This window comes from Telmatherina bonti, assembly GCF_933228915.1.
Source record: "Telmatherina bonti genome assembly, chromosome: 15".
NCBI lineage: Eukaryota > Metazoa > Chordata > Actinopteri > Atheriniformes > Telmatherinidae > Telmatherina > Telmatherina bonti.
Window position 1 is genome coordinate 612,430 of NC_136613.1, and position 139,821 is coordinate 752,250.

At 55.5% G+C, this 139,821-nt stretch overlaps 1 protein-coding gene across 3 annotated transcripts; it reads left to right on the plus strand.

The window, feature by feature from the left end:
* Window positions 1-8,583: 8,583 nt before the first annotated feature.
* On the plus strand, window positions 8,584-88,783 carry ttll5 (tubulin tyrosine ligase-like family, member 5). 3 transcript variants are annotated; one of them, XM_079254248.1, is made up of 27 exons: window positions 8,584-11,105; window positions 11,203-11,309; window positions 11,388-11,470; window positions 11,760-11,866; window positions 11,971-12,101; window positions 22,564-22,646; window positions 33,145-33,214; window positions 33,284-33,368; window positions 33,439-33,540; window positions 33,604-33,695; window positions 33,774-33,881; window positions 35,210-35,291; window positions 35,366-35,427; window positions 36,480-36,541; window positions 42,695-42,781; window positions 71,214-71,305; window positions 78,101-78,163; window positions 78,476-78,597; window positions 78,675-78,840; window positions 83,122-83,239; window positions 83,316-83,462; window positions 83,558-83,649; window positions 83,717-83,850; window positions 83,926-84,324; window positions 84,395-84,582; window positions 84,877-85,154; window positions 87,635-88,783. In XM_079254248.1, exons 1-27 carry the CDS (start codon window positions 11,047-11,049, stop codon window positions 87,675-87,677), a joined length of 3,162 nt encoding a protein of 1,053 aa, XP_079110374.1. In that variant the 5' UTR covers window positions 8,584-11,046; the 3' UTR covers window positions 87,678-88,783. The 3 variants fall into 3 exon arrangements, with proteins under 3 accessions (XP_079110374.1, XP_079110375.1, XP_079110376.1); XM_079254249.1 differs by having other exon boundaries at window positions 42,698-42,781; XM_079254250.1 differs by lacking the exon at window positions 42,695-42,781.
* The last annotated feature ends 51,038 nt before the right edge of the window (window positions 88,784-139,821 follow it).

Here is a 139,821-nt window from a genome sequence, read left to right on the forward strand (position 1 = left end):
CTGAGCAGCCTGATGATGGGCTGTTGTCATGGCGACCGCCTCCTTTTACCTGCAGGTCTTCATGTAGAGCTTTATTAGTACGGCAGCTTCTGTACGACTTATTAACTGTGTGATGTGGCTTTTCTAACATGTAGAACTGCTTGGTTTCAGAACATTTTCCTGCTGGACGTTTTACGTGCTGGAGGAACTTTTTCTCTTCTTCTGCAGATGCTGTTAATGTCCAACATTCTGGGGGAAAGTTTACGTTTCATTTGGAACAAATGGCTCAGATTTCTTTTTATTTTCTGCCTTTGGTGTCGCCGTTTCCCGTTTCTCCAGATGTTGTCGTACGCCGGGGTCAGAGTTGGCGCGGAGGTCGGGACGTTTTACCGCCAAGTCCTGCTTTTAGAAACCCCAGAAGTGGACTAGAACTGGTGTACAGCTGGCGTTTGTATAGCCGTGAGTTTTATAGAGGAGGCTCCAAGTACCTTGGCATGTACTGGGTAGAGGTCCGCATCTGTTCCACAGAAAAAGCATCCATAACTTCCTCCTGGACTCCTGGTTTTTAATATTCCAGCCGTGGAGCTTTGCTGATGTCCCCCACCAGAAGGAAGGAGTGTTTGTGTGTAGCTCCTGTTTGCTCCATTCATCCAGTGAGTCTAATTGATTATTCCCCGATTCTTCTCGGACGCATCATGCTTGTAAGGTAGTAAAATTTATTTATATAGTGCTTGTCACAGACACAAATTGCTTTACAACAATAAAACATACAACATATAGATAAACAGAAGTGTCCAAGGCATGTGGCCGCAGGTCCGACGATACGACTACAAAATCGATCATTGAACTGCGGCCCAGGGAATCCTGATGCCAGGTGTACATATGGACACTCTTATGCTGGAACATGGTGTTCGTTATGGACAATCCATGACGAGCACAGAAGTCCAATAACAAAACACCATTTGGGTTCAGAGGGGGGGGACCATGCCTCCCAATCACTCCCCTCCAGGTCTCACTGTCATTGCCCACGTGAGCATTGAAGTCCCCCAGCAGAACAATGGAGTCCCCAGAAGGAGCACCCTCCAGCACTCCCTCCAAGGACTCCAGAAAGGGTGGGTACTCTGAACTGCTGTTCGGTGCATAAGCACAGACAACAGTCAGGACCCGCCCCCCCACCCGGAGGCGGAGGGAAACTACCCTTTCATCCACCGGGGTAAACCCCAACGTGCAGGCACCAAGCTGGGGGCTGATGAGAATGCCCACACCTGCTCGGCGCCTCTCACCATGAGCAACTCCAGAGTGGAAGAAGGTCCAGCCCCTCTCGAGGGTTCTGGTTCCTGGTTTTTTAGTTATTTCAAGTACCACATATATCTGGCTATATTTAAATAAACTTTGCTGATAAAGATAAGATTAGAGGAAGATAAGAGGAAGAGCGACGCCAGAAAATTGATCGCTAACGCATGTGCTGCTAGCAAGACGGTGGCTTCAGCTTCCACAGAACAAGCAGATGTTAACAACGTGCTCATTGACAACATGCATGTTTACCTTGAGTCTGATACCAGTGCTTTAAAAATCTCCATACCGGAGGACAAGTTTCGCCGCTCCCTGTCAGCCCAGTTAAATCAACTGCAACCAAAGTGAGACGAGTGGAAGACATGACAAATGGCGCTATCCTCGCCCAGCTTCCCTCTCTCAGCTCATCAACAGCAGGTCGATGGAAAGTTCAGTCAGCAACAACTCTGTGCTGATTGCTGACGTGAAACTGGCAGTCAGGGAAAATTCTCAGCAAATCGCTGGTATGAAAGAGTCCTTGAAGGCAGTTAGTGCTGATATTAAAAGCAAGAAACAGAGAGTTGATTACCGTGAAGCGCTGGTTCAAACTTGTCGTGTAAACGTAGGGAAAACAGTAGCATACGCCGCTGGAATCTCAAACTCTATGGCCTGGAGGAGAATGACCTGCAGAAAGAAATCATTCAGATGTTCCAGGAGCTACTTCCAGAGGCTAAAGCCAAGCTGCCAGACGCCATAGACGTCGTACACCGCTTGGGTCTGAGAAAGCCAGGTACCCAGCAGAGGCATCATCATACGCTTCACCTCCAGATCCCATCGAGATGCTCTATGGCGCGCTGCAAAAGAGTCCAGGTTGCTGAAGAACAAGGACTGAAAACTGGTGGAGGACAGGAAGAAAAGGAAAAAACTGCAGCCCATCGTTGAACAAGCGCGTAAGGATGGCAAGTTAGCCTTCTTCGTGGGTGCTCGTGTCTTTGAGGGGGGAATAGAAGCTTTTCCATCAGAAGACGTCGATGGTGAGACATGAGTACACATACATTTTGGAAACTGTTCATTGTTTGCATTTTCATTTTGCAATTTACTCCGGGTTCAATATATATATATATATATATATATATATATATATATATATATATATATATATATATATATATATATATATATATATATATATATATGTATATGTATATATATGTATATCTCGAAATGGGAAAATAAAAATACTACATGCTGGTTTGAGCAAAGCAAGTCATCTTACATGTGACTAAATTTTTATTACCTTTCCTCATTCTGTATGAAGGTTGTATGGCTGTATGGCTGTCCCACAGATCTGCACAATCAGCTGGTGTCGTATTCTAAACTGCTTTAATGGAAAAGTAATAAACTCTGGCTGTGACAAAAGCAGCCATTATATAATTCTGATTATAGAAATTACTGACGTGACATACATTATTGTTCATGTTCATGGCTTTAACTCACTAACAGAAAATAATGCTTTTTTTTTTTTATAAATTGGAGGAGCAACTTTTGTACTGGCTGGCTGAATTTCCAAATTCTTATATCATCCTAGGCGGAGATTTCAACACTGTTTTAGATAATCATTTGGACAGGATGCCTGTAAGGAACTTGGAACCTAATTCCTATTTAAAAAACCTCATGCATAGTTTTAGTTTAACCGATATATGGAGGGATAATCACTCACAGCAGAAGTTATACACATGGAGTAATAAAGCACAATCAAGGCAATCCTGGACTGACTTCTGGCTCATATCCAAAGATGTAAAAAATGTAGCTGCAAATATTTTACCATTGCCATCATCTGACCATAAAACTATTAAAATTCACTTTCCTTCATTCTCCAGTAACTCCCCTAAATCCTCTTACTGGAAACTGAAAGACACTGAAAGAAGTCATAACTGCAATTAATCAGCTAAAGATGAATAAATGACCTGGAACAGGTGGCTTGACAGCTGAATTTTATCAACATTTTCTTAAAGTCTAGCCCCATTTTTAAATGAAGTTTTTTCTGAGAGTACTACCAGAGGTTCCTTACCCCCTACTTCAACTCAGAGCCTAATAGCACTAATTCCTAAACCCAGGAAAGATTCTCTCTTGTTAGACAACTGGAGTCCCATCTCCTCATTAAATAATTATTATAAAATCTTTACCCTAATACTTGCTAAAAGTTTTAAACCAGCTCTGGACTCAATTATTGATTAAAGCCATCTGGATTTAAACAAAATAGACATATTTCTAATAATGTGAGGTCCTGGATATACTGGATTACTCTGAGCTCATTAAAAGTACAGTTTTATTCTTTTCTTAGACTTTTTAAGGCCTTTGATTCTTTAGAGCATAGTTTTATTATGAAACCCTGGACAAATTTGGATTTGGTCTTTTTTTTTTGCAAATTAGTTCAAACATGGTATACAAATGGAAACAGTTCTATTAAATTAAGCAACGGGACCTCCCCAAGGTTCCCTCTAAGTCCTGGAGTCCCTCTCTCTGTTTCTCCCGCTGCCCAACTTCTTAATTTACACATTAAAAACAGTCCTATTAGAGGAATTAGTATTGCAAGCAGGCAAATTTTGATTCACCAGTTGGCGGATGATACAGCGCTGTTTATTGCTTGACAGAAACCATGAGCCATCAACACTATTCAGTCCTTTTCCAAAGCCTCGGGTCTCACGCTAAATCTAAATAAATGCGAGTTGCTGCCTGTGAATAATTGCTCTACACCTACATTGTGTGATATCCCTGGAAAAGATTCAGTTTTATATCTTAGCATTCATATTACTAAAGATAGACAATCTAGAGCCAAATTGAATTTCTGTCCCCTGATTGATAAAGCTGAAAAAGCTTTTAATCAGTGTGTAGCGTATGATTATTAACGTTAACCTGGAATCCAATGTCGGAGTGACAGTGGGTGTTTTAATTATTAATCTGCTGTGTCCTTAGACAAGCGGATGATCTCGGGGGACCACCCAGCCCTAAATGTGTTATACGGTCAGGCAGGGAATACCGCAATATGACAATGATATTTGTCTAATAACAGATAACCATCAGTCTCAGAATACACTTACTGTCAGTTTTCGTCAGAGGGAACAAATCACTTCTCAAAGATCGGTCTCGCTACCACGACTTCTTAAGATATAACACACTTTATTAAAACCCACACCGGTTAAAATCATCAGGCACAAATGAAATTAATAATGTAAACCAGAAATAGCGTCAGCAAGCATCACATACTGAATTAGCCAAGATGAGAGAGAGAGAGTTATATATATATATATATATATATATATATATATATATATATATATATATATATATATATACATATATATATATATATATATATATATATATATATATATATATATATATATATATATAGAGAGAGAGAGAGAGAGAGAGAGAGAGAGAGAGAGAGAGAGAGAGAGAGAGAGAGAGAGAGTATGGAAGCTCGAGCCGAGCCAACAGCATAAATATAAAATAAAACTATTAAAGGTAAAGTTATGTAAGCAGCTTGCATAACTTACACAACTAGGAAGGCTGGAAAGATGGCAAGTCTAATGAAGTTAACTAAGTATGTCAGGGTAGACTATCAGGCGGATACCGGGGGAATGGATTTAAAAAGGGCAGCTTCTGCTTACTAAGACACCAGCTGGATCGGAGACAGTGGAATAATGGGTCGGCCTTACTTCAGCGCCTTGGTGGTCCAGAACCCGAACCTTGGGTCCAGTGGGCAAGGATTCAGTGGTCGTCCTGATACTTGTCCAAAGGGGACCTCCGCAGAAGTCAGGAGCTCGCCTCGAACTGGTTCGACGTCTGAAGCTGGACCCAACTCCGATTAGAATCCACGGGTGCCGGCAAAGTCCTGGGATCAGCTGGAGCAGTAACGTTCAGGTCGTCCGTACGTTACTGGTTACAGTCTTTGTGGGCCGGGAGAGCAGCTACGATGGTGTGTCAGAAGCAAAAATTGTTCAGCCAGGATTGGATGAGTTTTCTGGTGTTAAGCAGTCGAGCGAGCGAACTTACTTAATAAAAACGAGCACGGCACCAGACGGACAAAAACATGACTAAAGCAAGCATTAAACGAAAACAAAAAAAAACAAGAGAGAAACAAAGAAAACGAGAGAAAAACGAGCAGAAAAAAAGACAAAAGAAGATAAGAGAGGAAGACAAAAGAGAAGTAAGAGCCCGAGTTCCAGAAAGACCCGTAGTTAAATTTGCCGGCGCTCTGGGGCGGACCTTAGATTATCCAATCAGAGCGCAGGGGTCAGGACATGGAGTCTGAAGGTTTGGTCAAAATACTGAGTTCTTGGGGAATTAAACTTAACATTTTTCCAACCTCAAAACATGTCTATAAAATCCATTTATAGACGAGCAGAAGTATGAATGATCCTTATAAACATGAACCTTAAAACAGTTTTGCTGCTGTCAAAAGGGGAAAAGGTTTGTTAACAGGTACAAGACATTTCAACGATGATTTTCACTTTCCACGGACCTGGTGGGTCAAGAAATCATTTCCACACAACAAGTTCTTACTTTGAGTCGGAGTCGTTAATAACAACAGCATATAATGTTAATCACTGGGTATTTAATCAGCCTGAAATGCATATCTCAACCTGTTCGAGGGTGTCTGCTAGATGGCACCATTGCTCCATCCAAGGAATCACAGAAATGAACTAACTTGCTAACTTCTGTGGATTTCACATCTGAAAAACGGTTAAAGTCTTGGATTAATTTAGAAAGGAAGAAGAGTCCATTTATCCAGGTGTACTGAGGATACATCCAGTATCTTATACAGTTTTAGAGTTCAGAGCTTAAAGGTCCTGCTCTGGAATCTGGTCTCTGTGTGCTGTGGATACAGAGGGACCTCCTGGGGTGATGGACAACAGGCTCTTACCAGGGTCCAACTTCAAAAGGGTGCCACAGTCTGTCTGTGTAGACATTTCCTACCAGGAACAAGATAAAACCAGCAGGGTTCCTGGTTTAAAGTGGAGGTCTGGCTACCCAGATTGAGATGGATCTGATTTTTAGGGCTTTCATTGAGCTCTGTTTCGGAGATGTGTGGATGGACTTCCTTTTGAAGCAGAAAGTCCTGAGTTCTTATCTGATTCGGGGGTTAATTCGGCCTTGGGGGTTGCTACAAGTGGTTGCAAAGAGATTTGTCCCTAAAAGGCAGAGTTGTGATCACCAAGACGGAAAGCATCTCTTGTTTAATGCTGCCCAGTCTCGACATGTCAACGACCCTTTCTGCAAATGTATCGATAAGATGTTATATCATTTCTTATGGAAAAACTAAATTCACTACATCCGTAAATCTCTGGTTCTAAATTCATCTAACAAAGGAGGTTTGAACTTCACCCACTTTAATTCTCTCAATTGTACATTCAAAATAAACTGGATCAAACAATATCTAAAAAAGCCCACTTCCATCTGGAACTTCATACCTCATGTTTTTTCACAGTTAGGTGGTCTAAAGTTAATTTTGTTCTGTAAAACACAGAAAATCCCAGTTAAAGTCTCCAACTTCCATCAGCAGGCTCTGTTGGCGTGGGCTTTGCTCTACAAGCACAACTTCTCTCCACAGAAATGTTATTTATGGAACAACTGCAACGTTGTCTAAAGAATAAGTCTCTCTTATGACAACTGGTTCCACAATGGTATTATTTCAGTCAGCTTTTTAACAAAGATGGTCTGCTATACAGTTATTCAGAATTCCTTGCCAAGTATCAGATCCCAGTGACTCCAAAAGAATTCTCCATAGTTTTTATGCTGTGCCGTCTGGCCTCTGTATGTTATTTAGATCTGTCACCAGCTCTCCACCAGTATCAATATCACCTCCAGATCCAACTCAGTGTTGCACCCTTAGAATGAACAGTAGTCCGGCACTTCCTTCTTTGTCTTTATTTTATTATTTTTTCCACATTTCCATGCCACAGATGTACACACACACGTCGGTCCCACGTCTGGAAGCTTTCGCCGGCAACTACAGCCCAGCAATTCTCACCTGAGAACGCTGTGGGCCCCGTATTTAAAGGAAGCTAGGAAGTTGCACACGGGCTTACCCAGTGACTTCCGCTCGCTTCACACCGCTCGCTTCACAATAAAAGCGGCACGCTTGATAAATTGCAATATATATGTACTGTGATTAGAGGTGCACATAGTTAAACGTATACGGGCTGACAACATCAGCTCATGTTAGGTACAATATGTTTTTCTGCATATAAAGGCTCCAATTCCCAAGTTACATCCTTGCTTCAGGCTGAGCGAGTCTCTACTTCTTCTGTTATTTTTTCTGGAATAAACTGGACTCAAACATAGACTGGGAGAAAGTCTGGTCCCTACCCCAGGGGTTTTTATTAACAAACAAAGTGAAAGAAGTCTCATTTAAGTTACTCCACAGATTTTATCCCACAAATGTACATATAAATAAGTTTAAGATAAATGTGGATGTGAAATGCTCTTGTAGTCTCCTGAGACCGTTTCACATTTGTTTTGGTCCTGTCAGTTCACATATAATCTCTGGAAAGAATTTATTCATTTATTATTGCTAATATTCTCCCTGATTTCTCCTTGTACTACAAAGATGTTATACTTGTTTTTTTTAGACCCCGTATGATTAATAATGATGCACTTTTTCCTGTAAATCTAATTTTATTTGTGACCAAACATCACATTCATAAATGCAAGTTTACAAGAAAAACTCCACTGTTTTTGGTGCTAAAGACTGAACTGGAGCAGTATGTCTCAACTATCATTCCAAAGCAAAAAAAAAGTAAGGCTGTTAAAACAGTAAATATTTGCTGAGTTTCAGGTATTTGTTTGAATAACCATATGAAAAATTATCAATAGTAACAAAAATGTATCAATGATAGTATGAATAATCTTGTTTTCTTCTTGTGATGTTTTTATTTTCATTTTTTTTATTTTATGTGTCATTATTATTATTATTATTATTATTATTATTTACATGTTTCCTTATTTTCTCTGTTTGCTGTTCTCATTATATGCATCAATACGTTCTTGTGGATGTATTCATGTATTGATTATTCTCAAAGCTTTAAGGGGGAAGAAAAGGGATCGCGCACGGCGCATACTTCCGGTCTGGCTCCTTTAAAACAAAATCGCCGGAACACAGTTTATCGAACACATTTACTCTTTTACAATAATAATAATAATCAAATGCGGGGTTGAGGAACAAAAAACGGCCTTAACTTTATCATCTCCTGCGCGTTACAATACGGTCACGTGAGCAAAGTGACTGCGCATGCTCGGTATTCTGTTGCTACTCAGTTGTTGTAGTTACGGACATAGACATCACGATGTCTATGATATATACGATGTCTATGGTTACGGAGAGGAACCTGGTGGAAGGATATCTAGCTGTTAGCAGGCTCGGTGAAAGGACAGCGAGCTGTTAGCAGCTGTTAGCAGGTTTGGTGGAAAGACGGCTAGCTGTTAGCAAGTTCGGTGGAAGGATAGCTAGCTGTTAGCAGGCTCGGTGGAAGGATTGCTCGCTGTTAGCAGGCTCGGTGGAAGGATAGCTCACTGGTAGCAGGCTCGGTGGAAGGATAGCTAGCTGTTAGCAGGCTCGGTGATAGGATAGCGAGCTGGTAGCATGCTCGTTGGACGGATAGCTAGCTGTTAGCAGCTGTTAGCAGGCTCAGTGGAAGGACGGCTAGCTGTTAGCAGGCTCGGTGGAAGGACAGCTAGATGTTGGCAGCTGTTAGCAGGCTCGGTGGAAGAATAGCTAGCTGTTAGCAGCTGTTATCAGGCTCGGTGGAAGGATAGCTAGCTGTTAGCAGGCTCGGTGGGAGGATAGCTAGCAGTTAGCAGCTGTTAGCAGGGACGGTGGAAGGATAGCCAGCTGTTAACAGGCTCGGCGGAAGGACGGCTAGCTGTTGGCAGCTGTTATCAGGCTCGGTGGAAGGATAGCTAGCTGTTATCAGGCTCGGTGGAAGGATAGCTAGCTGTTATCAGGCTCGGTGGAAGGATAGCTAGCTGTTAGCAGACGCGGTGGAAGGACGGCTACCTGTTGGCAGCTGTTAGCAGGCTCGGTGGAGGGATAGCTAGCTGTTAGCAGGCTCGGTGGGAGGATAGTTAGCTGTTAGCAGCTGTTAGCAGGCTCGGAGGAAGGATAGCTAGCTGTTAGCAGGCTCGGAGGAAGGATAGCTAGCTGTTAGCAGGCTCGGTGGAAGGACGGCTAGCTGTTGGCAGCTGTTAGCAGGCTCGGTGGAAGGATAGCTAGCTGTTAGCAGGCTCGGTGGGAGGATAGTTAGCTGTTAGCAGCTGTTAGCAGGCTCGGTGGAAGGATAGCTAGCTGTTAGCAGGGTCGGTGGAAGGATAGCTAGCTGTTAGCAGCTGTTAGCAGGCTCTGTGGACGAACAGCGAGCTGTTAGCAGCTGTTAGCAGGTTTGGTGGAAGGACGGCTAGCTGTTAGGAAGTTCGGTGGAAGGATAGCTAGCTGTTAGCAGGCTCGGTGGAAGGATAGCTAGCTGTTAGCAGGCTCGGTGGAAGGATAGCGAGCTGGTGGCAGGCTCGTTGGACGGATAGCTAGCTGTTAGCAGCTGTTAGCAGGCTCGGTGGAAGGATAGCCAGCTGTTAACAGGCTCGGCGGAAAGACGGCTAGCTGTTGGCAGCTGTTAGCAGGCTCGGAGGAAGGATAGCTAGCTGTTAGCAGCTGTTATCAGGCTCGGTGGAAGGATAGCTAGCTGTTAGCAGGCTCGGTGGGAGGATAGCTAGCAGTTAGCAGCTGTTAGCAGGGACGGTGGAAGGATAGCCAGCTGTTAACAGGCTCGGTGGAAGGACGGCTACGTGTTGGCAGCTGTTAGCAGGCTCGGTGGAAGGATAGCTAGCAGTTAGCAGCTGTTAGCAGGGACGGTGGAAGGATAGCCAGCTGTTAACAGGCTCGGCGGAAGGACGGCTAGCTGTTGGCAGCTGTTAGCAGGCTCGGTGGAAGGATAGCTAGCAGTTAGCAGCTGTTAGCAGGCTCGGTGGAAGGACGGCTAGCTGTTGGCAGCTGTTAGCACGCTCGGTGGAAGGATAGCTAGCTGTTAGCAGACGCGGTGGAAGGACGGCTAGCTGTTGGCAGCTGTTAGCAGGCTCGGTGGAAGGATAGCTAGCAGTTAGCAGCTGTTAGCAGGGACGGTGGAAGTATAGCCAGCTGTTAACAGGCTCGGCGGAAGGACGGCTAGCTGTTGGCAGCTGTTAGCAGGCTCGGAGGAAGGATAGCTAGCTGTTAGCAGCTGTTAGCAGGCTCGGTGGGAGGATAGCTAGCAGTTAGCAGCTGTTAGCAGGGACGGTGGAAGGATAGCCAGCTGTTAACAGGCTCGGTGGAAGGATAGCTAGCTGTTAGCAGGCTCGGTGGAAGGACGGCTAGCTCTTGGCAGGTGTTAGCAGGCTCGGTGGAAGGATAGCTAGCTGTTAGCAGGCTCGGTGGGAGGATAGTTAGCTGTTAGCAGGCTCGGTGGAAGATAAACCCAAAGTTCCGGTGGTTGTAGCTTCTTGTTCAGGTCCAGGTCTGGACAAGGTTTATGTGCACCATGCTCACTGAGCCTGTTCAGCCAGCTGCTAGCAGCCGTCGCACCGTCGGGCTTCTGTCGCATTAACTGCAGGTGGAACGTACCTGTTGTTACGTCATTGTGGGCTCGCTTTTATCGACCGGGACCCGGGTACCGTCACGTGACCCGGGTACCAGCACATGACGTTTAGTCCGTTTGGTTCCAGGAGGATCTCAACCTGAAGTCAGTCTGTCTCCATGAGGAGATGCCTGCTGTGGTTGGAGGGAGGAAGGTGATGGAGTCTTCCTCAGAGGACGAGCATGAGTAAGTCCAGATCCCCAGGTCATAAACCTGGATCTGGATCTACCCAGGATCTGTTCTGATCCAGCTTTCTTGACTGTTTCTGTTGCTTTTCCACCAGAGTCCATCCCTACGTCACCTGGAGCGGCCTGAGCCGGACCGTCCCAGTCCTTCTCTTCCTTCCAGATGCTGTGGTCTCCAGGGACCGGAACATCTGCGTTGTTGGAGGTACTGTTCAAAACCAGATGGGACCCAGCGGGTCAGAACAGGACTGATAGACCTTTGTCTTATGTTTGGTTTGTCCAGAACGATATAATCTGGCCTTCAAGATTGTCCGAACGGAGAGCTGCCTGGTGCGGAGAATTCTGAACAGTCATGGATTCCATGAGGTAAAGTCCACCTGGAACCATTCACACCATCCAGTCTGCACCCTGGAAACCACACACCCTTCCAGGGTGCCACTGCTGTTTTCTGGGGTTCTTGCAACTTAAAATGTTCTGTTTTTAAGCAAAGTTGGAAAACATGTTGTGGGTGGAATATTTATTGATGTGTAAGGAGCTATTGATCATACAGGGTTTCTTACATGATTGATGTTGACCGGAAGTAGAAGCACGTGTGACTCCTCACCGCTAGAATGACGGTAAATGTGGTGTAAGTGTGTGAAATGGTGTGTTTCAGGTCCATCCAAACAGTAATGACTTCAACCTGATGTGGACCGGGTCTCACTTGAAGCCCTACGTCCTGCGCAGCCTTCAGGACTTCCAGAAGGTCAACCACTTCCCCAGGTAAGCTGAGAATATGGAGGGAATAACAGTGTCCAAGCTCTCTATAGCTCCCTCCTTGTGTTGGTGCCGTCGGCTTCAAAACTGGAATTTCTTCCTGTTTCCAGGTCATACGAGCTCACCAGGAAGGACCGTCTCTACAGGAACATCCAGAGGATGCAGCAGACTCATGGGTTCAGGAACTTCCACATCATTCCTCAGACCTTCGTTCTACCCTCAGAACTCCAGAGGTTCCACAGTAAGAGATGTCGCCATTATGTCTCCAGGGCAACTCCAGCGTTATGGTAGTTACGTTCAGATAGTCCCGTGGGCTCACCATCTGCAGGAGGAGCCGTAGGGGTCGGGTGCAATGTGAGCTGGGCGGCAGCAAGGGGCGGGGACCCTGGCGGTCCGATCCCCGGCTGCAGAAGCTGGCTCTGGGGACGTGGAACGTCACCTCTCTGGTGGGGAAGGAGCCTGAGCTTGTGCGCGAGGTTGAGCGGTTCCGACTAGATATAGTTGGACTCACCTCGACGCATGGCTTGGGCTCTGGAACCAGTACCCTCGAGAGGGGCTGGACCTTCTTCCACTCTGGAGTTGCTCATGGTGAGAGGCGCCAAGCAGGTGTGGGCATTCTCATCAGCCCCCAGCTTGGTGCCTGCACGTTGGGGTTTACCCCGGTGGATGAAAGGGTAGTTTCCCTCCGCCTCCGGGTGGGGGGACGGGTCCTGACTGTTGTCTGTGCTTATGCACCGAACAGCAGTTCAGAGTACCCACCCTTTCTGGGGTCCTTGGAGGGAGTGCTGGAGGGTGCTCCTTCTGGGGACTCCATTGTTCTGCTGGGGGACTTCAATGCTCACGTGGGCAATGACAGTGAGACCTGGAGGGGAGTGATTGGGGGGCATGGTCCCCCCCCCTCTGAACCCAAATGGTGTTTTGTTATTGGACTTCTGTGCTCGTCATGGATTGTCTATAACGAACACCATGTTCCAGCATAAGAGTGTCCATATGTACACCTGGCATCAGGATTCCCTGGGCCGCAGTTCGATGATGGATTTTGTAGTCGTATCGTCGGACCTGCGGCCACATGCCTTGGACACTCGGGTGAAGAGGGGGGCGGAGCTTCAGCTGATCACCACCTGGTGGTGAGTTGGCTCAGATGGTGGGGGAGGAAGCCGGTCAGATCTGGCAGGCCCAAACGTGTTGTGAGGGTCTGCTGGGAACGTCTGGCTGAGTCCCCTGTCAGAGCGGGCTTCAACTCCCACCTTCAGCAGAGCTTCAACCATGTCCCGAGTGAGGCAGGGGACATTGAGTCCGAATGGGCTGTGTTCCGTGCCTCTATTGCTGAGGCGGCCGGCCGGAGCTGTGGCTGTAAGGTTGTTGGTGCCTGTCGTGGCGGTAATCCCAGGACTCGTTGGTGGACACCAACAGTGAGGGATGCCGTCAAGCTGAAGAAGGAGTCCTATCGGGCCTTCTTGGCCTGTGGGACTCTGGAGGCAGCTGATGGGTACCGGCGGGCTAAGCGGCATGCGGCTTCGGCTGTTGCCGAGGCAAAAACTCGGGCATGGGAGGAGTTCGGCGAGGCCATGGAGAAAGACTTCCGGACGGCTTCGAGGAGATTCTGGTCCACCATCCGGTGGCTCAGGAGGGGGAAGCAGTGCTCCATCAACACTGTGTACAGTGGAGATGGGGAGCTGCTGACCTCAACTCGGGACGTTGTGGGTCGGTGGAGGGAATACTTCGAAGACCTCCTCAATCCTACCAACACGTCTTCCCATGAGGGAGCAGAGCTGGTGGACTCAGGGGTGGACTCTCCTATCTCTGGGGCTGAAGTCGCTGAGGTGGTCAAAAAGCTCCTTGGCGGCAAGGCCCCGGGGGTGGATGAGATCCGCTCGGAGTTCCTTAAGGCTCTGGATGCTGTGGGGCTGTCCTGGCTGACACGCCTCTGCAGCATCGCGTGGACATCGGGGACAGTACCGCTGGATTGGCAGACTGGGGTGGTGGTCCCCCTTTTTAAGAAGGGGGACCGGAGGGTGTGTTCCAATTACAGGGGAATCACACTCCTCAGCCTCCCTGGTAAGGTCTATTCAGGGGTCCTGGAGAGGAGGGTCCGCCGGATAGTCGAATCCCGGATTGAGGAGGAGCAGTGTGGTTTTCGTCCTGGTCGCGGAACAGTGGACCAGCTCTATACCCTCTTTGGGGTCCTGGGGGGGGCATGGGAGTTTGCCCAACCAGTCTACATGTTCTTTGTGGACCTGGAGAAGGCGTTCGACCGTGTCCCCCGGGGGCTCCTGTGGGGGGTACTCTGGGAGTATGGGGTACCGGACCCCCTTGTACGGGCTGTCCGGTCCCTGTACGACAGCTGTCAGAGCTTGGTCTGCATTGCCAGCAGTAAGTCGGATCCGTTTCCAGTGAGGGTTGGACTCCGCCAAGGCTGCCCTTTATCACCGATTCTGTTCATAACTTATATGGACAGAATTTCTAGGCGCAGCCGGGGTGTTGAGGGGATCCGGCTTGGTGGTCTCAGGATTGGGTCTCTGCTTTTTGCGGATGACGTGGTCCTGTTGGCTTCATCTGGTCGTGATCTCCAGCTCTCACTTGAGCGATTCGCGGCCGAGTGTGAAGCGGCTGGGATGAGAATCAGCACCTCAAAATCTGTTCACGAGAGAGGGAAGGATGGAGCGCGAGATCGACAGACGGATCGGTGCGGCGTCTGCAGTAATGCGGACTCTGCGCCGGTCTGTCGTGGTGAAGGAGGAGCTGAGCCAGAAGGTGAAGCTCTCGATTTACCAGTCGATCTACGTTCCTACCCTCACCTATGGTCATGAGCTGTGGGTCGTGACCGAAAGAAGGAGATCTCGTATACAGGCGGCTGAAATGAGTTTCCTCCGCAGGGTGGCCGGGCTCTCCCTTAGAGATAGGGTGAGGAGCTCGGTCATCCGGGAGGAGATCAGAGTAGAGCCGCTGCTCCTCCGCATCGAAAGGAACCAGTTGAGGTGGCTCGGGCATCTGGTCAGGATGCCTCCTGGACCTCCCTGGTGAGGTGTTCCAGGCACGTCCCTCTGGGAGGAGACCCTGGGGAAGACCCAGGACACGCTGGAGGGATTATATCTCTCGGCTGGCCTGGGAACGCCTCGGGATCCCCCCCGCAGAGTTGGCAAATGTGGCTGGGGAGAGGGAAGTCTGGGCTTCCCTGCTTAGGCTGCTGCCCCCACGACCCGACCCCGGATAAGTGGCAGAAGATGGATGGATGGATAAATGAGAAACAAACAGAAATGAGAAAACCAGCTGCTGTTAGTGAATAAACCTGCAGACGACTCGGTGACTGTGTCACATGCAGAACATACAGAGTGGTTCAGAGAAGATCATGCCAGTGTGACCCCTCCCACACAAAGGCAAGAGGCACGCCAGGAGGACCCCCGAGACCCGGGCCACCAGCACACGCGTACACACACACACACACACACATCGCATCCACACTTCTTCCTTAAACACATCCTATCCACCCATTCTCTTACACCCACTCAGACTCACACTCTCCTACCCCCGTGCCCCCACTCACATACTCCCCTATACACACAAACACGCCTCATAACACCCCCCCCACACACACACACACACACAAGGTCCCCCTACATACACTTTAACATGCACCCCCCTACTAAGACCCCATTCACACACTCCCTTCTTTATACTCACACACCCCCTCACACACACATCCCTGCTCCCTCTATAATCACCCATTCTTCCATACACACACACCCCACTCTACACACACACACACACACACCTCCCTACACCCCTCTATCCACATTCACAGTCCTCATTGTACACCCACCCCATCACTCCCCCGTACCACCAACATAACCCCACATACACACCCCCACCCATCTGCATACCCCCCCCCTCCCCCTATCCCAGCGGCCACCCACTTTCCTAAATTCTTTCACCCTGATCCCCCCACCCCCCCTCTACTCTAACATTCGTTCACCACTTCATCCATTGGCTCATGCACGCCCTCACCTTTCTTTCCCAACGTGTCCCCTGTGAGATACCCCCCGGGGAAGCAGGGGATAGGAGGGCCCCGATCAGGGCCCCACAACTACCCCCCACCCCTGTCAACGCCCCCCCACCACTCCACACATGCAGCCGATCCAGCACCACCCAGAGCCAGCAGCAGTCCCACCCCCGCCAGGCTAGCCCAGACCCAGGCCCCCTGAACAGCACCACTCCCCCGCCCAAACCCCCCCGGCACAGCCCCGGAAATAGGGGCGTGGCAGGACCCCATTGTCACCCCCTCCCTCCCAGCTTATGAATGATTGTGAAGTGTGTGTTGTTTGCAACTAAAACTGGGAAGAAGTAGCATCATCATGTTGGGAGCGGGACCACCAAAGCAGCCCCGCCCACCGCACACTGCATGGCCCCCCCCCCAAAATATGTCCCTGTGTTGTCAGTGTGTGTTTTTTGTGTTATGTTGACTAAGTGTAAATAAAACTGGGAGGTGAACCGATGCTGGGTGCAGCGATGGAGACCACCTTGATGGCCTCTCTCACCATCCAGATCAACGTGTCCACCTCCCAACGCCCTGCCTGTGTGGTGGAAGAAGGGAAGGAGGGGGGTCCGGGGATTTAGGTCCCGAGGGAAGCGCCCCTCCCTCAAGAAGACGAGCCACCTGCGGCACGAGGCACGTCCCCCATTCCCGGGGCCCCCGAAGGCCAGGACAGGCCAAGGGCAGCTGCCCCAACAACCAGGGCCCTCAGCAACCCCAACAAAGGAGCCGCCACCGGCCCCAGAAGGCACCAACGAACCACATGCAGAAGTGGGGGGGGGGGGGGCAAAGAAGAGGAGGGGCGGGAGAAGGAGAGACAGACCAAGGGCCCACCGCCCCCACACCCCTAGGAGACGCCCCCACCCAGAGACACGTTGCATTCCCTCCTCCTTTACACACCAACACATTCACACCCCCTCACCATCAGCCTGGTATACACACACATCTACACACCTACAGACCCACACATCTACACACACACACACACACACCTGCAGACCCACACACACACCTACAGACCCACACATCTACACACATCTACACACCTACAGACCCACACATCTACACACACATCTACACACCTACAGACCCACACATCTACACACACACACACACACACCTGCAGACCCACACACACACCTACAGACCCACACATCTACACACACACACACACACACCTGCAGACCCACACACACACCTACAGACCCACACATCTACACACACATCTACACACCTACAGACCCACACATCTACACACACATCTACACACCTACAGACCCACACATCTACACACACACACCTGCAGACCCACACACACACCTACAGACCCACACATCTACACACACACACACACACCTGCAGACCCACACACACACCTACAGACCCACACATCTACACACACACACACCTACAGACCCACACATCTACACACACACACACACACATCTACACACCTACAGACCCACACATCTACACACACACACACACACATCTACACACCTACAGACCCACACATCTACACACACACATCTACACACACACACCTACACACACACACACACACACCTACAGACCCACACATCTACACACACACACACACACACACACACCTACAGACCCACACATCTACACACACACACACCACCCACTCCCTCATCCACACCCCCACCCCCCCACACAATCATGTCCTATCACACTCCCTCATACGTACCCCCCCTACACCCCACACACTCATGTACTTTCGGACTCCCCTAAACCCCCACCCCTACACCCCCACACATACATGCCTCAACACACTCCCACATACACGCACCCCTACCCCCCATACATTCATGTACCACTACACTCCTCCATACACACCCCATATATACACAGGCACCCCCCCATCCTCAACTATCTTGGGCCCGGGTCCCTCTGCCGGGCACCAGGGCACGGACCCGCCCCCACTGCAGCGGCAGGTCCAGGTCAGCCCAACCCCCCCACGGCAGGGCCGACCCCCGATCCCCGAGAAGCAGGGGACAGCCCCGGGCACCAGAGCCCAGGACCCGCACCCCGCCCCCCCACAGCGGCACGGCCACCCGTCACGGAGCCAATACCCGCCGATCCAGCCCCCGCCAGCGACCTCGCCCCACCGCCAAAAGGCAACTCCAACCATTGATCAACCCAAGGCCTCCCGCCAGGTCTGGAAACCTAGCCCCCCCAGTAATGAAGCAGCCAAGATCCCCGTCCAGGGGTCCACCCCAGACCCATAGCCACCTGAGCCACCCAGCCACTCCCCAGCCCCGAGCGGGATGAGGTCACACCCCCCCCCTACACTAAGTGATGGAGCTGATCACAGGAGACCAGAGAGAGAGTGAAATCCAACTGACTGATCCTTTGAGGAGGCAGACATCATTTCCATGCTGATGTAATCTAATAACAGATTTCTAAACTGCTGGATACACAGATTCTGTTTGCTTTTCCAGTTCACAAGGATAGTTTTCTTTGCGATGCACAGGCTGCTGAGGATTGGTTTTGCTAAATTAAACCCTGTTATTTTCACCTAAGTGACTCAAGAGGCCCAGTTTGGGGTTTGCAGGGATATTACATTTAAACCAGTCAGACAGATCTTTACATACCTGGAGCCAGAATCTCTGGACAGGTGGACAAGACCATAAGGCATGGTAGTAGCTGTCAATCATGTTGTCAGTACAGTGTGAACAGATATGTGAGTGTAACAGACCCATCTTGAACATCCTGTGTCCCGTATAATGAGTTCTGTGTAGAATTTTGAATTGTATTAATTGCATGTTTGAATTCTTAGTCATTCTGAATGTGTTTGAGCAGATTTGTGACCATTCATTTTGATTGAAGTTACTGGATAAGTCTGCTTCCCATTTAGAAGTTGGGAGAGAGATGGAATCTTCTAGCTTCAATAGTAATCTGTATATTTTGGATCGGAGCTTCGGGGCCTTAAGATTTAGGAATTCTGCAGCCCTGATAGGTAACTGTAAGTTTAGTTGATCAGTGGTGTATTTCTTACTTATGATAGATTTAAGTTGGTGGTATTCTAAGAATTTGGTGCTGCTGAATTCATACCGTGAAGAAATTGCATCAAATGGCAGAAAGTTTCCATTTTCTACTATATGTTCTAACTGCTTTACTCCTTTATTCTTCCACCGAGGGAAGTTTATCATCTTTCTGTTTTGCAGGAAGTCAGGATTGTTCCAGATGGGTGTGAGCTTACATGGAATAAGCGCAGACTTGGTTACTTTCAGGAATTCCCACCAAGCCGTTAAACTGGAGCTGATGTTAATGCTTTTGAAACACTTATATGACTTGACAGTTGAGCTGATGAATGGTAAATCAGAGATGACTAAGTCTTCACACAATGCTTGCTCAACATCCTGCCATGGCTCATCCAAAGAACTTGGATTAAGCCACTTGGAGATGCATTGCAGCCTATTACATAAGAAATATTGATTAAAATTTGGCAGGTCCAACCCACCTCTGTCTTTGGTCTGTTGTAAAGTTTTTAGACTAATGGCTTGTTTCTCCAGAGAAATCTGGATATGTGGGAGTCTAGTGATTTAAACCAAGTGGAGGATGGTCTGATGGGAACCATTGAGAAAAGGTAATTAACTTTTGGTAAAACCATCATTTTAACAGTGGAAACCCTCCCCATAAGTGATATGGGCAAGCGGTTCCACCTTGAGAGGTCATCCTCCACTGTTTTTATTAGCTGATCATGATTTAACTTTATTAGTTCGGTTAGTCTGGGAGATATTATTATACCTAAATAACTAATATTTCCTGACTGTATAGTGGTGTTAGATATGTTTTTAAAGTCACAGTTAATGGGCATTGCTGTAGTCTTTAACCAGTTAATAGAAGAGTCTGATATTGAAGAGAATTTATTAATTAGTGTGATTGTTTGAGAAAGTGTTGTTTGTGAGTTGTGAAGGAAAAGTAAAACGTCATCTGTGTAAAGACTAATTTTATGTTCAATATTTTTAGCTTGAATTCCTTTGATTTCTGGGTTTTGTCTTATGGCAGCTGCCAGGGGTTCGATAAAAACGGCAAAGAGTGATGGAGAAAGTGGGCAGCCCTGTCTGGTGCCTCTCTGTAAGCAGAAGTTTGGAGAAGTTTGATCATTAGTCTTCACACATAGATTAGGTTTGCTGTATAATATTTTTATCCAGTCAATAAATGATGACCCAAACCCAAATTCTTTTAAAGTTGCAAATAAAAGTTTCCGGTTTACACGGTCAAATGCTTTTTCTGCATCTAAAGATATAACTGTGGACTTCAGATTGTGTAGAGTTGAATAATCTATTATGTTAATTAATCTGCGCATGTTAGTGTAGGAATGTCTACCTTTTATAAAGCCTGTTTGATCAGCGTGAATAATGGAAGGGGTTATTTTCTCTATCCTTCTGGCTAGAGCTTTGCTGATTATTTTGAGATCTACGTTTATTAATGAAATTGGACGATAACTGGATGGGAGTGTAGGGTCCTTTCCTGGTTTTAATAGGACTGAAATATTCGCCAAGTTCATATTGGAGGGTATTTTTTGCTTTTCCTTTATTTCTGAAACCATGCTGTAAAAGGTTGGAGCCAGTGTGGTCCAGAATTCTTTGTAGAATTCAGCTGGATAACCATCTGGACCTGGTGCTTTATTATTTGGCATACGGTGGAGAGCTTCATACTATTTCATTTCGATCAAAGTTAGCTCTGCTTAGAAAGTTTGGTTGAAATTACTTTCCAAATGGATATTTTACAAAAACTCTTTCATAAAAACGGTATGAATGTTACATGAGCATCATAACAGCACATTCCAGCTCCTAATGAGAAGGCAAATAAGTACAAATGATTTTACATATTGATAGAACAACACTTCCTGATTAAAAAGTGAGGTTAGAAGACCTCTGCAGGTGATTTTCTTATTGCGCTTCTGGGCTTTTAGAAAGACATACAATTTGTTACATTGAAAATAAATTGCTACATAATGACATCTTGTTATGGTGAGATAAACATGTATTTGCCTGACTATTGTGATCAGAAGTATTTTTGACTAAAAAATATAGACCATGATGAGATCTTTTTGTTATATTTTAAAAAAGTTTTATTTTAAATACGGTTACTTTTCGGGCTGGGCAATTAATCAATTTAATCGATTAATTCCGATTTTCTTTTTTTGAGGATTTATTTTGATGAAAATCTGGACTTTATTTTGCCCCGCCAGCACCATTTGGGTTTCTGTACTTTTTAGCGACGTCAGCGCACTCCCACTGGTTTCCCACAAAAACGCATAAACAGAACAACATGGCAGCTAGCAACGAACAACAAGTGCCCCCTCTGCGTTTCCATTACAATTTTTTGCTAATAAAACGATATTTGTAAGTTTCGACAAACAACAATTGTGATTTGCGGATGTTTCTGTTGAACAATGTTTAGGAAAATCTTGTTTCTCTTGTGTGATTTTAGAAAAATTGCGGTTAATGCAAAGTGGGCACTTAATTTAATTTAATTAATTAACTTAACGTTATTTTAGGGTTTTCTACTTGCTGTGGAGAATTTACTTCGGAATGTCGAAGCTTTTCTCCCTCACTTTTTTTTTTCTTTCAAAAACTCTGAAATTTGCTGTTGTTTATTCCACGCTGTGCCATCTTTACTGGGAATTAACTGGTCACGTCTCCCCATGTCACGTCTGGGGACACCTAAATGCAAAAAAAGTGTTTTATTACACTTTTGCGAGATATCAAAATGTCTAAAAAAAAAACCACCTCTTGAGATTGTAAAAACTTTTTTTTCGCAATATTTGAGACTTTATTTAAAATGTTGGTGTTTTCATTAGTGGGTTTTATTATGATATTTAGTTTTTGCGCAGTTCTAGGTGTAATGGAAACGCAGGGTTTTCAGTGTGGGAGGGGGCATTGTCACATGCCACAGGGGTCTGAAGCCAGATGCAGTTGACAGGCTTGTCTTTCTTGCCAAAATGTGTAAATTAAACAACAAACAGCAAGAATGTAAGAATACATGTATGTTAGATTAACATTCAGGGATTTTTTTAAAAATAGTTTTTTTTATCAAAGAGATCAGTTTTCTCCAAACACACATGCTAAGTGTAAAGAAACATTCTTTTTTTTTTTTTTACCTCATTGTCAATGTGGGAAATTGTTTTGGTTATTTAATGTAAAAATACTCTAAAAGGAATCACTATGTTTCTTCCAGGAGGAGGCACTTTTATTTATTATTTTTAAGTTTTTATTTTAGAATAAAGTTACACAAGTGAAATGAGGCCTATTAAATGTATGATCAAAAGTGGAAACTCAAACATTTGTTTGTTGTTTCTTATAATGTTTACAGTGGCATCCCCTGCATCTCTTTTTACAATCTTGTGTAACAGCTTGTTTATTTGCACTTCCTATTCAGGTAAACTCCTAGGCTGACTGCAATAAAAGGATTTTGAAAAAGAATAATTTTTAATGTTTGTCATTTTTTTTTTCTTTACAGTAGGGGGGAAAATATCTATTAAAATGGGAAATCGGTTTTGGTTTTAAAAAATCTGAGATTTTATTTTTCTGTCATATCACCCAGCCCTAGTTGATTTTTTTTCATGGTGATGTTGACATTTGCATGGAATTGCTCTCCTCTCGTGTGTTCTCAAACTAACGTGTCCCGTCACCCTCAGGCTGCTCGGCTAAGGACGGCGGTCCGTGGATCATTAAACCTGTGGCGTCCTCCAGAGGACGAGGCATCTACCTAGTCAGTAATGTAAGTCAGGTTTCTCTGAGGCTTGGTTTTCATTGCAGCAGGGACCAAATCGAGACATTAATGAAGGGACCAGTCCGAAACATCGGGGTTGGTACCAGCCTGAGATATTACCGTACGGACGAGTCCGAGACATCGAGGTAGGGATCAATCCGAGACATTTATAATGGGACCAGTCCGAGACATCGTGGTTGGGACCAGTCAAGACATCGCGGTAGGGACCAGTCCGAGACATCGCGGTACGGACCAGTGCGAGACATCGCGGCCGGGAACAGTGCGAGACATCGCGGGTAGGGACCAGTGCGAGACATCGCGGGTAGGGACCAGTGCGAGACATCGCGGGTAGGGACCAGTGTGAGACATCGCGGCCGGGACCAGTGCGAGACATCGCGGCCGGGGACCAGTGCGAGACATCGCGGCCGGGGACCAGTGCGAGACATCGCGGCCGGGGACCAGTGCGAGACATCGCGGCCGGGGACCAGTGCGAGACATCGCGGCCGGGGACCAGTGCGAGACATCGCGGCCGGGGACCAGTGCGAGACATCGCGGCCGGGGACCAGTGCGAGACATCGCGGCCGGGGACCAGTGCGAGACATCGCGGCCGGGGACCAGTGCGAGACATCGCGGGTAGGGACCAGTGCGAGACATAGCAGTTGGGACCGGTGCGAGACATCAATGAAGCAACCAGTCCATGACATTGCGATAGGGACCAGTCCGAGACATCGATGCAGGGACCAGTTCAAGACATTGCGTTAAGGACAAGTCTGAGACATAAAAGAAGAGACCAATCCGAGACATTGTGGTAGGGACCAATCCGAGACATTAAGATGGGAACTAGTCCGAGACATCGCGATAGGGACCAGTCCGAGACATTGCGATCGGGACCAGTCCGAGACATTGCGATCGGGACCAGTCCGAGACATTGCGATCGGGACCATTCCGAGACATTGCGATCGGGACCAGTCCGAGACATTGCGATCGGGACCAGTCCGAGACATCAATGAAGGCGAGACATGGCGGCAAGTACCAGTCTAAGACATGACCTTAGGGACCAGTCCGAGAGATTAAGGAGGAGACCGGTCTTAGACATCGCGGTAGGGACCTGTCCAGACATTGCGATCGGGACTAGTCCGAGACATCGCGGTAGGGACCAGTCCGAGACATCGCGGTAGGGACCAGTCCGAGACATCGCGGTAGGGACCAGTCCGAGACATCGCGGTAGGGACCAGTCCGAAACATCATGGTGGGGACCAGCACAAGACATTGCAATAGGGACCAGTCCAGACATTGCGATCGGGACCAGTCCGAGACATTGCGATAGGGACCAGTCCAGACATTGCGATAGGGACCAGTCCAGACATTGCGATAGGGACCAGTCCGAGACATTGCGATAGGGACCAGTCCAGACATTGCGATAGGGACCAGTCCGAGACATTGCGATAGGGACCAGTCCGAGACATTGCGATAGGGACCAGTCCAGACATTGCGGGTAGGGACCAGTCCAGACATTGCGGGTAGGGACCAGTCCAGACATTGCGATAGGGACCAGTCCAGACATTGCGATAGGGACCAGTCCAGACATTGCGATAGGGACCAGTCCGAGACATTAAGATGGGAACTAGTCCGAGACATCGCGATAGGGACCAGTCCGAGACATTGCGATCGGGACCAGTCCGAGACATTGCGATCGGGACCAGTCCGAGACATTGCGATCGGGACCATTCCGAGACATTGCGATCGGGACCAGTCCGAGACATTGCGATCGGGACCAGTCCGAGACATCAATGAAGGCGAGACATGGCGGCAAGTACCAGTCTAAGACATGACCTTAGGGACCAGTCCGAGAGATTAAGGAGGAGACCGGTCTTAGACATCGCGGTAGGGACCTGTCCAGACATTGCGATCGGGACTAGTCCGAGACATCGCGGTAGGGACCAGTCCGAGACATCGCGGTAGGGACCAGTCCGAGACATCGCGGTAGGGACCAGTCCGAAACATCATGGTGGGGACCAGCACAAGACATTGCAATAGGGACCAGTCCAGACATTGCGATCGGGACCAGTCCGAGACATTGCGATAGGGACCAGTCCAGACATTGCGATAGGGACCAGTCCAGACATTGCGATAGGGACCAGTCCGAGACATTGCGATAGGGACCAGTCCAGACATTGCGATAGGGACCAGTCCGAGACATTGCGATAGGGACCAGTCCAGACATTGCGGGTAGGGACCAGTCCAGACATTGCGGGTAGGGACCAGTCCAGACATTGCGATAGGGACCAGTCCAGACATTGCGATAGGGACCAGTCCAGACATTGCGATAGGGACCAGTCCGAGACATTGCGATAGGGACCAGTCCGAGACATTGCGATAGGGACCAGTCCGAGACATTGCGATAGGGACCAGTCCAGACATTGCGGGTAGGGACCAGTCCAGACATTGCGATAGGGACCAGTCCAGACATTGCGATAGGGACCAGTCCAGACATTGCGATAGGGACCAGTCCGAGACATTGCGATAGGGACCAGTCCGAGACATTGCGATAGGGACCAGTCCGAGACATTGCGATAGGGACCAGTCCAGACATTGCGGGTAGGGACCAGTCCAGACATTGCGGGTAGGGACCAGTCCAGACATTGCGATAGGGACCAGTCCAGACATTGCGATAGGGACCAGTCCAGACATTGCGATAGGGACCAGTCCAGACATTGCGATAGGGACCAGTCCAGACATTGCGATAGGGACCAGTCCAGACATTGCGATAGGGACCAGTCCAGACATTGCGATAGGGACCAGTCCGACACATTGCGATAGGGACCAGTCCGACACATTGCGATAGGGACCAGTCCAGACATTGCGATAGGGACCAGTCCGAGACATTGCGATAGGGACCAGTCCGAGACATTGCGATAGGGACCAGTCCAGACATTGCGATAGGGACCAGTCCAGACATTGCGATAGGGACCAGTCCAGACATTGCGATAGGGACCAGTCCAGACATTGCGATAGGGACCAGTGCGAGACATTGCGATAGGGACCAGTGCGAGACATTGCGATAAGGACCAGTGCGAGACATCGCGGGTAGGGACCAGTGCGAGACATCGCGGGTAGGGACCAGTGCGAGACATCGCGGGTAGGGACCAGTGCGAGACATCGCGGGTAGGGACCAGTGCGAGACATCGCGGGTAGGGACCAGTGCGAGACATAGCAGTTGGGACCAGTGCGAGACATAGCAGTTGGGACCAGTGCGAGACATAGCAGTTGGGACCAGTGCGAGACATCGCGGGTAGGGACCAGTGCGAGACATCGCGTTAAGGACAAGTCTGAGACATAAAAGAAGAGACCAATCCGAGACATTGTGGTAGGGAGCAATCAAAGACATCAAGATGGGAACTAGTCCGAGACATCGCGATAGGGACCAGTCCGAGACATCAATGAAGGCGAGACATTGCGGCAAGTACCAGTCTAAGACATGACCTTAGAGACCAGTCCGAGAGATTAAGGAGGAGACCGGTCTTAGACATCGCGGTAGGGACCTGTCCAGACATTGCGATCAGGACTAGTCCGAGACATCGCGGGTAGGGACCAGTGCGAGACATCGCGGGTAGGGACCAGTGCGAGACATAGCAGTTGGGACCAGTGCGAGACATCAATGAAGCAACCAGTCCATGACATTGCGATAGGGACCAGTCCGAGACATCGATGCAGGGACCAGTTCAAGACATTGCGTTAAGGACAAGTCTGAGACATAAAAGAAGAGACCAATCCGAGACATTGTGGTAGGGACCAATCAAAGACATCAAGATGGGAACTAGTCCGAGACATCGCGATAGGGACCAGTCCGAGACATCAATGAAGGCGAGACATGGCGGCAAGTACCAGTCTAAGACATGACCTTAGGGACCAGTCCGAGAGATTAAGGAGGAGACCGGTCTTAGACATCGCGGTAGGGACCTGTCCAGACATTGCGATCGGGACTAGTCCGAGACATCGCGGTAGGGACCAGTCCGAGACATCGCGGTAGGGACCAGTCCGAGACATCGCGGTAGGGACCAGTCCGAGACATCGCGGTAGGGACCAGTCCGAGACATCGCGGTAGGGACCAGTCCGAAACATCATGGTGGGGACCAGCACAAGACATTGCAATAGGGACCAGTCCAGACATTGCGATAGGGACCAGTCCAGACATTGCGATAGGGACCAGTCCAGACATTGCGATCGGGACCAGTCCGAGACATTGCGATCGGGACCAGTCCGAGACATTGCGATCGGGACCAGTCCGAGACATTGCGATCGGGACCAGTCCGAGACATTGCGATCGGGACCAGTCCGAGACATTGCGATAGGGACCAGTCCGAGACATTGCGATAGGGACCAGTCCGAGACATTGCGATTGGGACCAGTCCGAGACATTGCGATTGGGACCAGTCCGAGACATTGCGATAGGGACCAGTCCAGACATTGCGATAGGGACCAGTCCAGACATTGCGACAGGGACCAGTCCAGACATTGCGATAGGGACCAGTCCGAGACATTGCGATAGGGACCAGTCCGAGACATTGCGATAGGGACCAGTCCGAGACATTGCGATAGGGACCAGTCCGAGACATTGCGATAGGGACCAGTCCGAGACATTGCGATAGGGACCAGTCCAGACATTGCGATAGGGACCAGTCCGAGACATTGCGATAGGGACCAGTCCAGACATTGCGATAGGGACCAGTCCAGACATTGCGGGTAGGGACCAGTGCGAGACATCGCGGTAGGGACCAGTGCGAGACATCGCGGTAAGGACCAGTGCGAGACATCGCGGGTAGGGACCAATGCGAGACATCGCGGGTAGGGACCAGTGCGAGACATCGCGGGTAGGGACCAATGCGAGACATCGCGGGTAGGGACCAGTGCGAGACATCGCGGGTAGGGACCAGTGCGAGACATTGCGTTAAGGACAAGTCTGAGACATAAAAGAAGAGACCAATCCGAGACATTGTGGTAGGGACCAATCAAAGACATCAAGATGGGAACTAGTCCGAGACATTGCGATAGGGACCAGTCCGAGACATCAGTGAAGGCGAGACATTGCGGCAAGTACCAGTCTAAGACATGACCTTAGGGACCAGTCCAAGAGATTAAGGAGGAGACCGGTCTTAAACATCGCGGTAGGGACCTGTCCAGACATTGCGATCGGGACTAGTCCGAGACATCGCGGTAGGGACCAGTCCGAGACATCGCGGTAGGGACCAGTCCGAGACATCGCGGTAGGGACCAGTCCGAGACATCGCGGTAGGGACCAGTCCGAGACATCGCGGTAGGGACCAGTCCGAAACATTGCGATAGGGACCAGTCCGAGACATCGCGGTAGGGACCAGTCCGAGACATTGCGATTGGGACCAGTCCGAGACATTGCGATAGGGACCAGTCCAGACATTGCGATAGGGACCAGTCCAGACATTGCGATAGGGACCAGTCCAGACATTGCGATAGGGACCAGTCCGAGACATTGCGATAGGGACCAGTCCGAGACATTGCGATAGGGACCAGTGCGAGACATCGCGGTAGGGACCAGTGCGAGACATCGCGGGTAGGGACCAGTGCGAGACATCGCGGGTAGGGACCAGTGCGAGACATCGCGCGTAGGGACCAGTGCGAGACATCGCGCGTAGGGACCAGTGCGAGACATCGCGCGTAGGGACCAGTGCGAGACATCGCGCGTAGGGACCAGTGCGAGACATCGCGCGTAGGGACCAGTGCGAGACATCGCGCGTAGGGACCAGTGCGAGACATCGCGCGTAGGGACCAGTGCGAGACATCGCGCGTAGGGACCAGTGCGAGACATCGCGCGTAGGGACCAGTGCGAGACATCGCGCGTAGGGACCAGTGCGAGACATCGCGCGTAGGGACCAGTGCGAGACATCGCGATAGGGACCAGTGCGAGACATCGCGATAGGGACCAGTCCAGACATCGCGAGAGGGACCAGTCCAGACATTGCGAGAGGGACCAGTGCGAGACATTGCGATAGGGACCAGTGCGAGACATTGCGGGTAGGGACCAGTGCGAGACATCGCGGGTAGGGACCAGTGCGAGACATCGCGGGTAGGGACCAGTGCGAGACATCGCGGGTAGGGACCAGTGCGAGACATCGCGGGTAGGGACCAGTGCGAGACATCGCGTTAAGGACAAGTCTGAGACATAAAAGAAGAGACCAATCCGAGACATTGTGGTAGGGAGCAATCAAAGACATCAAGATGGGAACTAGTCCGAGACATCGCGATAGGGACCAGTCCGAGACATCAATGAAGGCGAGACATTGCGGCAAGTACCAGTCTAAGACATGACCTTAGAGACCAGTCCGAGAGATTAAGGAGGAGACCGGTCTTAGACATCGCGGTAGGGACCTGTCCAGACATTGCGATCAGGACTAGTCCGAGACATCGCGGTAGGGACCAGTCCGAGACATCGCGGTAGGGACCAGTCCGAGACATCGCGGTAGGGACCAGTCCGAGACATCGCGGTAGGGACCAGTCCGAGACATCGCGGTAGGGACCAGTCAGAAACATCATGGTGGGGACCAACACAAGATATTGCAATAGGGACCAGTCCAGACATTGCGATAGGGACCAGTCCAGACATTGCGATAGGGACCAGTCCAGACATTGCGATAGGGACCAGTCCAGACATTGCGGGTAGGGACCAGTGCGAGACATCGCGGTAGGGACCAGTGCGAGACATCGCGGGTAGGGACCAGTGCGAGACATCGCGGGTAGGGACCAGTGCGAGACATTGCGTTAAGGACAAGTCTGAGACATAAAAGAAGAGACCAATCCGAGACATTGTGGTAGGGACCAATCAAAGACATCAAGATGGGAACTAGTCCGAGACATTGCGATAGGGACCAGTCCGAGACATCGCGGTAGGGACCAGTCCGAGACATCGCGGTAGGGACCAGTCCGAGACATCGCGGTAGGGACCAGTCCGAGACATCGCGGTAGGGACCAGTCCGAGACATCGCGGTAGGGGACCAGTCCGAGACATCGCGGTAGGGACCAGTCCGAGACATCACGGTGGGGACCAGTCCGAGACATTGCGATTGGGACCAGTCCGAGACATTGCGATTGGGACCAGTCCGAGACATTGCGATAGGGACCAGTCCAGACATTGCGATAGGGACCAGTCCAGACATTGCGATAGGGACCAGTGCGAGACATCGCGGGTAGGGACCAGTGCGAGACATCGCGCGTAGGGACCAGTGCGAGACATCGCGCGTAGGGACCAGTGCGAGACATCGCGCGTAGGGACCAGTGCGAGACATCGCGTTAAGGACAAGTCTGAGACATAAAAGAAGAGACCAATCCGAGACATCGCGTTAAGGACAAGTCTGAGACATAAAAGAAGAGACCAATCCGAGACATTGTGGTAGGGAGCAATCAAAGACATCAAGATGGGAACTAGTCCGAGACATCGCGATAGGGACCAGTCCGAGACATCAATGAAGGCGAGACATTGCGGCAAGTACCAGTCTAAGACATGACCTTAGAGACCAGTCTGAGAGATTGAGGAGACCGGTCTTAGACATCGCGGTAGGGACCTGTCCAGACATTGCGATCGGGACTAGTCCGAGACATCGCGGTAGGGACCAGTCCGAGACATCGCGGTAGGGACCAGTCCGAGACATCGCGGTAGGGACCAGTCAGAAACATCATGGTGGGGACCAGCACAAGACATTGCAATAGGGACCAGTCCAGACATTGCGATAGGGACCAGTCCAGACATTGCGATCGGGACCAGTCCAGACATTGCGGGTAGGGACCAGTGCGAGACATCGCGGTAGGGACCAGTGCGAGACATCGCGGTAGGGACCAGTGCGAGACATCGCGGGTAGGGACCAATGCGAGACATTGCGATAGGGACCAGTCCGAGACATCGCGGGTAGGGACCAGTTCAAGACATTGCGTTAAGGACAAGCCTGAGACATGAAAGACGAGACCAATCCGAGACATTGTGGTAGGGACCAATCAAAGACATCAAGATGGGAACTAGTCCGAGACATTGCGATAGGGACCAGTCCGAGACATCAGTGAAGGCGAGACATTGCGGCAAGTACCAGTCTAAGACATGACCTTAGGGACCAGTCCGAGAGATTAAGGAGGAGACCGGTCTTAGACATCGCGGTAGGGACCTGTCCAGACATTGCGATCGGGACTAGTCCGAGACATCGCGGTAGGGACCAGTCCGAGACATCATGGTGGGGACCAGCACAAGACATTGCGATAGGGACCAGCACAAGACATTGCGATAGGGACCAGTCCAGACATTGCGATAGGGACCAGTCCAGACATTGCGATAGGGACCAGTCCAGACATTGCGATAGGGACCAGTCCAGACATTGCGGTAGGGACCAGTCCGAGACATTGCGGTAGGGACCAGTCCGAGACATTGCGATAGGGACCAGTCCGAAACATCATGGTGGGGACCAGTCCGAGACATTGCGATAGGGACCAGTCCGAGACATTGCGATAGGGACCAGTCCAGACATTGCGATAGGGACCAGTCCAGACATTGCGATAGGGACCAGTCCAGACATTGCGATAGGGACCAGTCCGAGACATTGCGATAGGGACCAGTCCGAGACATTGCGATCGGGACCAGTCCGAGACATTGCGATCGGGACCAGTCCGAGACATTGCGATCGGGACCAGTCCGAGACATTGCGATCGGGACCAGTCCGAGACATTGCGATCGGGACCAGTCCGAGACATTGCGATAGGGACCAGTCCGAGACATTGCGATCGGGACCAGTCCGAGACATCAATGAAGGCGAGACATGGCGGCAAGTACCAGTCTAAGACATGACCTTAGGGACCAGTCCGAGAGATTAAGGAGGAGATCGGTCTTAGACATCGCGGTAGGGACCTGTCCAGACATTGCGATCGGGACTAGTCCGAGACATCGCGGTAGGGACCAGTCCGAGACATTGCGATAGGGATCAGTCCGAGACATTGCGATAGGGACCAGTCCAGACATTGCGATAGGGACCAGTCCGAGACATTGCGATAGGGACCAGTCCGAGACATTGCGATAGGGACCAGTCCAGACATTGCGATAGGGACCAGTCCGAGACATTGCGATAGGGACCAGTCCAGACATTGCGATAGGGACCAGTCCGAGACATTGCGATAGGGACCAGTCCGAGACATTGCGATAGGGACCAGTCCAGACATTGCGATAGGGACCAGTCCGAGACATTGCGATAGGGACCAGTCCAGACATTGCGATAGGGACCAGTCCGAGACATTGCGATAGGGACCAGTCCAGACATTGCGATAGGGACCAGTCCAGACATTGCGATAGGGACCAGTCCAGACATTGCGATAGGGACCAGTCCAGACATTGCGATAGGGACCAGTCCAGACATTGCGATAGGGACCAGTCCAGACATTGCGATAGGGACCAGTCCGAGACATTGCGATAGGGACCAGTCCAGACATTGCGATAGGGACCAGTCCGAGACATTGCGATAGGGACCAGTCCGAGACATTGCGATAGGGACCAGTCCAGACATTGCGATAGGGACCAGTCCAGACATTGCGATAGGGACCAGTCCAGACATTGCGATAGGGACCAGTCCGAGACATTGCGATAGGGACCAGTCCAGACATTGCGATAGGGACCAGTCCGAGACATTGCGATAGGGACCAGTCCAGACATTGCGATAGGGACCAGTCCAGACATTGCGGGTAGGGACCAGTCCAGACATTGCGATAGGGACCAGTCCAGACATTGCGATAGGGACCAGTCCAGACATTGCGATAGGGACCAGTCCAGACATTGCGATAGGGACCAGTCCGAGACATTGCGATAGGGACCAGTCCAGACATTGCGATAGGGACCAGTCCGAGACATTGCGATAGGGACCAGTCCAGACATTGCGATAGGGACCAGTCCGAGACATTGCGATAGGGACCAGTCCAGACATTGCGATAGGGACCAGTCCAGACATTGCGGGTAGGGACCAGTCCGAGACATTGCGATAGGGACCAGTCCAGACATTGCGATAGGGACCAGTCCGAGACATTGCGATAGGGACCAGTCCGAGACATTGCGATAGGGACCAGTCCAGACATTGCGATAGGGACCAGTCCAGACATTGCGATAGGGACCAGTCCGAGACATTGCGATAGGGACCAGTCCAGACATTGCGATAGGGACCAGTCCGAGACATTGCGATAGGGACCAGTCCAGACATTGCGATAGGGACCAGTCCAGACATTGCGATAGGGACCAGTCCAGACATTGCGATAGGGACCAGTCCAGACATTGCGGGTAGGGACCAGTCCGAGACATTGCGATAGGGACCAGTCCAGACATTGCGATAGGGACCAGTCCGAGACATTGCGATAGGGACCAGTCCAGACATTGCGATAAGGACCAGTGACTGATTAACTGGTCCTTGCTGATGGTTTCTGAATGTCCTGATGTCTTTCTGTCCTCTGTGTCTTGCAGTCTAGCCAGGTGTCGGTGGATGAAAATATCCTGGTGTCACGTTACATCAATGATCCGTTGCTGATCGACGGTAAGGATTCTGTTATTGATCAGCTCCCAGAGGAAGACGTCCATGACTCGCTGCTGTTGTTGTTGACAGAATTCAAATTTGACGTGCGGCTCTACGTGTTGGTGACGTCGTACGACCCTCTCCTTATCTATGTGTATGAGGAAGGGCTGGCCAGGTGAGTGCAAATCAATTCATTTATCCACCAGATCAGTTCATGGATCAGTATGAATTGTGTCGGTCTGCAGGTTTGCAACGGTTAAATACGATCAGACGTCCACCAACATCAAGAATACCTTCATGCACCTGACCAACTACAGTCTGAATAAGAAGAGTCAGGACTATGTCAGGTGAGCCTCAGGTGAGCTTTTCAGGCAGTCTTAATCCTGCTGACTGGATTTCTGTCTTTTCAGCTGCGAAGACCCTGAAGTGGAGGATTATGGGAACAAATGGAGTATGAGTGCAGTGCTGAGGTATCTGAAGCAGGAAGGGAAGGACACCAGCGGTGAGTCTTCTTCGTCCAGGATTGGTTCTGTGGTTGTTCCAGACAGGAAGTGACACAACATTCCATCCTGTGTTCCAGTGCTGATGAGGAAGGTGGAGGACGTCATCATCAAAGCCGTGCTGAGCGCGGAGCAGCAGATTGCTGCTGCCTGCAGGTCGTCGGTTCCTCACAGGAACAACTGCTTCGGTAATCTGACCTGCCACATGTTCAATTCAGCTTTATTTATACAGAAACTCTTCACAACAAAGTCATCTGCACTTCCTGTCCGACAGGATCAGTTCAGTCCAGTCCAACCTTACATCATACCGGTTTGGAATAAATGTCTTTGGGCTGACCAGTTCGTAAACATAAGTACCTTGCCAAGGAATTCCGCACCAGCACCTGGAAGGAAGACCTCCATCAAACTATAGGTTGCAGCTATTGATTATTTTAAAACCTGATTGATCTGGAACTAAAGATACATTAATCCGATGAGCTTTGTTCCTTTTTCTTTGTAGGACTTGTGAGTGAAATGCAGCAGCGTAGAAACTGTCCCGAGTCTGTAACACTTCCATATTTCCACACAGCAGTAAACTGCTGCTCTTTGTTCTGGCTTTAAACCAGTAATGACATTACCCAGTAATCTGATTACAGGATAGAACATGACAAGCTCAATAGTGCTTCATTATGTTTTTGTCTTTAACACATAAAACCACAAAGCGCCAAATAAATTATCGACAGGAGAGGATTTAAAACTTTGAACATTTAAACATTTTTCTTTTACAGACACAAAATCTTCATGTTTTAATTGTCTTTTAAGAGAATTAGATTGTAGATTTAACTTCAAAATTTTTCTGGGTTGTGTTTTAGGCAAGAGACTGCAGCTTGATGCAACTTAAGTCATCTGGTTAAACTGGCTGACTCTCTCTGGCCCTTTTAACGATCTGCCTGGCCTGTTTTTGTTTGTCATGTTTATTTTATGTCTGAAAACCAGGGTAGACCAGGTTGGGACTAGAGAAGAGGACTCTGGTCTGGGGAAAACCAGGGTAGACCAGGTTGGGACTAGAGAAGAGGACTCTGGTCTGGGGAAAACCAGGGTAGACCAGGTTGGGACTAGAGAAGAGGACTCTGGTCTGGGGAAAACCAGGGTAGACCAGGTTGGGACTAGAGAAGAGGACTCTGGTCTGGGGAAAACCAGGGTAGACCAGGTTGGGACTAGAGAAGAGGACTCTGGTCTGGGGAAAACCAGGGTAGACCAGGTTGGGACTAGAGAAGAGGACTCTGGTCTGGGGAAAACCAGGGTAGACCAGGTTGGGACTAGAGAAGAGGACTCTGGTCTGGGGAAAACCAGGGTAGACCAGGTTGGGACTAGAGAAGAGGACTCTGGTCTGGGGAAAACCAGGGTAGACCAGGTTGGGACTAGAGAAGAGGACTCTGGTCTGGGGAAAACCAGGGTAGACCAGGTTGGGACTAGAGAAGAGGACTTTTCCAGTGAGTTGCTGGTCTCTGAGATCCTGGATGTGTTGTCTCTGCAGAACTGTACGGGTTTGACGTTCTCATTGACTCCAGCCTGAAACCCTGGCTGTTGGAGGTGAACCTGTCTCCGTCCCTGTCCTGGTGAGTGTCCGCCCGTCCTACATCCCTCTGTGCAACATTGGTCTCTGTCTGATCCTGGTAAATCTGACCAACAGCGACGCTCCGTTGGATCTGAAGATCAAGGCCAGCATGATCGCAGACATGTTTTCTCTTGTCGGTAAGTTCCACTTCATTTCTGATTTATGTTCCAGATCTGATCAGGCGTCATGGACTCCAGTCCCCAGGAAAGGCTGGGATAACGGAAAGCAAAAGCTGTTTTTATCGTTTAATCTTCCTCCTTCTGAGACATACTTCCCCACTTCATGACAAAACCTTCACTACAAATCTGTATCTGATGCGGGTCATCGCCCCCTGGTGGACACCTGGACAACTGCAGTAAGTCAGACGTAGCAGGTGGTCAGAAAGGTTTCATCAGGTTTGGGATGAGCAGAAACCATCTGATCAGTTGATGATGCTGCACCCCAGAGCAGTCTTCCTCCTTTAAGCAGCCATGTTTCCATAGCAACATGGGAGCGTTCACCTGGAGCAACATCAGCATCTTCATTGTGGTTCAGTGTTAAAAGTCGAAAATGTCTGAGACTGAACCAGAACTTTTCTAAACACTCACATGAAAAGCTACAGGATGTGTCCTCGCCATCTTTAGACCTGTTTGTGTCTGATGATAAATGTCTCATTCTTAATAAATGCTGAAGGTTAGCAGTAAAGAGTGTACTTTAGTTCAGGTTTTGCTGGTTTCCCGGGAGAAAAATCTCCAAATATTCCGTCCTGATTTATAAAAGCCAGAATCATCGGAAGAACCTTACCTAGAAAACTGCAGGAAAACCTTCAGACTTTTGTCAGACCAGGCCCCCATCTGCCACCCATCCAGTCAGGTAAATATCCCGGTTTTACATCCCAGCTCCACATCTTGTGACTGGATCGGCGCCTCTGGACACCGTACTTACAGGATGATAAAAATTCCAGTAAACAGATGTTGTTTAGTGGTGATTTGCTACTGGTGAACATTACATGGGTCAAGTCAACAGGATATGGCTTCAAATAAATGAAGTGGATTTTTTAAGACAAGCTGGCCGTTGATGGTCAAAGCCCAACGTTAGCATGACTCAGCCATTATGAAGCTCCGCCTCTTTCTGAAGGTACGGCAGGTGTGAAGGTCATGATGTGTGAATGTGTATCAACACTCCTCTTCGGTCCTTCTGGTCTCCTCAGGTTTTGTGTGCCAGGATCCCCTGACCAGACCAGCTCGATCCGATCGGGTCTCCCTGGACAAGGTGGGTATGCCAGGCTTCATCCAGCTTTCTCTGGTCTTTGATTGGACAGGAGCTTCCACCATGTTGTGTACACTGGAAGATACATTTCTACAAACACTGCTGGTCATGACTGTAGATTAGAGGACAGCTGTCAGCCTTCTCTGGTCACTGAGTCTGTTTACAAGCACATCTCAACATAGGAGAGGACAGGGCTGACCGAACCCAGACGGACATGCACCCCACGGTTTACGCCGTCCATGTTGAAGGCATCATGTTGACGGCATGAGCCAGGATCCTTTATCAGGCATTAATGGATGATAAGAAAACTGTTTTCTCCCCAATACCCAGATGTCATGCATGTTGGTCTCGTGTGTCCTTTTCTGCTGCCTTCATCAAAATAGTCTGTTTCAGATTTTAATACAGCAATAGGAATGAACTAAAGACTTGTGGAGAGAAATTTGTGAATTTAACTGCATTTGATGGGCGGGGCCTGCACTGATGAATTGGAGCAGAGTTTCTATTGGTTGGTTTTGGTAGGCGGGGCCTGTGCTGGTGAATTGGAGCAGAGTTTCTATTGGTTGGTTTTGGTAGGCGGGGCCTGTGCTGGTGAATTGGAGCAGAGTTTCTATTGGTTGGTTTTGATGGGCGGGGCCTGCACTGATGAATTGGAGCAGAGTTTCTATTGGTTGGTTTTGGTAGGCGGGGCCTGTGCTGGTGAATTGGAGCAGAGTTTCTATTGGTTGGTTTTGATGGGCGGGGCCTGCACTGATGAATTGGAGCAGAGTTTCTATTGGTTGGTTTTGATGGGCGGGGCCTGCGCTGGTGAATTGGAGCAGAGTTTCTATTGGTTGGTTTTGGTGGGCGGGGCCTGCGCTGGTGAATTGGAGCAGAGTTTCTATTGGTTGGTTTTGATGGGCGGGGCCTGCACTGGTGAATTGGAGCAGCGTTTCTATTGGTTGGTTTTGATGGGCGGGGCCTGCGCTGGTGAATGGGAGCAGAGTTTCTATTGGTTGGTTTTGATGGGCGGGGCCTGTGCTGGTGAATGGGAGCAGAGTTTCTATTGGTTGGTTTTGGTAGGCGGGGCCTGTGCTGGTGAATTGGAGCAGAGTTTCTATTGGTTGGTTTTGGTGGGCGGGGCCTGCACTGGTGAATTGGAGCAGAGTTTCTATTGGTTGGTTTTGGAGGGCGGGGCCTGCGCTGCTGAATTGGAGCAGAGTTTCTATTGGTTGGTTTTGGTGGGCGGGGCCTGCGCTGGTGAATGGGAGCAGAGTTTCTATTGGTTGGTTTTGGTGGGCGGGGCCTGCACTGGTGAATTGGAGCAGAGTTTCTATTGGTTGGTTTTGGTGGGCGGGGCCTGCACTGCTGAATTGGAGCAGAGTTTCTATTGGTTGGTTTTGGTGGGCGGGGCCTGCACTGGTGAATTGGAGCAGAGTTTCTATTGGTTGGTTTTGGTGGGCGGGGCCTGCGCTGGTGAATTGGAGCAGAGTTTCTATTGGTTGGTTTTGGTGGGCGGGGCCTGCACTGGTGAATTGGAGCAGAGTTTCTATTGGTTGGTTTTGATGGGCGGGGCCTGCGCTGGTGAATTGGAGCAGAGTTTCTATTGGTTGGTTTTGGTGGGCGGGGCCTGCGCTGGTGAATTGGAGCAGAGTTTCTATTGGTTGGTTTTGATGGGCGGGGCCTGCACTGGTGAATTGGAGCAGAGTTTCTATTGGTTGGTTTTGATGGGCGGGGCCTGCGCTGGTGAATGGGAGCAGAGTTTCTATTGGTTGGTTTTGATGGGCGGGGCCTGTGCTGGTGAATGGGAGCAGAGTTTCTATTGGTTGGTTTTGGTAGGCGGGGCCTGTGCTGGTGAATTGGAGCAGAGTTTCTATTGGTTGGTTTTGGTGGGCGGGGCCTGCACTGGTGAATTGGAGCAGAGTTTCTATTGGTTGGTTTTGATGGGCGGGGCCTGCACTGGTGAATTGGAGCAGCGTTTCTATTGGTTGGTTTTGATGGGCGGGGCCTGCGCTGGTGAATGGGAGCAGAGTTTCTATTGGTTGGTTTTGATGGGCGGGGCCTGTGCTGGTGAATGGGAGCAGAGTTTCTATTGGTTGGTTTTGGTAGGCGGGGCCTGTGCTGGTGAATTGGAGCAGAGTTTCTATTGGTTGGTTTTGGTAGGCGGGGCCTGTGCTGGTGAATTGGAGCAGAGTTTCTATTGGTTGGTTTTGGTGGGCGGGGCCTGCACTGGTGAATTGGAGCAGAGTTTCTATTGGTTGGTTTTGGAGGGCGGGGCCTGCGCTGCTGAATTGGAGCAGAGTTTCTATTGGTTGGTTTTGGTGGGCGGGGCCTGCGCTGGTGAATGGGAGCAGAGTTTCTATTGGTTGGTTTTGGTGGGCGGGGCCTGCACTGGTGAATTGGAGCAGAGTTTCTATTGGTTGGTTTTGGTGGGCGGGGCCTGCACTGCTGAATTGGAGCAGAGTTTCTATTGGTTGGTTTTGGTGGGCGGGGCCTGCGCTGGTGAATTGGAGCAGAGTTTCTATTGGTTGGTTTTGGTGGGCGGGGCCTGCGCTGGTGAATTGGAGCAGAGTTTCTATTGGTTGGTTTTGATGGGCGGGGCCTGCGCTGGTGAATTGGAGCAGAGTTTCTATTGGTTGGTTTTGGTGGGCGGGGCCTGCGCTGGTGAATTGGAGCAGAGTTTCTATTGGTTGGTTTTGATGGGCGGGGCCTGCACTGGTGAATTGGAGCAGAGTTTCTATTGGTTGGTTTTGATGGGCGGGGCCTGCGCTGGTGAATTGGAGCAGAGTTTCTATTGGTTGGTTTTGATGGGCGGGGCCTGCACTGGTGAATTGGAGCAGCGTTTCTATTGGTTGGTTTTGATGGGCGGGGCCTGCGCTGGTGAATGGGAGCAGAGTTTCTATTGGTTGGTTTTGATGGGCGGGGCCTGTGCTGGTGAATGGGAGCAGAGTTTCTATTGGTTGGTTTTGGTAGGCGGGGCCTGTGCTGGTGAATTGGAGCAGAGTTTCTATTGGTTGGTTTTGGTGGGCGGGGCCTGCACTGGTGAATTGGAGCAGAGTTTCTATTGGTTGGTTTTGATGGGCGGGGCCTGCGCTGGTGAATTGGAGCAGAGTTTCTATTGGTTGGTTTTGGTGGGCGGGGCCTGCGCTGGTGAATTGGAGCAGAGTTTCTATTGGTTGGTTTTGATGGGCGGGGCCTGCACTGGTGAATTGGAGCAGAGTTTCTATTGGTTGGTTTTGATGGGCGGGGCCTGCGCTGGTGAATGGGAGCAGAGTTTCTATTGGTTGGTTTTGATGGGCGGGGCCTGTGCTGGTGAATGGGAGCAGAGTTTCTATTGGTTGGTTTTGGTAGGCGGGGCCTGTGCTGGTGAATTGGAGCAGAGTTTCTATTGGTTGGTTTTGGTGGGCGGGGCCTGCACTGGTGAATTGGAGCAGAGTTTCTATTGGTTGGTTTTGATGGGCGGGGCCTGCACTGGTGAATTGGAGCAGCGTTTCTATTGGTTGGTTTTGATGGGCGGGGCCTGCGCTGGTGAATGGGAGCAGAGTTTCTATTGGTTGGTTTTGATGGGCGGGGCCTGTGCTGGTGAATGGGAGCAGAGTTTCTATTGGTTGGTTTTGGTAGGCGGGGCCTGTGCTGGTGAATTGGAGCAGAGTTTCTATTGGTTGGTTTTGGTAGGCGGGGCCTGTGCTGGTGAATTGGAGCAGAGTTTCTATTGGTTGGTTTTGGTGGGCGGGGCCTGCACTGGTGAATTGGAGCAGAGTTTCTATTGGTTGGTTTTGGAGGGCGGGGCCTGCGCTGCTGAATTGGAGCAGAGTTTCTATTGGTTGGTTTTGGTGGGCGGGGCCTGCGCTGGTGAATGGGAGCAGAGTTTCTATTGGTTGGTTTTGGTGGGCGGGGCCTGCACTGGTGAATTGGAGCAGAGTTTCTATTGGTTGGTTTTGGTGGGCGGGGCCTGCACTGCTGAATTGGAGCAGAGTTTCTATTGGTTGGTTTTGGTGGGCGGGGCCTGCGCTGGTGAATTGGAGCAGAGTTTCTATTGGTTGGTTTTGGTGGGCGGGGCCTGCGCTGGTGAATTGGAGCAGAGTTTCTATTGGTTGGTTTTGATGGGCGGGGCCTGCGCTGGTGAATTGGAGCAGAGTTTCTATTGGTTGGTTTTGGTGGGCGGGGCCTGCGCTGGTGAATTGGAGCAGAGTTTCTATTGGTTGGTTTTGATGGGCGGGGCCTGCACTGGTGAATTGGAGCAGAGTTTCTATTGGTTGGTTTTGATGGGCGGGGCCTGCGCTGGTGAATTGGAGCAGAGTTTCTATTGGTTGGTTTTGATGGGCGGGGCCTGCACTGGTGAATTGGAGCAGCGTTTCTATTGGTTGGTTTTGATGGGCGGGGCCTGCGCTGGTGAATGGGAGCAGAGTTTCTATTGGTTGGTTTTGATGGGCGGGGCCTGTGCTGGTGAATGGGAGCAGAGTTTCTATTGGTTGGTTTTGGTAGGCGGGGCCTGTGCTGGTGAATTGGAGCAGAGTTTCTATTGGTTGGTTTTGGTGGGCGGGGCCTGCACTGGTGAATTGGAGCAGAGTTTCTATTGGTTGGTTTTGGAGGGCGGGGCCTGCGCTGCTGAATTGGAGCAGAGTTTCTATTGGTTGGTTTTGGTGGGCGGGGCCTGCGCTGGTGAATGGGAGCAGAGTTTCTATTGGTTGGTTTTGGTGGGCGGGGCCTGCGCTGGTGAATTGGAGCAGAGTTTCTATTGGTTGGTTTTGATGGGCGGGGCCTGCACTGGTGAATTGGAGCAGAGTTTCTATTGGTTGGTTTTGATGGGCGGGGCCTGCGCTGGTGAATTGGAGCAGAGTTTCTATTGGTTGGTTTTGATGGGCGGGGCCTGCACTGGTGAATTGGAGCAGCGTTTCTATTGGTTGGTTTTGATGGGCGGGGCCTGCGCTGGTGAATGGGAGCAGAGTTTCTATTGGTTGGTTTTGATGGGCGGGGCCTGTGCTGGTGAATGGGAGCAGAGTTTCTATTGGTTGGTTTTGGTAGGCGGGGCCTGTGCTGGTGAATTGGAGCAGAGTTTCTATTGGTTGGTTTTGGTGGGCGGGGCCTGCACTGGTGAATTGGAGCAGAGTTTCTATTGGTTGGTTTTGGTGGGCGGGGCCTGCACTGGTGAATTGGAGCAGAGTTTCTATTGGTTGGTTTTGGAGGGCGGGGCCTGCGCTGGTGAATTGGAGCAGAGTTTCTATTGGTTGGTTTTGGTGGGCGGGGCCTGCGCTGGTGAATGGGAGCAGAGTTTCTGTTGGTTTCTCTCCTGCTGTCCTGCAGCAGTTCTCCAGACTAATACGGCGCATGAAGTTAATAAGCTACTATCATGTCAACCTGCCGCTGAGAGTCATGTAGGCCTGGACATGTGTGTCAGAAGGAAAGGCAGGGGGGAGGCAGGAGGGGGGATTAACTCACAACTGCAGCAGTTGTGAGGTTCGTCTCACGGAGGTAAAGCGAGGAGGGGGGGCGGGGGGTTAGACTGAACTCCTATTACCCCCCCACACACACTATTTGGATGCAGACACACACAAACAATGTCTCTCTGGACTTGCCATCATCAGCATCAGTCAGACAGTGATGAGACATATCATATGATGATGGAAATGAGTTTGCATCATGGAAGGTCAGAAAAGTCCTGTTTTAGATTCCACCTGCTCTTTCATGTGGTCCAGCACCGCCTGATGACCCAAACACAATGCAAGTTGGAAATAGTTGGAAACAACTTCTGCATTTAAAAATATATTTAATAATCATCATCATCATCATCTTCATGCTGCTTATCCGGGGTCGGATATATATATTTAATATATTTATTAAAATAACAAATAATATTGTGTCGTGTTTGTGTGTGTGTGTCTGCATCCAAATAGCAGTGTGATTGGATAATAAAGACACAAATTTCTCTCCATAAAGACTCTTTCATGCCAAATAACAGGAAGTGACACTACTTTTACTGTTTTTACTAAATGGAAATATTGGTTTCTATTGGTTTTTATTGCACTCAGTTTAGAATTTTATCCAATTTGAAGATGAATTTTGCATTTTGTGAAAGTTAAGGAATGTCCTGGTGAAGTATGGGATTCCAAAGTACCAGTCTGTATCTACAACCATCATTCATGATGTCTCTGGTTTGTTTCACTGGTCTTTATCCTGCAGCAGAGACGGACATCAGGCGTTAACGTGGAAACAGAGGAGATGGGAGATAAACACAGCCAAGGAGACCTCCGTCTGAGCTTGGAGGAGGTGAGGAGGTGTGATGGGACTAAAGTCCAGTCCCTCCAGGATTTCATTCCAGACTGCTTCATTCCAGAGAAACCGGCTGCCGTTGTTAACGTTAAGAAACAGAAACATGACTCAGGTTCAGGTTCTGGTCATTAGCTTACTGCAGTTCCCTACTGGCAGGTCTGCCTGCATGCTGGTTAAACCTCTGCAGATGATCCAGAACCAGCAGCACGTCTGGTCTTCAACCAACCCAAACTGGTTCCTGTCACTCCGCTGCTGATCCCACTTCACTGGTTTCCAGAGCATCAGATTCAAAGCTCTGCTTCTGGTTAACAAAACAATAAGTCAAACGTCTCCTGTGTACCTTCACTCCTTCATCCAGACCTACACTCCCTCTCCACAGCTACGTTCCACCAGTGGAAGACGCCTCGTGTTACCACCACAATGTGGGACTAAATCACCAGCCAGACTCTTTTCCTCTGTTGTTCCACGATGGTGGAATGATCTCCCAAACTCTGTCTGATCTGCAGAGTCCTGATCCGCTTTAAGCTGCAGACTCAGCTGTTCAGTTCTGCTCTTAGTTTTACTGTGTTCATCAGAGGAGCTGGAGAACCTGGTCCAGTCGTTCACGACCGATACTGCTGGATTCATTCTCTGTATTTTACATTGTTTACATACATTGGACCATCAGTCCACCATCAGTCCACCATCAGTCCACCAGGAGTCCACCATCAGTCCACCAGGAGTCCACCATCAGTCCACCATCAGTCCACCATCAGTCCACCAGGAGTCCACCATCAGTCCACCATCAGTCCACCATCAGTCCACCATCAGTCCACCATCAGTCCACCAGGAGTCCACCATCAGTCCACCATCAGTCCACCATCAGTCCACCAGGAGTCCACCATCAGTCCACCATCAGTCCACCAGGAGTCCACCATCAGTCCACCATCAGTCCACCATCAGTCCACCAGGAGTCCACCATCAGTCCACCATCAGTCCACCAGGAGTCCACCATCAGTCCACCATCAGTCCACCAGGAGTCCACCATCAGTCCACCAGGAGTCCACCAGGAGTCCACCATCAGTCCACCAGGAGTCCACCATCAGTCCACCATCAGTCCACCATCAGTCCACCAGGAGTCCACCATCAGTCCACCATCAGTCCACCAGGAGTCCACCATCAGTCCACCATCAGTCCACCATCAGTCCACCATCAGTCCACCATCAGTCCACCATCAGTCCACCAGGAGTCCACCATCAGTCCACCATCAGTCCACCAGGAGTCCACCATCAGTCCACCATCAGTCCACCATCAGTCCACCAGGAGTCCACCATCAGTCCACCATCAGTCCACCATCAGTCCACCAGGAGTCCACCATCAGTCCACCATCAGTCCACCAGGAGTCCACCATCAGTCCACCATCAGTCCACCATCAGTCCACCAGGAGTCCACCATCAGTCCACCATCAGTCCACCATCAGTCCACCAGGAGTCCACCATCAGTCCACCATCAGTCCACCAGGAGTCCACCATCGGTCCACCAGGAGTCCACCATCGGTCCACCATCAGTCCACCATCAGTCCACCATCAGTCCACCAGGAGTCCACCATCAGTCCACCATCAGCCCACCATCAGTCCACCATCAGCCCACCAGGAGTCCACCATCAGTCCACCATCAGTCCACCATCAGCCCACCATCAGTCCACCAGGAGTCCACCAGGAGTCCACCATCAGTCCACCATCAGTCCACCATCAGTCCACCAGGAGTCCACCATCAGTCCACCATCAGTCCACCATCAGTCCACCAGGAGTCCACCATCAGTCCACCATCAGTCCACCAGGAGTCCACCATCAGCCCACCATCAGCCCACCATCAGCCCACCATCAGTCCACCATCAGTCCACCAGGAGTCCACCATCGGTCCACCATCAGTCCACCAGGAGTCCACCATCGGTCCACCATCAGTCCACCAGGAGTCCACCATCAGTCCACCAGGAGTCCACCATCAGTCCACCATCAGCCCACCATCAGTCCACCAGGAGTCCACCATCAGTCCACCATCAGTCCACCAGGAGTCCACCATCAGTCCACCATCAGTCCACCATCAGTCCACCATCAGCACACCATCAGTCCACCATCAGTCCACCAGGAGTCCACCATCAGTCCACCATCAGTCCACCATCAGCCCACCATCAGTCCACCATCAGTCCACCAGGAGTCCACCATCAGTCCACCATCAGTCCACCATCAGTCCACCATCAGTCCACCAGGAGTCCACCATCAGTCCACCATCAGTCCACCAGGAGTCCACCATCAGTCCACCATCAGTCCACCATCAGCACACCAGGAGTCCACCATCAGCCCACCATCAGCCCACCATCAGCCCACCATCAGCCCACCATCAGTCCACCATCAGCCCACCATCAGTCCACCATCAGCCCACCATCAGTCCACCAGGAGTCCACCATCAGTCCACCATCAGTCCACCAGGAGTCCACCATCAGTCCACCATCAGTCCACCAGGAGTCCACCATCAGTCCACCATCAGTCCACCAGGAGTCCACCAGGAGTCCACCATCAGTCCACCAGGAATCCACCAGGAATCCACCAGGAGTCCACCATCAGTCCACCAGGAGTCCACCATCAGTCCACCATCAGTCCACCAGGAGTCCACCATCAGTCCACCAGGAATCCACCATCAGTCCACCATCAGTCCACCAGGAATCCACCATCAGTCCACCAGGAGTCCACCAGGAGTCCACCACCAGGAGTCCACCACCAGGAGTCCACCACCAGGAGTCCACCACCAGGAGTCCACCACCAGGAGTCCACCAGGAGTCCACCAGGAGTCCACCATCAGTCCACCATCAGTCCACCATCAGTCCACCATCAGTCCACCAGGAGTCCACCATCAGTCCACCATCAGTCCACCAGGAGTCCACCATCAGCCCACCATCAGTCCACCAGGAGTCCACCATCAGTCCACCATCAGTCCACCAGCAGTCCACCAGCAGTCCACCATCAGTCCACCATCAGTCCACCAGCAGTCCACCATCAGTCCACCAGCAGTCCACCAGGAGTCCACCATCAGTCCACCAGGAGTCCACCATCAGCCCACCAGGAGTCCACCAGGAGTCCACCACCAGGAGTCCACCACCAGGAGTCCACCACCAGGAGTCCACCAGGAGTCCACCAGGAGTCTACCAGGAGTCCACCAGGAGTCCACCAGGAGTCCACCAGGAGTCCACCAGGAGTCCACCATCAGTCCACCATCAGTCCACCATCAGCCCACCATCAGCCCACCAGGAGTCCACCAGGAGTCCACCATCAGTCCACCAGGAGTCCACCATCAGCCCACCAGGAGTCCACCATCAGCCCACCAGGAGTCCACCATCAGTCCACCATCAGTCCACCAGGAGTCCACCATCAGCCCACCAGGAGTCCACCAGGAGTCCACCAGGAGTCCACCAGGAGTCCACCAGGAGTCCACCATCAGCCCACCATCAGCCCACCATCAGCCCACCAGTAGTCTACCAGTAGTCTACCAGGAGTCCACCATCAGCCCACCATCAGCCCACCAGGAGTCCACCATCAGCCCACCAGGAGTCCACCATCAGTCCACCATCAGTCCACCAGGAGTCCACCATCAGCCCACCAGGAGTCTACCAGGAGTCTACCAGGAGTCCACCAGGAGTCCACCATCAGCCCACCATCAGTCCACCATCAGTCCACCATCAGTCCACCAGGAGTCCACCATCAGTCCACCATCAGCCCACCATCAGCCCACAAGGAGTCCACCATCAGCCCACCATCAGTCCACCAGGAGTCCACCATCAGTCCACCATCAGTCCACCAGCAGTCCACCATCAGTCCACCATCAGTCCACCATCAGCCCACCATCAGCCCACCAGGAGTCCACCATCAGCCCACCATCAGCCCACCATCAGCCCAGCATCAGTCCACCAGTAGTCCACCAGCAGTCCACCAGCAGTCCACCATGAGTCCACCAGGAGTCCACCAGTAGTCCACCATCAGCCCACCATCAGTCCACCATCAGTCCACCATCAGTCCACCAGTAGTCCACCAGCAGTCCACCAGCAGTCCACCAGCAGTCCACCAGGAGTCCACCATCAGTCCACCATCAGTCCACCATCAGTCCACCATCAGTCCACCAGGAGTCCACCATCAGTCCACCATCAGTCCACCAAGAGTCCACCACCAGGAGTCCACCAAGAGTCCACCACCAGGAGTCCACCAGGAGTCCACCATCAGCCCACCAGGAGTCCACTAGGAGTCCACTAGGAGTCCACTAGGAGTCCACCAGGAGTCCACCATCAGCCCACCATCAGCCCACCAGGAGTCCACCAGGAGTCCACCAGGAGTCCACCAGGAGTCCACCATCAGTCCACCATCAGTCCACCATCAGCCCACCAGGAGTCCACCAGGAGTCCACCAGGAGTCCACCATCAGCCCACCATCAGCCCACCATCAGCCCACCAGGAGTCCACCATCGGTCCACCATCGGTCCACCATCGGTCCACCATCGGTCCACCATCGGTCCACCATCGGCCCACCATCGGTCCACCATCGGTCCACCATCGGTCCACCATCGGCCCACCATCAGCCCACCATCAGCCCACCATCAGCCCACCATCAGTCCACCAGGAGTCCACCATCAGTCCACCATCATTCCACCATCAGTCCACCAGGAGTCCACCATCAGTCCACCATCAGCCCACCATCAGTCCACCATCAGTCCACCATCAGTCCACCAGGAGTCCACCATCAGTCCACCATCAGTCCACCAGGAGTCCACCATCAGTCCACCAGTAGTCCACCATCAGTCCACCAGGAGTCCACCATCGGTCCACCATCAGTCCACCATCAGTCCACCATCAGTCCACCAGGAGTCCACCATCAGTCCACCATCAGCCCACCATCAGTCCACCAGGAGTCCACCATCAGTCCACCATCAGTCCACCATCAGCCCACCATCACTCCACCAGGAGTCCACCATCACTCCACCAGGAGTCCACCAGGAGTCCACCAGGAGTCCACCATCAGTCCACCATCAGTCCACCAGGAGTCCACCATCAGCACACCATCAGTCCACCATCAGCCCACCAGGAGTCCACCATCAGTCCACCAGGAGTCCACCATCAGTCCACCATCAGCCCACCATCAGTCCACCATCAGTCCACCATCAGTCCACCAGGAGTCCACCATCGGTCCACCATCAGTCCACCAGGAGTCCACCATCAGTCCACCATCAGCCCACCATCAGCCCACCATCAGTCCACCATCAGTCCACCATCAGTCCACCATCAGTCCACCATCAGTCCACCAGGAGTCCACCAGTAGTCCACCATCAGTCCACCAGGAGTCCACCAGGAGTCCACCATCAGTCCACCATCAGCACACTATCAGTCCACCATCAGTCCACCAGGAGTCCACCATCAGTCCACCATCAGCCCACCATCAGTCCACCAGGAGTCCACCATCAGTCCACCATCAGTCCACCATCAGTCCACCATCAGTCCACCATCAGTCCACCAGGAGTCCACCATCAGTCCACCATCAGTCCACCATCAGCACACCAGGAGTCCACCATCAGCCCACCATCAGCCCACCATCAGCCCACCATCAGCCCACCATCAGTCCACCATCAGCCCACCATCAGTCCACCAGGAGTCCACCATCAGTCCACCATCAGTCCACCAGGAGTCCACCATCAGTCCACCAGGAGTCCACCATCAGTCCACCATCAGTCCACCAGGAGTCCACCAGGAGTCCACCATCAGTCCACCAGGAATCCACCAGGAATCCACCATCAGTCCACCAGGAGTCCACCATCAGTCCACCAGGAGTCCACCATCAGTCCACCAGGAGTCCACCATCAGTCCACCATCAGTCCACCAGGAATCAACCATCAGTCCACCATCAGTCCACCAGGAATCCACCATCAGTCCACCAGGAGTCCACCAGGAGTCCACCACCAGGAGTCCACCACCAGGAGTCCACCAGGAGTCCACCAGGAGTCCACCAGGAGTCCACCAGGAGTCCACCATCAGTCCACCATCAGTCCACCAGGAGTCCACCAGGAGTCCACCATCAGTCCACCATCAGTCCACCAGGAGTCCACCATCAGCCCACCATCAGTCCACCATCAGCCCACCAGGAGTCCACCATCAGCCCACCATCAGCCCACCATCAGTCCACCATCAGTCCACCAGGAGTCCACCATCAGTCCACCATCAGTCCACCAGCAGTCCACCAGCAGTCCACCATCAGTCCACCAGGAGTCCACCAGGAGTCCACCATCAGTCCACCAGGAGTCCACCATCAGCCCACCAGGAGTCCACCAGGAGTCCACCAGGAGTCCACCAGGAGTCCACCAGGAGTCCACCACCAGGAGTCCACCACCAGGAGTCCACCAGGAGTCCACCATCAGTCCACCATCAGCCCACCATCAGCCCACCAGGAGTCCACCATCAGTCCACCAGGAGTCCACCATCAGCCCACCAGGAGTCCACCATCAGTCCACCATCAGTCCACCATCAGTCCACCAGGAGTCCACCATCAGCCCACCAGGAGTCCACCATCAGCCCACCAGGAGTCCACCATCAGCCCACCATCAGCCCACCATCAGCCCACCAGTAGTCCACCAGTAGTCTACCAGTAGTCTACCAGGAGTCCACCATCAGCCCACCAGGAGTCCACCATCAGCCCACCAGGAGTCTACCAGGAGTCCACCATCAGTCCACCATCAGTCCACCAGGAGTCCACCATCAGCCCACCAGGAGTCTACCAGGAGTCCACCATCAGCCCACCATCAGCCCACCATCAGTCCACCAGGAGTCCACCATCAGTCCACCAGGAGTCCACCATCAGTCCACCATCAGTCCACCATCAGCCCACCATCAGCCCACAAGGAGTCCACCATCAGCCCACCATCAGTCCACCAGGAGTCCACCATCAGTCCACCATCAGTCCACCAGGAGTCCACCATCAGCCCACCAGGAGTCTACCAGGAGTCCACCAGGAGTCCACCATCAGCCCACCATCAGTCCACCATCAGCCCACCATCAGCCCACAAGGAGTCCACCATCAGCCCACCATCAGTCCACCAGGAGTCCACCATCAGTCCACCATCAGTCCACCATCAGTCCACCATCAGCCCACCATCAGTCCACCAGCAGTCCACCATCAGTCCACCATCAGTCCACCATCAGCCCACCATCAGCCCACCATCAGCCCAGCATCAGTCCACCATCAGCCCAGCATCAGTCCACCATCAGCCCAGCATCAGTCCACCAGCAGTCCACCAGCAGTCCACCAGCAGTCCACCAGGAGTCCACCAGGAGTCCACCATCAGCCCACCATCAGTCCACCATCAGCCCAGCATCAGTCCACCAGTAGTCCACCATCAGTCCACCATCAGTCCACCAGCAGTCCACCAGCAGTCCACCAGGAGTCCACCAGGAGTCCACCAGTAGTCCACCATCAGTCCACCATCAGTCCACGAGGAGTCCACCAGGAGTCCACCATCAGTCCACCATCAGTCCACCAAGAGTCCACCACCAGGAGTCCACCAAGAGTCCACCACCAGGAGTCCACCAGGAGTCCACCATCAGCCCACCAGGAGTCCACCAGGAGTCCACCAGGAGTCCACCAGGAGTCCACTAGGAGTCCACCATCAGTCCACCAGGAGTCCACCATCAGCCCACCATCAGCCCACCATCAGCCCACCAGGAGTCCACCAGGAGTCCACCAGGAGTCCACCATCAGTCCACCATCAGTCCACCATCAGCCCACCAGGAGTCCACCAGGAGTCCACCAGGAGTCCACCATCAGTCCACCAGGAGTCCACCATCAGCCCACCATCAGCCCACCAGGAGTCCACCATCAGCCCACCAGGAGTCCACCATCAGCCCACCATCAGCCCACCATCAGTCCACCATCAGTCCACCAGGAGTCCACCATCGGTCCACCATCGGTCCACCATCGGTCCACCATCGGTCCACCATCAGTCCACCATCAGCCCACCATCAGCCCACCATCAGTCCACCATCAGTCCACCAGGAGTCCACCATCAGTCCACCATCAGTCCACCATCATTCCACCATCAGTCCACCAGGAGTCCACCATCAGCCCACCATCAGCCCACCATCAGTCCACCATCAGTCCACCAGGAGTCCACCAGCAGTCCACCATCAGTCCACCATCAGTCCACCAGGAGTCCACCATCAGCCCACCATCAGCCCACCAGGAGTCCACCAGGAGTCCACCACCAGGAGTCCACCACCAGGAGTCCACCACCAGGAGTCCACCATCAGTCCACCATCAGTCCACCAGGAGTCCACCATCAGTCCACCAGGAGTCCACCAGGAGTCCACCAGGAGTCCACCATCAGCCCACCATCAGCCCACCAGGAGTCCACCATCAGTCCACCAGGAGTCCACCATCAGTCCACCATCAGCCCACCAGGAGTCCACCATCAGCCCACCAGGAGTCCACCATCAGCCCACCATCAGTCCACCATCAGCCCACCATGAGTCCACCATGAGTCCACCATGAGTCCACCATCAGTCCACCACGAGTCCACCAGGAGTCCACCATCAGTCCACCATCAGTCCACCATCAGTCCACCAGGAGTCCACCATCAGTCCACCATCAGTCCACCATCAGCCCACCAGGAGCCCACCAGGAGCCCACCAGGAGCCCACCAGGAGTCCACCATCAGTCCACCATCAGTCCACCAGGAGTACACCATCAGTCCACCATCAGTCCACCATCAGCCCACCAGGAGTCCACCAGGAGTCCACCACCAGGAGTCCACCACCATCAGTCCACCATCAGTCCACCATCAGTCCACCATGAGTCCACCATGAGTCCACCATCAGCCCACCAGGAGCCCACCAGGAGTCCACCAGGAGTCCACCATCAGTCCACCAGGAATCCACCATCAGCCCACCATCAGCCCACCAGGAGTCCACCATCAGCCCACCATCAGCCCACCATCAGCCCACCATGAGTCCACCATGAGTCCACCATGAGTCCACCATCAGTCCACCATCAGTCCACCAGGAGTCCACCATCAGCCCACCATCAGCCCACCATGAGTCCACCATGAGTCCACCATGAGTCCACCATCAGTCCACCATCAGTCCACCAGGAGTCCACCAGAAGTCCACCATCAGTCCACCATCAGTCCACCATCAGCCCAGCATCAGTCCACCAGTAGTCCACCAGCAGTCCAACGGATGTCCACCAGCAGTCCACCAGCAGTCCACCATCAGTCCACCAGTAGTCCACCAGTAGTCCACCAGGAGTCCACCATCAGTCCACCAGGAGTCCACCATCAGTCCACCAGGAGTCCACCATCAGTCCACCATCAGTCCACCAGCAGCCCAGCATCAGTCCACCATCAGTCCACCATCAGCCCAGCATCAGTCCACCAGCAGTCCAACGGTTGTCCAGCATCAGTCCACCAGCAGTCCACCAGCAGTCCACCAGGAGTCCACCAGGAGTCCACCATCAGTCCACCAGGAGTCCACCATCAGCCCACTATCAGTCAACCAGGAGTCCACCATCAGTCCACCATCAGTCCACCATCAGTCCACCAGGAGTCCACCATCAGTCCACCAGGAGTCCACCAGGAGTCCACCAGGAGTCCACCATCATTCCACCAGTAGTCCACCATCAGTCCACCAGGAATCCACCATCAGTCCACCATCAGTCCACCATCAGCCCAGCATCAGTCCACCAACAGTCCAACGGTTGTCCACCAGCAGTCCACCAGCAGTCCACCAGCAGTCCACCATCAGTCCACCATCAGTCCACCATCAGTCCACCAGTAGTCCACCAGCAGTCCAACGGTTGTCCACCAGCAGTCCACCAGCAGTCCACCAGTAGTCCACCAGTAGTCCACCATCAGTCCACCATCAGTCCACCAGTAGTCCACCATCAGTCCACCATCAGTCCACCAGCAGTCCACCGGTAGTCCACCAGCAGTCCAACGGTTGTCCAGCATCAGTCCACCATCAGTCCACCAGTAGTCCACCAGGAGTCCACCATCAGTCCACCATCAGTCCACCATCAGTCCACCAGTAGTCCACCATCAGTCCACCATCAGTCCACCAGTAGTCCACCATCAGTCCACCATCAGTCCACCATCAGTCCACCAGTAGTCCACCAGCAGTCCACCAGCAGTCCAACGGTTGTCCACCAGCAGTCCACCAGCAGTCCACCAGCAGTCCACCAGTAGTCCACCAGTAGTCCACCATCAGTCCACCATCAGTCCACCAGTAGTCCACCATCAGTCCACCATCAGTCCACCAGTAGTCCACCAGCAGTCCAACGGTTGTCCAGCATCAGTCCAGCATCAGTCCAGCATCAGTCCAGCAGCAGTCCAGCAGCAGTCCACCATCAGTCCACCAGTAGTCCACCATCAGTCCACCAGTAGTCCACCAGTAGTCCACCAGTAGTCCACCATCAGTCCACCATCAGTCCACCAGTAGTCCACCAGTAGTCCACCATCAGTCCACCAGTAGTCCACCATCAGTCCACCATCAGTCCACCAGTAGTCCACCAGTAGTCCACCATCAGTCCACCATCAGTCCACCAGTAGTCCACCATCAGTCCACCAGTAGTCCACCATCAGTCCACCATCAGTCCACCAGTAGTCCACCAGTAGTCCACCATCAGTCCACCATCAGTCCACCATCAGTCCACCAGTAGTCCACCATCAGTCCACCATCAGTCCACCATCAGTCCACCAGTAGTCCACCATCAGTCCACCAGTAGTCCACCAGTAGTCCACCATCAGTCCACCATCAGTCCACCAGTAGTCCACCATCAGTCCACCAGTATTCCACCATCAGTCCACCAGTATTCCAGCATCAGTCCACCATCGGTCCACCATCAGTCCACCATCAGTCCACCAGTAGTCCACCATCAGTCCACCATCAGTCCACCAGGAGTCCACCATCAGTCCACCATCAGTCCACCACCAGTCCACCACCAGTCCACCATCAGCCCAGCATCAGTCCACCAGTAGTCCACCAGCAGTCCAACGGTTGTCCAGCATCAGTCCAGCATCAGTCCAGCATCAGTCCACCAGCAGTCCACCAGTAGTCCACCAGCAGTCCACCATCAGTCCACCATCAGTCCACCAGTAGTCCACCAGCAGTCCACCAGGAGTCCACCAGGAGTCCACCATCAGTCCACCATCAGTCCACCAGTAGTCCACCAGGAGTCCACCATCAGTCCACCATCAGCCCACCAGGAGTCCACCATCAGTCCACCAGGAGTCCACCATCAGTCCACCAGCAGTCCAACGGTTGTCCAGCATCAGTCCACCATCAGCCCAGCATCAGTCCACCAGCAGTCCAACGGTTGTCCACCAGCAGTCCACCAGCAGTCCACCAGCAGTCCACCAGTAGTCCACCATCAGTCCACCATCAGTCCACCAGTAGTCCACCATCAGTCCACCATCAGTCCACCATCAGTCCACCAGGAGTCCACCAGTAGTCCACCATCAGTCCACCATCAGTCCACCATCAGTCCACCAGTAGTCCACCAGTAGTCCACCAGTAGTCCACCATCAGTCCACCAGCAGTCCACCAGCAGTCCACCATCAGTCCACCATCAGTCCACCAGGAGTCCACCAGCAGTCCACCAGCAGCCCACCATCAGCCCACCATCAGTCCACCAGGAGTCCACCATCAGCCCACCAGGAGTCCACCAAGAGTCCACCACCAGGAGTCCACCATCAGTCCACCAGGAGTCCACCATCAGTCCACCATCAGTCCACCAGGAGTCCACCATCAGTCCACCATCAGTCCAGCATCAGTCCACCAGTAGTCCACCAGCAGTCCAACGGTTGTCCAGCATCAGTCCACCAGCAGTCCACCAGGAGTCCACCATCAGTCCACCATCAGCCCAGCATCAGTCCACCAGTAGTCCACCAGCAGTCCACCAGTAGTCCACCAGTAGTCCACCAGTAGTCCACCATCAGTCCACCATCAGTCCACCAGGAGTCCACCATCAGTCCACCAGCAGTCCACCAGGAGTCCACCATCAGTCCACCAGGAGTCCACCATCAGTCCACCATCAGTCCACCAGTAGTCCACCAGTAGTCCACCAGTAGTCCACCATCAGTCCACCATCAGTCCACCATCAGTCCACCAGTAGTCCACCAGTAGTCCACCAGTAGTCCACCATCAGTCCACCATCAGTCCACCAGTAGTCCACCATCAGTCCACCATCAGTCCACCAGTAGTCCACCATCAGTCCACCAGTAGTCCACCAGTAGTCCACCATCAGTCCACCATCAGTCCACCAGTAGTCCACCATCAGTCCACCAGTATTCCACCATCAGTCCACCAGTATTCCAGCATCAGTCCACCATCAGTCCACCATCAGTCCACCAGTAGTCCACCATCAGTCCACCATCAGTCCACCAGGAGTCCACCAGGAGTCCACCATCAGTCCACCATCAGTCCACCACCAGTCCACCATCAGCCCAGCATCAGTCCACCAGTGGTCCACCAGCAGTCCAACGGTTGTCCAGCATCAGTCCAGCATCAGTCCACCAGCAGTCCACCATCAGTCCACCAGTAGTCCACCAGTAGTCCACCATCAGTCCACCATCAGTCCACCATCAGTCCACCAGTAGTCCACCAGCAGTCCACCAGGAGTCCACCAGGAGTCCACCATCAGTCCACCATCAGTCCACCAGGAGTCCACCATCAGTCCACCATCAGTCCACCATCAGTCCACCAGCAGTCCAACGGTTGTCCAGCATCAGTCCACCATCAGCCCAGCATCAGTCCACCAGCAGTCCAACGGTTGTCCACCAGCAGTCCACCAGCAGTCCACCAGCAGTCCACCAGTAGTCCACCATCAGTCCACCATCAGTCCACCAGTAGTCCACCAGTAGTCCACCATCAGTCCACCATCAGTCCACCAGGAGTCCACCAGGAGTCCACCATCAGTCCACCAGGAGTCCATCATCAGTCCACCATCAGTCCACCAGGAGTCCACCATCAGTCCACCATCAGTCCACCAGGAATCCACCATCAGTCCACCAGGAGTCCACCATCAGTCCACCATCAGTCCACCAGGAGTCCACCATCAGTCCACCATCAGCCCAGCATCAGTCCACCAGTAGTCCACCAGCAGTCCAACGGTTGTCCAGCATCAGTCCACCAGCAGTCCACCAGCAGTCCACCAGTAGTCCACCAGTAGTCCACCATCAGTCCACCATCAGTCCACCATCAGTCCACCATCAGTCCACCAGTAGTCCACCATCAGTCCACCATCAGTCCACCATCAGTCCACCAGTAGTCCACCATCAGTCCACCATCAGTCCACCAGTAGTCCACCAGTAGTCCACCATCAGTCCACCAGTAGTCCACCATCAGTCCACCATCAGTCCACCAGTAGTCCACCAGTAGTCCACCATCAGTCCACCATCAGTCCACCAGTAGTCCACCATCAGTCCACCATCAGTCCACCATCAGTCCACCAGTAGTCCACCATCAGTCCACCATCAGTCCACCAGTAGTCCACCAGCAGTCCAACGGTTGTCCAGCATCAGTCCAGCATCAGTCCACCAGCAGTCCACCATCAGTCCACCAGTAGTCCACCAGTAGTCCACCATCAGTCCACCATCAGTCCACCATCAGTCCACCATCAGTCCACCAGTAGTCCACCAGCAGTCCACCATCAGTCCACCATCAGTCCACCAGGAGTCCACCATCAGTCCACCATCAGTCCACCATCAGTCCACCAGGAGTCCACCATCAGTCCACCATCAGTCCACCAGGAATCCACCATCAGTCCACCAGGAGTCCACCAGGAGTCCACCATCAGTCCACCAGGAGTCCTCCATCAGTCCACCATCAGTCCACCATCAGCCCAGCATCAGTCCACCAGTAGTCCACCAGCAGTCCAACGGTTGTCCAGCATCAGTCCACCAGCAGTCCACCAGCAGTCCACCAGCAGTCCACCAGTAGTCCACCAGCAGTCCACCAGTAGTCCACCAGTAGTCCACCATCAGTCCACCATCAGTCCACCAGTAGTCCACCATCAGTCCACCATCAGTCCACCATCAGTCCACCAGTAGTCCACCATCAGTCCACCATCAGTCCACCAGTAGTCCACCATCAGTCCACCATCAGTCCACCAGTAGTCCACCATCAGTCCACCATCAGTCCACCATCAGTCCACCAGTAGTCCACCATCAGTCCACCATCAGTCCACCATCAGTCCACCAGCAGTCCACCATCAGTCCACCAGGAGTCCACCATCAGTCCACCATCAGTCCACCAGGAGTCCACCATCAGTCCACCATCAGTCCACCATCAGTCCACCATCAGCCCACCAGGAGTCTACCAGGAGTCCACCAGGAGTCCACCATCAGTCCACCATCAGTCCACCAGGAGTCCACCATCAGTCCACCAGGAGTCCACCATCAGCCCACCAGGAGTCCACCATCAGCCCACCAGGAGTCTACCAGGAGTCCACCAGGAGTCCACCATCAGTCCACCAGGAGTCCACCATCAGCCCACCATCAGCCCACCATCAGCCCACCATCAGCCCACCATCAGCCCACCAGGAGTCCACCATCAGCCCACCAGGAGTCTACCAGGAGTCTACCAGGAGTCTACCAGTAGTCCACCATCAGTCCACCATCAGTCCACCAGGAGTCCACCATCAGCCCACCAGGAGTCCACCATCAGCCCACCAGGAGTCCACCATCAGTCCACCAGGAGTCCACCATCAGCCCACCATCAGTCCACCAGGAGTCCACCATCAGCCCACCATCAGCCCACCAGGAGTCCACCAGTAGTCTACCAGTAGTCCACCATCAGTCCACCATCAGTCCACCAGGAGTCCACCATCAGCCCACCAGGAGTCCACCATCAGCCCACCATCAGCCCACCAGGAGTCCACCATCAGTCCACCATCAGCCCACCAGGAGTCCACCATCAGCCCACCATCAGTCCACCATCAGTCCACCATCAGCCCACCAGGAGTCCACCAGGAGTCCACCATGAGTCCACCATGAGTCCACCAGGAGTCCACCAGGAGTCCACCATCAGTCCACCATCAGTCCACCAGTAGTCCACCATCAGTCCACCAGGAATCCACCATCAGTCCACCAGGAGTCCACCATCAGTCCACCATCAGTCCACCAGGAGTCCACCATCAGTCCACCATCAGTCCACCATCAGCCCAGCATCAGTCCACCAGTAGTCCACCAGCAGTCCAACGGTTGTCCAGCATCAGTCCAGCATCAGTCCAGCATCAGTCCACCAGCAGTCCACCAGCAGTCCACCATCAGTCCACCAGTAGTCCACCAGTAGTCCACCAGTAGTCCACCATCAGTCCACCATCAGTCCACCAGCAGTCCACCATCAGTCCACCAGCAGTCCACCATCAGTCCACCAGTAGTCCACCATCAGTCCACCATCAGTCCACCAGGAGTCCACCATCAGCCCACCAGGAGTCCACCAGGAGTCCACCAGGAGTCCACCATCAGTCCACCAGGAGTCCACCATCAGCCCACCAGGAGTCCACCAGGAGTCCACCATCAGTCCACCATCAGTCCACCAGGAGTCCACCATCAGTCCACCATCAGTCCACCATCAGTCCACCAGGAGTCCACCAGGAGTCCACCATCAGTCCACCATCAGTCCACCATCAGTCCACCAGGAGTCCACCAGTTGTCCACCATCAGTCCACCATCAGTCCACCATCAGTCCACCAGGAGTCCACCATCAGCCCACCAGGAGTCCACCATCAGCCCACCATCAGCCCACCAGGAGTCCACCATCAGTCCACCATCAGCCCACCAGGAGTCCACCATCAGCCCACCATCAGTCCACCATCAGTCCACCATCAGCCCACCAGGAGTCCACCAGGAGTCCACCAGGAGTCCACCAGGAGTCCACCATGAGTCCACCAGGAGTCCACCATCAGTCCACCATCAGTCCACCAGTAGTCCACCATCAGTCCACCAGGAATCCACCATCAGTCCACCAGGAGTCCACCATCAGTCCACCATCAGTCCACCATCAGTCCACCAGGAGTCCACCATCAGTCCACCATCAGTCCACCATCAGCCCAGCATCAGTCCACCAGTAGTCCACCAGCAGTCCAACGGTTGTCCAGCATCAGTCCAGCATCAGTCCAGCATCAGTCCACCATCAGTCCACCAGCAGTCCACCAGCAGTCCACCATCAGTCCACCAGCAGTCCACCATCAGTCCACCAGTAGTCCACCATCAGTCCACCATCAGTCCACCAGCAGTCCACCATCAGTCCACCATCAGTCCACCAGTAGTCCACCATCAGTCCACCATCAGTCCACCAGGAGTCCACCATCAGCCCACCAGGAGTCCACCAGGAGTCCACCATCAGTCCACCATCAGTCCACCAGGAGTCCACCAGGAGTCCACCATCAGCCCACCAGGAGTCCACCAGGAGTCCACCAGGAGTCCACCATCAGTCCACCATCAGTCCACCATCAGTCCACCAGGAGTCCACCATCAGTCCACCATCAGTCCACCATCAGTCCACCATCAGTCCACCAGGAGTCCACCAGGAGTCCACCATCAGTCCACCATCAGTCCACCAGGAGTCCACCATCAGTCCACCATCAGTCCACCAGGAGTCCACCATCGGTCCACCATCAGTCCACCATCAGTCCACCATCAGCCCACCATCAGCCCACCATCAGCACACCATCAGTCCACCATCAGTCCACCAGGAGTCCACCATCAGTCCACCAGGAGTCCACCATCAGTCCACCATCAGTCCATCATCAGTCCACCATCAGTCCACCAGGAGTCCACCATCAGTCCACCAGGAGTCCACCAGCAGTCCACCAGCAGTCCACCATCAGTCCACCAGGAGTCCACCATCAGCCCACCATCAGCCCACCAGGAGTCCACCACCAGGAGTCCACCACCAGGAGTCCACCATCAGTCCACCATCAGTCCACCATCAGTCCACCAGGAGTCCACCATCAGCCCACCAGGAGTCCACCATCAGTCCACCATCAGTCCACCAGGAGTCCACCATCAGCCCACCATCAGCCCACCAGGAGTCCACCATCAGCCCACCATCAGCCCACCATCAGTCCACCATCAGCCCACCATCAGTCCACCATGAGTCCACCAGGAGTCCACCAGGAGTCCACCAGGAGTCCACCATCAGTCCACCATCAGTCCACCATCAGTCCACCAGGAATCCACCATCAGTCCACCAGGAGTCCACCATCAGTCCACCATCACTCCACCAGGAGTCCACCATCAGTCCACCATCAGTCCACCATCAGCCCAGCATCAGTCCACCAGCAGTCCAACGGTTGTCCACCAGCAGTCCACCAGCAGTCCACCAGTAGTCCACCATCAGTCCACCAGTAGTCCACCAGTAGTCCACCAGCAGTCCACCAGCAGTCCACCAGGAGTCCACCATCAGTCCACCATCAGTCCACCATCAGTCCACCAGGAGTCCACCAGGAGTCCACCAGGAGTCCACCATCAGTCCACCAGGAGTCCACCATCAGTCCACCATCAGTCCACCAGCAGCCCAGCATCAGTCCACCATCAGTCCAGCATCAGTCCACCATCAGTCCACCATCAGCCCAGCATCAGTCCACCAGCAGTCCACCAGTAGTCCACCATCAGTCCAGCATCAGTCCACCAGTAGTCCACCAGTAGTCCACCATCAGTCCACCATCAGTCCACCAGTAGTCCACCAGCAGTCCAACGGTTGTCCAGCATCAGTCCAGCAGCAGTCCACCATCAGTCCACCATCAGTCCACCAGTAGTCCACCATCAGTCCACCATCAGTCCACCAGCAGTCCACCATCAGTCCACCAGTAGTCCACCATCAGTCCACCATCAGTCCACCAGTATTCCACCGTCAGTCCACCATCAGTCCACCATCAGTCCACCAGTAGTCCACCAGCAGTCCAACGGTTGTCCAGCATCAGTCCAGCAGCAGTCCACCATCAGTCCACCATCAGTCCACCAGTAGTCCACCATCAGTCCACCATCAGTCCACCAGCAGTCCACCATCAGTCCACCAGTAGTCCACCATCAGTCCACCATCAGTCCACCAGTATTCCACCGTCAGTCCACCATCAGTCCACCAGTAGTCCACCATCAGTCCACCAGTGGTCCACCATCAGTCCACCATCAGTCCACCAGGAGTCCACCATCAGTCCACCATCAGTCCACCACCAGTCCACCATCAGCCCAGCATCAGTCCACCAGTAGTCCACCAGCAGTCCAACGGTTGTCCAGCATCAGTCCACCAGTAGTCCACCAGTAGTCCACCATCAGTCCACCAGTAGTCCACCATCAGTACACCAGTAGTCCACCATCAGTCCACCATCAGTCCACCATCAGTCCACCATCAGTCCACCAGCAGTCCACCAGCAGTCCACCAGCAGTCCACCAGGAGTCCACCAGGAGTCCACCATCAGTCCACCAGGAGTCCACCATCAGTCCACCATCAGTCCACCAGGAGTCCACCATCAGTCCACCATCAGTCCACCAGGAGTCCACCAGCAGTCCAACGGTTGTCCAGCATCAGTCCACCATCAGCCCAGCATCAGTCCACCAGCAGTCCAACGGTTGTCCACCAGCAGTCCACCAGCAGTCCACCAGCAGTCCACCATCAGTCCACCAGGAGTCCACCATCAGTCCACCATCAGTCCACCAGGAGTCCACCATCAGTCCACCATCAGTCCACCAGGAGTCCACCATCAGTCCACCATCAGTCCACCAGGAGTCCACCATCAGTCCACCATCAGCCCAGCATCAGTCCACCAGTAGTCCACCAGCAGTCCAACGGTTGTCCAGCATCAGTCCACCAGCAGTCCACCATCAGTCCACCATCAGTCCACCATCAGTCCACCAGTATTCCACCATCAGTCCACCAGTAGTCCACCATCAGTCCACCATCAGTCCACCAGTAGTCCACCATCAGTCCACCAGTATTCCACCATCAGTCCACCATCAGTCCACCATCAGTCCACCAGTAGTCCACCAGGAGTCCACCAGGAGTCCACCAGGAGTCCACCATCAGTCCACCATCAGTCCACCACCAGTCCACCATCAGCCCAGCATCAGTCCACCAGTAGTCCACCAGCAGTCCAACGGTTGTCCAGCATCAGTCCAGCATCAGTCCAGCATCAGTCCACCAGTAGTCCACCAGTAGTCCACCAGTAGTCCACCATCAGTCCACCATCAGTCCACCATCAGTCCACCAGTAGTCCACCATCAGTACACCAGTAGTCCACCATCAGTCCACCATCAGTCCACCAGTAGTCCACCATCAGTCCACCATCAGTCCACCAGGAGACCACCAGGAGTCCACCAGTAGTCCACCATCAGTCCACCAGTAGTCCACCATCAGTCCACCATCAGTCCACCAGTAGTCCACCAGCAGTCCACCAGTAGTCCACCATCAGTCCACCATCAGTCCACCATCAGTCCACCAGTAGTCCACCATCAGTCCACCATCAGTCCACCAGGAGTCCACCATCAGTCCACCAGGAGTCCACCAGCAGTCCACCAGCAGTCCAACGGTTGTCCAGCATCAGTCCACCATCAGCCCAGCATCAGTCCACCAGCAGTCCAACGGTGGTCCAGCATCAGTCCACCAGCAGTCCACCAGCAGTCCACCAGTAGTCCACCATCAGTCCACCATCAGTCCACCATCAGTCCACCAGCAGTCCACCAGCAGTCCACCAGTTGTCCAGCATCAGTCCAGCATCAGTCCACCATCAGTCCACCATCAGTCCACCAGTATTCCACCAGTATTCCACCATCAGTCCACCATCAGTCCACCAGTAGTCCACCAGTAGTCCACCATCAGTCCACCAGGAGTCCACCAGGAGTCCACCACCAGTCCACCATCAGTCCACCATCAGCCCAGCATCAGTCCACCAGTGGTCCACCAGTAGTCCACCATCAGTCCACCACCAGTCCACCATCAGCCCAGCATCAGTCCACCAGTAGTCCACCAGCAGTCCAACGGTTGTCCAGCATCAGTCCACCATCAGTCCACCATCAGTCCACCATCAGTCCACCAGTAGTCCACCAGCAGTCCAACGGTTGTCCAGCATCAGTCCACCATCAGTCCACCATCAGTCCACCATCAGTCCACCAGTAGTCCACCATCAGTCCACCAGTAGTCCGCCATCAGTCCACCATCAGTCCACCAGTAGTCCACCATCAGTCCACCATCAGTCCACCATCAGTCCACCATCAGTCCACCATCAATCCACCAGTAGTCCACCATCAGTCCACCAGTAGTCCGCCATCAGTCCACCATCAGTCCACCAGTAGTCCACCATCAGTCCACCATCAGTCCACCATCAGTCCACCATCAGTCCACCAGCAGCCCAGCATCAGTCCACCAGCAGTCCACCAGCAGTCCAACGGTTGTCCAGCATCAGTCCACCAGCAGTCCACCAGCAGTCCACCAGCAGTCCACCAGTAGTCCACCATCAGTCCACCAGTAGTCCACCAGCAGTCCAACGGTTTTCCAGCATCAGTCCAGCATCAGTCCACCATCAGTCCACCATCAGTCCACCATCAGTCCACCATCATTCCACCATCAGTCCACCATCAGTCCACCAGTAGTCCACCATCAGTCCACCATCAGTCCACCATCAGTCCACCAGGAGTCCACCAGCAGTCCAACGGTTGTCCAGCATCAGTCCACCATCAGCCCAGCATCAGTCCACCAGCAGTCCAACGGTTGTCCAGCATCAGTCCACCAGCAGTCCACCAGCAGTCCACCATCAGTCCACCATCAGTCCACCAGTAGTCCACCATCAGTCCACCATCAGTCCACCAGTAGTCCACCATCAGTCCACCAGTATTCCACCATCAGTCCACCATCAGTCCACCAGTAGTCCACCATCAGTCCACCAGTAGTCCACCATCAGTCCACCAGTATTCCACCATCAGTCCACCATCAGTCCACCATCAGTCCACCAGTAGTCCACCATCAGTCCACCATCAGTCCACCAGGAGTCCACCATCAGTCCACCACCACTCCACCACCAGTCCACCACCAGCCCAGCATCAGTCCACCAGTAGTCCACCAGTAGTCCACCATCAGTCCACCATCAGTCCACCATCAGTCCACCAGTAGTCCACCATCAGTACACCAGTAGTCCACCATCAGTCCACCATCAGTCCACCAGTAGTCCACCAGTAGTCCACCATCAGTCCACCAGTAGTCCACCATCAGTCCACCATCAGTCCACCATCAGTCCACCAGTAGTCCACCAGCAGTCCACCAGTAGTCCACCATCAGTCCACCATCAGTCCACCATCAGTCCACCAGGAGTCCACCAGCAGTCCACCAGCAGTCCAACGGTTGTCCAGCATCAGTCCACCATCAGCCCAGCATCAGTCCACCAGCAGTCCAACGGTTGTCCAGCATCAGTCCACCAGCAGTCCACCAGCAGTCCACCAGCAGTCCACCAGTAGTCCACCAGTAGTCCACCATCAGTACACCATCAGTCCACCAGTAGTCCACCATCAGTCCACCAGCAGTCCAACGGTTGTCCAGCATCAGTCCACCATCAGTCCACCATCAGTCCACCAGTAGTCCACCAGCAGTCCAACGGTTGTCCAGCATCAGTCCAGCATCAGTCCAGCATCAGTCCACCATCAGTCCACCAGCAGTCCACCAGCAGTCCACCATCAGTCCACCAGTAGTCCACCATCAGTCCACCAGTAGTCCACCATCAGTCCACCATCAGTCCACCAGCAGTCCACCATCAGTCCACCATCAGTCCACCAGTAGTCCACCATCAGTCCACCATCAGTCCACCAGGAGTCCACCATCAGCCCACCAGGAGTCCACCAGGAGTCCACCATCAGTCCACCATCAGTCCACCAGGAGTCCACCAGGAGTCCACCATCAGCCCACCAGGAGTCCACCAGGAGTCCACCAGGAGTCCACCATCAGTCCACCATCAGTCCACCATCAGTCCACCAGGAGTCCACCATCAGTCCACCATCAGTCCACCATCAGTCCACCATCAGTCCACCAGGAGTCCACCAGGAGTCCACCAGGAGTCCACCATCAGTCCACCATCAGTCCACCAGGAGTCCACCATCAGTCCACCATCAGTCCACCAGGAGTCCACCATCGGTCCACCATCAGTCCACCATCAGTCCACCATCAGCCCACCATCAGCCCACCATCAGCCCACCATCAGCACACCATCAGTCCACCATCAGTCCACCAGGAGTCCACCATCAGTCCACCAGGAGTCCACCATCAGTCCACCATCAGTCCATCATCAGTCCACCATCAGTCCACCAGGAGTCCACCATCAGTCCACCAGGAGTCCACCAGCAGTCCACCAGCAGTCCACCATCAGTCCACCAGGAGTCCACCATCAGCCCACCATCAGCCCACCAGGAGTCCACCACCAGGAGTCCACCACCAGGAGTCCACCATCAGTCCACCATCAGTCCACCATCAGTCCACCAGGAGTCCACCATCAGCCCACCAGGAGTCCACCATCAGTCCACCATCAGTCCACCAGGAGTCCACCATCAGCCCACCATCAGCCCACCAGGAGTCCACCATCAGCCCACCATCAGCCCACCATCAGTCCACCATCAGCCCACCATCAGTCCACCATGAGTCCACCAGGAGTCCACCAGGAGTCCACCAGGAGTCCACCATCAGTCCACCATCAGTCCACCATCAGTCCACCAGGAATCCACCATCAGTCCACCAGGAGTCCACCATCAGTCCACCATCACTCCACCAGGAGTCCACCATCAGTCCACCATCAGTCCACCATCAGCCCAGCATCAGTCCACCAGCAGTCCAACGGTTGTCCACCAGCAGTCCACCAGCAGTCCACCAGTAGTCCACCATCAGTCCACCAGTAGTCCACCAGTAGTCCACCAGCAGTCCACCAGCAGTCCACCAGGAGTCCACCATCAGTCCACCATCAGTCCACCATCAGTCCACCAGGAGTCCACCAGGAGTCCACCAGGAGTCCACCATCAGTCCACCAGGAGTCCACCATCAGTCCACCATCAGTCCACCAGCAGCCCAGCATCAGTCCACCATCAGTCCAGCATCAGTCCACCATCAGTCCACCATCAGCCCAGCATCAGTCCACCAGCAGTCCACCAGTAGTCCACCATCAGTCCAGCATCAGTCCACCAGTAGTCCACCAGTAGTCCACCATCAGTCCACCATCAGTCCACCAGTAGTCCACCAGCAGTCCAACGGTTGTCCAGCATCAGTCCAGCAGCAGTCCACCATCAGTCCACCATCAGTCCACCAGTAGTCCACCATCAGTCCACCATCAGTCCACCAGCAGTCCACCATCAGTCCACCAGTAGTCCACCATCAGTCCACCATCAGTCCACCAGTATTCCACCGTCAGTCCACCATCAGTCCACCATCAGTCCACCAGTAGTCCACCAGCAGTCCAACGGTTGTCCAGCATCAGTCCAGCAGCAGTCCACCATCAGTCCACCATCAGTCCACCAGTAGTCCACCATCAGTCCACCATCAGTCCACCAGCAGTCCACCATCAGTCCACCAGTAGTCCACCATCAGTCCACCATCAGTCCACCAGTATTCCACCGTCAGTCCACCATCAGTCCACCAGTAGTCCACCATCAGTCCACCAGTGGTCCACCATCAGTCCACCATCAGTCCACCAGGAGTCCACCATCAGTCCACCATCAGTCCACCACCAGTCCACCATCAGCCCAGCATCAGTCCACCAGTAGTCCACCAGCAGTCCAACGGTTGTCCAGCATCAGTCCACCAGTAGTCCACCAGTAGTCCACCATCAGTCCACCAGTAGTCCACCATCAGTACACCAGTAGTCCACCATCAGTCCACCATCAGTCCACCATCAGTCCACCAGCAGTCCACCAGCAGTCCACCAGGAGTCCACCAGGAGTCCACCATCAGTCCACCAGGAGTCCACCATCAGTCCACCATCAGTCCACCAGGAGTCCACCATCAGTCCACCATCAGTCCACCAGGAGTCCACCAGCAGTCCAACGGTTGTCCAGCATCAGTCCACCATCAGCCCAGCATCAGTCCACCAGCAGTCCAACGGTTGTCCACCAGCAGTCCACCAGCAGTCCACCAGCAGTCCACCATCAGTCCACCAGGAGTCCACCATCAGTCCACCATCAGTCCACCAGGAGTCCACCATCAGTCCACCATCAGTCCACCAGGAGTCCACCATCAGTCCACCATCAGTCCACCAGGAGTCCACCATCAGTCCACCATCAGCCCAGCATCAGTCCACCAGTAGTCCACCAGCAGTCCAACGGTTGTCCAGCATCAGTCCACCAGCAGTCCACCATCAGTCCACCATCAGTCCACCATCAGTCCACCAGTATTCCACCATCAGTCCACCAGTAGTCCACCATCAGTCCACCATCAGTCCACCAGTAGTCCACCATCAGTCCACCAGTATTCCACCATCAGTCCACCATCAGTCCACCATCAGTCCACCATCAGTCCACCAGTAGTCCACCAGGAGTCCACCAGGAGTCCACCAGGAGTCCACCATCAGTCCACCATCAGTCCACCACCAGTCCACCATCAGCCCAGCATCAGTCCACCAGTAGTCCACCAGCAGTCCAACGGTTGTCCAGCATCAGTCCAGCATCAGTCCAGCATCAGTCCACCAGTAGTCCACCAGTAGTCCACCAGTAGTCCACCATCAGTCCACCATCAGTCCACCATCAGTCCACCAGTAGTCCACCATCAGTACACCAGTAGTCCACCATCAGTCCACCATCAGTCCACCAGTAGTCCACCATCAGTCCACCATCAGTCCACCAGGAGACCACCAGGAGTCCACCAGTAGTCCACCATCAGTCCACCAGTAGTCCACCATCAGTCCACCATCAGTCCACCAGTAGTCCACCAGCAGTCCACCAGTAGTCCACCATCAGTCCACCATCAGTCCACCATCAGTCCACCAGTAGTCCACCATCAGTCCACCATCAGTCCACCAGGAGTCCACCATCAGTCCACCAGGAGTCCACCAGCAGTCCACCAGCAGTCCAACGGTTGTCCAGCATCAGTCCACCATCAGCCCAGCATCAGTCCACCAGCAGTCCAACGGTGGTCCAGCATCAGTCCACCAGCAGTCCACCAGCAGTCCACCAGTAGTCCACCATCAGTCCACCATCAGTCCACCATCAGTCCACCAGCAGTCCACCAGCAGTCCACCAGTTGTCCAGCATCAGTCCAGCATCAGTCCACCATCAGTCCACCATCAGTCCACCAGTATTCCACCAGTATTCCACCATCAGTCCACCATCAGTCCACCAGTAGTCCACCAGTAGTCCACCATCAGTCCACCAGGAGTCCACCAGGAGTCCACCACCAGTCCACCATCAGTCCACCATCAGCCCAGCATCAGTCCACCAGTGGTCCACCAGTAGTCCACCATCAGTCCACCACCAGTCCACCATCAGCCCAGCATCAGTCCACCAGTAGTCCACCAGCAGTCCAACGGTTGTCCAGCATCAGTCCACCATCAGTCCACCATCAGTCCACCATCAGTCCACCAGTAGTCCACCAGCAGTCCAACGGTTGTCCAGCATCAGTCCACCATCAGTCCACCATCAGTCCACCATCAGTCCACCAGTAGTCCACCATCAGTCCACCAGTAGTCCGCCATCAGTCCACCATCAGTCCACCAGTAGTCCACCATCAGTCCACCATCAGTCCACCATCAGTCCACCATCAATCCACCAGTAGTCCACCATCAGTCCACCAGTAGTCCGCCATCAGTCCACCATCAGTCCACCAGTAGTCCACCATCAGTCCACCATCAGTCCACCATCAGTCCACCATCAGTCCACCAGCAGCCCAGCATCAGTCCACCAGCAGTCCACCAGCAGTCCAACGGTTGTCCAGCATCAGTCCACCAGCAGTCCACCAGCAGTCCACCAGCAGTCCACCAGTAGTCCACCATCAGTCCACCAGTAGTCCACCAGCAGTCCAACGGTTTTCCAGCATCAGTCCAGCATCAGTCCACCATCAGTCCACCATCAGTCCACCATCAGTCCACCATCATTCCACCATCAGTCCACCATCAGTCCACCAGTAGTCCACCATCAGTCCACCATCAGTCCACCATCAGTCCACCAGGAGTCCACCAGCAGTCCAACGGTTGTCCAGCATCAGTCCACCATCAGCCCAGCATCAGTCCACCAGCAGTCCAACGGTTGTCCAGCATCAGTCCACCAGCAGTCCACCAGCAGTCCACCATCAGTCCACCATCAGTCCACCAGTAGTCCACCATCAGTCCACCATCAGTCCACCAGTAGTCCACCATCAGTCCACCAGTATTCCACCATCAGTCCACCATCAGTCCACCATCAGTCCACCAGTAGTCCACCATCAGTCCACCAGTAGTCCACCATCAGTCCACCAGTATTCCACCATCAGTCCACCATCAGTCCACCATCAGTCCACCAGTAGTCCACCATCAGTCCACCATCAGTCCACCACCACTCCACCACCAGTCCACCACCAGCCCAGCATCAGTCCACCAGTAGTCCACCAGTAGTCCACCATCAGTCCACCATCAGTCCACCATCAGTCCACCAGTAGTCCACCATCAGTACACCAGTAGTCCACCATCAGTCCACCATCAGTCCACCAGTAGTCCACCAGTAGTCCACCATCAGTCCACCAGTAGTCCACCATCAGTCCACCATCAGTCCACCATCAGTCCACCAGTAGTCCACCAGCAGTCCACCAGTAGTCCACCATCAGTCCACCATCAGTCCACCATCAGTCCACCAGGAGTCCACCAGCAGTCCACCAGCAGTCCAACGGTTGTCCAGCATCAGTCCACCATCAGCCCAGCATCAGTCCACCAGCAGTCCAACGGTTGTCCAGCATCAGTCCACCAGCAGTCCACCAGCAGTCCACCAGCAGTCCAGCATCAGTCCACCATCAGTCCACCATCAGTCCACCAGTAGTCCACCAGTAGTCCACCATCAGTCCACCATCAGTCCACCAGTATTCCACCATCAGTCCACCATCAGTCCACCAGTAGTCCACCAGTAGTCCACCATCAGTCCACCAGGAGTCCACCATCAGTCCACCACCAGTCCACCACCAGTCCACCACCAGTCCACCATCAGTCCACCAGTAGTCCACCAGTAGTCCACCAGTAGTCCACCATCAGTCCACCAGTAGTCCACCATCAGTCCACCAGTAGTCCACCAGTAGTCCACCATCAGTCCACCAGGAGTCCACCATCAGTCCACCAGGAGTCCACCACCAGTCCACCATCAGTCCACCATCAGTCCACCAGTAGTCCACCATCAGTCCACCATCAGTCCACCAGTAGTCCACCAGTAGTCCACCATCAGTCCAACGGTTGTCCAGCATCAGTCCACCAGCATTCCACCAGCAGTCCAACGGTTGTCCAGCATCAGTCCACCAGCAGTCCACCAGCAGTCCACCAGTAGTCCACCAGTAGTCCACCATCAGTCCAACGGTTGTCCAGCATCTGTCCACCAGTAGTCCACCAGCAGTCCAACGGTTGTCCAGCATCAGTCCACCAGCAGTCCACCATCAGTCCACCATCAGTCCACCAGTAGTCCACCAGTAGTCCACCATCAGTCCACCAGTAGTCCACCATCAGTCCACCAGTAGTCCACCAGTAGTCCACCAGTAGTCCACCATCAGTCCACCAGTAGTCCACCATCAGTCCACCATCAGTCCACCAGTAGTCCACCAGTAGTCCACCAGTAGTCCACCATCAGTCCACCATCAGTCCACCAGTAGTCCACCATCAGTCCACCATCAGTCCACCATCAGTCCACCAGTAGTCCACCATCAGTCCACCATCAGTCCACCATCAGTCCACCATCAGTCCACCATCAGTCCACCAGTAGTCCACCATCAGTCCACCATCAGTCCACCATCAGTCCACCAGTAGTCCACCATCAGTCCACCATCAGTCCACCATCAGTCCACCAGTAGTCCGCCATCAGTCCGCCATCAGTCCGCCATCAGTCCACCATCAGTCCACCAGTAGTCCACCATCAGTCCACCATCAGCCCACCATCAGTCCACCATCAGCCCACCATCAGTCCACCATCAGCCCACCAGCAGTCCACCAGTAGTCCAGCAACAATTTAATTTCATGCTTGAGTTGTTCTCACTCTCATATATACGTCACTTTGGATAAAAGCTTCTACTACCTGACTACAGAATAGAATAGAATAGAATAGTTATCTGGCAACTTTGACAGATTAGAATAATTCACAAGGATTTGGTGAATTTGTATTAGTAGTCGCCATAGTGATGTCCTGGCAGAGGTGATGAAGCAGCAAAGCTTTACTGGATCCAGACTAACCGGACTTTTCCCCACAGACCAGAATCCTGAGGAGGATCAAGGACGAGTACGAGAGGCGAGGAGGGTTCATCAGGATCTTCCCCACTGCTGATACCTGGGAGCTTTACGGGTACTGTCCCCGTTCTCCACCTGGACTCCACCCTTACTCCACCTGTACTGTCCCCATTCTCCACCTGGACTCCACCCTTACTCCACCTGTGCTGTCCCCATTCTCCACCTTGACTCCACCCTTACTCCACCTGTACTGTCCCCGTTCTCCACCTGTACTCCACCTTTACTCCACCTGTACTGTCCCCATTCTCCACCTGGACTCCACCCTTACTCTACCTGTACTGTCCCTGGACTCCACCCTTACTCCACCTGTACTGTCCCCGTTCTCCACCTGGACTCCACCCTTACTCCACCTGTACTGTCCCCGTTCTCCACCTGTACTCCACCTGTACTGTCCCCGTTCTCCACCTGTACTCCACCCTTACTCCACCTGTACTGTCCCCGTTCTCCACCCTTACTCCACCCTTACTCCACCTGTACTGTCCCCGTTCTCCACCTGGACTCCACCCTTACTCCACCTGTACTGTCCCCGTTCTCCACCTGGACTCCACCCTTACTCCACCTGTACTGTCCCCATTCTCCACCTGGACTCCACCCTTACTCCACCTGTGCTGTCCCCATTCTCCACCTTGACTCCACCCTTACTCCACCTGTACTGTCCCCGTTCTCCACCTGTACTCCACCTTTACTCCACCTGTACTGTCCCCATTCTCCACCTGGACTCCACCCTTACTCTACCTGTACTGTCCCTGGACTCCACCCTTACTCCACCTGTACTGTCCCCGTTCTCCACCTGGACTCCACCCTTACTCCACCTGTACTGTCCCCGTTCTCCACCTGTACTCCACCTGTACTGTCCCCGTTCTCCACCTGGACTCCACCCTTACTCCACCTGTACTGTCCCCGTTCTCCACCTGTACTCCACCCTTACTCCACCTGTACTGTCCCCGTTCTCCACCCTTACTCCACCTGTACTGTCCCCGTTCTCCACCTGGACTCCACCCTTACTCCACCTGTACTGTCCCCGTTCTCCACCTGTACTCCACCTGTACTGTCCCCGTTCTCCACCTGGACTCCACCTGTACTGTCCCCGTTCTCCACCTGGACTCCACCCTTACTCCACCTGTACTGTCCCCGTTCTCCTCCTGGACTCCACCCTTACTCCACCTGTACTGTCCCCGTTCTCCACCTGGACTCCACCCTTACTCCACCTGTACTGTCCCCGTTCTCCACCTGGACTCCACCCTTACTCCACCTGTACTGTCCCCGTTCTCCACCTGGACTCCACCCTTACTCCACCTGTACTGTCCCCGTTCTCCACCTGTACTGTCCCTGGACTCCACCTGTACTGCCCTGGACTCCACCCTTACTCCACCTGTACTGTCCCCGTTCTCCACCCTTACTCCACCCTTACTCCACCTGTACTGTCCCTGGACTCCACCTGTACTGCCCTGGACTCCACCCTTACTCCACCTGTACTGTCCCTGGACTCCACCCTTACTCCACCTGTACTGTCCCCGTTCTCCACCTGGACTCCACCCTTACTCCACCTGTACTGTCCCCGTTCTCCACCTGTACTCCACCTGTACTGTCCCCGTTCTCCACCTGGACTCCACCTGTACTGTCCCCGTTCTCCACTTGGACTCCACCCTTACTCCACCTGTACTGTCCCCGTTCTCCACCTGGACTCCACCCTTACTCCACCTTTACTGTCCCCGTTCTCCACCTGGACTCCACCCTTACTCCACCTGTACTGTCCCCGTTCTCCACCTGGACTCCACCCTTACTCCACCTGTACCGTCCCCGTTCTCCACCTGGACTCCACCCTTACTCCACCTGTACCGTCCCCGTTCTCCACCTGGACTCCACCCTTACTCCACCTGTACTGTCCCCGTTCTCCACCTGGACTCCACCCTTACTCCACCTGTACTGTCCCCGTTCTCCACCTGTACTGTCCCCGTTCTCCACCTGGACTCCACCCTTACTCCACCTGTACTGTCCCCGTTCTCCACCTGGACTCCACCCTTACTCTACCTGTACTGTCCCTGGACTCCACCCTTACTCCACCTGTACTGTCCCCGTTCTCCACCCTTACTCCACCCTTACTCCACCTGTACTGTCCCTGGACTCCACCTGTACTGCCCTGGACTCCACCCTTACTCCACCTGTACTGTCCCTGGACTCCACCCTTACTCCACCTGTACTGTCCCCGTTCTCCACCTGGACTCCACCCTTACTCCACCTGTACTGTCCCCGTTCTCCACCTGTACTCCACCTGTACTGTCCCCGTTCTCCACCTGGACTCCACCTGTACTGTCCCCGTTCTCCACTTGGACTCCACCCTTACTCCACCTGTACTGTCCCCGTTCTCCACCTGGACTCCACCCTTACTCCACCTTTACTGTCCCCGTTTTCCACCTGGACTCCACCCTTACTCCACCTGTACTGTCCCCGTTCTCCACCTGGACTCCACCCTTACTCCACCTGTACCGTCCCCGTTCTCCACCTGGACTCCACCCTTACTCCACCTGTACCGTCCCCGTTCTCCACCTGGACTCCACCCTTACTCCACCTGTACTGTCCCCGTTCTCCACCTGGACTCCACCCTTACTCCACCTGTACTGTCCCCGTTCTCCACCTGTACTGTCCCCGTTCTCCACCTGGACTCCACCCTTGCTCCACCTGTACTGTCCCCGTTCTCCACCTGGACTCCACCCTTACTCTACCTGTACTGTCCCTGGACTCCACCCTTACTCCACCTGTACTGTCCCCGTTCTCCACCTGGACTCCACCCTTACTCCACCTGTACTGTACCTGGACTCCACCCTTACTCCACCTGTACTGTCCCCGTTCTCCACCTGGACTCCACCCTTACTCCACCTGTACTGTCCCCGTTCTCCACCTGGACTCCACCCTTACTCCACCTGTACTGTCCCCGTTCTCCTCCTGGACTCCACCCTTACTCCACCTTTACTGTCCCCGTTCTCCACCTGTACTCCACCCTTACTCCACCTGTACTGTCCCTGGACTCCACCCTTACTCCACCTGTACTGTCCCCGTTCTCCACCCTTACTCCACCCTTACTCCACCTGTACTGTCCCTGGACTCCACCCTTACTCCACCTGTACTGTCCCCGTTCTCCACCTGGACTCCACCCTTACTCCACCTGTACTGTCCCCGTTCTCCACCTGGACTCCACCCTTACTCCACCTGTACTGTCCCCGTTCTCCACCTGGACTCCACCCTTACTCCACCTGTACTGCCCTGGACTCCACCCTTACTCCACCTGTACTGTCCCCGTTCTCCACCCTTACTCCACCCTTACTCCACCTGTACTGTCCCTGGACTCCACCTGTACTGCCCTGGACTCCACCCTTACTCCACCTGTACTGTCCCTGGACTCCACCCTTACTCCACCTGTACTGTCCCCGTTCTCCACCTGGACTCCACCCTTACTCCACCTGTACTGTCCCCGTTCTCCACCTGTACTCCACCTGTACTGTCCCCGTTCTCCACCTGGACTCCACCTGTACTGTCCCCGTTCTCCACTTGGACTCCACCCTTACTCCACCTGTACTGTCCCCGTTCTCCACCTGGACTCCACCTTTACTGTCCCCGTTCTCCACCTGGACTCCACCCTTACTCCACCTGTACTGTCCCCGTTCTCCACCTGGACTCCACCCTTACTCCACCTGTACCGTCCCCGTTCTCCACCTGGACTCCACCCTTACTCCACCTGTACCGTCCCCGTTCTCCACCTGGACTCCACCCTTACTCCACCTGTACTGTCCCCGTTCTCCACCTGGACTCCACCCTTACTCCACCTGTACTGTCCCCGTTCTCCACCTGTACTGTCCCCGTTCTCCACCTGGACTCCACCCTTACTCCACCTGTACTGTCCCCGTTCTCCACCTGGACTCCACCCTTACTCCACCTGTACTGTCCCCGTTCTCCACCTGGACTCCACCCTTAGTCCACCTTTACCGTCCCCGTTCTCCACCTGGACTCCACCCTTACTCCACCTGTACTGTCCCCGTTTTCCACCTGGACTCCACCCTTACTCCACCTGTACTGTCCCCGTTCTCCACCTGGACTCCACCTGTACTGTCCCCGTTCTCCACCTGTACTGTCCCCGTTCTCCACCTGGACTCCACCCTTACTCCACCTGTACTGTCCCCGTTCTCCACCTGGACTCCACCCTTACTCCACCTGTACTGTCCCCGTTCTCCTCCTGGACTCCACCCTTACTCCACCTGTACTGTACCTGGACTCCACCCTTACTCCACCTGTACTGTCCCCGTTCTCCACCTGGACTCCACCCTTACTCCACCTGTACTGTCCCCGTTCTCCACCTGGACTCCACCCTTACTCCACCTGTACTGTCCCCGTTCTCCACCTGGACTCCACCCTCACTCCACCTGTACTGTCCCCGTTCTCCACCTGGACTCCACCCTTACTCCACCTGTACTGTCCCTGGACTCCACCCTTACTCCACCTGTACTGTCCCTGGACTCCACCCTTACTCCACCTGTACTGTCCCCGTTCTCCACCTGTACTCCACCCTTACTCCACCTGTACTGTCCCTGGACTCCACCCTTACTCCACCTGTACTGTCCCCGTTCTCCACCTGGACTCCACCCTTACTCCACCTGTACTGTCCCCATTCTCCACCTGGACTCCACCCTTACTCCACCTGTATTGTCTCCGTTCTCCACCTGGACTCCACCCTTACTCCACCTGTACTGTCCCCGTTCTCCACCTGTACTCCACCTGTACTGTCCCCGTTCTCCACCTGGACTCCACCCTTACTCCACCTGTAATGTCCCCGTTCTCCACCTGGACTCCACCTGTACTGTCCCCGTTCTCCACCTGGACTCCACCGTTACTCCACCTGTACTGTCCCCGTTCTCCACCTGGACTCCACCCTTACTCCACCTGTACTGTCCCCGTTCTCCACCTGTACTCCACCCTTACTCCACCTGTACTGTCCCCGTTCTCCACCTGGACTCCACCCTTACTCCACCTGTACTGTCCCCGTTCTCCACCTGGACTCCACCCTTACTCCACCTGTACTGTCCCCGTTCTCCACCTGGACTCCACCCTCACTCCACCTGTACTGTCCCCGTTCTCCACCTGGACTCCACCCTTACTCCACCTGTACTGTCCCTGGACTCCACCCTTACTCCACCTGTACTGTCCCTGGACTCCACCCTTACTCCACCTGTACTGTCCCCGTTCTCCACCTGTACTCCACCCTTACTCCACCTGTACTGTCCCTGGACTCCACCCTTACTCCACCTGTACTGTACCTTTTCTCCACCTGGACTCCACCCTTACTCCACCTGTACTGTCCCCGTTCTCCACCTGGACTCCACCCTTACTCCACCTGTACTGTCCCCGTTCTCCACCTGGACTCCACCCTTACTCCACCTGTACTGTCCCCGTTCTCCACCTGGACTCCACCTTTACTCCACCTGTACTGTCCCCGTTCTCCACCTGTACTCCACCCTTACTCCACCTGTACTGTCCCTGGACTCCACCCTTACTCCACCTGTACTGTCCCCGTTCTCCACCTGTACTCCACCCTTACTCCACCTGTACTGTCCCTGGACTCCACCCTTACTCCACCTGTACTGTCCCCGTTCTCCACCTGGACTCCACCCTTACTCCACCTGTACTGTCCCCGTTCTCCACCTGGACTCCACCCTTACTCCACCTGTACTGTCCCCGTTCTCCACCTGTACTGTCCCTGGACTCCACCCTTACTCCACCTGTACTGTCCCCGGACTCCACCCTTACTCCACCTGTACTGTACCTGGACTCCACCCTTACTCCACCTGTACTGTCCCCGTTCTCCACCTGTACTGTCCCTGGACTCCACCCTTACTCCACCTGTACTGTCCCCGTTCTCCACCTCTACTGTCCCCGTTCTCCACCTGTACTGTCCCCGTTCTCCACCTGGACTCCACCCTTACTCCACCTGTACTGTCCCCGTCCTCCACCTGTTCTGTCCCCATTCTCCACCTGTACTGTCCCCATTCTCCACCTGTACTCCTTCATAACTCCACCTGACCTCCACTTATAGTCCCTCTTTACTCCACCTGTGAGCGTGGGGATGGATGATTTACAACCATCAAACTTTGAGTTTTCTGTGGCTAAGAGCTAACAAAGCTAATCTGCAGCTAACAAAGTTAACCAGGAGCTAACAAAGCTAACCTGGAGCTAACAAAGCTAACCTGGAGCTAACAAAGCTAACATGGAGCTAATAAAGCCAACTAGGAGCTAACAAAGCTAACCGGGACCTAACAAAGCTAACCTGGACCTAACAAAGCTAACCTGGACCTAACAAAGGCAAACTGGAGCTAACAAAGCTAACCTGGACCTAACAAAGCTAACCTGGACCTAACAAAGGCAAACTGGAGCTAACAAAGCTAACCTGGAGCTAACAAAGCTAACCTGGAGCTAACAAAGCTAAACAGAGGGCAAACAATGCTAACCTGAAGCTAACAAAGCTAACCTGGAGCTAACAAAGCTAAACAGAGGGCAAACAATGCTAACCTGGAGCTAACAAAGCTAACCTGGAGTGTTGATGGAGGTAAACCTGTGCAAGGTAAAATGTTTTTGTAGCACATCGTAAACATATTTCTTTCTGCTCTGAAGTTGTTTTTTTTTGACACCATGGGGATTCTCTCTGATCTGGAGTCCCTAGATGATGTGGGGGGAAGTGCATCCACCGGAGTTTCTGCTGGAGTGGACCATGGGAATAACTGCTTTCTTGAGGGAATCCATGGGTCTCTGGAGATGGAGTCCGGTTGGGACCGAACTCATGATTTTCTTGTTCTTATCTTGTCAGGGGATTTCTGGAGTCCAAGACGTCGCTGAACTTCATGCTGGCAAGCAAACTTTTCCAGGGAAGGTAAGAATTTCCTGATTATTCCGGCTTTGCTTGGGTTCTGTTTCTGCAGATATCTGTTGCTATGGTGACAGTCTGGATGCACGAGATAAACTGAAGCATATTAACAACCGAATTTTGTGCCATTTATTTCCTTCTGGCATCTTGGGATCTGGATCAGCATCTAGATCTAAGTCAGGATTAGAATCTGGACTTCAGGATCTGAATCAGGATTTTATTCAGGGTCAGGGCTTCTTGATCAGGGCCTGGATCTCTGGATCTAGATCTGGAGGAGCTGCTTGGTCCTGGATGACATGAACCTGATCTGTGTTCCAGGAAGGAGACGGGCCATGGCGGTCATGTTGTCCAGTATGAGAAGAAGTTGCCGTCTCTGGAGACCAGAAGAAGAAGGCGGCGTCACCCGACTCACTGCTGTGCTGCGAGGAGGAACAAACCAGGTCCATCATAATCACCAGCTGGGATCACTGGGTGCAGAAACCCGACAGTCCTGGAGTTTCATGTTTCTCTGCTGCAGGGAAGGAGCTCAGAGGGGATGAGAAGGACCATCTGATGAAGTCTGTCAGGAAACAGGAGGACTCCAGTTGTGAGGCCAACACGCTCCAGGCCATGCCCCAGGCCACACCCCAAGCCACGCCCACAGTCAACCTGCTCAGCATCCTTCAAGACGGCTGGGAGCTCAGGTCAGTTTGCAAAAACCATTAGATCCTCGGATTGATTGAAAGCAAAATATGGTCCCTACTCTGCTGGTTGGATCCCATCAACAGGAAACTCAAACCTTTTAAATTGGTATCTGAGTCAACTCCCAGATTTCCACGGAATATCTGGAAAAACTGCTCGATATTATATAATTCCTTCCTGCTAAAGTAGAGAGTAGATTTCAACTCTGGGAAAACTTCATTCTCACAAATAACAGATAATAAAGGAATATAGACCTTCAACAACTTAAAAACCATTTTAACCTGGAGAAGCACATTTTTTTCTCCATTAAAACATGATGATAATAAAAACATTAAGTGGAATACACATGATCAAAATACTTATGGAGGTACACAAAGTTAACGCCACTGGTAAACTGAACTCCAAATACCTCCAAGCAGCTGGAGCGAGGTTTCTCCTCCATGCACAGTGGGCATGGAAAGTTTGGGCACCCCTGGTTTAAAAAAAAAAAAATAAATAAAAAGACAGATTTTATTTTATTTGGAAATGGGAAAAGTAATATACCTGTACAACTAACTATTATTAACAGTAACAGTGGGAACTTCCAACAAATCACATTTTTAGGAGTTGTTCTGGATGAAAAGATGTCTGGGAAACCACATATAGGTTATTTACAGACAGGTTGCTAAATGTGTTGCTGTAATGAAAAGACTCAGTTATGTGTTGAATGCTGTGTGTGTACTCCACCATCCATTTGTCATGTCATAATTAAACTGTTGCAGAGAGGTATGGGGGGAACTGCAACAAGACACCATTATTACCATTATACCATTATTTACTCGACAGAAAAAAGCATTAGAACAGTTCACAAAGTTCAATAGAATCACGATAAAAATCAACTTTTCATCAACACATTTGGTTTAAAAGAGACCTAGTAAATGATAAAACTGCGCAAATTATATTTAAAAACATCAAAAACTCTTTTCCAGCCAATATTCAAAAGATATAGTTGGACTCACCTCGACGCATGGCTTGGGCTCTGGAACCAGAACCCTCGAGAGGGGCTGGACTTTCTTCCACTCTGGAGTTGCTCATGGTGAGAGGCGCCGAGCAGGTGTGGGCATTCTCATCAGCCCCCAGCTTGGTGCCTGCACGTTGGGGTTTACCCCGGTGGATGAAAGGGTAGTTTCCCTCCGCCTCCGGGTGGGGGGACGGGTCCTGACTGTTGTCTGTGCTTATGCACCGAACAGCAGTTCAGAGTACCCACCCTTTCTGGGGTCCTTGGAGGGAGTGCTGGAGGGTGCTCCTTCTGGGGACTCCATTGTTCTGCTGGGGGACTTCAATGCTCACGTGGGCAATGACAGTGAGACCTGGAGGGGAGTGATTGGGAGGCATGGTCCCCCCCCCCCCCTCTGAACCCAAATGGTGTTTTGTTATTGGACTTCTGTGCTCGTCATGGATTGTCCATAACGAACACCATGTTCCAGCATAAGAGTGTCCATATGTACACCTGGCATCAGGATTCCCTGGGCCGCAGTTCGATGATTTTGTAGTCGTATCGTCGGACCTGCGGCCACATGCCTTGGACACTCGGGTGAAGAGGGGGGCGGAGCTTCAACTGATCACCACCTGGTGGTGAGTTGGCTCAGATGGTGGGGGAGGAAGCCGGTCAGAGCTGGCAGGCCCAAACGTGTTGTGAGGGTCTGCTGGGAACGTCTGGCTGAGTCCCCCGTCAGAGCGAGCTTCAACTCCCACCTTCAGCAGAGCTTCAACCATGTCCCGAGTGAGGCGGGGGACATTGAGTCTGAATGGGCTGTGTTCCGTGCCTCTATTGCTGAGGCGGCCGGCCGGAGCTGTGGCTGTAAGGTCGCTGGTGCCTGTCGTGGCGGTAATCCCAGGACTCGTTGGTGGACACCAGCAGTGAGGGATGCCGTCAAGCTGAAGAAGGAGTCCTATCGGGCCTTCTTGGCCTGTGGGACTCTGGAGGCAGCTGATGGGTACCGGCGGGCTAAGCGGCATGCGGCTTCGGCTGTTGCCGAGGCAAAAACTCGGGCATGGAAGGAGTTCGGCGAGGCCATGGAGAAAGACTTCCGGACGGCTTCGAGGAGATTCTGGGTTTGGGCTGGCCTGACTGAGGGGTGAACTCTGCTGGCTCTGGGGGTGGCTGGGTCGACTGTGTCTGGGGAATGGTGGGGGATGGTAGCTGTGGGGGCCCTGATCGAGGCCTTGCTAGTCTCTGCCCCCCCAGGGGCATCCCACATGTTGGGAAGGAAAGATGAGGGCGTGCGGTAGCGAATGGATAGTGGATGGAATGTAAGAGAGTAGAGGTGGGGTGGGGTCCTGTGCCCGGGGAGCGCAGCGGGTGCTCTGGGGTGTGGCCTGGCTGCCGCTCGGCAGCGGTCTGGGGATCCTGGTTTTCTATTGGTGTGGACTAGGCCCTCCACCCCACGGGGGTGGGGGGTTGCCTTCGGGCTCTTGGGGCCCTGGGGCCCGCGCTCTGTCCGCCCTTGGTGGCCGGCGCCTGCCGGTCTGGGCCCGCCGGGGTCTGGTCCCCCTGACTGCTGGGGCCCCCCAGGTGGGTCCAAAGCTGGCTCCGGGGTGGGTTGGTTGGATGGATCCTGTGCCTGGGGGTGACTGCTGGCTACCTGGGTCTCGGGGTCCTCCTGGCATGCTTCTTGCCTTTGTGTGGGCGGGGCCACATTGGCATGATCTCTCTTCTCTGAACACGTTCCACTCTGCATGTTCTGCATGTGACACAGTCACTGAGTCGTCTGCAGGATTATTCACTAACAGCAGCTAGTTTTCTTTGTCTCCTATTAATATTTAACCTGATAGTTTATAGTGCTCTTGACACTTGATAGCTTAGTCCTCCACAGGGGGAATATGAATCTGAGATCGGCCTGTTTGTGTCTATGTGTGTGAATGTGTATGTACATGCGTCTATATAGATGAATACGTATGGGTATATATGCGTATGTTCATGCAAATGTCTGTTGTTGTTTTTTTTCTTTCTTTCTCTCTCTCTTTTCCTCTCTCTATGAGGTGTTTTCTTTCTCTTTCCCTGTGTCTTTCTGTCTCTCTTCTATCTTCTCCGGTCTGGTCCAGCAGTAGAAACGCTGTATTACAGTTATACAAAATAAATAAAGATATAACATAAGAATCCAGAAAATCAAGGGGATCATCATACCAGTAATGCTCCCCTTGGCAAAGTAAATCTGCTCAGCAGAACAGCATCCAGACCATCATTCTGCTGCTTAAATGCTGGACAAGACACGAATTTGAAAGAAAGGAAAAAAAAGTGTAATCTGTAGTTTGGCGCCTTTTGGAGATTTTCCTGCTTTTGTTGGCTTCTGTTTGCACATTAAAATGAATTTTTACCAGGGGTCCCAAACTTTCCATCCCCACTGTATGTCTAAATAAGATGGGAAAAGGAGACTGATGCAGTGGGGAGGACTGGCTCAACAAGTGTAAAACACACTCATCCACTTCTAGCTGCGGTGTGTGGAGAGAAAAACATGCAGAGGTTCTTCATTAGGGTTCCAAAGCAACAGACCTGAGCTTGGTTCCTGCTGGAGGACGTGCAGGAAAACAGTCTGTTTCCAGGAGCGTACTACACTTTGGGGAAAGTGTGATCAAAGAAGTTAGATCACTTCTTTAGTCTGCTTGTTCAGTTTTCTCTATTTTCCAGCTGGCATTAGGAAACAGGACAGATACTTGATACCAATGCTGATAACCAGAGAATGTCTTAGAGCCTCCATCTATTGTAGAAGTGAGATCATAGAGATATACGTGATGGAGCGTCTGAGCTTCTCCTGAGGTCTATAAGTAGTAAGTTTGACAGATTCTGGGAACCCTGGACAGCCTGTTTGAACTCAAAGCGGTGAGAGCTTATTCTACTCCATGCAGATGTATAAATCTATGTGAAATCTTCCCTCTGCTGCTGCCAAGACCCTCACTGAACACCATGCACCGGTTCTTGTCTCAGCAGCTCCGCTTTGATTGACAACCAAAGCAAATTCATGACTTCATGTATGGACCTGTCTGGTAGCATCACTCTTCTTATCTGTCTGTTTTATGTCGGTTCCATGTAAAAAAATATCTGAAAACAATAAAAACAGTACTGAAAACAGTAAAAAAAAAAAACGATTCTGGTCAACCCACACATCCTCCTGACTGATCTGCTTCATTGGATTCCAGCTGAAATTCACTCCATGACACCAAACAGAACTTCCAGCAACTTTTTATCATACTCTTTACAGATTCTTTCTGTTTTCTCCCCTCCTGCTCCTCCTCCTGCTCCTCAGTAAGGTCCAGGCTCGGATCTCCTTCTCTTCATACCTGCAGCAGGTCCAGCAGAGGCTGTTGTTGGAGAACCAGAGCAGTTCTGCAGCATCGTGTTCGCACAGAGATGACTATCAGATGGTAAAGTCTTCCTTCACCCTGCTGTCAGTCTTCTGCAGAAGGTCCAACATGTCTCCTGTCCTGTTTTTCCACACAGGAGCTGGTGGTCCGCTTCCTGAGAAGAGCTGCCAGTAACCTGCAGCACGACCTGAAGGTGGTCTTACCCAGCTGCCAGCTCCCTGTCCAAGACCGCCGCCGCATCCTGGCCCACCAGTTAGGACAGTTCATCCACTGTTACAACATGGTACCAACGTGTTCCACAACCCGTCACAACATGGCGCTCCTCCTCTTCATCATCATCTACTTTTTCTTTCATTTCTGTTCTTGCCGTCCTGTCAGGAAACTGAGCGGATGGGGAGGAAGCAGGAGGGTGGTGAGGAGCAGCGTTGTGTTGACAGCTGTGTGTTTCAGGAGTACATTTCCACTGCCAGGTTAGTAAAACACACCTGAAACACCTGCTTTTCCTTCACCTGCTGACATCCGTCTCGGATTTTCCAGCGAAAACCATCTGGAAGAGGTCCTGACGTTCTACATGCAGAAGGAGAAATCAGCCACTGTCTTCCTGGGAACGAGAATCCGAGCTGTTGGGAAAGACCTTCACGGCAGATCCTTCGTGGAAGACCCAGGCGACGGTGAGACTTCCTACCTCTGCTTCATGCTGAACAGGCAGCAGAAGAAACTCTGATGGATTCTCTTCCTGTGAACAGCTGTGGACGGACCAGGTCCAGAGTCTTCCCAGAAGACCATGGAAGATCTCTGCGTGTCGGCTGCAGACCTGCAGGTGGAGGCTAGAGCTACTAAAACTCACCCTTTCTCCAGCTTTCCTTGGACTCCGGGCTCCACCCAGGTTCCAGCCGCCCTTCCTCTTCACTGCCCGCCGCCGCCACCTCCTCCTCAGCCTCCATCATACTCTCAGTCTCTGGCTAAATCCCACCTCTGTCCCTCTGAGAGCCTCTCTGACCCCCCGCCTTACTCCTCTGCCCTCCTGGTCTCCCGGCGAGCAGTGAGGCCGGCATCGTCAGCGAACAGCGGAGTGACCTCCTCAGCTCCAGCTGCTGCTCGCATCTACAGCCAGATGCTCTGCAGACCAGCATGCGCAGAACCAGGTAGTCTTCCTGCTCCACCTGCCGCTGTCAAACCAAACCACAGGAATGTCAGCGCCTTTCTGGTTTTCAGGGGCCAGGAGGACCAGTTCCAGTCGAGTGAAGTCCAGCTCAGTGGGAGCTCTCGGAGAACTACAGCGTCTGTCCGCTCAGGCCCAGTCCAACCAGCAGGCATTTGTCTCAGCCCTGCAAAGACTGGCCGACAAACAGGCTGCTCGCCACTGCTCAAGCTCCGCCCATATCAGCCTGCTGACGCAGCACGTAAGGCGACCCGGTCCCAGCATGTGATCTGGATCAGATACAGGATCAATATCCATTTTAGAATCACTGCCAATCAGATCAGATCAGACTGAACAGCCAAAATGTCATTTTCTTCCTGATCAATCACACATTTCCATGAATCCAGGAACTCTGAAGCTCATTCTGGATGTAAAAATGTTTGTTTCTAACCTTTCTTCTGGTTAGCCTCGTTACTAGTTAGTTAAAGTGACCGGGTCAGTCTGGTCCCAATTAACCAGTTTCTCGGTTTTTCCTGCGATTCTTCCTCTCCCACAGCTGACCAGCCTGAACCGGACTAACAGGATGCACAACGAAGGTCTGAACCCAAAAGCTGCTGCAGGCCAGGTGGGGCCAGCCCATGGAGCACCAAGCCAGGTGGGACCAGGCCATGGAGGACCAGGCCATGGAGGACCAGGCCATGGAGGACCAGGCCAGGTGGGACCAGGCCAGGTGGGACCAGGCCATGGAGCACCAGGCCATGGAGCACCAAGCCAGGTGGGACCAGGCCATGGAGGATCCTTTCATCGTGGAAAGTACAATCTGAGCAGCTCAGGGTGAGTTCAGGATGTTCTGATCCATGACATTCGCCTTTTAGTTTAGTTTGTTCAAGCCTTTTTTTATTGCATTTGTTTCCTAGAATAGTTAATAAATGTTCGGTTTTACACATTGACCTATACTCTTGCACATGTAACTTTATTTAAACATGTTTTGTCCCTGTTTGAAAATAAAAATAAAATCACAATACAAAAAGGAGAGCATTTGGAACCAAACAGAATCAATTCCAGGATTCAATGTAACAAAGACAAGCTGGGATCTGTAGCTTTCATCAGCACGAACAGCCAAGTTTTGTTGGTTTAGAAATGATCTTTTCCTCTCTGGTCCCAGATGGAATTAGAGACCGGAGAGAAGTTTTTATTTTAAAAAAGGCTTAAACAGACAACTGGTCTTTGTCAAAATACAACAAAAATACATCCTATTCCCCAACCCCCCATTTACTACATGGGGCTACACTATATAGCACACTACGTAGTCAACTTGTTTTGTTGATGATTCAGACAGAAAGCTGGCTATTTTTTTCATAGCAGATCACGTGACTACCAACTGTCACCATGGCAACCACCACGCATCATTCCAAATCCAATCCAAACTCATGAAAATGTTTTATTTTCTTGTCCTGAAATTTATCTTTTCTTTGTTGCATATTTATTAAAAAAAAATAAGGATATAAAATGAATGATCTGTAGTGTTTTCTTAACCTGCTTTGACCTTCATGCCACTTGCGCCACTTCAAGTTCCTGCTCGCAATGCTTTATTGGCCCGTATAGTGACCATTGATGCGCACTACTTTTTAAGATGCATTGTGGGTCATTTTGAGTGCACTGCTTTTTTCTCTGGATATTCAGACATTCCTAGAAAATGGGGTGAGCACTATATAGGGCACTATATAGGAATAGGGTGGATATTCGGACACAGACCATGTGATAGTCTGTCAAACTGGATTATCGGGACTGGACAAGTATCCAGACATGTAGACTTAGAATTATTGTAGTAGAAATTCTTCATTCAACAAACGGTGAGAAATTTAAAGGAAACAGAGTATGTAGAGCTGGAAACCTGGGTATGCATCCCTCCAACCAATCCCTACAAACACCCAACCGATTCCTACATTTGCCCAACCGATTCCTACATTTGTCCAACCAATCCCTACATCCCTCTAACCGATCCCTACATCCCTCCAACCGATTCCTACATTTGCCCAACCGATTCCTACATTTGTCCAACCAATCCCTACATCCCTTTAACTGATCCCTACATCCCTCCAACCAATCCCTACATCCCTTTAACTGATCCCTACATCCCTCCAACCAATCCCTACATCCCTTTAACTGATCCCTACATCCCTCCAACCAATCCCTACATCCCTTTAACTGATCCCTACATCCCTCCAACCAATTCCTACATCCCTTCAACTGATCCCTACATCCCTCCAACCAATCCCTACATCCCTTTAACTGATCCCTACATCCCTCCAACCAATCCCTACATCCCTTCAACTGATCCCTACATCCCTCCAACCAATCCCTACATCCCTTTAACTGATCCCTACATCCCTCCAACCAATCCCTACATCCCTTTAACTGATCCCTACATCCCTCCAACCAATCCCTACATCCCTTTAACTGATCCCTACATCCCTCCAACCAATCCCTACATCCCTTCAACTGATCCCTACATCCCTCCAACCAATCCCTACATCCCTTCAACTGATCCCTACATCCCTCCAACCAATCCCTACATCCCTTTAACTGATCCCTACATCCCTCCAACCAATCCCTACATCCCTACATCCCGTCAACCAATCCTTAGTTTCCCTGCTGTAACACACCTGGCACACATCAGACCTACTTAGCAGACTTGTACAGAGCTTGACATCAAACTCTGCACAAGTCTACTAATTAGCCATTGATTAGATTTAGGTGTGTTGCAGCAGGGAATCTAAACATTTGCAGGATTGTGGCACTCGAGGACCGGAGTTGTCTACCCCCGCTCTAGATGGTAACAATGATACACGATAACACCATTATTCATCACATCTTCATCACCATCACTACCATGTTGCTAAGCGACCTCTATTTTCACCTGGACATGATGATGAAGACACTTCCTGTCAGACTTTCCACCAATCAGAGAGCTTAAACTGACAGTAACGTCCAATCAGGAGCAGCCAAAGATCAACAAGTGATGAGAAAAGCAGGAAAATAATGATCCTCTATGGCTGGAATAAAGCCAAGAAGACGTTTGGGATGCAGCTGAGGTGTTTCTGGACCAGACTGGGCTTAAAGCCTGAGATTGTAGACAGTAAAGTGGGTTGTCCAGTTTCTGGAGGTTCTAGCAGGTTGTGTCCTGGCTTAACACAACACTCTGCCCTTATTGGCTGCCATGTTTCCATCAGTCTGTCCCAGGAGGCTGAGTGTACGTGTATGTTTACCAAATAAATCTGATCTGTTACCAAATGCATATGTTCTTCCTCCAGACTGACTCGACAGCAACCCTCCTCTTCATCCACCTTCTCCTGACACCTGAGAAGCCTCCTCCCATCTCAGCTTCTCCTCACCAACATCTAGACTGAAGAGGATCACGTCCTACCAGACCTTCCTCATCACGTCCCGTTCCAGCTGCAGGGTGATGAACACCTTTTCCAACATACCGATCTGAAACCAGGTCTGGAACTGGAGACTGAAGCTGGAAGCGGCCTGTCAGGGCTCTGATTGGCTAGAAGCGGCCCGTCAGGGATCTGGTTCGCTGGAAGCGGCCTGTCAGGGCTCTGATTGGCTAGAAGCGGCCCGTCAGGGATCTGGTTCGCTGGAAGCGGCCTGTCAGGGCTCTGATTGGCTGGAAGCGGCCCGTCAGGGCTCTGATTGGCTAGAAGCGGCCCGTCAGGGATCTGATTCGCTGGAAGCGGCCCGTCAGGGCTCTGATTGGCTAGAAGCGGCCCGTCAGGGATCTGATTCGCTGGAAGCGGCCCGTCAGGGCTCTGATTGGCTAGAAGCGGCCCGTCAGGGATCTGATTCGCTGGAAGCGGCCCGTCAGGGCTCTGATTGGCTAGAAGCGGCCCGTCAGGGATCTGATTCGCTGGAAGCGGCCTGTCAGGGCTCTGATTGGCTAGAAGCGGCCCGTCAGGGATCTGATTGGCTAGAAGCGGCCCGTCAGGGATCTGATTCGCTGGAAGCGGCCCGTCAGGGATCTGGTTCGCTGGAAGCGGCCTGTCAGGGCTCTGATTGGCTAGAAGCAGCATGGTGTGAATGTTCAGGCGACTTCTGTGGTCAGCATTCAATTGAACTTTTCTTACGTCTGTCAGCTGATTTCTGCTGATACCAGATCAATCCACTCCTGATCAGTTGCTGTTTTATCTGATATTTATTGTGATTGTCGATCAATACGTCCAAATATTGTTTTCATGAACTTCTGTCTTCCTGTGAAATAAATCAGAACAATTCAGGTTTTTGTGTAGAAGAAACACCGTCCAATCAGAGAGCAGCTTGTAGCATGGAGGACATGACTGCAACCGAACACCTGACCCGTCTCCAGACCTGTTCCCGTCTCCAGACCCGTTCCCGTCTCCAGACCCGTTCCCGTCTCCAGACCCGTTCCCGTCTCCAGACCTGGTCAAGTCTCCAGACCCGTTCCCGTCTCCAGACCCGTTCCCGTCTCCAGACCTGGTCAAGTCTCCAGACCCGTTCCCGTCTCCAGACCCGTTCCCGTCTCCAGACCTGGTCAAGTCTCCAGACCCGTTCCCGTCTCCAGACCTGGTCAAGTCTCCAGACCCGTTCCCGTCTCCAGACCTGGTCAAGTCTCCAGACCCGTTCCCGTCTCCAGACCTGGTCAAGTCTCCAGACCCGTTCCCGTCTCCAGACCCGTTCCCGTCTCCAGACCTGTTCCCGTCTCCAGACCCGTTCCCGTCTCCAGACCCGTTCCCGTCTCCAGACCCGTTCCCGTCTCCAGACCCGTTCCCGTCTCCAGACCTGGTCAAGTCTCCAGACCCGTTCCCGTCTCCAGACCCGTTCCCGTCTCCAGACCTGGTCAAGTCTCCAGACCCGTTCCCGTCTCCAGACCTGTTCCCGTCTCCAGACCTGGTCAAGTCTCCAGACCCGTTCCCGTCTCCAGACCTGGTCAAGTCTCCAGACCCGTTCCCGTCTCCAGACCCGTTCCCGTCTCCAGACCTGTTCCCGTCTCCAGACCCGTTCCCGTCTCCAGACCTGTTCCCGTCTCCAGACCTGTTCCCGTCTCCAGACCTGGTCAAGTCTCCAGACCCGTTCCCGTCTCCAGACCTGGTCAAGTCTCCAGACCCGTTCCCGTCTCCAGACCTGTTCCCGTCTCCAGACCCGTTCCCGTCTCCAGACCCGTTCCCGTCTCCAGACCCGTTCCCGTCTCCAGACCTGGTCAAGTCTCCAGACCCGTTCCCGTCTCCAGACCCGTTCCCGTCTCCAGACCCGTTCCCGTCTCCAGACCCGTTCCCGTCTCCAGACCTGTTCCCGTCTCCAGACCTGGTCAAGTCTCCAGACCCGTTCCCGTCTCCAGACCTGGTCAAGTCTCCAGACCCGTTCCCGTCTCCAGACCTGGTCAAGTCTCCAGACCCGTTCCCGTCTCCAGACCTGGTCAAGTCTCCAGACCCGTTCCCGTCTCCAGACCCGTTCCCGTCTCCAGACCTGTTCCCGTCTCCAGACCTGGTCAAGTCTCCAGACCCGTTCCCGTCTCCAGACCTGGTCAAGTCTCCAGACCCGTTCCCGTCTCCAGACCCGTTCCCGTCTCCAGACCTGTTCCCGTCTCCAGACCTGTTCCCGTCTCCAGACCCGTTCCCGTCTCCAGACCCGTTCCCGTCTCCAGACCCGTTCCCGTCTCCAGACCTGGTCAAGTCTCCAGACCTGTTCCCGTCTCCAGACCTGGTCAAGTCTCCAGACCCGTTCCCGTCTCCAGACCTGGTCAAGTCTCCAGACCCGTTCCCGTCTCCAGACCCGTTCCCGTCTCCAGACCCGTTCCCGTCTCCAGACCCGTTCAAGTCTCCAGACCCGTTCCCGTCTCCAGACCCGTTCCCGTCTCCAGACCTGGTCAAGTCTCCAGACCCGTTCCCGTCTCCAGACCTGGTCAAGTCTCCAGACCCGTTCCCGTCTCCAGACCTGGTCAAGTCTCCAGACCCGTTCCCGTCTCCAGACCCGTTCCCGTCTCCAGACCCGTTCCCGTCTCCAGACCCGTTCCCGTCTCCAGACCCGGTCAAGTCTCCAGACCCGTTCCCGTCTCCAGACCCGGTCAAGTCTCCAGACCCGGTCAAGTCTCCAGACCCGTTCCCGTCTCCAGACCCGTTCCCGTCTCCAGACCCGGTCAAGTCTCCAGACCCGTTCCCGTCTCCAGACCTGGTCAAGTCTCCAGACCCGTTCCCGTCTCCAGACCTGGTCAAGTCTCCAGACCCGTTCCCGTCTCCAGACCCGTTCCCGTCTCCAGACCCGTTCCCGTCTCCAGACCCGTTCCCGTCTCCAGACCCGGTCAAGTCTCCAGACCCGTTCCCATCTCCAGACCCGGTCCAGTCTCCAGACCCGGTCAAGTCTCCAGGCGGTCGCAGCCCCGGTGTTCTCCTGCAGGCGGTCGCAGCCCCGGTGTTCTCCTGCAGGCGGTCGCAGCCCCGGTGTTCTCCTGCAGGCGGTCGCAGCCCCGGTGTTCTCCTGCAGGCGGTCGCAGCCCCGGTGTTCTCCTGCAGGCGGTTCCCCAGACAGGACCATGATGAGGGAAAGTTTTGGTTCTTACTTAAGGAACATGTAAAAAGTGGTACCTGAGGACTTCGGGGTCCGCTAGAGCTCATTTCTTAAAAGCATGTCAGATAAATAAGACCATTAAGACATTTATAAATGACTGAAAGAATCTTAAAATCAATTCCAGAACCCACGAGGAGCCATTTTAACACAGGTGTTATGTGTTCCCACCCTCTGGTCCTTGTGAGGACTCGTACTGCTGAGTTCTGCAGTAACTGCAGGCTGGAAATGAACCTTTTAGGAAGACCAGAGAGCAGGGAGTTACAATAATCTGTTCTACTAGAAATAAAAGCGTCAGCACCTCCATACCGACAGGAGAGAAACGGGCGACTGGTGAGGGTTTTAGATGATAAAATCCTGTTTTTGTGGCGTTTCTAATGTGTGGAATAAAGTCCAGCTTAGAGTAAAATAACAACCCAGATTTCCCACACGGAGAGGGATGGAAACCCTGCGTGGAATGATCTCTCTTACCTTCAGGACCGATAATTGAAAGCTCCTAGTTAAACTATGAAATTCTCTGCCATCCATGACTTCATATCTAAGATAGTTTAGCAGTGGCTCATCAGGAGACACGGTGATGTAAAGCTGTGTATCATAAGCATAGCTTTGGACATCAACGCCGTGTCTCCTGATGATGTCCCCAACATGTACAGATTAAAAAGTACTGGGCCTAAGACTGATCCTTAAAAGCCCCATACTGGATTTCATGGTGCACGTGTCCATACTTACGAAAAGCCGTCGGCCTGTGAGGCGGGAGTAAAACCATTTCAGGACTAGTACCAGAGAGCCCCACCAGACCTTCCAGTCTGTTAATATAATCTGACGGTTCACTAAGATCCAGGAGAGCCAGGCTGGAAAGATTCTGAGTCTAAATGACATCTGAGATCATTAACAATGTTTAGAAGGCCGTCTCGGTTCATCCTGAAGCCGACTGATATTTTTCTAACATTTTCTGCCGCTTATCCGGGGTCGGGTCGCGGGGGCAGCAGCCTAAGCAGGGAAGCCCAGACTTCCCTCTCCCCAGCCACATTTGCCAACTCTGCGGGGGGATCCCGAGGCGTTCCCAGGCCAGCCGAGAGATATAATCCCTCCAGCGTGTCCTGGGTCTTCCCCGGGGTCTCCTCCCAGAGGGACGTGCCTGGAACACCTCACCAGGGAGGTCCAGGAGGCATCCTGACCAGATGCCCGAGCCACCTCAACTGGTTCCTCTCGATGCGGAGGAGCAGCGGCTCTACTCTGATCTCCTCCCGGATGACCGAGCTCCTCACCCTATCTCTAAGGGAGAGCCCGGCCACCCTGCGGAGGAAACTCATTTCAGCCGCCTGTATACGAGATCTCCTTCTTTCAGTCACGACCCACAGCTCATGACCATAAGTGAGGGTAGGAACGTAGATCGACTGGTAAATGGAGAGCTTCACCTTCTGGCTCAGCTCCTTCTTCACCACGACAGACCGGCGCAGAGTCCGCATTACTGCAGACGCCGCACCGATCCGTCTGTCCATCTCACGCTCCATCCTTCCCTCACTGGTGAACAAGACCCCGAGATATTTAAACTCCTCCACTTGAGGCAGGACCTGACTCCCGACCCGGAGAGGGCAATCCACCCTATTCCGGCTGAGGACCATGGTCTCAGATTTGGAGATGCTGATTCTCATCCCAGCCGCTTCACACTCTGCTGCAAATCGTTCAAATGAGTTGAATCCTCGAAGGAGATGTAACTACAAAACAATTTCCTATCGAGTTCCTCTCTTTGATCTTTTTTTTCGACCGGTGAGACTCTGGTCGAGGGGTTTCTCTTTTAATATTTTTTAAAACCAGTGAGAATCTGGTTATTTAATTTCTCATTTTATATTTTTTACAACCAGAATCTGGTTATGAGGTTCGAACTCTCTAGAACTATCCCCAGGACTAGTTCTTTGAATTCCTTTTAATATCCAATAAGAAACTTGCTGATGTTAGTTTCCCACCAGTTATTTTATATAATATTACTAGACCCTAGTGAGGAACTGTTACTGAAGCTAATTTCTTACTAAAGTTATTTTCATAAAACCCTTCAGAGAATACTGCCGAAGCCTATCTCGTTAGGGGGTGGGGGGTAAAGGGGCTTGCCTGAAGAGTTTGAGGACTCCTTCCCGCTTTCTTGTCCTTAAACTGGAAGAATAAAGAAGCTAACTTTTTGTTGGGAGGTTAAGGTTATAACTTAACTCTTACCCCTTTTATTTACGTTTTTCAGGTTATTACGAGATTAATACAAAGAATAATAAAGAAAATTCCCCTCAGGGTTTAACCCATACTAAATGTTTTATTTACCTGTAAGGAAATATCTTCCTCATTCAGAGAAAGATGTTAAAATGTTATATTTCTTTATTCAGAATAATCTCCATAGAGGCACAAACCCAATGTAGGATATGTCTCAGATGAGAAGTCTATTCTTCCTTTTAAGGAAAAACTGTTTTCTCTTTTCAGAAAAAATATTTTTCCTCACCAAAGGCTAAAATTCCCAAAAGGGTTTTTTTCTATATGCTGTCTTCCTCTACAAGAAAGAATACATTTCCTTTCCAGAAAAATTCCCTTTCTTGGCAGGGTTAAATCCCAGAAGGATATATTTTTTTAATATAATCTGTTTTCCTCTACAAAAAGAAACAATTGTTAATATCTGTGTTCATTAAAATATTAATGGTGTTAAAAAGAAATGTTGGATAATTTTTATTGTCTGTAATTAGATCTGAAAAATAAACGGTTCTTGCCTTTTGATGAGTTAGCTTAATGCTAACTCTGCAGAGTTGTGTTTTATGGGCCGACAAGCCCAAATAAGGGAGTTATTTTTAACAAATCTTTTTATTTATTGTTCTGTTTATAATTTTTGTTAAAAGAGACGATCAAATAAAAAAAACAAACAATACTAGGGTTATGAACATTTTTGTTTTTGGTATTATTATGTTTGTTTTTTTCTCCTCGCTACTCTGTCTGCTTCTTCTCTTGTCTTTTCTCTGTCCCATTTCCATCCTATCCCTCCGGTCCGGTCCAGCAGCACAAACTCTGGAATCCTAACAATTAAGCCAAATAAATAGAAGAATAAAATGAGAATCTAGAATTTGAAGGGGAGTATGTCTATGAAGCTCTTCTTGGTGAAGTAAACGTGCAGATCAGCATCCAGACCTTCATCCTGCTGCTGCAGTGCTGGACAAGACATAAAGTATTGGTCAAAGCAGAGATAGTCATTTAAACATTATTTATGGTGAGAAGGCTCATTGGCTGTTTATGAACATCTAAATGACATCATCCATGATGTGAGCGATTGGGGCGTGGCCTGTCGTCTGTCACTCATGAGTTAGTTTGTGGTTTTACTGACATAGTGAGTGTTCTGGTCGCCAGGCTCTCCTGGTCCACCTTACTCAGGTAGAAATGTAGAGAATTTCATTAGAAAACTGATCTGGCTGGTTCCTGTCCTGGTTCCTGTGCTGGTTCCTGTCCTGGTTCCTGTGCTGGTTCCTGTGCTGGTTCCTGTCCTGGTTCCTGTGCTGGTTCCTGTCCTGGTCTGGCTGGTTCCTGTCCTGGTCTGGCTGGTTCCTGTCCTGGTTCCTGCCCTGGTCTGGCTGGTTCCTGTCCTGGTCTGGCTGGTTCCTGTCCTGGTTCCTGCCCTGGTCTGGCTGGTTCCTGTCCTGGTTCCTGTCCTGGTCTGGCTGGATCCTGTCCTGGTTCCTGTCCTGGTCTGGCTGGATCCTGTCCTGGTCTGGCTGGTTCCTGTCCTGGTTCCTGTCCTGGTCTGGCTGGTTCCTGTCCTGGTCTGGCTGGTTCCTGTCCTGGTTCCTGCCCTGGTCTGGCTGGTTCCTGTCCTGGTCTGGCTGGTTCCTGTCCTGGTTCCTGTCCTGGTCTGGCTGGTTCCTGTCCTGGTTCCTGCCCTGGTCTGGCTGGTTCCTGTCCTGGTTCCTGTCCTGGTCTGGCTGGTTCCTGCCCTGGTCTGGCTGGTTCCTGCCCTGGTCTGGCTGGTTCCTGTCCTGGTCTGGCTGGTTCCTGTCCTGGTCTGGCTGGTTCCTGTCCTGGTCTGGCTGGTTCCTGTCCTGGTTCCTGCCCTGGTCCGGCTGGTTCCTGTCCTGGTTCCTGCCCTGGTCTGGCTGGTTCCTGTCCTGGTCTGGCTGGTTCCTGTCCTGGTTCCTGTCCTGGTCTGGCTGGTTCCTGTCCTGGTTCCTGTCCTGGTCTGGCTGGTTCCTGTCCTGGTTCCTGCCCTGGTCTGGCTGGTTCCTGTCCTGGTCTGGCTGGTTCCTGTCCTGGTTCCTGTCCTGGTCTGGCTGGATCCTGTCCTGGTCTGGCTGGTTCCTGTCCTGGTTCCTGCCCTGGTCTGGCTGGTTCCTGTCCTGGTTCCTGTCCTGGTCTGGCTGGTTCCTGTCCTGGTTCCTGTCCTGGTCTGGCTGGTTCCTGTCCTGGTTCCTGCCCTGGTCTGGCTGGTTCCTGTCCTGGTTCCTGTCCTGGTCTGGCTGGTTCCTGCCCTGGTCTGGCTGGTTCCTGTCCTGGTTCCTGTCCTGGTTCCTGTCCTGGTCTGGCTGGTTCCTGTCCTGGTTCCTGTCCTGGTTCCTGCCCTGGTCTGGCTGGTTCCTGTCCTGGTTCCTGTCCTGGTCTGGCTGGTTCCTGCCCTGGTCTGGCTGGTTCCTGTCCTGGTCTGGCTGGTTCCTGTCCTGGTCTGGCTGGTTCCTGTCCTGGTTCCTGCCCTGGTCTGTCTGGTTCCTGTCCTGGTCTGGCTGGTTCCTGTCCTGGTCTGGCTGGTTCCTGTCCTGGTTCCTGCCCTGGTCTGGCTGGTTCCTGTGCTGGTCTGGCTGGTTCCTGTCCTGGTTCCTGTCCTGGTTCCTGCCCTGGTCTGGCTGGTTCCTGTCCTGGTCTGGCTGGTTCCTGTCCTGGTTCCTGTCCTGGTTCCTGCCCTCGTCTGTCTGGTTCCTGTCCTGGTCTGGCTGGTTCCTGTCCTGGTCTGGCTGGTTCCTGTCCTGGTTCCTGCCCTGGTCTGGCTGGTTCCTGTCCTGGTTCCTGTCCTGGTCTGGCTGGTTCCTGTCCTGGTTCCTGTCCTGGTTCCTGCCCTGGTCTGGCTGGTTCCTGTCCTGGTTCCTGTCCTGGTCTGGCTGGTTCCTGTCCTGGTTCCTGCCTTGGTTCCTGTCCTGGTTCCTGCCCTGGTCTGGCTGGTTCCTGTCCTGGTTCCTGCCCTGGTTCCTGTCCTGGTTCCTGCCCTGGTCTGGCTGGTTCCTGTCCTGGTCTGGCTGGTTCCTGCCCTGGTCTGGCTGGTTCCTGCCCTGGTTCCTGTCCTGGTTCCTGTCCTGGTCTGGCTGTTTCCTGTCCTGGTTCCTGCCCTGGTCTGGCTGGTTCCTGTCCTGGTTCCTGTCCTGGTTCCTGTCCTGGTCTGGCTGTTTCCTGTCCTGGTTCCTGCCCTGGTCTGGCTGGTTCCTGTCCTGGTTCCTGTCCTGGTCTGGCTGGTTCCTGCCCTGGTTCCTGTCCTGGTCTGGCTGGTTCCTGCCCTGGTCTGGCTGGTTCCTATCCTGGTTCCTGCCCTGGTCTGGCTGGTTCCCTTCCTGGTTCCTGTCCTGGTTCCTGTCCTGGTCTGGCTGGTTCCCTTCCTGGTTCCTGTCCTGGTCTGGCTGGTTCCTGTCCTGGTTCCTGTCCTGGTCTGGCTGGTTCCTGCCCTGGTCTGGCTGGTTCCTATCCTGGTTCCTGCCCTGGTCTGGCTGGTTCCCTTCCTGGTTCCTGTCCTGGTTCCTGTCCTGGTCTGGCTGGTTCCTGTCCTGGTTCCTGTCCTGGTCTGGCTGGTTCCTGCCCTGGTCTGGCTGGTTCCTGTCCTGGTTCCTGTCCTGGTCTGGCTGGTTCCTGTCCTGGTTCCTGCCCTGGTCTGGCTGGTTCCCTTCCTGGTTCCTGTCCTGGTTCCTGCCCTGGTGTGGCTGGTTCCCTTCCTGGTTCCTGTCCTGGTCTGGCTGGTTCCTGTCCTGGTTCCTGCCCTGGTCTGGCTGGTTCCTGTCCTGGTTCCTGTCCTGGTCTGGCTGGTTCCTGTCCTGGTTCCTGTCCTGGTCTGGCTGGTTCCTGTCCTGGTCTGGCTGGTTCCTGTCCTGGTCTGGCTGGTTCCTGCCCTGGTCTGGCTGGTTCCTGTCCTTGTTCCTGTCCTGGTCTGGCTGGTTCCTGTCCTGGTTCCTGCCCTGGTCTGGCTGATTCCTGTCCTGGTTCCTGTCCTGGTTCCTGTCCTGGTCTGGCTGGTTCCTGTCCTGGTTCCTTCCCTGGTCTGGCTGGTTCCTGTCCTGGTCTGGCTGGTTCCTGTCCTGGTCTGGCTGGTTCCTGTCCTGGTTCCTGCCCTGGTCTGGCTGGTTCCTGTCCTGGTTCCTGTCCTGGTTCCTGCCCTGGTCTGGCTGGTTCCTGTCCTTGTCTGGCTGGTTCCTGTCCTGGTTCCTGCCCTGGTCTGGCTGGTTCCCTTCCTGGTTCCTGTCCTGGTCTGGCTGGTTCCTGTCCTGGTTCCTGTCCTGGTCTGGCTGGTTCCTGTCCTGGTTCCTGTCCTGGTCTGGCTGGTTCCTGTCCTGGTTCCTGCCCTGGTCTGGCTGGTTCCTGTCCTGGTCTGGCTGGTTCCTGTCCTGGTTTGGCTAGTTCCTTTCCTGGTTCCTGTCCTGGTTTGGCTGGTTCCTGTCCTGGTTCCATCCCTGGTTCCTGTCCTGGTCTGGCTGGTTCCTGTCCTGGTCTGGCTGGTTCCTGTCCTGGTTCCTGCCCTGGTCTGGCTGGTTCCTGTCCTGGTCTGGCTGGTTCCTGTCCTGGTTTGGCTGGTTCCTTTCCTGGTTCCTGTCCTGGTCTGGCTGGTTCCTGTCCTGGTTCCATCCCTGGTTCCTGTCCTGGTCTGGCTGGTTCCTGTCCTGGTTCCTGTCCTGGTCTGGCTGGTTCCTGTCCTGGTTCCTGTCCTGGTTTGGCTGGTTCCTGTCCTGGTTCCATCCCTGGTTCCTGTCCTGGTCTGGCTGGTTCCTGTCCTGGTCTGGCTGGTTCCTGCCCTGGTCTGGCTGGTTCCTGTCCTGGTTCCTGTCCTGGTCTGGCTGGTTCCTGTCCTGGTTCCTGTCCTGGTCTGGCTGGTTCCTGTCCTGGTTCCTGCCCTGGTTCCTGTCCTGGTCTGGCTGGTTCCTGTCCTGGTCTGGCTGGTTCCCTTCCTGGTTCCTGTCCTGGTCTGGCTGGTTCCTGTCCTGGTCTGGCTGGTTCCTGCCCTGGTCTGGCTGGTTCCTGTCCTGGTTCCTGTCCTGGTCCCTGTCCTGGTCTGGCTGGTTCCTGTCCTGGTTCCTGCCCTGGTTCCTGTCCTGGTCTGGCTGGTTCCTGTCCTGGTCTGGCTGGTTCCTGTCCTGGTTCCTGCCCTGGTTCCTGTGCTGGTCTGGCTCGTTCCTGCCCTGGTCTGGCTGGTTCCTGTCCTGGTTCCTGTCCTGGTCTGGCTGGTTCCTGTCCTGGTTCCTGTCCTGGTCTGGCTGGTTCCTGTCCTGGTTCCTGCCCTGGTTCCTGTGCTGGTCTGGCTGGTTCCTGCCCTGGTCTGGCTGGTTCCTGTCCTGGTTCCTGTCCTGGTCTGGCTGGTTCCTGTCCCGGTTCCTGTCCTGGTCTGGCTGGTTCCTGTCCTGGTTCCTGCCCTGGTCTGGCTGGTTCCCTTCCTGGTTCCTGCCCTGGTCTGGCTGGTTCCTGCCCTGGTTCCTGTCCTGGTCTGGCTGGTTCCTGTCCTGGTTCCTGTCCTGGTCTGGCTGGTTCCTGTCCTGGTTCCTGTCCTGGTCTGGCTGGTTCCTGCCCTGGTTCCTGTCCTGGTCTGGCTGGTTCTTGCCCTGGTCTGGCTGGTTCCTGTCCTGGTTCCTGTCCTGGTCTGGCTGGTTCCCTTCCTGGCTCCTGTCCTGGTCTGGCTGGTTCCTGTCCTGGTTCCTTTCCTGGTTCCTGTCCTGGTTTGGCTAGTTCCTTTCCTGGTTCCTGTCCTGGTTCCTGCCCTGGTCTGGCTGGTTCCTGTCCTGGTTCCATCCCTGGTTCCTGTCCTGGTCTGGCTGGTTCCTGCCCTGGTCTGGCTGGTTCCTGTCCTGGTCTGGCTGGTTCCTGTCCTGGTTCCTGTCCTGGTCTGGCTGGTTCCTGTCCTGGTTCCTGCCCTGGTCTGGCTGGTTCCTGTCCTGGTCTGGCTGGTTCCTGTCCTGGTTCCTGTCCTGGTTCCTGCCCTAGTCTGGCTGGTTCCTGTCCTGGTTCCTTCCCTGGTCTGGCTGGTTCCTGTCCTGGTCTGGCTGGTTCCTGTCCTGGTTCCTGCCCTGGTTCCTGTCCTGGTTCCTGTCCTGGTCTGGCTGGTTCCTGTCCTGGTCTGGCTGGTTCCTGTCCTGGTTCCTGTCCTGGTCTGGCTGGTTCCTGTCCTGGTTCCTGCCCTGGTCTGTCTGGTTCCTGTCCTGGTCTGGCTGGTTCCTGTCCTGGTCTGGCTGGTTCCTGTCCTGGTTCCTGCCCTGGTCTGGCTGGTTCCTGTGCTGGTCTGGCTGGTTCCTGTCCTGGTTCCTGTCCTGGTTCCTGCCCTGGTCTGGCTGGTTCCTGTCCTGGTCTGGCTGGTTCCTGTCCTGGTTCCTGTCCTGGTTCCTGCCCTCGTCTGTCTGGTTCCTGTCCTGGTCTGGCTGGTTCCTGTCCTGGTCTGGCTGGTTCCTGTCCTGGTTCCTGCCCTGGTCTGGCTGGTTCCTGTCCTGGTTCCTGTCCTGGTCTGGCTGGTTCCTGTCCTGGTTCCTGTCCTGATTCCTGCCCTGGTCTGGCTGGTTCCTGTCCTGGTTCCTGTCCTGGTCTGGCTGGTTCCTGTCCTGGTTCCTGCCTTGGTTCCTGTCCTGGTTCCTGCCCTGGTCTGGCTGGTTCCTGTCCTGGTTCCTGCCCTGGTTCCTGTCCTGGTTCCTGCCCTGGTCTGGCTGGTTCCTGTCCTGGTCTGGCTGGTTCCTGCCCTGGTCTGGCTGGTTCCTGCCCTGGTTCCTGTGCTGGTTCCTGTCCTGGTCTGGCTGGTTCCTGTCCTGGTCTGGCTGGTTCCTGTCCTGGTCTGGCTGGTTCCTGCCCTGGTCTGGCTGGTTCCTGTCCTGGTTCCTGTCCTGGTTCCTGTCCTGGTCTGGCTGTTTCCTGTCCTGGTTCCTGCCCTGGTCTGGCTGGTTCCTGTCCTGGTTCCTGTCCTGGTCTGGCTGGTTCCTGCCCTGGTTCCTGTCCTGGTCTGGCTGGTTCCTGCCCTGGTCTGGCTGGTTCCTATCCTGGTTCCTGCCCTGGTCTGGCTGGTTCCCTTCCTGGTTCCTGTCCTGGTTCCTGTCCTGGTCTGGCTGGTTCCTGTCCTGGTTCCTGTCCTGGTCTGGCTGGTTCCTGTCCTGGTTCCTGTCCTGGTCTGGCTGGTTCCTGCCCTGGTTCCTGTCCTGGTCTGGCTGGTTCCTGCCCTGGTCTGGCTGGTTCCTATCCTGGTTCCTGCCCTGGTCTGGCTGGTTCCCTTCCTGGTTCCTGTCCTGGTTCCTGTCCTGGTCTGGCTGGTTCCTGTCCTGGTTCCTGTCCTGGTCTGGCTGGTTCCTGCCCTGGTCTGGCTGGTTCCTGTCCTGGTTCCTGTCCTGGTCTGGCTGGTTCCTGTCCTGGTTCCTGCCCTGGTCTGGCTGGTTCCCTTCCTGGTTCCTGTCCTGGTTCCTGCCCTGGTGTGGCTGGTTCCCTTCCTGGTTCCTGTCCTGGTCTGGCTGGTTCCTGTCCTGGTTCCTGCCCTGGTCTGGCTGGTTCCTGTCCTGGTTCCTGTCCTGGTCTGGCTGGTTCCTGTCCTGGTTCCTGTCCTGGTCTGGCTGGTTCCTGTCCTGGTCTGGCTGGTTCCTGTCCTGGTCTGGCTGGTTCCTGCCCTGGTCTGGCTGGTTCCTGTCCTTGTTCCTGTCCTGGTCTGGCTGGTTCCTGTCCTGGTTCCTGCCCTGGTCTGGCTGATTCCTGTCCTGGTTCCTGTCCTGGTTCCTGTCCTGGTCTGGCTGGTTCCTGTCCTGGTTCCTGTCCTGGTTCCTGCCCTGGTCTGGCTGGTTCCTGTCCTGGTCTGGCTGGTTTCTTCCCTGGTCTGGCTGGTTCCTGTCCTGGTTCCTTCCCTGGTCTGGCTGGTTCCTGTCCTGGTCTGGCTGGTTCCTGTCCTGGTCTGGCTGGTTCCTGTCCTGGTTCCTGCCCTGGTCTGGCTGGTTCCTGTCCTGGTTCCTGTCCTGGTTCCTGCCCTGGTCTGGCTGGTTCCTGTCCTGGTCTGGCTGGTTCCTGTCCTTGTCTGGCTGGTTCCTGTCCTGGTTCCTGCCCTGGTCTGGCTGGTTCCCTTCCTGGTTCCTGTCCTGGTCTGGCTGGTTCCTGTCCTGGTTCCTGTCCTGGTCTGGCTGGTTCCTGTCCTGGTTCCTGTCCTGGTTCCTGTCCTGGTCTGGCTGGTTCCTGTCCTGGTTCCTGCCCTGGTCTGGCTGGTTCCTGTCCTGGTCTGGCTGGTTCCTGTCCTGGTTTGGCTAGTTCCTTTCCTGGTTCCTGTCCTGGTTTGGCTGGTTCCTGTCCTGGTTCCATCCCTGGTTCCTGTCCTGGTCTGGCTGGTTCCTGTCCTGGTTCCATCCCTGGTTCCTGTCCTGGTTTGGCTGGTTCCTGTCCTGGTTCCATCCCTGGTTCCTGTCCTGGTCTGGCTGGTTCCTGTCCTGGTCTGGCTTGTTCCTGTCCTGGTTCCTGCCCTGGTCTGGCTGGTTCCTGTCCTGGTCTGGCTGGTTCCTGTCCTGGTTTGGCTGGTTCCTGTCCTGGTTCCTGTCCTGGTCTGGCTGGTTCCTGTCCTGGTTCCTGTCCTGGTCTGGCTGGTTCCTGTCCTGGTTCCTGTCCTGGTTTGGCTGGTTCCTTTCCTGGTTCCTGTCCTGGTCTGGCTGGTTCCTGTCCTGGTTCCATCCCTGGTTCCTGTCCTGGTCTGGCTGGTTCCTGTCCTGGTTCCTGTCCTGGTCTGGCTGGTTCCTGTCCTGGTTCCTGTCCTGGTTTGGCTGGTTCCTGTCCTGGTTCCATCCCTGGTTCCTGTCCTGGTCTGGCTGGTTCCTGTCCTGGTCTGGCTGGTTCCTGCCCTGGTCTGGCTGGTTCCTGTCCTGGTTCCTGTCCTGGTCTGGCTGGTTCCTGTCCTGGTTCCTGTCCTGGTCTGGCTGGTTCCTGTCCTGGTTCCTGCCCTGGTTCCTGTCCTGGTCTGGCTGGTTCCTGTCCTGGTCTGGCTGGTTCCCTTCCTGGTTCCTGTCCTGGTCTGGCTGGTTCCTGTCCTGGTCTGGCTGGTTCCTGCCCTGGTCTGGCTGGTTCCTGTCCTGGTTCCTGTCCTGGTCTGGCTGGTTCCTGTCCTGGTTCCTGCCCTGGTTCCTGTCCTGGTCTGGCTGGTTCCTGTCCTGGTCTGGCTGGTTCCTGTCCTGGTTCCTGCCCTGGTTCCTGTGCTGGTCTGGCTCGTTCCTGCCCTGGTCTGGCTGGTTCCTGTCCTGGTTCCTGTCCTGGTCTGGCTGGTTCCTGTCCTGGTTCCTGTCCTGGTCTGGCTGGTTCCTGTCCTGGTTCCTGCCCTGGTTCCTGTGCTGGTCTGGCTGGTTCCTGTCCTGGTTCCTGTCCTGGTCTGGCTGGTTCCTGTCCCGGTTCCTGTCCTGGTCTGGCTGGTTCCTGTCCTGGTTCCTGCCCTGGTCTGGCTGGTTCCCTTCCTGGTTCCTGCCCTGGTCTGGCTGGTTCCTGCCCTGGTTCCTGTCCTGGTCTGGCTGGTTCCTGTCCTGGTTCCTGTCCTGGTCTGGCTGGTTCCTGTCCTGGTTCCTGTCCTGGTCTGGCTGGTTCCTGCCCTGGTTCCTGTCCTGGTCTGGCTGGTTCTTGCCCTGGTCTGGCTGGTTCCTGTCCTGGTTCCTGTCCTGGTCTGGCTGGTTCCCTTCCTGGTTCCTGTCCTGGTCTGGCTGGTTCCTGTCCTGGTTCCTTTCCTGGTTCCTGTCCTGGTTTGGCTAGTTCCTTTCCTGGTTCCTGTCCTGGTTCCTGCCCTGGTCTGGCTGGTTCCTGTCCTGGTTCCATCCCTGGTTCCTGTCCTGGTCTGGCTGGTTCCTGTCCTGGTCTGGCTGGTTCCTGTCCTGGTTCCTGTCCTGGTCTGGCTGGTTCCTGTCCTGGTTCCTGCCCTGGTCTGGCTGGTTCCTGTCCTGGTCTGGCTGGTTCCTGTCCTGGTTCCTGTCCTGGTTCCTGCCCTAGTCTGGCTGGTTCCTGTCCTGGTTCCTTCCCTGGTCTGGCTGGTTCCTGTCCTGGTTCCTGTCCTGGTCTGGCTGGTTCCTGTCCTGGTTCCTGCCCTGGTTCCTGTCCTGGTTCCTGTCCTGGTCTGGCTGGTTCCTGTCCTGGTCTGGCTGGTTCCTGTCCTGGTTCCTGTCCTGGTCTGGCTGGTTCCTGTCCTGGTCTGGCTGGTTCCTGCCCTGGTCTGGCTGGTTCCTGTCCTGGTTCCTGTCCTGGTCTGGCTGGTTCCTGCCCTGGTCTGGCTGGTTCCTGCCCTGGTTCCTGCCCTGGTCTGGCTGGTTCCTGTCCTGGTTCCTGTCCTGGTTCCTGCCCTGGTTCCTTTCCTGGTTCCTGCCCTGGTTCCTGTCCTGGTTCCTGCCCTGGTTCCTGTCCTGGTCTGGCTGGTTCCTGTCCTGGTTCCTGCCCTGGTTCCTGTCCTGGTTCCTGCCCTGGTCTGGCTGGTTCCTTTCCTGGTCTGGCTGGTTCCTGCCCTGGTTCCTGTCCTGGTTCCTGCCCTGGTCTGGCTGGTTCCTTTCCTGGTCTGGCTGGTTCCTGTCCTGGTCTGGCTGGTTCCTGTCCTGGTTCCTGCCCTGGTCTGGCTGTTCCTGTCCTGGTTCCTGCCCTGGTCTGGCTGTTCCTGTCCTGGTTCCTGTCCTGGTCTGGCTGGTTCCTGCCCTGGTCTGGCTGGTTCCTGTCCTGGTCTGGCTGGTTCCTGTCCTGGTTCCTGCCCTGGTCTGGCTGTTCCTGTCCTGGTTCCTGCCCTGGTCTGGCTGTTCCTGTCCTGGTTCCTGTCCTGGTCTGGCTGGTTCCTGTCCTGGTCTGGCTGGTTCCTCTCCTGGTTCCTGTCCTGGTTCCTGTCCTGGTCTGGCTGGTTCCTGCCCTGGTCTGGCTGGTTCCTGTCCTGGTCTGGCTGGTTCCTGTCCTGGTCTGGCTGGTTCCTGTCCTGGTTCCTGCCCTGGTCTGGCTGGTTCCTTCCCTGGTTCCTGCCCTGGTCTGGCTGGTTCCTGTCCTGGTCTGGCTGGTTCCTGTCCTGGTCTGGCTGGTTCCTGTCCTGGTCTGGCTGGTTCCTTCCCTGGTTCCTGTCCTGGTCTGGCTGGTTCCTGTCCTGGTCTGGCTGGTTCCTTCCCTGGTTCCTGTCCTGGTCTGGCTGGTTCCTGTCCTGGTCTGGCTGGTTCCTGTCCTGGTTCCTGCCCTGGTCTGGCTGGTTCCTGTCCTGGTTCCTGCCCTGGTCTGGCTGTTCCTGTCCTGGTTCCTGTCCTGGTCTGGCTGGTTCCTTCCCTGGTCTGGCTGGTTCCTCTCCTGGTTCCTGCCCTGGTCTGGCTGGTTCCTGTCCTGGTTCCTGCCCTGGTCTGGCTGGTTCCTGTCCTGGTCTGGCTGGTTCCTGTCCTGGTTCCTGCCCTGGTTCCTGTCCTGGTCTGGCTGGTTCCTGTCCTGGTCTGGCTGGTTTCTGTCCTGGTTCCTGTCCTGGTCTGGCTGGTTCCCTTCCTGGTTCCTGTCCTGGTCTGGCTGGTTCCTGTCCTGGTTCCTGTCCTGGTCTGGCTGGTTCCTGTCCTGGTTCCTGTCCTGGTTCCTGTCCTGGTCTGGCTGGTTCCTGCCCTGGTCTGGCTGGTTCCTGTCCTGGTCTGGCTGGTTCCTGTCCTGGTCTGGCTGGTTCCTGTCCTGGTTCCTGTCCTGGTCTGGCTGGTTCCTGTCCTGGTTCCTGTCCTGGTTTGGCTGGTTCCTGTCCTGGTTCCTATCCTGGTTCCTGCCCTGGTCTGGCTGGTTCCTGTCCTGGTCTGGCTGGTTCCATCCCTGGTTCCTGTCCTGGTCTGGCTGGTTCCTGTCCTGGTTCCTGTCCTGGTCTGGCTGGTTCCTGTCCTGGTTCCTGTCCTGGTTCCTGTCCTGGTCTGGCTGGTTCCTGTCCTGGTTCCTGCCCTGGTCTGGCTGGTTCCTGTCCTGGTCTGGCTGGTTCCTGTCCTGGTTTGGCTAGTTCCTTTCCTGGTTCCTGTCCTGGTTTGGCTGGTTCCTGTCCTGGTTCCATCCCTGGTTCCTGTCCTGGTCTGGCTGGTTCCTGTCCTGGTTCCATCCCTGGTTCCTGTCCTGGTTTGGCTGGTTCCTGTCCTGGTTCCATCCCTGGTTCCTGTCCTGGTCTGGCTGGTTCCTGTCCTGGTCTGGCTTGTTCCTGTCCTGGTTCCTGCCCTGGTCTGGCTGGTTCCTGTCCTGGTCTGGCTGGTTCCTGTCCTGGTTTGGCTGGTTCCTGTCCTGGTTCCTGTCCTGGTCTGGCTGGTTCCTGTCCTGGTTCCTGTCCTGGTCTGGCTGGTTCCTGTCCTGGTTCCTGTCCTGGTTTGGCTGGTTCCTTTCCTTGTTCCTGTCCTGGTCTGGCTGGTTCCTGTCCTGGTTCCATCCCTGGTTCCTGTCCTGGTCTGGCTGGTTCCTGTCCTGGTTCCTGTCCTGGTCTGGCTGGTTCCTGTCCTGGTTCCTGTCCTGGTTTGGCTGGTTCCTGTCCTGGTTCCATCCCTGGTTCCTGTCCTGGTCTGGCTGGTTCCTGTCCTGGTCTGGCTGGTTCCTGCCCTGGTCTGGCTGGTTCCTGTCCTGGTTCCTGTCCTGGTCTGGCTGGTTCCTGTCCTGGTTCCTGTCCTGGTCTGGCTGGTTCCTGTCCTGGTTCCTGCCCTGGTTCCTGTCCTGGTCTGGCTGGTTCCTGTCCTGGTCTGGCTGGTTCCCTTCCTGGTTCCTGTCCTGGTCTGGCTGGTTCCTGTCCTGGTCTGGCTGGTTCCTGCCCTGGTCTGGCTGGTTCCTGTCCTGGTTCCTGTCCTGGTCCCTGTCCTGGTCTGGCTGGTTCCTGTCCTGGTTCCTGCCCTGGTTCCTGTCCTGGTCTGGCTGGTTCCTGTCCTGGTCTGGCTGGTTCCTGTCCTGGTTCCTGCCCTGGTTCCTGTGCTGGTCTGGCTCGTTCCTGCCCTGGTCTGGCTGGTTCCTGTCCTGGTTCCTGTCCTGGTCTGGCTGGTTCCTGTCCTGGTTCCTGTCCTGGTCTGGCTGGTTCCTGTCCTGGTTCCTGCCCTGGTTCCTGTGCTGGTCTGGCTGGTTCCTGCCCTGGTCTGGCTGGTTCCTGTCCTGGTTCCTGTCCTGGTCTGGCTGGTTCCTGTCCTGGTTCCTGTCCTGGTTTGGCTGGTTCCTGTCCTGGTTCCATCCCTGGTTCCTGTCCTGGTCTGGCTGGTTCCTGTCCTGGTCTGGCTGGTTCCTGCCCTGGTCTGGCTGGTTCCTGTCCTGGTTCCTGTCCTGGTCTGGCTGGTTCCTGTCCTGGTTCCTGTCCTGGTCTGGCTGGTTCCTGTCCTGGTTCCTGCCCTGGTTCCTGTCCTGGTCTGGCTGGTTCCTGTCCTGGTCTGGCTGGTTCCCTTCCTGGTTCCTGTCCTGGTCTGGCTGGTTCCTGTCCTGGTCTGGCTGGTTCCTGCCCTGGTCTGGCTGGTTCCTGTCCTGGTTCCTGTCCTGGTCCCTGTCCTGGTCTGGCTGGTTCCTGTCCTGGTTCCTGCCCTGGTTCCTGTCCTGGTCTGGCTGGTTCCTGTCCTGGTCTGGCTGGTTCCTGTCCTGGTTCCTGCCCTGGTTCCTGTGCTGGTCTGGCTCGTTCCTGCCCTGGTCTGGCTGGTTCCTGTCCTGGTTCCTGTCCTGGTCTGGCTGGTTCCTGTCCTGGTTCCTGTCCTGGTCTGGCTGGTTCCTGTCCTGGTTCCTGCCCTGGTTCCTGTGCTGGTCTGGCTGGTTCCTGTCCTGGTTCCTGTCCTGGTCTGGCTGGTTCCTGTCCCGGTTCCTGTCCTGGTCTGGCTGGTTCCTGTCCTGGTTCCTGCCCTGGTCTGGCTGGTTCCCTTCCTGGTTCCTGCCCTGGTCTGGCTGGTTCCTGCCCTGGTTCCTGTCCTGGTCTGGCTGGTTCCTGTCCTGGTTCCTGTCCTGGTCTGGCTGGTTCCTGTCCTGGTTCCTGTCCTGGTCTGGCTGGTTCCTGCCCTGGTTCCTGTCCTGGTCTGGCTGGTTCTTGCCCTGGTCTGGCTGGTTCCTGTCCTGGTTCCTGTCCTGGTCTGGCTGGTTCCCTTCCTGGTTCCTGTCCTGGTCTGGCTGGTTCCTGTCCTGGTTCCTTTCCTGGTTCCTGTCCTGGTTTGGCTAGTTCCTTTCCTGGTTCCTGTCCTGGTTCCTGCCCTGGTCTGGCTGGTTCCTGTCCTGGTTCCATCCCTGGTTCCTGTCCTGGTCTGGCTGGTTCCTGTCCTGGTCTGGCTGGTTCCTGTCCTGGTTCCTGTCCTGGTCTGGCTGGTTCCTGTCCTGGTTCCTGCCCTGGTCTGGCTGGTTCCTGTCCTGGTCTGGCTGGTTCCTGTCCTGGTTCCTGTCCTGGTTCCTGCCCTAGTCTGGCTGGTTCCTGTCCTGGTTCCTTCCCTGGTCTGGCTGGTTCCTGTCCTGGTTCCTGTCCTGGTCTGGCTGGTTCCTGTCCTGGTTCCTGCCCTGGTTCCTGTCCTGGTTCCTGTCCTGGTCTGGCTGGTTCCTGTCCTGGTCTGGCTGGTTCCTGTCCTGGTTCCTGTCCTGGTCTGGCTGGTTCCTGTCCTGGTCTGGCTGGTTCCTGCCCTGGTCTGGCTGGTTCCTGTCCTGGTTCCTGTCCTGGTCTGGCTGGTTCCTGCCCTGGTCTGGCTGGTTCCTGCCCTGGTTCCTGCCCTGGTCTGGCTGGTTCCTGTCCTGGTTCCTGTCCTGGTTCCTGCCCTGGTTCCTTTCCTGGTTCCTGCCCTGGTTCCTGTCCTGGTTCCTGCCCTGGTTCCTGTCCTGGTCTGGCTGGTTCCTGTCCTGGTTCCTGCCCTGGTTCCTGTCCTGGTTCCTGCCCTGGTCTGGCTGGTTCCTTTCCTGGTCTGGCTGGTTCCTGCCCTGGTTCCTGTCCTGGTTCCTGCCCTGGTCTGGCTGGTTCCTTTCCTGGTCTGGCTGGTTCCTGCCCTGGTCTGGCTGTTCCTGTCCTGGTTCCTGCCCTGGTCTGGCTGTTCCTGTCCTGGTTCCTGCCCTGGTCTGGCTGTTCCTGTCCTGGTTCCTGTCCTGGTCTGGCTGGTTCCTGCCCTGGTCTGGCTGGTTCCTGTCCTGGTCTGGCTGGTTCCTGTCCTGGTTCCTGCCCTGGTCTGGCTGTTCCTGTCCTGGTTCCTGCCCTGGTCTGGCTGTTCCTGTCCTGGTTCCTGTCCTGGTCTGGCTGGTTCCTGTCCTGGTCTGGCTGGTTCCTCTCCTGGTTCCTGTCCTGGTTCCTGTCCTGGTCTGGCTGGTTCCTGCCCTGGTCTGGCTGGTTCCTGTCCTGGTCTGGCTGGTTCCTGTCCTGGTCTGGCTGGTTCCTGTCCTGGTTCCTGCCCTGGTCTGGCTGGTTCCTTCCCTGGTTCCTGCCCTGGTCTGGCTGGTTCCTGTCCTGGTCTGGCTGGTTCCTGTCCTGGTCTGGCTGGTTCCTGTCCTGGTCTGGCTGGTTCCTTCCCTGGTTCCTGTCCTGGTCTGGCTGGTTCCTGTCCTGGTCTGGCTGGTTCCTTCCCTGGTTCCTGTCCTGGTCTGGCTGGTTCCTGTCCTGGTCTGGCTGGTTCCTGTCCTGGTTCCTGCCCTGGTCTGGCTGGTTCCTGTCCTGGTTCCTGCCCTGGTCTGGCTGTTCCTGTCCTGGTTCCTGTCCTGGTCTGGCTGGTTCCTTCCCTGGTCTGGCTGGTTCCTCTCCTGGTTCCTGCCCTGGTCTGGCTGGTTCCTGTCCTGGTTCCTGCCCTGGTCTGGCTGGTTCCTGTCCTGGTCTGGCTGGTTCCTGTCCTGGTTCCTGCCCTGGTTCCTGTCCTGGTCTGGCTGGTTCCTGTCCTGGTCTGGCTGGTTTCTGTCCTGGTTCCTGTCCTGGTCTGGCTGGTTCCCTTCCTGGTTCCTGTCCTGGTCTGGCTGGTTCCTGTCCTGGTTCCTGTCCTGGTCTGGCTGGTTCCTGTCCTGGTTCCTGTCCTGGTTCCTGTCCTGGTCTGGCTGGTTCCTGCCCTGGTCTGGCTGGTTCCTGTCCTGGTCTGGCTGGTTCCTGTCCTGGTCTGGCTGGTTCCTGTCCTGGTTCCTGTCCTGGTCTGGCTGGTTCCTGTCCTGGTTCCTGTCCTGGTTTGGCTGGTTCCTGTCCTGGTTCCTATCCTGGTTCCTGCCCTGGTCTGGCTGGTTCCTGTCCTGGTCTGGCTGGTTCCATCCCTGGTTCCTGTCCTGGTCTGGCTGGTTCCTGTCCTGGTTCCTGTCCTGGTCTGGCTGGTTCCTGTCCTGGTTCCTGTCCTGGTTCCTGTCCTGGTCTGGCTGGTTCCTGTCCTGGTTCCTGCCCTGGTCTGGCTGGTTCCTGTCCTGGTCTGGCTGGTTCCTGTCCTGGTTTGGCTAGTTCCTTTCCTGGTTCCTGTCCTGGTTTGGCTGGTTCCTGTCCTGGTTCCATCCCTGGTTCCTGTCCTGGTCTGGCTGGTTCCTGTCCTGGTTCCATCCCTGGTTCCTGTCCTGGTTTGGCTGGTTCCTGTCCTGGTTCCATCCCTGGTTCCTGTCCTGGTCTGGCTGGTTCCTGTCCTGGTCTGGCTTGTTCCTGTCCTGGTTCCTGCCCTGGTCTGGCTGGTTCCTGTCCTGGTCTGGCTGGTTCCTGTCCTGGTTTGGCTGGTTCCTGTCCTGGTTCCTGTCCTGGTCTGGCTGGTTCCTGTCCTGGTTCCTGTCCTGGTCTGGCTGGTTCCTGTCCTGGTTCCTGTCCTGGTTTGGCTGGTTCCTTTCCTTGTTCCTGTCCTGGTCTGGCTGGTTCCTGTCCTGGTTCCATCCCTGGTTCCTGTCCTGGTCTGGCTGGTTCCTGTCCTGGTTCCTGTCCTGGTCTGGCTGGTTCCTGTCCTGGTTCCTGTCCTGGTTTGGCTGGTTCCTGTCCTGGTTCCATCCCTGGTTCCTGTCCTGGTCTGGCTGGTTCCTGTCCTGGTCTGGCTGGTTCCTGCCCTGGTCTGGCTGGTTCCTGTCCTGGTTCCTGTCCTGGTCTGGCTGGTTCCTGTCCTGGTTCCTGTCCTGGTCTGGCTGGTTCCTGTCCTGGTTCCTGCCCTGGTTCCTGTCCTGGTCTGGCTGGTTCCTGTCCTGGTCTGGCTGGTTCCCTTCCTGGTTCCTGTCCTGGTCTGGCTGGTTCCTGTCCTGGTCTGGCTGGTTCCTGCCCTGGTCTGGCTGGTTCCTGTCCTGGTTCCTGTCCTGGTCCCTGTCCTGGTCTGGCTGGTTCCTGTCCTGGTTCCTGCCCTGGTTCCTGTCCTGGTCTGGCTGGTTCCTGTCCTGGTCTGGCTGGTTCCTGTCCTGGTTCCTGCCCTGGTTCCTGTGCTGGTCTGGCTCGTTCCTGCCCTGGTCTGGCTGGTTCCTGTCCTGGTTCCTGTCCTGGTCTGGCTGGTTCCTGTCCTGGTTCCTGTCCTGGTCTGGCTGGTTCCTGTCCTGGTTCCTGCCCTGGTTCCTGTGCTGGTCTGGCTGGTTCCTGCCCTGGTCTGGCTGGTTCCTGTCCTGGTTCCTGTCCTGGTCTGGCTGGTTCCTGTCCCGGTTCCTGTCCTGGTCTGGCTGGTTCCTGTCCTGGTTCCTGCCCTGGTCTGGCTGGTTCCCTTCCTGGTTCCTGCCCTGGTCTGGCTGGTTCCTGCCCTGGTTCCTGTCCTGGTCTGGCTGGTTCCTGTCCTGGTTCCTGTCCTGGTCTGGCTGGTTCCTGTCCTGGTTCCTGTCCTGGTCTGGCTGGTTCCTGCCCTGGTTCCTGTCCTGGTCTGGCTGGTTCTTGCCCTGGTCTGGCTGGTTCCTGTCCTGGTTCCTGTCCTGGTCTGGCTGGTTCCCTTCCTGGTTCCTGTCCTGGTCTGGCTGGTTCCTGTCCTGGTTCCTTTCCTGGTTCCTGTCCTGGTTTGGCTAGTTCCTTTCCTGGTTCCTGTCCTGGTTCCTGCCCTGGTCTGGCTGGTTCCTGTCCTGGTTCCATCCCTGGTTCCTGTCCTGGTCTGGCTGGTTCCTGTCCTGGTCTGGCTGGTTCCTGTCCTGGTTCCTGTCCTGGTCTGGCTGGTTCCTGTCCTGGTTCCTGCCCTGGTCTGGCTGGTTCCTGTCCTGGTCTGGCTGGTTCCTGTCCTGGTTCCTGTCCTGGTTCCTGCCCTAGTCTGGCTGGTTCCTGTCCTGGTTCCTTCCCTGGTCTGGCTGGTTCCTGTCCTGGTTCCTGTCCTGGTCTGGCTGGTTCCTGTCCTGGTTCCTGCCCTGGTTCCTGTCCTGGTTCCTGTCCTGGTCTGGCTGGTTCCTGTCCTGGTCTGGCTGGTTCCTGTCCTGGTTCCTGTCCTGGTCTGGCTGGTTCCTGTCCTGGTCTGGCTGGTTCCTGCCCTGGTCTGGCTGGTTCCTGTCCTGGTTCCTGTCCTGGTCTGGCTGGTTCCTGCCCTGGTCTGGCTGGTTCCTGCCCTGGTTCCTGCCCTGGTCTGGCTGGTTCCTGTCCTGGTTCCTGTCCTGGTTCCTGCCCTGGTTCCTTTCCTGGTTCCTGCCCTGGTTCCTGTCCTGGTTCCTGCCCTGGTTCCTGTCCTGGTCTGGCTGGTTCCTGTCCTGGTTCCTGCCCTGGTTCCTGTCCTGGTTCCTGCCCTGGTCTGGCTGGTTCCTTTCCTGGTCTGGCTGGTTCCTGCCCTGGTTCCTGCCCTGGTTCCTGTCCTGGTTCCTGCCCTGGTCTGGCTGGTTCCTGTCCTGGTCTGGCTGGTTCCTGTCCTGGTCTGGCTGGTTCCTGTCCTGGTTCCTGCCCTGGTCTGGCTGTTCCTGTCCTGGTTCCTGCCCTGGTCTGGCTGTTCCTGTCCTGGTTCCTGTCCTGGTCTGGCTGGTTCCTGCCCTGGTCTGGCTGGTTCCTGTCCTGGTCTGGCTGGTTCCTGTCCTGGTTCCTGCCCTGGTCTGGCTGTTCCTGTCCTGGTTCCTGCCCTGGTCTGGCTGTTCCTGTCCTGGTTCCTGTCCTGGTCTGGCTGGTTCCTGTCCTGGTCTGGCTGGTTCCTCTCCTGGTTCCTGTCCTGGTTCCTGTCCTGGTCTGGCTGGTTCCTGCCCTGGTCTGGCTGGTTCCTGTCCTGGTCTGGCTGGTTCCTGTCCTGGTTCCTGCCCTGGTCTGGCTGGTTCCTTCCCTGGTTCCTGCCCTGGTCTGGCTGGTTCCTGTCCTGGTCTGGCTGGTTCCTGTCCTGGTCTGGCTGGTTCCTGTCCTGGTCTGGCTGGTTCCTTCCCTGGTTCCTGTCCTGGTCTGGCTGTTCCTGTCCTGGTTCCTGCCCTGGTCTGGCTGTTCCTGTCCTGGTTCCTGCCCTGGTCTGGCTGTTCCTGTCCTGGTTCCTGTCCTGGTCTGGCTGGTTCCTTCCCTGGTCTGGCTGGTTCCTCTCCTGGTTCCTGCCCTGGTCTGGCTGGTTCCTGTCCTGGTTCCTGCCCTGGTCTGGCTGGTTCCTGTCCTGGTCTGGCTGGTTCCTGTCCTGGTTCCTGCCCTGGTCTGGCTGGTTCCTTTCCTGGTCTGGCTGGTTCCTGCCCTGGTCTGGCTGTTCCTGTCCTGGTTCCTGCCCTGGTCTGGCTGTTCCTGTCCTGGTTCCTGCCCTGGTCTGGCTGTTCCTGTCCTGGTTCCTGTCCTGGTCTGGCTGGTTCCTGCCCTGGTCTGGCTGGTTCCTGTCCTGGTCTGGCTGGTTCCTGTCCTGGTTCCTGCCCTGGTCTGGCTGTTCCTGTCCTGGTTCCTGCCCTGGTCTGGCTGTTCCTGTCCTGGTTCCTGTCCTGGTCTGGCTGGTTCCTGTCCTGGTCTGGCTGGTTCCTCTCCTGGTTCCTGTCCTGGTTCCTGTCCTGGTCTGGCTGGTTCCTGCCCTGGTCTGGCTGGTTCCTGTCCTGGTCTGGCTGGTTCCTGTCCTGGTCTGGCTGGTTCCTGTCCTGGTTCCTGCCCTGGTCTGGCTGGTTCCTTCCCTGGTTCCTGTCCTGGTCTGGCTGGTTCCTGTCCTGGTCTGGCTGGTTCCTGTCCTGGTCTGGCTGGTTCCTTCCCTGGTTCCTGTCCTGGTCTGGCTGGTTCCTGTCCTGGTCTGGCTGGTTCCTTCCCTGGTTCCTGTCCTGGTCTGGCTGGTTCCTGTCCTGGTCTGGCTGGTTCCTGTCCTGGTTCCTGCCCTGGTCTGGCTGGTTCCTGTCCTGGTTCCTGCCCTGGTCTGGCTGTTCCTGTCCTGGTTCCTGTCCTGGTCTGGCTGGTTCCTTCCCTGGTCTGGCTGGTTCCTCTCCTGGTTCCTGCCCTGGTCTGGCTGGTTCCTGTCCTGGTTCCTGCCCTGGTCTGGCTGGTTCCTGTCCTGGTCTGGCTGGTTCCTGTCCTGGTTCCTGCCCTGGTTCCTGTCCTGGTCTGGCTGGTTCCTGTCCTGGTCTGGCTGGTTTCTGTCCTGGTTCCTGTCCTGGTCTGGCTGGTTCCCTTCCTGGTTCCTGTCCTGGTCTGGCTGGTTCCTGTCCTGGTTCCTGTCCTGGTCTGGCTGGTTCCTGTCCTGGTTCCTGTCCTGGTTCCTGTCCTGGTCTGGCTGGTTCCTGCCCTGGTCTGGCTGGTTCCTGTCCTGGTCTGGCTGGTTCCTGTCCTGGTCTGGCTGGTTCCTGTCCTGGTTCCTGTCCTGGTCTGGCTGGTTCCTGTCCTGGTTCCTGTCCTGGTTTGGCTGGTTCCTGTCCTGGTTCCTATCCTGGTTCCTGCCCTGGTCTGGCTGGTTCCTGTCCTGGTCTGGCTGGTTCCATCCCTGGTTCCTGTCCTGGTCTGGCTGGTTCCTGTCCTGGTTCCTGTCCTGGTCTGGCTGGTTCCTGTCCTGGTTCCTGTCCTGGTTCCTGTCCTGGTCTGGCTGGTTCCTGTCCTGGTTCCTGCCCTGGTCTGGCTGGTTCCTGTCCTGGTCTGGCTGGTTCCTGTCCTGGTTTGGCTAGTTCCTTTCCTGGTTCCTGTCCTGGTTTGGCTGGTTCCTGTCCTGGTTCCATCCCTGGTTCCTGTCCTGGTCTGGCTGGTTCCTGTCCTGGTTCCATCCCTGGTTCCTGTCCTGGTTTGGCTGGTTCCTGTCCTGGTTCCATCCCTGGTTCCTGTCCTGGTCTGGCTGGTTCCTGTCCTGGTCTGGCTTGTTCCTGTCCTGGTTCCTGCCCTGGTCTGGCTGGTTCCTGTCCTGGTCTGGCTGGTTCCTGTCCTGGTTTGGCTGGTTCCTGTCCTGGTTCCTGTCCTGGTCTGGCTGGTTCCTGTCCTGGTTCCTGTCCTGGTCTGGCTGGTTCCTGTCCTGGTTCCTGTCCTGGTCTGGCTGGTTCCTTTCCTTGTTCCTGTCCTGGTCTGGCTGGTTCCTGTCCTGGTTCCATCCCTGGTTCCTGTCCTGGTCTGGCTGGTTCCTGTCCTGGTTCCTGTCCTGGTCTGGCTGGTTCCTGTCCTGGTTCCTGTCCTGGTTTGGCTGGTTCCTGTCCTGGTTCCATCCCTGGTTCCTGTCCTGGTCTGGCTGGTTCCTGTCCTGGTCTGGCTGGTTCCTGCCCTGGTCTGGCTGGTTCCTGTCCTGGTTCCTGTCCTGGTCTGGCTGGTTCCTGTCCTGGTTCCTGCCCTGGTTCCTGTCCTGGTCTGGCTGGTTCCTGTCCTGGTCTGGCTGGTTCCCTTCCTGGTTCCTGTCCTGGTCTGGCTGGTTCCTGTCCTGGTCTGGCTGGTTCCTGCCCTGGTCTGGCTGGTTCCTGTCCTGGTTCCTGTCCTGGTCCCTGTCCTGGTCTGGCTGGTTCCTGTCCTGGTTCCTGCCCTGGTTCCTGTCCTGGTCTGGCTGGTTCCTGTCCTGGTCTGGCTGGTTCCTGTCCTGGTTCCTGCCCTGGTTCCTGTGCTGGTCTGGCTCGTTCCTGCCCTGGTCTGGCTGGTTCCTGTCCTGGTTCCTGTCCTGGTCTGGCTGGTTCCTGTCCTGGTTCCTGTCCTGGTCTGGCTGGTTCCTGTCCTGGTTCCTGCCCTGGTTCCTGTGCTGGTCTGGCTGGTTCCTGCCCTGGTCTGGCTGGTTCCTGTCCTGGTTCCTGTCCTGGTCTGGCTGGTTCCTGTCCCGGTTCCTGTCCTGGTCTGGCTGGTTCCTGTCCTGGTTCCTGCCCTGGTCTGGCTGGTTCCCTTCCTGGTTCCTGCCCTGGTCTGGCTGGTTCCTGCCCTGGTTCCTGTCCTGGTCTGGCTGGTTCCTGTCCTGGTTCCTGTCCTGGTCTGGCTGGTTCCTGTCCTGGTTCCTGTCCTGGTCTGGCTGGTTCCTGCCCTGGTTCCTGTCCTGGTCTGGCTGGTTCTTGCCCTGGTCTGGCTGGTTCCTGTCCTGGTTCCTGTCCTGGTCTGGCTGGTTCCCTTCCTGGTTCCTGTCCTGGTCTGGCTGGTTCCTGTCCTGGTTCCTTTCCTGGTTCCTGTCCTGGTTTGGCTAGTTCCTTTCCTGGTTCCTGTCCTGGTTCCTGCCCTGGTCTGGCTGGTTCCTGTCCTGGTTCCATCCCTGGTTCCTGTCCTGGTCTGGCTGGTTCCTGTCCTGGTCTGGCTGGTTCCTGTCCTGGTTCCTGTCCTGGTCTGGCTGGTTCCTGTCCTGGTTCCTGCCCTGGTCTGGCTGGTTCCTGTCCTGGTCTGGCTGGTTCCTGTCCTGGTTCCTGTCCTGGTTCCTGCCCTAGTCTGGCTGGTTCCTGTCCTGGTTCCTTCCCTGGTCTGGCTGGTTCCTGTCCTGGTTCCTGTCCTGGTCTGGCTGGTTCCTGTCCTGGTTCCTGCCCTGGTTCCTGTCCTGGTTCCTGTCCTGGTCTGGCTGGTTCCTGTCCTGGTCTGGCTGGTTCCTGTCCTGGTTCCTGTCCTGGTCTGGCTGGTTCCTGTCCTGGTCTGGCTGGTTCCTGCCCTGGTCTGGCTGGTTCCTGTCCTGGTTCCTGTCCTGGTCTGGCTGGTTCCTGCCCTGGTCTGGCTGGTTCCTGCCCTGGTTCCTGCCCTGGTCTGGCTGGTTCCTGTCCTGGTTCCTGTCCTGGTTCCTGCCCTGGTTCCTTTCCTGGTTCCTGCCCTGGTTCCTGTCCTGGTTCCTGCCCTGGTTCCTGTCCTGGTCTGGCTGGTTCCTGTCCTGGTTCCTGCCCTGGTTCCTGTCCTGGTTCCTGCCCTGGTCTGGCTGGTTCCTTTCCTGGTCTGGCTGGTTCCTGCCCTGGTTCCTGCCCTGGTTCCTGTCCTGGTTCCTGCCCTGGTCTGGCTGGTTCCTGTCCTGGTCTGGCTGGTTCCTGTCCTGGTCTGGCTGGTTCCTGTCCTGGTTCCTGCCCTGGTCTGGCTGTTCCTGTCCTGGTTCCTGCCCTGGTCTGGCTGTTCCTGTCCTGGTTCCTGTCCTGGTCTGGCTGGTTCCTGCCCTGGTCTGGCTGGTTCCTGTCCTGGTCTGGCTGGTTCCTGTCCTGGTTCCTGCCCTGGTCTGGCTGTTCCTGTCCTGGTTCCTGCCCTGGTCTGGCTGTTCCTGTCCTGGTTCCTGTCCTGGTCTGGCTGGTTCCTGTCCTGGTCTGGCTGGTTCCTCTCCTGGTTCCTGTCCTGGTTCCTGTCCTGGTCTGGCTGGTTCCTGCCCTGGTCTGGCTGGTTCCTGTCCTGGTCTGGCTGGTTCCTGTCCTGGTCTGGCTGGTTCCTGTCCTGGTCTGGCTGGTTCCTGTCCTGGTTCCTGCCCTGGTCTGGCTGGTTCCTGTCCTGGTCTGGCTGGTTCCTGTCCTGGTCTGGCTGGTTCCTGTCCTGGTTCCTGCCCTGGTCTGGCTGTTCCTGTCCTGGTTCCTGCCCTGGTCTGGCTGTTCCTGTCCTGGTTCCTGCCCTGGTCTGGCTGGTTCCTTCCCTGGTTCCTGCCCTGGTCTGGCTGGTTCCTGTCCTGGTCTGGCTGGTTCCTGTCCTGGTCTGGCTGGTTCCTGTCCTGGTCTGGCTGGTTCCTTCCCTGGTTCCTGTCCTGGTCTGGCTGGTTCCTGTCCTGGTCTGGCTGGTTCCTTCCCTGGTTCCTGTCCTGGTCTGGCTGGTTCCTGTCCTGGTCTGGCTGGTTCCTGTCCTGGTTCCTGCCCTGGTCTGGCTGGTTCCTGTCCTGGTTCCTGCCCTGGTCTGGCTGTTCCTGTCCTGGTTCCTGTCCTGGTCTGGCTGGTTCCTGCCCTGGTCTGGCTGGTTCCTCTCCTGGTTCCTGCCCTGGTCTGGCTGGTTCCTGTCCTGGTTCCTGCCCTGGTCTGGCTGGTTCCTGTCCTGGTCTGGCTGGTTCCTGTCCTGGTTCCTGCCCTGGTTCCTGTCCTGGTCTGGCTGGTTCCTGTCCTGGTCTGGCTGGTTTCTGTCCTGGTTCCTGTCCTGGTCTGGCTGGTTCCCTTCCTGGTTCCTGTCCTGGTCTGGCTGGTTCCTGTCCTGGTTCCTGTCCTGGTCTGGCTGGTTCCTGTCCTGGTTCCTGTCCTGGTCTGGCTGGTTCCTGTCCTGGTTCCTGTCCTGGTTCCTGTCCTGGTCTGGCTGGTTCCTGCCCTGGTCTGGCTGGTTCCTGTCCTGGTCTGGCTGGTTCCTGTCCTGGTCTGGCTGGTTCCTGTCCTGGTTCCTGTCCTGGTCTGGCTGGTTCCTGTCCTGGTTCCTGTCCTGGTTTGGCTGGTTCCTGTCCTGGTTCCTATCCTGGTTCCTGCCCTGGTCTGGCTGGTTCCTGTCCTGGTCTGGCTGGTTCCATCCCTGGTTCCTGTCCTGGTCTGGCTGGTTCCTGTCCTGGTTCCTGTCCTGGTCTGGCTGGTTCCTGTCCTGGTTCCTGTCCTGGTCTGGCTGGTTCCTGTCCTGGTTCCTGTCCTGGTCTGGCTGGTTCCTGTCCTGGTTCCTGCCCTGGTTCCTGTCCTGGTCTGGCTGGTTCTTGCCCTGGTCTGGCTGGTTCCTGTCCTGGTCTGGCTGGTTCCTGTCCTGGTCTGGCTGGTTTCCTTCCTGGTTCCTTCCCTGGTCTGGCTGGTTCCTGTCCTGGTTCCTGCCCTGGTTCCTGTCCTGGTCTGGCTGGTTCCTATCCTGGTTCCTGCCCTGGTCTGGCTGGTTCCTGTCCTGGTTCCATCCCTGGTTCCTGTCCTGGTCTGGCTGGTTCCTGCCCTGGTCTGGCTGGTTCCTGTCCTGGTTCCTGTCCTGGTCTGGCTGGTTCCTGTCCTGGTTCCTGCCCTGGTCTGGCTGGTTCCTGTCCTGGTCTGGCTGGTTCCTGTCCTGGTTCCTGTCCTGGTTCCTGCCCTGGTCTGGCTGGTTCCTGTCCTGGTTCCTTCCCTGGTCTGGCTGGTTCCTGTCCTGGTTCCTGTCCTGGTCTGGCTGGTTCCTGTCCTGGTTCCTGCCCTGGTTCCTGCCCTGGTTCCTGTCCTGGTTCCTGCCCATGTTCCTGTCCTGGTCTGGCTGGTTCCTGTCCTGGTTCCTGCCCTGGTCTGGCTGGTTCCTGTCCTGGTTCCTGTCCTGGTCTGGCTGGTTCCTGTCCTGGTTCCTGTCCTGGTTCCTGCCCTGGTCTGGCTGGTTCCTGCCCTGGTTCCTGCCCTGGTCCGGCTGGTTCCTGTCCTGGTTCCTGTCCTGGTCTGGCTGGTTCCTGCCCTGGTTCCTGCCCTGGTCTGGCTGGTTCCTGTCCTGGTCTGGCTGGTTCCTGTCCTGGTTCCTGCCCTGGTTCCTGTCCTGGTTCCTGTCCTGGTCTGGCTGGTTCCTGTCCTGGTTCCTGCCCTGGTTCCTGTCCTGGTTCCTGCCCTGGTCTGGCTGGTTCCTGTCCTGGTCTGGCTGGTTCCTGTCCTGGTTCCTGTCCTGGTTCCTGTCCTGGTCTGGCTGGTTCCTGCCCTGGTCTGGCTGGTTCCTGTCCTGGTCTGGCTGGTTCCTGTCCTGGTTCCTGTCCTGGTTCCTGCCCTGGTTCCTGTCCTGGTCTGGCTGGTTCCTGTCCTGGTTCCTGTCCTGGTTCCTGCCCATGTTCCTGTCCTGGTTCCTGCCCTGGTCTGGCTGGTTCCTGCCCTGGTCTGGCTGGTTCCTGTCCTGGTTCCTGCCCTGGTCTGGCTGGTTCCTGCCCTGGTTCCTGTCCTGGTTCCTGCCCTGGTCTGGCTGGTTCCTGTCCTGGTCTGGCTGGTTCCTTCCCTGGTTCCTGTCCTGGTCTGGCTGGTTCCTGTCCTGGTTCCTGCCCTGGTCTGGCTGGTTCCTGTCCTGGTCTGGCTGGTTCCTTCCCTGGTTCCTGTCCTGGTCTGGCTGTTCCTGTCCTGGTTCCTGCCCTGGTCTGGCTGGTTCCTGTCCTGGTTCCTGTCCTGGTCTGGCTGGTTCCTGTCCTGGTTCCTGCCCTGGTTCCTGTCCTGGTTCCTGCCCTGGTCTGGCTGGTTCCTTCCCTGGTTCCTGTCCTGGTCTGGCTGGTTCCTGTCCTGGTCTGGCTGGTTCCTTCCCTGGTTCCTGTCCTGGTCTGGCTGGTTCCTGTCCTGGTTCCTGCCCTGGTCTGGCTGGTTCCTGTCCTGGTTCCTGTCCTGGTTCCTGTCCTGGTCTGGCTGGTTCCTGTCCTGGTTCCTGCCCTTGTCTGGCTGTTCCTGTCCTGGTTCCTGCCCTGGTCTGGCTGGTTCCTGTCCTGGTCTGGCTGGTTCCTGTCCTGGTTCCTGTCCTGGTCTGGCTGGTTCCTGTCCTGGTCTGGCTGGTTCCTGCCCTGGTCTGGCTGGTTCCTGTCCTGGTCTGGCTGGTTCCTGTCCTGGTTCCTGTCCTGGTCTGGCTGGTTCCTGCCCTGGTCTGGCTGGTTCCTCTCCTGGTTCCTGTCCTGGTCTGGCTGGTTCCTCTCCTGGTTCCTGCCCTGGTCTGGCTGGTTCCTGTCCTGGTCTGGCTGGTTCCTGTCCTGGTTCCTGCCCTGGTTCCTGTCCTGGTCTGGCTGGTTCCTGTCCTGGTCTGGCTGGTTCCTCTCCTGGTTCCTGCCCTGGTCTGGCTGGTTCCTGTCCTGGTCTGGCTGGTTCCTGTCCTGGTTCCTGCCCTGGTTCCTGTCCTGGTCTGGCTGGTTCCTGCCCTGGTCTGGCTGGTTCCTCTCCTGGTTCCTGCCCTGGTCTGGCTGGTTCCTGTCCTGGTCTGGCTGGTTCCTGTCCTGGTTCCTGCCCTGGTTCCTGTCCTGGTCTGGCTGGTTCCTGTCCTGGTTCCTGCCCTGGTTCCTGTCCTGGTCTGGCTGGTTCCTGCCCTGGTCTGGCTGGTTCCTGTCCTGGTCTGGCTGGTTCCTGCCCTGGTCTGGCTGGTTCCTGTCCTGGTCTGGCTGGTTCCCATCCTGGTTCCTGTCCTGGTCTGGCTGGTTCCTGTCCTGGTTCCTGTCCTGGCCTGGCTGGTTCCTGTCCTGGTTCCTGTCCTGGTCTGGCTGGTTCCTGTCCTGGTTCCTGCCCTGGTTCCTGCCCTGGTTCCTGTCCTGGTCTGGCTGGTTCCTGTCCTGGTCTGGCTGGTTCCTGCCCTGGTCTGGCTGGTTCCCTTCCTGGTTCCTGTCCTGGTCTGGCTGGTTCCTGTCCTGGTTCCTGTCCTGGTTCCTGTCCTGGTTCCTGTCCTGGTCTGGCTGGTTCCTGTCCTGGTCTGGCTGGTTCCTTTCCTGGTTCCTGCCCTGGTCTGGCTGGTTCCTGTCCTGGTTCCTGTCCTGGTCTGGCTGGTTCCTGTCCTGGTCTGGCTGGTTCCTGCCCTGGTCTGGCTGGTTCCTGTCCTGGTTCCTGTCCTGGTCTGGCTGGTTCCTGTCCTGGTTCCTGTCCTGGTCTGGCTGGTTCCTGTCCTGGTTCCTGCCCTGGTCTGGCTGGTTCCTGTCCTGGTCTGGCTGGTTCCTTCCCTGGTCTGGCTGGTTCCTGTCCTGGTTCCTGTCCTGGTCTGGCTGGTTCCTGCCCTGGTCTGGCTGGTTCCTGTCCTGGTCTGGCTGGTTCCTTCCCTGGTCTGGCTGGTTCCTGTCCTGGTTCCTGTCCTGGTCTGGCTGGTTCCTGCCCTGGTCTGGCTGGTTCCTGTCCTGGTCTGGCTGGTTCCTGTCCTGGTCTGGCTGGTTCCTGTCCTGGTTCCTGTCCTGGTCTGGCTGGTTCCTGTCCTGGTTCCTGCCCTGGTCTGGCTGGTTCCCTTCCTGGTTCCTGCCCTGGTCTGGCTGGTTCCTATCCTGGTTCCTGTCCTGGTCTGGCTGGTTCCTGTCCTGGTTCCTGTCCTGGTCTGGCTGGTTCCTGTCCTGGTTCCTGTCCTGGTCTGGCTGGTTCCTGTCCTGGTCTGGCTGGATCCTGTCCTGGTCTGGCTGGTTCCTGTCCTGGTTCCTTCCCTGGTCTGGCTGGTTCCTATCCTGGTTCCTGCCCTGGTTCCTGTCCTGGTCTGGCTGGTTCCTGCCCTGGTTCCTGCCCTGGTCTGGCTGGTTCCTGTCCTGGTCTGGCTGGTTCCTGTCCTGGTTCCTGCCCTGGTCTGGCTGGTTCCTGTCCTGGTTCCTGCCCTGGTCTGGCTGGTTCCTGTCCTGGTTCCTGTCCTGGTCTGGCTGGTTCCTGCCCTGGTCTGGCTGGTTCCTGTCCTGGTCTGGCTGGTTCCTGTCCTGGTTCCTTCCCTGGTCTGGCTGGTTCCATTCCTGGTCTGGCTGGTTCCTGCCCTGGTCTGGCTGGTTCCTGTCCTGGTTCCTGTCCTGGTCTGGCTGGTTCCTGTCCTGGTTCCTGCCCTGGTCTGGCTGGTTCCTGTCCTGGTTCCTGTCCTGGTTCCTGTGCTGGTCTGGCTGGTTCCTGTCCTGGTCTGGCTGGTTCCTGTCCTGGTTCCTTTCCTGGTCTGGCTGGTTCCTGTCCTGGTTCCTGTCCTGGTCTGGCTGGTTCCTGTCCTGGTTCCTGCCCTGGTCTGGCTGGTTCCTGTCCTGGTTCCTGTCCTGGTTCCTGTGCTGGTCTGGCTGGTTCCTGTCCTGGTCTGGCTGGTTCCTGTCCTGGTCTGGCTGGTTCCTTCCCTGGTTCCTGTCCTGGTCTGGCTGGTTCCTGTCCTGGTCTGGCTGGTTCCTTCCCTGGTTCCTGTCCTGGTCTGGCTGGTTCCTGTCCTGGTCTGGCTGGTTCCTGTCCTGGTTCCTGCCCTGGTCTGGCTGGTTCCTGTCCTGGTTCCTGCCCTGGTCTGGCTGTTCCTGTCCTGGTTCCTGTCCTGGTCTGGCTGGTTCCTGCCCTGGTCTGGCTGGTTCCTCTCCTGGTTCCTGCCCTGGTCTGGCTGGTTCCTGTCCTGGTCTGGCTGGTTCCTGTCCTGGTTCCTGCCCTGGTTCCTGTCCTGGTCTGGCTGGTTCCTGTCCTGGTCTGGCTGGTTTCTGTCCTGGTTCCTGTCCTGGTCTGGCTGGTTCCCTTCCTGGTTCCTGTCCTGGTCTGGCTGGTTCCTGTCCTGGTTCCTGTCCTGGTCTGGCTGGTTCCTGTCCTGGTTCCTGTCCTGGTTCCTGTCCTGGTCTGGCTGGTTCCTGCCCTGGTCTGGCTGGTTCCTGTCCTGGTCTGGCTGGTTCCTGTCCTGGTCTGGCTGGTTCCTGTCCTGGTTCCTGTCCTGGTCTGGCTGGTTCCTGTCCTGGTTCCTGTCCTGGTTTGGCTGGTTCCTGTCCTGGTTCCTATCCTGGTTCCTGCCCTGGTCTGGCTGGTTCCTGTCCTGGTCTGGCTGGTTCCATCCCTGGTTCCTGTCCTGGTCTGGCTGGTTCCTGTCCTGGTTCCTGTCCTGGTCTGGCTGGTTCCTGTCCTGGTTCCTGTCCTGGTCTGGCTGGTTCCTGTCCTGGTTCCTGTCCTGGTCTGGCTGGTTCCTGTCCTGGTTCCTGCCCTGGTTCCTGTCCTGGTCTGGCTGGTTCTTGCCCTGGTCTGGCTGGTTCCTGTCCTGGTCTGGCTGGTTCCTGTCCTGGTCTGGCTGGTTTCCTTCCTGGTTCCTTCCCTGGTCTGGCTGGTTCCTGTCCTGGTTCCTGCCCTGGTTCCTGTCCTGGTCTGGCTGGTTCCTGCCCTGGTTCCTGTCCTGGTCTGGCTGGTTCCTGTCCTGGTTCTTGCCCTGGTCTGGCTGGTTCCTATCCTGGTTCCTGCCCTGGTCTGGCTGGTTCCTGTCCTGGTTCCATCCCTGGTTCCTGTCCTGGTCTGGCTGGTTCCTGCCCTGGTCTGGCTGGTTCCTGTCCTGGTTCCTGTCCTGGTCTGGCTGGTTCCTGTCCTGGTTCCTGCCCTGGTCTGGCTGGTTCCTGTCCTGGTCTGGCTGGTTCCTGTCCTGGTTCCTGTCCTGGTTCCTGTCCTGGTCTGGCTGGTTCCTGCCCTGGTCTGGCTGGTTCCTGTCCTGGTTCCTTCCCTGGTCTGGCTGGTTCCTGTCCTGGTTCCTGTCCTGGTCTGGCTGGTTCCTGTCCTGGTTCCTGCCCTGGTTCCTGCCCATGTTCCTGTCCTGGTTCCTGCCCATGTTCCTGTCCTGGTCTGGCTGGTTCCTGTCCTGGTTCCTGCCCTGGTTCCTGTCCTGGTCTGGCTGGTTCCTGTCCTGGTTCCTGTCCTGGTTCCTGCCCTGGTCTGGCTGGTTCCTGCCCTGGTTCCTGCCCTGGTCCGGCTGGTTCCTGTCCTGGTTCCTGTCCTGGTCTGGCTGGTTCCTGCCCTGGTTCCTGCCCTGGTCTGGCTGGTTCCTGTCCTGGTCTGGCTGGTTCCTGTCCTGGTTCCTGCCCTGGTTCCTGTCCTGGTTCCTGTCCTGGTCTGGCTGGTTCCTGTCCTGGTTCCTGCCCTGGTTCCTGTCCTGGTTCCTGCCCTGGTCTGGCTGGTTCCTGTCCTGGTCTGGCTGGTTCCTGTCCTGGTTCCTGTCCTGGTCTGGCTGGTTCCTGCCCTGGTCTGGCTGGTTCCTGTCCTGGTCTGGCTGGTTCCTGTCCTGGTTCCTGTCCTGGTTCCTGCCCTGGTTCCTGTCCTGGTTCCTGTCCTGGTCTGGCTGGTTCCTGTCCTGGTTCCTGTCCTGGTTCCTGCCCATGTTCCTGTCCTGGTTCCTGCCCTGGTCTGGCTGGTTCCTGCCCTGGTCTGGCTGGTTCCTGTCCTGGTTCCTGCCCTGGTCTGGCTGGTTCCTGCCCTGGTTCCTGTCCTGGTTCCTGCCCTGGTCTGGCTGGTTCCTGTCCTGGTCTGGCTGGTTCCTTCCCTGGTTCCTGTCCTGGTCTGGCTGGTTCCTGTCCTGGTTCCTGCCCTGGTCTGGCTGGTTCCTGTCCTGGTCTGGCTGGTTCCTTCCCTGGTTCCTGTCCTGGTCTGGCTGTTCCTGTCCTGGTTCCTGCCCTGGTCTGGCTGGTTCCTGTCCTGGTTCCTGCCCTGGTTCCTGTCCTGGTTCCTGCCCTGGTCTGGCTGGTTCCTGTCCTGGTCTGGCTGGTTCCTTCCCTGGTTCCTGTCCTGGTCTGGCTGGTTCCTGTCCTGGTCTGGCTGGTTCCTGTCCTGGTTCCTGTCCTGGTCTGGCTGGTTCCTGTCCTGGTTCCTGCCCTGGTTCCTGTCCTGGTTCCTGTCCTGGTCTGGCTGGTTCCTGTCCTGGTTCCTGCCCTGGTTCCTGTCCTGGTTCCTGCCCTGGTCTGGCTGGTTCCTGTCCTGGTTCCTGCCCTGGTTCCTGTCCTGGTTCCTGCCCTGGTCTGGCTGGTTCCTGTCCTGGTCTGGCTGGTTCCTTCCCTGGTTCCTGTCCTGGTCTGGCTGGTTCCTGTCCTGGTCTGGCTGGTTCCTTCCCTGGTTCCTGTCCTGGTCTGGCTGGTTCCTGTCCTGGTTCCTGCCCTGGTCTGGCTGGTTCCTGTCCTGGTTCCTGTCCTGGTTCCTGTCCTGGTCTGGCTGGTTCCTGTCCTGGTTCCTGCCCTTGTCTGGCTGTTCCTGTCCTGGTTCCTGCCCTGGTCTGGCTGGTTCCTGTCCTGGTCTGGCTGGTTCCTGTCCTGGTTCCTGTCCTGGTCTGGCTGGTTCCTGTCCTGGTCTGGCTGGTTCCTGCCCTGGTCTGGCTGGTTCCTGTCCTGGTCTGGCTGGTTCCTGTCCTGGTCTGGCTGGTTCCTGCCCTGGTCTGGCTGGTTCCTCTCCTGGTTCCTGTCCTGGTCTGGCTGGTTCCTCTCCTGGTTCCTGCCCTGGTCTGGCTGGTTCCTGTCCTGGTCTGGCTGGTTCCTGTCCTGGTTCCTGCCCTGGTTCCTGTCCTGGTCTGGCTGGTTCCTGTCCTGGTCTGGCTGGTTCCTCTCCTGGTTCCTGCCCTGGTCTGGCTGGTTCCTGTCCTGGTCTGGCTGGTTCCTGTCCTGGTTCCTGCCCTGGTTCCTGTCCTGGTCTGGCTGGTTCCTGCCCTGGTCTGGCTGGTTCCTCTCCTGGTTCCTGCCCTGGTCTGGCTGGTTCCTGTCCTGGTCTGGCTGGTTCCTGTCCTGGTTCCTGCCCTGGTTCCTGTCCTGGTCTGGCTGGTTCCTGTCCTGGTTCCTGCCCTGGTTCCTGTCCTGGTCTGGCTGGTTCCTGCCCTGGTCTGGCTGGTTCCTGTCCTGGTCTGGCTGGTTCCTGCCCTGGTCTGGCTGGTTCCTGTCCTGGTCTGGCTGGTTCCCATCCTTGTTCCTGTCCTGGTCTGGCTGGTTCCTGCCCTGGTCTGGCTGGTTCCCTTCCTGGTTCCTGTCCTGGCCTGGCTGGTTCCTGTCCTGGTTCCTGTCCTGGTCTGGCTGGTTCCTGTCCTGGTTCCTGCCCTGGTTCCTGCCCTGGTTCCTGTCCTGGTCTGGCTGGTTCCTGTCCTGGTCTGGCTGGTTCCTGCCCTGGTCTGGCTGGTTCCCTTCCTGGTTCCTGTCCTGGTCTGGCTGGTTCCTGTCCTGGTTCCTGTCCTGGTTCCTGTCCTGGTTCCTGTCCTGGTCTGGCTGGTTCCTTTCCTGGTTCCTGCCCTGGTCTGGCTGGTTCCTGTCCTGGTTCCTGTCCTGGTCTGGCTGGTTCCTGTCCTGGTCTGGCTGGTTCCTGCCCTGGTCTGGCTGGTTCCTGTCCTGGTTCCTGTCCTGGTCTGGCTGGTTCCTGTCCTGGTTCCTGTCCTGGTCTGGCTGGTTCCTGTCCTGGTTCCTGCCCTGGTCTGGCTGGTTCCTGTCCTGGTCTGGCTGGTTCCTTCCCTGGTCTGGCTGGTTCCTGTCCTGGTTCCTGCCCTGGTCTGGCTGGTTCCTGTCCTGGTCTGGCTGGTTCCTGCCCTGGTCTGGCTGGTTCCTTCCCTGGTCTGGCTGGTTCCTGTCCTGGTTCCTGTCCTGGTCTGGCTGGTTCCTGTCCTGGTCTGGCTGGTTCCTGTCCTGGTTCCTGTCCTGGTCTGGCTGGTTCCTGTCCTGGTTCCTGCCCTGGTCTGGCTGGTTCCCTTCCTGGTTCCTGCCCTGGTCTGGCTGGTTCCTATCCTGGTTCCTGTCCTGGTCTGGCTGGTTCCTGTCCTGGTTCCTGTCCTGGTCTGGCTGGTTCCTGTCCTGGTTCCTGTCCTGGTCTGGCTGGTTCCTGTCCTGGTCTGGCTGGATCCTGTCCTGGTCTGGCTGGTTCCTGTCCTGGTTCCTTCCCTGGTCTGGCTGGTTCCTATCCTGGTTCCTGCCCTGGTTCCTGTCCTGGTCTGGCTGGTTCCTGCCCTGGTTCCTGCCCTGGTCTGGCTGGTTCCTGTCCTGGTCTGGCTGGTTCCTGTCCTGGTTCCTGCCCTGGTCTGGCTGGTTCCTGTCCTGGTTCCTGCCCTGGTCTGGCTGGTTCCTGTCCTGGTTCCTGTCCTGGTCTGGCTGGTTCCTGCCCTGGTCTGGCTGGTTCCTGTCCTGGTCTGGCTGGTTCCTGTCCTGGTTCCTTCCCTGGTCTGGCTGGTTCCATTCCTGGTCTGGCTGGTTCCTGCCCTGGTCTGGCTGGTTCCTGTCCTGGTTCCTGTCCTGGTCTGGCTGGTTCCTGTCCTGGTTCCTGCCCTGGTCTGGCTGGTTCCTGTCCTGGTTCCTGTCCTGGTTCCTGTGCTGGTCTGGCTGGTTCCTGTCCTGGTCTGGCTGGTTCCTGTCCTGGTTCCTTTCCTGGTCTGGCTGGTTCCTGTCCTGGTTCCTGTCCTGGTCTGGCTGGTTCCTGTCCTGGTTCCTGCCCTGGTCTGGCTGGTTCCTGTCCTGGTTCCTGTCCTGGTTCCTGTGCTGGTCTGGCTGGTTCCTGTCCTGGTCTGGCTGGTTCCTGTCCTGGTTCCTGCCCTGGTCTGGCTGGTTCCCTTCCTGGTTCCTGTCCTGGTCTGGCTGGTTCCTGTCCTGGTTCCTGTCCTGGTCTGGCTGGTTCCCTTCCTGGTTCCTGTCCTGGTCTGGCTGGTTCCTGTCCTGGTTCCTGCCCTGGTTCCTGTCCTGGTCTGGCTGGTTCCTGCCCTGGTCTGGCTGGTTCCTGTCCTGGTCTGGCTGGTTCCTGCCCTGGTCTGGCTGGTTCCTGTCCTGGTCCCTGTCCTGGTCTGGCTGGTTCCTGTCCTGGTTCCTGCCCTGGTCTGGCTGGTTCCCTTCCTGGTTCCTGTCCTGGTCTGGCTGGTTCCTGTCCTGGTTCCTGTCCTGGTCTGGCTGGTTCCTGTCCTGGTTCCTGTCCTTGTCTGGCTGGTTCCTGTCCTGGTTCCTGCCCTGGTCTGGCTGGTTCCCTTCCTGGTTCCTGTCCTGGTCTGGCTGGTTCCTGTCCTGGTTCCTGTCCTGGTTCCATCCCTAGTTCCTGTCCTGGTCTGGCTGGTTCCTGCCCTGGTCTGGCTGGTTCCTGCCCTGGTCTGGCTGGTTCCTGTCCTGGTTCCTGCCCTGGTTCCTGTCCTGGTCTGGCTGGTTCCTGTCCTGGTTCCTGCCCTGGTCTGGCTGGTTCCTGTCCTGGTTCCTGCCCTGGTTCCTGTCCTGGTCTGGCTGGTTCCTGCCCTGGTTCCTGCCCTGGTCTGGCTGGTTCCTGTCCTGGTTCCTGCCCTGGTTCCTGTCCTGGTTCCTGCCCTGGTTCCTGTCCTGGTTCCTGTCCTGGTCTGGCTGGTTCCTGTCCTGGTTCCTGCCCTGGTTCCTTTCCTGGTTCCTGCCCTGGTTCCTGTCCTGGTTCCTGCCCTGGTCTGGCTGGTTCCTGTCCTGGTCTGGCTGGTTCCTGTCCTGGTTCCTGTCCTGGTTCCTGTCCTGGTCTGGCTGGTTCCTGCCCTGGTCTGGCTGGTTCCTGTCCTGGTTCCTGTCCTGGTCTGGCTGGTTCCTGTCCTGGTTCCTGTCCTGGTTCCTGCCCTGGTTCCTGTCCTGGTCTGGCTGGTTCCTGTCCTGGTTCCTGTCCTGGTCTGGCTGGTTCCTGTCCTGGTTCCTGTCCTGGTTCCTGCCCAGGTTCCTGTCCTGGTTCCTGCCCTGGTCTGGCTGGTTCCTGCCCTGGTCTGGCTGGTTCCTGTCCTGGTTCCTGTCCTGGTTCCTGCCCATGTTCCTGTCCTGGTTCCTGTCCTGGTCTGGCTGGTTCCTGCCCTGGTCTGGCTGGTTCCTGTCCTGGTTCCTGCCCTGGTCTGGCTGGTTCCTGCCCTGGTTCCTGTCCTGGTTCCTGCCCTGGTCTGGCTGGTTCCTGTCCTGGTCTGGCTGGTTCCTTCCCTGGTTCCTGTCCTGGTCTGGCTGGTTCCTGTCCTGGTTCCTGCCCTGGTCTGGCTGGTTCCTGTCCTGGTCTGGCTGGTTCCTTCCCTGGTTCCTGTCCTGGTCTGGCTGGTTCCTGTCCTGGTTCCTGCCCTGGTCTGGCTGGTTCCTGTCCTGGTCTGGCTGGTTCCTGTCCTGGTTCCTGTCCTGGTCTGGCTGGTTCCTGTCCTGGTCTGGCTGGTTCCTGCCCTGGTCTGGCTGGTTCCTGTCCTGGTCTGGCTGGTTCCTGTCCTGGTTCCTGTCCTGGTCTGGCTGGTTCCTGCCCTGGTCTGGCTGGTTCCTCTCCTGGTTCCTGTCCTGGTCTGGCTGGTTCCTCTCCTGGTTCCTGCCCTGGTCTGGCTGGTTCCTGTCCTGGTCTGGCTGGTTCCTGTCCTGGTTCCTGCCCTGGTTCCTGTCCTGGTCTGGCTGGTTCCTGTCCTGGTCTGGCTGGTTCCTGTCCTGGTTCCTGCCCTGGTTCCTGTCCTGGTCTGGCTGGTTCCTGTCCTGGTCTGGCTGGTTCCTGTCCTGGTTCCTGTCCTGGTTCCTGTCCTGGTCTGGCTGGTTCCTGTCCTGGTCTGGCTGGTTCCTTTCCTGGTTCCTGCCCTGGTCTGGCTGGTTCCTGTCCTGGTTCCTGTCCTGGTCTGGCTGGTTCCTGTCCTGGTCTGGCTGGTTCCTGTCCTGGTCTGGCTGGTTCCTGCCCTGGTCTGGCTGGTTCCTGTCCTGGTTCCTGTCCTGGTCTGGCTGGTTCCTGTCCTGGTTCCTGTCCTGGTCTGGCTGGTTCCTGTCCTGGTTCCTGCCCTGGTCTGGCTGGTTCCTGTCCTGGTCTGGCTGGTTCCTTCCCTGGTCTGGCTGGTTCCTGTCCTGGTTCCTGTCCTGGTCTGGCTGGTTCCTGCCCTGGTCTGGCTGGTTCCTGTCCTGGTCTGGCTGGTTCCTTCCCTGGTCTGGCTGGTTCCTGTCCTGGTTCCTGTCCTGGTCTGGCTGGTTCCTGCCCTGGTCTGGCTGGTTCCTGTCCTGGTCTGGCTGGTTCCTGTCCTGGTCTGGCTGGTTCCTGTCCTGGTTCCTGTCCTGGTCTGGCTGGTTCCTGTCCTGGTTCCTGCCCTGGTCTGGCTGGTTCCCTTCCTGGTTCCTGCCCTGGTCTGGCTGGTTCCTATCCTGGTTCCTGTCCTGGTCTGGCTGGTTCCTGTCCTGGTTCCTGTCCTGGTCTGGCTGGTTCCTGTCCTGGTTCCTGTCCTGGTCTGGCTGGTTCCTGTCCTGGTCTGGCTGGATCCTGTCCTGGTCTGGCTGGTTCCTGTCCTGGTTCCTTCCCTGGTCTGGCTGGTTCCTATCCTGGTTCCTGCCCTGGTTCCTGTCCTGGTCTGGCTGGTTCCTGCCCTGGTTCCTGCCCTGGTCTGGCTGGTTCCTGTCCTGGTCTGGCTGGTTCCTGTCCTGGTTCCTGCCCTGGTCTGGCTGGTTCCTGTCCTGGTTCCTGCCCTGGTCTGGCTGGTTCCTGTCCTGGTTCCTGTCCTGGTCTGGCTGGTTCCTGCCCTGGTCTGGCTGGTTCCTGTCCTGGTCTGGCTGGTTCCTGTCCTGGTTCCTTCCCTGGTCTGGCTGGTTCCATTCCTGGTCTGGCTGGTTCCTGCCCTGGTCTGGCTGGTTCCTGTCCTGGTTCCTGTCCTGGTCTGGCTGGTTCCTGTCCTGGTTCCTGCCCTGGTCTGGCTGGTTCCTGTCCTGGTTCCTGTCCTGGTTCCTGTGCTGGTCTGGCTGGTTCCTGTCCTGGTCTGGCTGGTTCCTGTCCTGGTTCCTTTCCTGGTCTGGCTGGTTCCTGTCCTGGTTCCTGCCCTGGTCTGGCTGGTTCCCTTCCTGGTTCCTGTCCTGGTCTGGCTGGTTCCTGTCCTGGTTCCTGTCCTGGTCTGGCTGGTTCCCTTCCTGGTTCCTGTCCTGGTCTGGCTGGTTCCTGTCCTGGTTCCTGCCCTGGTTCCTGTCCTGGTCTGGCTGGTTCCTGCCCTGGTCTGGCTGGTTCCTGTCCTGGTCTGGCTGGTTCCTGCCCTGGTCTGGCTGGTTCCTGTCCTGGTCCCTGTCCTGGTCTGGCTGGTTCCTGTCCTGGTTCCTGCCCTGGTCTGGCTGGTTCCCTTCCTGGTTCCTGTCCTGGTCTGGCTGGTTCCTGTCCTGGTTCCTGTCCTGGTCTGGCTGGTTCCTGTCCTGGTTCCTGTCCTTGTCTGGCTGGTTCCTGTCCTGGTTCCTGCCCTGGTCTGGCTGGTTCCCTTCCTGGTTCCTGTCCTGGTCTGGCTGGTTCCTGTCCTGGTTCCTGTCCTGGTTCCATCCCTAGTTCCTGTCCTGGTCTGGCTGGTTCCTGTCATGGTCTGGCTGGTTCCTGCCCTGGTCTGGCTGGTTCCTGCCCTGGTCTGGCTGGTTCCTGTCCTGGTTCCTGCCCTGGTTCCTGTCCTGGTCTGGCTGGTTCCTGTCCTGGTTCCTGCCCTGGTCTGGCTGGTTCCTGTCCTGGTTCCTGCCCTGGTTCCTGTCCTGGTCTGGCTGGTTCCTGCCCTGGTTCCTGCCCTGGTTCCTGTCCTGGTTCCTGCCCTGGTTCCTGTCCTGGTTCCTGTCCTGGTCTGGCTGGTTCCTGTCCTGGTTCCTGCCCTGGTTCCTGCCCTGGTTCCTGTCCTGGTTCCTGCCCTGGTCTGGCTGGTTCCTGTCCTGGTCTGGCTGGTTCCTGTCCTGGTTCCTGTCCTGGTTCCTGTCCTGGTCTGGCTGGTTCCTGCCCTGGTCTGGCTGGTTCCTGTCCTGGTTCCTGTCCTGGTCTGGCTGGTTCCTGTCCTGGTTCCTGTCCTGGTTCCTGCCCTGGTTCCTGTCCTGGTCTGGCTGGTTCCTGTCCTGGTTCCTGTCCTGGTCTGGCTGGTTCCTGTCCTGGTTCCTGTCCTGGTTCCTGCCCATGTTCCTGTCCTGGTTCCTGCCCTGGTCTGGCTGGTTCCTGCCCTGGTCTGGCTGGTTCCTGTCCTGGTTCCTGCCCTGGTCTGGCTGGTTCCTGCCCTGGTTCCTGTCCTGGTTCCTGCCCTGGTCTGGCTGGTTCCTGTCCTGGTCTGGCTGGTTCCTTCCCTGGTTCCTGTCCTGGTCTGGCTGGTTCCTGTCCTGGTTCCTGCCCTGGTCTGGCTGGTTCCTGTCCTGGTCTGGCTGGTTCCTTCCCTGGTTCCTGTCCTGGTCTGGCTGTTCCTGTCCTGGTTCCTGCCCTGGTCTGGCTGGTTCCTGTCCTGGTTCCTGTCCTGGTCTGGCTGGTTCCTGTCCTGGTTCCTGCCCTGGTTCCTGTCCTGGTTCCTGCCCTGGTCTGGCTGGTTCCTGTCCTGGTCTGGCTGGTTCCTTCCCTGGTTCCTGTCCTGGTCTGGCTGGTTCCTGTCCTGGTCTGGCTGGTTCCTTCCCTGGTTCCTGTCCTGGTCTGGCTGGTTCCTGTCCTGGTTCCTGCCCTGGTCTGGCTGGTTCCTGTCCTGGTTCCTGTCCTGGTTCCTGTCCTGGTCTGGCTGGTTCCTGTCCTGGTTCCTGCCCTTGTCTGGCTGTTCCTGTCCTGGTTCCTGCCCTGGTCTGGCTGGTTCCTGTCCTGGTCTGGCTGGTTCCTGTCCTGGTTCCTGTCCTGGTCTGGCTGGTTCCTGCCCTGGTCTGGCTGGTTCCTGTCCTGGTCTGGCTGGTTCCTGCCCTGGTCTGGCTGGTTCCTGTCCTGGTCTGGCTGGTTCCTGTCCTGGTTCCTGTCCTGGTTCCTGCCCTTGTCTGGCTGTTCCTGTCCTGGTTCCTGCCCTGGTCTGGCTGGTTCCTGTCCTGGTCTGGCTGGTTCCTGTCCTGGTTCCTGTCCTGGTCTGGCTGGTTCCTGCCCTGGTCTGGCTGGTTCCTGTCCTGGTCTGGCTGGTTCCTGCCCTGGTCTGGCTGGTTCCTGCCCTGGTCTGGCTGGTTCCTCTCCTGGTTCCTGTCCTGGTCTGGCTGGTTCCTCTCCTGGTTCCTGTCCTGGTCTGGCTGGTTCCTCTCCTGGTTCCTGCCCTGGTCTGGCTGGTTCCTGTCCTGGTCTGGCTGGTTCCTGTCCTGGTTCCTGCCCTGGTTCCTGTCCTGGTCTGGCTGGTTCCTGTCCTGGTCTGGCTGGTTCCTCTCCTGGTTCCTGCCCTGGTCTGGCTGGTTCCTGTCCTGGTCTGGCTGGTTCCTGTCCTGGTTCCTGCCCTGGTTCCTGCCCTGGTCTGTCTGGTTCCTGTCCTGGTCTGGCTGGTTCCTGCCCTGGTCTGGCTGGTTCCTCTCCTGGTTCCTGCCCTGGTCTGGCTGGTTCCTGTCCTGGTTCCTGCCCTGGTTCCTGTCCTGGTCTGGCTGGTTCCTGTCCTGGTTCCTGCCCTGGTTCCTGTCCTGGTCTGGCTGGTTCCTGCCCTGGTCTGGCTGGTTCCTGTCCTGGTCTGGCTGGTTCCTGCCCTGGTCTGGCTGGTTCCTGTCCTGGTCTGGCTGGTTCCCATCCTGGTTCCTGTCCTGGTCTGGCTGGTTCCTGCCCTGGTCTGGCTGGTTCCCTTCCTGGTTCCTGTCCTGGCCTGGCTGGTTCCTGTCCTGGTTCCTGTCCTGGTCTGGCTGGTTCCTGTCCTGGTTCCTGCCCTGGTTCCTGCCCTGGTTCCTGTCCTGGTCTGGCTGGTTCCTGTCCTGGTCTGGCTGGTTCCTGCCCTGGTCTGGCTGGTTCCCTTCCTGGTTCCTGTCCTGGTCTGGCTGGTTCCTGTCCTGGTTCCTGTCCTGGTTCCTGTCCTGGTTCCTGTCCTGGTCTGGCTGGTTCCTGTCCTGGTCTGGCTGGTTCCTTTCCTGGTTCCTGCCCTGGTCTGGCTGGTTCCTGTCCTGGTTCCTGTCCTGGTCTGGCTGGTTCCTGTCCTGGTCTGGCTGGTTCCTGTCCTGGTCTGGCTGGTTCCTGCCCTGGTCTGGCTGGTTCCTGTCCTGGTTCCTGTCCTGGTCTGGCTGGTTCCTGTCCTGGTTCCTGTCCTGGTCTGGCTGGTTCCTGTCCTGGTTCCTGCCCTGGTCTGGCTGGTTCCTGTCCTGGTCTGGCTGGTTCCTTCCCTGGTCTGGCTGGTTCCTGTCCTGGTTCCTGTCCTGGTCTGGCTGGTTCCTGCCCTGGTCTGGCTGGTTCCTGTCCTGGTCTGGCTGGTTCCTGCCCTGGTCTGGCTGGTTCCTGTCCTGGTCTGGCTGGTTCCTGCCCTGGTCTGGCTGGTTCCTGTCCTGGTCTGGCTGGTTCCTGTCCTGGTTCCTGTCCTGGTCTGGCTGGTTCCTGTCCTGGTTCCTGCCCTGGTCTGGCTGGTTCCCTTCCTGGTTCCTGCCCTGGTCTGGCTGGTTCCTATCCTGGTTCCTGTCCTGGTCTGGCTGGTTCCTGTCCTGGTTCCTGTCCTGGTCTGGCTGGTTCCTGTCCTGGTTCCTGTCCTGGTCTGGCTGGTTCCTGTCCTGGTCTGGCTGGATCCTGTCCTGGTCTGGCTGGTTCCTGTCCTGGTTCCTTCCCTGGTCTGGCTGGTTCCTGCCCTGGTTCCTGCCCTGGTCTGGCTGGTTCCTGTCCTGGTCTGGCTGGTTCCTGTCCTGGTTCCTGCCCTGGTCTGGCTGGTTCCTGTCCTGGTTCCTGTCCTGGTCTGGCTGGTTCCTGCCCTGGTCTGGCTGGTTCCTGTCCTGGTCTGGCTGGTTCCTGTCCTGGTTCCTTCCCTGGTCTGGCTGGTTCCATTCCTGGTCTGGCTGGTTCCTGCCCTGGTCTGGCTGGTTCCTGTCCTGGTTCCTGTCCTGGTCTGGCTGGTTCCTGTCCTGGTTCCTGCCCTGGTCTGGCTGGTTCCTGTCCTGGTTCCTGTCCTGGTTCCTGTGCTGGTCTGGCTGGTTCCTGTCCTGGTCTGGCTGGTTCCTGTCCTGGTTCCTTTCCTGGTCTGGCTGGTTCCTGTCCTGGTTCCTGCCCTGGTCTGGCTGGTTCCCTTCCTGGTTCCTGTCCTGGTCTGGCTGGTTCCTGTCCTGGTTCCTGTCCTGGTCTGGCTGGTTCCCTTCCTGGTTCCTGTCCTGGTCTGGCTGGTTCCTGTCCTGGTTCCTGCCCTGGTTCCTGTCCTGGTCTGGCTGGTTCCTGCCCTGGTCTGGCTGGTTCCTGCCCTGGTCTGGCTGGTTCCTGTCCTGGTCCCTGTCCTGGTCTGGCTGGTTCCTGTCCTGGTTCCTGCCCTGGTCTGGCTGGTTCCCTTCCTGGTTCCTGTCCTGGTCTGGCTGGTTCCTGTCCTGGTCTGGCTGGTTCCTGTCCTGGTTCCTGTCCTTGTCTGGCTGGTTCCTGTCCTGGTTCCTGCCCTGGTCTGGCTGGTTCCCTTCCTGGTTCCTGTCCTGGTCTGGCTGGTTCCTGTCCTGGTTCCTGTCCTGGTTCCATCCCTAGTTCCTGTCCTGGTCTGGCTGGTTCCTGTCATGGTCTGGCTGGTTCCTGCCCTGGTCTGGCTGGTTCCTGTCCTGGTTCCTGCCCTGGTTCCTGTCCTGGTCTGGCTGGTTCCTGCCCTGGTTCCTGCCCTGGTCTGGCTGGTTCCTGTCCTGGTTCCTGCCCTGGTTCCTGTCCTGGTCTGGCTGGTTCCTGTCCTGGTTCCTGCCCTGGTCTGGCTGGTTCCTGTCCTGGTTCCTGTCCTGGTTCCTGTCCTGGTCTGGCTGGTTCCTGTCCTGGTTCCTTCCCTGGTCTGGCTGGTTCCTGTCCTGGTTCCTGTCCTGGTTCCTGTCCTGGTCTGGCTAGTTCCTGTCCTGGTTCCTGTCCTGGTCTGGCTGGTTCCTGTCCTGGTTCCTTTCCTGGTCTGGCTGGTTCCTGTCCTGGTCTGGCTGGTTCCTGTCCTGGTTCCTGCCCTGGTCTGGCTGGTTCCTGTCCTGGTTCCTGTCCTGGTCTGGCTGGTTCCTGTCCTGGTTCCTGTCCTGGTCTGGCTGGTTCCTGTCCTGGTTCCTGCCCTGGTCTGGCTGGTTCCCTTCCTGGTTCCTGTCCTGGCCTGGCTGGTTCCTGTCCTGGTTCCTGTCCTGGTCTGGCTGGTTCCTGTCCTGGTTCCTGCCCTGGTTCCTGCCCTGGTTCCTGTCCTGGTCTGGCTGGTTCCTGTCCTGGTCTGGCTGGTTCCTGCCCTGGTCTGGCTGGTTCCTGTCCTGGTTCCTGTCCTGGTTCCTGTCCTGGTTCCATCCCTGGTTCCTGTCCTGGTCTGGCTGGTTCCTTTCCTGGTTCCTGCCCTGGTCTGGCTGGTTCCTGTCCTGGTTCCTGTCCTGGTCTGGCTGGTTCCTGTCCTGGTTCCTGCCCTGGTCTGGCTGGTTCCTGTCCTGGTCTGGCTGGTTCCTTCCCTGGTCTGGCTGGTTCCTGTCCTGGTTCCTGTCCTGGTCTGGCTGGTTCCTGCCCTGGTCTGGCTGGTTCCTGTCCTGGTCTGGCTGGTTCCTGCCCTGGTCTGGCTGGTTCCTGTCCTGGTCTGGCTGGTTCCTGTCCTGGTTCCTGTCCTGGTCTGGCTGGTTCCTGTCCTGGTTCCTGCCCTGGTCTGGCTGGTTCCCTTCCTGGTTCCTGCCCTGGTCTGGCTGGTTCCTATCCTGGTTCCTGTCCTGGTCTGGCTGGTTCCTGTCCTGGTTCCTGTCCTGGTCTGGCTGGTTCCTGTCCTGGTCTGGCTGGATCCTGTCCTGGTCTGGCTGGTTCCTGTCCTGGTTCCTTCCCTGGTCTGGCTGGTTCCTGTCCTGGTTCCTGTCCTGGTTCCTGTCCTGGTTCCCTTCCTGGTCTGGCTGGTTCCTGTCCTGGTTCCTGCCCTGGTTCCTGTCCTGGTCTGGCTGGTTCCTGCCCTGGTTCCTGCCCTGGTCTGGCTGGTTCCTGTCCTGGTCTGGCTGGTTCCTGTCCTGGTTCCTGCCCTGGTCTGGCTGGTTCCTGTCCTGGTTCCTGCCCTGGTCTGGCTGGTTCCTGTCCTGGTTCCTGTCCTGGTCTGGCTGGTTCCTGCCCTGGTCTGGCTGGTTCCTGTCCTGGTCTGGCTGGTTCCTGTCCTGGTTCCTTCCCTGGTCTGGCTGGTTCCATTCCTGGTCTGGCTGGTTCCTGCCCTGGTCTGGCTGGTTCCTGTCCTGGTTCCTGTCCTGGTCTGGCTGGTTCCTGTCCTGGTTCCTTCCCTGGTCTGGCTGGTTCCTGTCCTGGTTCCTGTCCTGGTTCCTGTGCTGGTCTGGCTGGTTCCTGTCCTGGTCTGGCTGGTTCCTGTCCTGGTTCCTTTCCTGGTCTGGCTGGTTCCTGTCCTGGTTCCTGCCCTGGTCTGGCTGGTTCCCTTCCTGGTTCCTGTCCTGGTCTGGCTGGTTCCTGTCCTGGTTCCTGTCCTGGTCTGGCTGGTTCCCTTCCTGGTTCCTGTCCTGGTCTGGCTGGTTCCTGTCCTGGTCTGGCTGGTTCCTGCACTGGTCTGGCTGGTTCCTGTCATGGTCTGGCTGGTTCCTGCCCTGGTCTGGCTGGTTCCTGTCCTGGTTCCTGCCCTGGTCTGGCTGGTTCCTGCCCTGGTTCCTGCCCTGGTCTGGCTGGTTCCTGTCCTGGTTCCTGCCCTGGTCTGGCTGGTTCCTGTCCTGGTTCCTGTCCTGGTCTGGCTGGTTCCTGTCCTGGTTCCTGTCCTGGTCTGGCTGGTTCCTGTCCTGGTTCCTTCCCTGGTCTGGCTGGTTCCTGTCCTGGTTCCTGTCCTGGTTCCTGCCCTGGTTCCTGTCCTGGTTCCTGCCCTGGTTCCTGTCCTGGTCTGGCTGGTTCCTGTCCTGGTTCCTTTCCTGGTCTGGCTGGTTCCTGTCCTGGTTCCTGCCCTGGTTCCTGTCCTGGTCTGGCTAGTTCCTTTCCTGGTTCCTGTCCTGGTTCCTGCCCTGGTCTGGCTGGTTCCTGTCCTGGTTCCATCCCTGGTTCCTGTCCTGGTCTGGCTGGTTCCTGTCCTGGTCTGGCTGGTTCCTGCCCTGGTCTGGCTGGTTCCTGTCCTGGTCTGGCTGGTTCCTGCCCTGGTTCCTGCCCTGGTCTGGCTGGTTCCTGTCCTGGTCTGGCTGGTTCCTGCCCTGGTTCCTGTCCTGGTCTGGCTTGTTCCTGTCCTGGTCTGGCTGGTTCCTGCCCTGGTCTGGCTGGTTCCTGTCCTGGTTCCTGTCCTGGTCTGGCTGGTTCCTGTCCTGGTTCCTGTCCTGGTCTGGCTGGTTCCTGTCCTGGTTCCTGTCCTGGTCTGGCTGGTTCCTGTCCTGGTCTGGCTGGTTCCTGCCCTGGTCTGGCTGGTTCCTGTCCTGGTTCCTGTCCTGGTTCCTGTCCTGGTCTGGCTGGTTCCTGTCCTGGTTCCTGCCCTGGTCTGGCTGGTTCCCTTCCTGGTTCCTGTCCTGGTCTGGCTGGTTCCTGTCCTGGTTCCTGTCCTGGTCTGGCTGGTTCCTGTCCTGGTCTGGCTGGTTCCTGTCCTGGTTCCTGTCGTGGTCTGGCTGGTTCCTTTCCTGGTTCCTGTCCTGGTTCCTGCCCTGGTCTGGCTGGTTCCTGTCCTGGTCTGGCTGGTTCCTTTCCTGGTTCCTGTCCTGGTCTGGCTGGTTCCTGTCCTGGTTCCTGTCCTGGTCTGGCTGGTTCCTGTCCTGGTTCCTGTCCTGGTCTGGCTGGTTCCTGTCCTGGTTCCTTTCCTGGTACCTGTCCAGGTTCCTGTCCTGGTCTGGCTGGTTCCTGTCCTGGTTCCTGCCCTCGTCTGGCTGGTTCCTGTCCTGGTCTGGCTGGTTCCTGTCCTGGTTCCTGTCCTGGTTTGGCTGGTTCCCTTCCTGGTTCCTGTCCTGGTTCCTGTCCTGGTCTGGCTGGTTCCTGTCCTGGTTCCTGTCCTGGTTTGGCTGGTTCCTGTCCTGGTTCCTTCCCTGGTTCCTGTCCTGGTCTGGCTGGTTCCTGTCCTGGTTCCTGTCCTGGTTTGGCTGGTTCCTGTCCTGGTTCCATCCCTGGTTCCTGTCCTGGTCTGGATGGATCCTGTCCTGGTCTGGCTGGTTCCTGCCCTGGTCTGGCTGGTTCCTGTCCTGGCCTGGCTGGTTCCTGTCCTGGTTCCTGTCCTGGTCTGGCTGGTTCCTGCCCTGGTTCCTGTCCTGGTCTGGCTGGTTCCTGTCCTGGTTCCTGTCCTGGTCTGGCTGGTTCCTTTCCTGGTTCCTGTCCTGGTCTGGCTGGTTCCTGTCCTGGTTCCTGTCCTGGTCTGGCTGGTTCCCTTCCTGGTTCCTGTCCTGGTCTGGCTGGTTCCTGTCCTGGTTCCTGTCCTGGTCTGGCTGGTTCCTGTCCTGGTCTGGCTGGTTCCCTTCCTGGTTCCTGTCCTGGTCTGGCTGGTTCCTGTCCTGGTTCCTGCCCTGGTTCCTGTCCTGGTCTGGCTGGTTCCTGTCCTGGTTCCTGTCCTGGTCTGGCTGGTTCCTGTCCTGGTCTGGCTTGTTCCTGTCCTGGTTCCTGCCCTGGTCTGGCTGGTTCCCTTCCTGGTTCCTGTCCTGGTCTGGCTGGTTCCTGTCCTGGTTCCTGTCCTGGTCTGGCTGGTTCCTGTCCTGGTCTGGCTGGTTCCTGTCCTGGTTCCTGTCCTGGTTCCTGCCCTGGTCTGGCTGGTTCCCTTCCTGGTTCCTGTCCTGGTCTGGCTGGTTCCTGTCCTGGTTCCTGTCCTGGTTCCTGTCCTGGTCTGGCTGGTTCCTGTCCTGGTTTGGCTAGTTCCTGTCCTGGTTCCTGCCCTGGTCTGGCTGGTTCCTGTCCTGGTCTGGCTGGTTCCTGCCCTGGTCTGGCTGGTTCCTGTCCTGGTCTGGCTGGTTCCTGTCCTGGTTCCTGCCCTGGTTCCTGTCCTGGTCTGGCTGGTTCCTGTCCTGGTTCCTGTCCTGGTCTGGCTGGTTCCTGTCCTGGTTCCTGTCCTGGTTCCTGCCCTGGTCTGGCTGGTTCCCTTCCTGGTTCCTGTCCTGGTCTGGCTGGTTCCTGTCCTGGTCTGGCTGGTTCCTGTCCTGGTTCCTGTCCTGGTCTGGCTGGTTCCTTTCCTGGTTCCTGTCCTGGTCTGGCTGGTTCCTGTCCTGGTTCCTGCCCTGGTCTGGCTGGTTCCTGTCCTGGTTCCTGTCCTGGTTCCTGTCCTGGTCTGGCTGGTTCCTTTCCTGGTTCCTGTCCTGGTCTGGCTGGTTCCTGTCCTGGTTCCTGTCCTGGTTCCTGTCCTGGTTCCTGTCCTGGTTCCTGTCCTGGTCTGGCTGGTTCCTTTCCTGGTACCTGTCCAGGTTCCTGTCCTGGTCTGGCTGGTTCCTGTCCTGGTCTGGCTGGTTCCTGTCCTGGTTCCTGTCCTGGTCTGGCTGGTTCCTGTCCTGGTTCCTGTCCTGGTCTGGCTGGTTCCTGTCCTGGTTCCTGTCCTGGTCTGGCTGGTTCCTACCCTGGTCTGGCTGGTTCCTGTCCTGGTTCCATCCCTGGTTCCTGTCCTGGTCTGGCTGGTTCCTACCCTGGTCTGGCTGGTTCCTGTCCTGGTTTGGCTGGTTCCTGTCCTGGTTCCTTCCCTGGTCTGGCTGGTTCCTGTCCTGGTTCCATCCCTGGTTCCTGTCCTGGT

Excerpts from the sequence above, each read along its gene's own strand:
- ttll5 (XM_079254248.1), top strand. The coding sequence starts at position 11,047 with ATGCCTGCTGTGGTTGGAGGGAGGAAGGTGATGGAGTCTTCCTCAGAG. Across the intron at positions 11,471-11,759 it reads ACAGTCATGGATTCCATGAG|GTCCATCCAAACAGTAATGA; the intron begins GTAAAGTCCACC and ends GGTGTGTTTCAG. Across the intron at positions 22,647-33,144 it reads GCATCTACCTAGTCAGTAAT|TCTAGCCAGGTGTCGGTGGA; the intron begins GTAAGTCAGGTT and ends TGTGTCTTGCAG.